At 46.3% G+C, this 144,179-nt stretch overlaps 2 protein-coding genes across 5 annotated transcripts; both read right to left on the bottom strand.

Moving 5' to 3' along the window:
• Window positions 1–34,673: 34,673 nt before the first annotated feature.
• On the bottom strand, window positions 34,674–88,027 carry CCDC138 (coiled-coil domain containing 138; the record flags this gene model as incomplete). The annotated part of the gene is given in 15 exon segments (XM_079720661.1): window positions 34,674–35,135; window positions 37,049–37,187; window positions 45,305–45,481; window positions 52,234–52,426; window positions 61,671–61,787; window positions 68,321–68,485; window positions 71,172–71,279; window positions 71,392–71,469; window positions 74,530–74,649; window positions 77,430–77,588; window positions 82,839–83,024; window positions 84,720–84,752; window positions 84,756–84,841; window positions 87,512–87,706; window positions 87,847–88,027. Coding segments are annotated over 15 exon segments (2,103 nt in total). The 3' UTR covers window positions 34,674–34,969.
• A 1,615-nt stretch (window positions 88,028–89,642) lies between these two features.
• On the bottom strand, window positions 89,643–139,581 carry LOC307064118 (E3 SUMO-protein ligase RanBP2; the record flags this gene model as incomplete). 4 transcript variants are annotated; one of them, XM_079720605.1, is made up of 30 exons in its annotated part: window positions 89,643–90,155; window positions 90,527–90,852; window positions 90,979–91,252; window positions 92,161–92,306; window positions 95,667–95,768; window positions 96,354–96,558; window positions 98,193–98,371; window positions 98,673–98,765; window positions 99,382–99,552; window positions 101,704–101,781; window positions 102,482–107,273; window positions 108,144–108,238; window positions 111,529–111,664; window positions 114,805–114,888; window positions 114,976–115,155; window positions 116,228–116,374; window positions 116,451–116,588; window positions 116,857–117,018; window positions 117,701–117,824; window positions 117,983–118,158; window positions 118,244–118,425; window positions 119,434–119,643; window positions 121,771–121,858; window positions 125,742–125,934; window positions 127,821–127,966; window positions 128,303–128,533; window positions 132,629–132,781; window positions 133,315–133,426; window positions 134,711–134,778; window positions 139,510–139,581. In XM_079720605.1, the coding sequence occupies 30 exons, from the start codon at window positions 139,579–139,581 to the stop codon at window positions 89,850–89,852; spliced, it is 9,369 nt and encodes a 3,122-aa protein (XP_079576731.1). In that variant the 3' UTR covers window positions 89,643–89,849. The 4 variants fall into 4 exon arrangements, with proteins under 4 accessions (XP_079576731.1, XP_079576732.1, XP_079576733.1 ...); XM_079720606.1 differs by lacking the exon at window positions 101,704–101,781 and having other exon boundaries at window positions 96,354–96,582; XM_079720607.1 differs by lacking the exon at window positions 101,704–101,781.
• Window positions 139,582–144,179: the final 4,598 nt, after the last annotated feature.

Raw genomic sequence — 144,179 nt, 5'->3', positions numbered from 1 at the left:
GCCCAATCCCGTTGGGGAGCTGCTTCCTGCATGGGATCGGGGCCCTTTCCCAGGGGCCGGCCTTCCCCGGGCTCCTGCTTGCAACCCCACATGCAGCTCGGGGGGAGGATGGACCACCCAGCACCTGCCCACAGGCAGAGCCCGCCCAGCTGAGGCTTTACGACAAAGCGACAAAGCGCTGTGGCCAGGCCTCCTGGAGAGACGGGGTCCCTCTGTGGGACTGAACCAGAGATGGTAGAGCTGAACTCCACTGTCCCGAGGTCAAGGCTCTGGCCCCACGGGGACCTGGTGAGACGCCAGGCAGTGGACTCCCTGAGCCCCACAGGGTGTCACCCCAGGGGCCCAGCGGGGACGGGCCTCCAATGCCCTGCTCGTCCTGACGTCTGGAAGCTTTTTGTAAAGCTCAGCCAACAAAACACGTTGACAACAGAGATAACAAAGACAGCACTTGAGCAGCTAATAGAATGCGACGTGGATACATCTTTGAGTTTTTGAAATGTAATACATGAGATGGAAGTGGGTGCAGAACAGACCAGGAGGAGAGGATTCTTCAAAGTCAGCCTGATCAAGACCCCTAGGCGTGCTAATGGCCGACCGCCGTCCATCCAGGGCTTGGGTGATGATACATTTATTGTGCATGTTGTGTCCCAGCTGCAAATGGGGAGGTGTCGCTCACAGATAAGGGACCTGGGCCTGAATTTTATAGCCTAATTTAATTAGCACTGATCTGAGGCTGGTAGTACCTGGTTTTTCCAGTTTTCAGGAAATATACCTTTGCCTGGGGGTGGGTGGTAAGCGGGTACAGAAGATGCAGGTTGGGGGAGGGCCAGCGCGGGGAGGGGCCAGGGAGGTGGGCTGTGAGACATGAAAGGCCCAATATTGAATTTCATCTGTGATGTGATAAAACCCCAGGCCTGGCTCTCTTCACGTGCCAGCGAGCACTGGAGCTGAAACCCCAGGAAGGGCAGAGACTGCCCTCTGCAGCAGTGCCTGAGCGGAGGATGAAAGGGAACACAGACACCCCAAGGTAGGAGGAAAACCCAAGTCCCTCTGAGGCCTGTGGAGGTCGGGGCGGGGGAGACAGTCCGCAGGGCTGAAGCTCCCTAGGGTCGTCCTTGTTTGCAGTCTCTCTGGGACGTTTGTGGTTGCTGAAGGACGTGACCATGACCTGGGGGACTCAGGGAAAACCACACCCCCAGACACAAATTTTAACTCTCTGGGGGAATATGAAATAAAGAGCAAGGTTTTAGGAAGTTAGTGTAAAATAAGCAGGTTGCATAACTGAGGACAAAAAGCCTCAGATTGTTAAAAAAATACATTTTAAATGCTAAGCTGAACTTTGTGGGATTTAATTAGAATGAATGAAGTACCCCTACTCTAAGTGTGTTTTTGCGAAGCTGCGTGGTGTGTAGAGTTGACTGCAGTTTGGGGGCTTTGATGGAGAAGGACTGGGTCTCCCGGGAGAAACTTCCCCCCACCAGCGCGGGGACACTCCTGCATGGGCAGTGGGTTCACCTAACAAATGGCATCGAAGCCAGTGTTTTGTGAGCTCTCGTCTGGATTTACTTCAGTGCTTTTTTCTTCGTAGAATTGGTTTGCTATTTGCTGTTCCTTTTGCTCATAGAAACTTGGTTCTTTAAATAGGGGTCTCTTAGTTGTCAAAAAATGATCCTCGTTTCCATCACTGGTTACCATGGGGATTTTTTCCCAAAAGTGTCTGCCTTGCTGTTTAGAATATGAACTTTTATTTCCCATATTTTGGGCTTCACACTCCATTTAGGAGAAGGATGAGAGAAATGTTGGTGGGTTGGTCATGTGATCCGGGCATGGAGGTCACGTGACCTGGGCGTGCATCCAGCTGGGGCACAGACTCACTGAAGGCCTGCAGAAAAGTCCTGGACCACTCGGAGCCTCAGTTTCTTCGGGACTGAGGCTCACTGCCCATCCCACAGGGAGGTAGATGGCCACCTAGACAAGCCTGGATACTTAGAACAGCTGAGAGGTGAGAGATTGAAGGTCTGTCTCTGTCCTGCCCGGTGGGGTCTCCACTATCCACAAAGGACTGTACATTTAAAGTGATTAAAGCTAATTCACATTCAAGACAGTTCCCCAGTCACACCAGCCGTACTCAAGGGCTTAGCGGCTGTGTGGACAGTGGCCGTCGTCCTGGATGAGGCCGGGCTCGGAAAGCAGTGGGGAGGTGAGAGTAGGACCAGCCGGGGCGGGAGCCGGGGCTGGACTTTGCTGGAGCCCGGCCCACAGATAGTCCAGAGAGCGCAGGCATCCTTGCTTCCGCCTCCTGTCCACGTCTTTTCAGGTAGAACTGACAGAATGAAGGGCCCCCCGTTTGCAGGTGGCAGGTCGGGGCTAGGCACCCCCGTGAGACCCTCGGCCTGGGAATTGCCCTGCACTGGTCAAAACACCCAAAGAACCCAGGTTCATCCTTCTGCTGAAGTGGCAGCTCACTCTTGCGGTTGACGGAGTGTTATAAAGAGTCTCTAGAAAGTTCTCTCGTAGCTGTTCTGTGCCACAACTCTGGGAGACAGCCAACTACAAAGTTGTGAGATGAGACCATTGGGGTCAAGGGGACATGGGTCTCCCCATTATTTCTCACAACTGCATGTGAATCTACAGTTACCTCAAAACGAAAGAGTTAATTTTTTTGAATGTTTCCCCCTTGTGCTTCCTACAATGCAAATCTTTTTAAAGTTAAGAATGCCTGCCCTGGGCGCCCGAGGAGCAGATTGTGAATGACCTTTAAAAGCACACTGAATTTTTTCTCATAGCGCCTACAAACGTCCCCTGACTAAACCTGGACTTCGCGAAGATCTCTTTGCACTTTACATTTGCCCGAATTTCAAACAAGGACTCAACGTAAAACTACTTGATGGCGTTTCCCAAACTCTGAAGCGTCTCTGTGTGTGGGCCCCAGCGACCTGAGTCAGGGCTGCAAGGGCCTGGAGCCCCTTCTGGGCTGGACGTGGGCCTGTGAGTGACCGGCGACCTTGACCGCCAGCAGAGCCACAGCATATGGTTCCCTTTGATGGTTTGTTGCTGCTGAAATCACTGCAGGAGCTAGGACGTGGCGGCCCCTCCCCTCGGCATCCCCGTGAGGCGCCTTCCTTATCCTAGATCAATGCCAGGGGTGTTGGTAGGTCTTCATCATAACCATTACAGACCGAGGGTCTTGGAATTTGAATTCAGTGTTTCTGCTCCGTCTCTTGGACGAGGTGGTGGTACGTGGCCTTGACGTGTGTGTGTGTGTGTGTGTGTGTGTGTGTGTGAGAGAGAGAGAGAGAGGGAGAGAGAGACATCATGCCGGGCCGGGGGACAGGGTGGTGGCCTTGGGCCGGGCATCGGCCTTGGGTGGGAAGCCCTGGTTTGACTTCCTTCATCCTTTCCTGGTTATGTGAATGTAGACAGTGACCTGACCTCTTTAATCCCCAGTTTATCGGTAAGATGCACCCAGTGAACCCACCTGTTTCATAAGATTTTCACAGGCAGTAACTTGGGTTAGGATTTGGGAGTTAGTGGCTCACGGCGGGCAGGGCGCTGGTGGCCTCAGGAAGCCCGGAGGAGAGGCAGGGGTGGTCTGAACGTGGCCCTCGCGGCCCCTGGCAGGTTCATGTTCCCACCTGGTGTCTCCGTGGATATCCCCTCTGTGCTTTACGGATAGAGCCTGCACAGGGAGAACATCTCTCCAGGGATTTACCAAACTGCTGGACGCGGGGAGAGCGGAGGGTGGGAGGAAGGACCCAGCTTCTGGCTGCATTCTCCCCACCCCACCCCCGGTTTCCCGGAACACGGCAGGGGTCCTTCTTACAGACATCCACTTGGAAACGTAAGCGAAGGCCCGGACGCACGACACGGGGCTCCTGCCTCTGTCCTTTGACAGCACGAGGACCCCTCGCGCAAGGCAGTGGCCTCACGCTCAGCTCAGAGAGGTTAAGAGCCACCCCCGCGTGAACCTCCCTGCAACCTAATCCTGAGCAGCCCAGGGCCCCCGCATGAGAACCGGGTTCATTCTGACCACAGGGCATCGGGAAAGGAACAATTATAACCCCTCTGCCAGTAACAGTCACTTGGTGGGTCTGTACTTCTCAGAATCACTGTAATTAGAAAGGCAGTTCCACCTTGGACGTGCAAATCTGATGTTTGTCCCCCAAGACCTTGGCTTGTCCCTCTCTGGGTCCACTCTGCTCCTTGCAAAGATTCCAGGTGAGGGCAGCCTGGGTGTAAGCTTGGACTCCAGGCCGTGTGGCTCCTTCCCCGAGGTGAGGAGGGAAGGGCTGGGCGGGGCCTTTGTTTTTGCATCCTCTTCACTCTGTGTCTCCAAAGTCCGGGCGGACCGGCCTGGCAGTGGTGGCTGCTCTGCAGACTTCACCCCACGCCACACCCCCCTGCATCTCTTGGTCTTGGACCCAACAGTTCTGCCGCCAGGAGTGTTTTCTAAGGAAGAATCAGAGTCCCTCACGCTGTGTGATTTATATATGGTGTTGTCACATTGATGACAATAGTGGAAGACACTGGGATAAACACGAATGTCCAGCCAGGGGTTGGGTTACCTGCTCCTGGACCTGTGAGGTGGGATCCACGTCCGCAGCCATGCTCCTGCTGTGTCGTGACAGACGGAGATGCTGGTTAAATTATTAGGCAGAAAGGATACAACGCTGTATACAACATGACTCTCAATTCTATATGTATATAAAATGGAAGGAAATATATCAAAATCTCAATAACGTTTCAAAGAGCAGGGCTCTAGGTGACTTTTAAGTTTCTTCTTCACACTTTTACGTATTTGAAAACTTTCTACGAAGTTTTTGTAGTCAGGAAATTAAGAAAAAAATGGAACAAATGTCGGAGACCGAGCCTGGGTGACGAAGTCCCCATCCACCTTTCCTGGGGGGCCAGTGCAGGCGTAAGTGAGTCCCCCCATCTGGCACCTAGGGCCCCACGCCCCCAAAAGTTCCCGAAAATATCTGTCCTCGATGGTCTTGTCTTGAGAACTTCTGTTCTGCGCCATTTGGGAGGATAATGTCTGACCACCATCCACAGCGTCTATGACCTCAACCCACCCTCAGTAAACATTGTGAGGTTCCGATCGCCTGCTTCTGTTCAGATCAGGTCCTAAAACCAGAGTTAGAACGTGGCAATCGTCGAACACAGGGCTGTCAGTTACCGCCGGAGAAACCGCCGCCGCCGGGAGACATGGTGCGTGCGCAGGTGGGGCTGAGCCAGGACTGCGGCTCGGAGGCCGGCCTGCTCGTGTGTGGTCAGGAGTCCCTCCCCGGAGCTGCCTTCCTCCCCGGCGGCTGGTGGGAGCTCCGTGCCCGTCCCCCCTGGGGCAGTGTGTCCTCAGCTGCCAGCCCCTCCCTGAGGGCCTCGTGGAATCAGTTCACTCGTGGGTCACGACTCGCACCCTGCCCAGGACCAGGATGCAGTGTGTGCGGTTCCACGTGGCAGAGAGAGGTGCAGGCCGCAGGTGCCAACCGTGGGTAAGTCTCTTATTTCACTTAGACGCGCGCGTGCCGGTGTTTTACGAGGGGCCCGAGCCCCGAGGGCGAAGACCTGCGGGAAAGCCCGCCTCTCAGAGGGTGCGTCGTCCTCGTTTCCCTGCACCGTCTGTGCCAGGCTCTGAGTGACCACGCAGGACATGGTGGGGGAGAGCCTGGCCCGGCCATCAGGACAGCCCGGTGGCCCGGCCACTCCCTCCGCTTCCAGGGCCACGTTCGCAGGGGCTCCTCGGCCCGGCGACTTCCTTGGAACCAGGGTCCCTGGAAAGCTTACAACTTGAGTCGTTTCGTCCCAGAAAAGCGAGGTGCGGAGGGACGCAGCGTCAGGTTGTGACAATCGGGAGGCCCCCTCACGGGCCACAGGGTGACCCCTCGTCCGGCTCCTCCCTGGACTCTTTCCCCTCCGCCACGGGCGGTCTGGTGTCCACTTTCCAGACCTGCCTCCAGGGGCCGCTGCTGTAGCCCCTGTGTCACCAAACTCGGAAAGTCCCTCCCCTCCCCAGCCCCTTCCGCTCTGGGAGAGCTCGGCGCCTACCCCGGGCCGCCTCTGCTCCCGCCGGTCACGTGGGTGCCCTGACCCCGGAGCAGACTCGGCCCCCAGATGCCCTCGCTCGCCTCGCTGCAGCTGCTGCTCCGCCCCCGTCACCCTCGACCAGCACACACTCCGTCAGGCCTTATTCCAGCCCGTTCTCAGCCGGGAACCCCTGGCAGCCACGGGGCTGGGCGCCAACTCCACTGCTTCCCTCCCCAGTCCCTGAGCTCAGTGTCTGCTCTCCAGCCACGGAGGCCGCTTCCTGGGGACGTGCCAGCAGGGAAGGCTCTATTTCATTAGCACTGCAGCTCCCAGATGCTCACAACCTGCCCCTTGGTCCTGCCCCAAACCCACTGCCTTCTCTCGTCCGGGAGCCTGCAGGACCCGCTCCCCATGCCGGTCTTTCTGATGCGCCTTAAGCTCTCAGCATCCCGGGTCCAAAGCCTTGCTCCGGGGCTTTACCCCCGTGGCGGGGGGTTGGGGGGGGTGGTCCAGCAGAGGGCAGCCCGCAGGCCCAGGCTGGACTCCAGGGGCCCCTTCACTGGAGGGTGACGGGTGGAGAGGCAAGTGCCCGGCTCAGCTCCGCCACCGCCCAGCCGCGGTCCTGGAGCCACAGAGTGGCTGTGAGATGCCCGCCAGCTGCACCTCTGCCCTCGGTCCCCTGCCGCCACAAGCCTCGGCCCATGGAGTGCATTCGCCTGTTTGGGTTTTGTACCTGCTGAAGGAAGGAATATTTCACGGTTATTAATGAAAGTGATAGCGATCCCGGGTGTTTATCTTGGATTATGTGATCGTTATAAGATGAAGCACCCAGCCCGTTGGCCTGTGGCTGATGCGAAAGCAGGCGAGTCTGGACGATGAGCATGAGGGAAGGTGTTGGGTGTAAACCTGGTCTTCAAACAGCCAGGCTGCATTCCAGACTTCGGAGGCGCTGCCGTGTGCAGGGGCCTTCTCCCCCCTTCTTGTCCTCAGCCCCGTCCTGGAGGAGGATGAAAGTGCAGGCGGGCATGCGTTTAGGCTGATAATGAGGGCAAGGCTCGCAGGCATGCTAATGTGGCAGCTTCAGCGCTTCCTGTAACAGTTTTAATTTTTTTTTTTATCCAAAGCCTGCTTAAAGACAAACATTTTTTGTTAAACTGCTGGTAGTTCATTTTCTGCAGGAACCGTGCAATTAATCTTGTTTACATTAGAGAGACAGGTTGCCTTTGTCAGCTTTCCTGAGCTATAATTAATGAAGATCAAAAATGTTACAAAGACATAATACTTAGCGCAGATGCGGCCGAGCCACAGCTGCATCCATTAGAGGAGCACAAGGAAAACCAGCATCCTTCCCTTCGGAATAACTCAGATCCAACAGAAAGCGAGGGTCCTCAGGTGTCTTCCCTCCACAGGCTCCCTGGTGGGCCTGGTGAGAGAGGCAGCTTGGGCATCAAACGTTTTTTTATGCCCTGTCAATGATGCTTTAAATGCAGCTGGAGGCAAGAGCATCTTTCCTCACTCAGCTGAAGCGCATCCAGGTGTGGGGCTGTGGATCCGAGGCTCAGAGTCTGGGCACTTCAAGCAGAAGGTGGTGACGAATGTGGTGACGAATGTGGCGGCCACGGACCCTGGTAGAATCATTGAGCCCATGGCGGGGGTTTGATTTAGAGCCCTCGTTTGACGACTATTGTTAGGAAACAAGAGATTAAATATATAATTATCTTCCCAGTGACCCTTGGCTAAATAAAGTCACTGAGGGACAGGGTACAGGTAAGCAGGTAGAGACTTCTGAGGCTGGTAAAGCACCAGATGAGATGCCAGGGGAACTAAGATCCTGCATGCCGTGTGGCACAGCCAAAAAAAAAAAGAAAGAAAAAAAGTGAGCCCCGTGGCCGTGATTCTTGTGGTCACGGTTAGACTGTTCAAACTTTTCTCAAAGAAAATACGCTCCTTCAGAGCAGAGGTGCGTTTGCTCCGTGTGGCTGGACAGTAACTGCCCGTGTGCCCCTGAGTAACCTCAGTCCACACTGAGCCCCACGTGCAAAACCCTCCCACATAAATCCCTCGTGCAAAGTCCCAAGGAGCGGGCAGGCAGGGACCCCCCGTTGTGCCCCCAACTTAGAGGTAAGGGGATGATGCTCTGGCCAGGCTGCAGGTCTCGGCCGGGCTGCTCCGTGTGCAGCTGCGGTGGACACAGCGTCCACACCATCCCGCTCGCCCTGGACGTGCTGGGAGCACAGACTGTGCAGCCTCCAAGGAAGGAGGTGCTAGGCGGTGATCAGACACCAGCACCAGGCAGACAGACAGACAGACAGCCCAGCGTGGACTCGGGCTCCTGCACCATCAGCCAAGGAAGCCGTACGGCCAGCTCCGCTCAGAACTGGGGTGCGCGTGGCACATCCTCACATCCAGATGGGTGGCTGCCTGTCTCAGCTCAGCGATGCCATCCCCTCCAGTGCCTCTAAAAGGACCCTCAGGACGCCGGCAGTGACCCCGGCTCCTTGCCTTAGAGAAAGGACAGGATGGGACACGAACGTGGTGAGCTTGTAAACGATTCTGTCTCACACCAACGTATAGTTTAACCCCACGGGGAACGAGCCGGGCAGGAACAGGGGGCTTGGACCAGCCTGTGGCCCGTGAGGCTGTGACCTCCCTCCGTCCCTGCGGCCTCAGGGCGCTCCTGGCCGACCCCTGGGCGCCTTCACTGGGTCACCTCCTCACTAGCCCGTCCCTGAACAAACGTGAAGAGAGCGCGAGAAACAGCTCCTCTCAAACCGGTAGAACAAGCCCCTGAGCTTGACAGGAAGGATCCGAATTTACAAGACCCTGGCTTCCTGCTGGGACTCCAAGTCGGGGCCCCTGGTGGTTACTTACCCCCGTTTCCACGTCAGCGGCACCGAGGCTGGATGCTCGGAGCCAACAGACACACAAACCCCTGACCCCCGCTGCTGGGGGTGCTCTCGCCCCTCTGTCCTCAGGGGGATCTTGGGGAGCATCCTCACTGGGTTTCAGGCATCTGGGGAGCTGACGCCCTGTCCAAAGAGGAGAGGAGAAAACAGGATGCACTGGAACCAAACAGCTCCCAGAATCTTCAAAGGGCTGGTGGGGGGGCGGGGGAGGGGGGAGGGGCCTCAGCCACAGAGCCGCCAAGGGCGGCTGGGGGTCAGCAGCTGTGCCGCCCCCGGCTCCTGTGAGGAGTAGCCCAGCGTCCACGGGGCCGCAGAAGGTGGATGAGACCAAGCCCACGCTGAGCCGACGACGTGGCCCTCTGACCCTCCCTGCTCCAGCCCCACCCAGCCGCTCCTGTGCCCCCAGGACGCCTGGCAGAAACAGGAGCAGGTCTGGGCCGGGCCCCCCGGCTCTGCCACCTCGTATGCTGGGGCCTCAGGCCAGCTGCGCGGCCTCTCTGAGCCTCCGCGGGCTCCGCCAATCAAAAGGGGCCCAGTGAGCGCCCAGCTCCTAGTCTCGGGGGACTAACTGAAGCCAGTGCACACGCGAGGCCATGGCCGGACCTGGTGTCTGCCCGCAGCAACGCCTGAGGGCTCCGCCACCGACCCTTGGGCGTCTGAGGAAACCCGCTGAGGTTCCTCTTCGCCCCCGTGGTTCCCGCCAGCTGAGGGCAGGCAGGGGCTGCGGCTTCCCCACCAATGGAACCTCGGAGGGGAGAGACGTCCCCACAGCCTCCTCGCCGCTAGCTGGGATCCCCCCGTCTGGCCTGCTTCCCTGACAGCCACACGGTCATCCCCAGGCCGGGTGAGGGCCCCGGCCACGCTGGGAGCTTATCTGTGTTAGCAGTGATCCTTCAAAAGACAAGTCAGAAGTGGTCAAAGATTAATGCACGTTGCATGCCTTATATTTATTCTATGTGTGCAAGAATATCTTTTTTCTGAGTATTATTTCAATTGAAACTAACAGATGAAAATAGGGGATTCTCATTTTAAACTTTCAACTCAAATCACCAGATTCTTTGTCAACTTCTCCTGGGAAGGCCCCAACCAAGTGTTCAGGCCTGATGCGCTCTGACCTTCTGTGGCCTCTTGGCGCCGGACCGCGTGGCAGCTGGGTTCACGGGGCAGTTTGCTGACCCTGAACTGGACCATCCCCACGGCCGAGTCCACCGGCTGATGGGAGGAGGTGTTTCCGTGCCCCCGACTGTTTCCCCACCACTGCCATGGTTACCGGGCTCAGAGACGGTAACAGGTGGGGGGCAGGGTGCTGCCCTGCACAGGGGTGGGGACCCCCAAAGTGAAAACAACTGGGGATCACGACGGGGAGCCACTCGGCTCCAACAGCTCCCAGGTGCTGCTGGAGCAGGGCCACCCTCTGTGACGGCTTAGACCTCGGGGCTGCACTCCTGACTCGGTGCACTGCCCTTGCCTCCCTTCCTGACCCCCTTCCTTCTTGGGCAGTTGGGGTTGATGATGGAAATGCAGCCAAAGCCACAGGCTCTGCTTCGCTTTCTGCGTCCGTTCAAGGGTTTGCTCATCCAGGAGCCTGGACGGCCCTGAGCTGCAGCCCGGCCCTTCTCGGGTTTACAGGGAAGCCCTCCCAGGTGCAGCTATATTTAGAAGTCAGTTAAGTTAGAAACCCTGGGCCTTGTCCTTGGAAGGGCCCCAGGGCTGCCGGCAAGGGAAACCCACCGTCCTGACCCAGACTGGCTGACCCAGGGGCCGGTTCCTAAGTTCCAGCCTTTGTTTGCACCTTTCCTCCCCACCTGGCGGGGGCAGACCCGGTCCCCTCGCCTCCTACCGGCCCCAGCTTGCTCTTTGCTGGAAGGAAAACATCCAGGAGTTCACCACCAGGTGGCTGGTGCTTTAATCTAGCCGCGTCCACTTGGTGTTTTCAACCGTAAACGTAGTTCTGAGTGCTGGACTGTGTGTGGGAACGTGGGGAAGGCACTTTTTTTGTCTCTTCAGTAGATTTCAGAAAACCAACCCCTCCCCAGAGCCACCTGATGTTACTGGGGTGAGAGGCCAACAGGGGAGCGATCCGGAAAGATCTCAGCCCCAGGGCTCTGCCCGCATCCCCGTGTCTCTCCCTGGGGTCGGCGGGGCATCCTCCCCAAACTGTCCTGCCTCTCCTCCTGGTCACACGGCTCACAGGTCCACCCCTAATTCGTGGAAAGGGGTCGCTCCCCATAACCTCCCTCAATCCGGGGTCACCCCTCCCTCCTCCCTCCCTGCCAAGAAGTCTTTGTTGAAAAGCCAGAGGCTATTGCTGCAGAACTGCTTCCACGTGTGTGGGGAGCTTTACAAACCAGCCAGAGCCGCCTCTGGGGAAGCCGAGCCTGCCCTGCAGCCCCTGGGCCGCTGGCCCACAGGATGGCATTTGTGAGAGTGATGAACAAGCACCGACTCCCACGGCCCCGCCTGGACGACCGCCTTCGCGTGGGGAGCATGGGGTCAGGAGGCCGACAGGGCCGCTCGGACGGCCTGCCAGGGTGAGGGGCGGGTGGACGCAGAGTTCCGGGGACAGGCCCCGCCCCGGCCGCGTGTGTGTGTGTGTGTGTGTGTGTGTGTGTGTGTGTGTGTGTGTGTGTGTGTGTGTGTGTGTGTGTGTGTGTGTGTGTGTGTGTGTGTGTGTGTGTGTGTGTGTGTGTGTGTGTGTGTGTGTGTGTGTGCGCGCGCGCGCGCGCGCCTGGGTGCTCCTCCGGAAAGTCTCACTGAGCAGAGTCCTGGCGGTTTAGAAAAGAAGGCCTGTCTCGCAACGCCGGCTGCCCCCGCCCTTCCCCGACCCCCAGCTTTCTCCAACAGTGATCTCGTGGCAGCTTTTCTCCCGGGGCCGTGAGGAACCTGATCTGTACACACGAGGTCCTCGGAGCAGAAGTGAGTCCCCGCGTCAGGGCTATGGCTCGAGGCACCTGCTCCATCTCTGCGTGGGTGGGGATTGTAGGTTTCCGTGACCAACTGTGGTCGCCAAGGGGACTAGGGGTGGGGGTGACCTTGGGGGCTTCCCGAGACGAGCTGACCTCCGGTCTGAGTCGGTAGTTGATTCTGGAAGCTCCTCCCACAGGCCAGCGTCAGAACGGGGTGCGTTCTTTTGTCACGAATTCAAACCCCGTGTCCAGGTGAGACAGCAGTGGCCCGAATGTGGCTGCTGGGGAACGAGGAACCCCGGGTGTGCCCAGCATCGCTCCGTGCACCAGGCTCCCAGGTAAAATCGCTGTGCGTCGGAAGCACAGGCCTCTGATCCTGAAAAAGGAGAAGTGACAATGACAGCAGGGCATAGGTTTGGTTGGTGAAGCGGGCTGTGGTCACCCCGTCCGTATGGCAGCTGTGTGGCCTTGGGCCAGCCCCTGACCTCTCTGGGCCTCAGCTGTCTCAACAGTAAAACTACAGGGTCGGACCCAAGTGTGCTCTGAATGGCTCCAACGGGTGCCAGGGAGGAAGCTCACATCGGGCAGGGGTGGCAGGAAGCGGGGGCGATGGGTGGTTTGGGTTCTGACCTCCCTCTCAGGGCGCCCCCGCAGCTGCAGGACCAGGACCTGCTTCTTCAGACCCTCCGAGCAGCAGGACAGTGGCCATCACCCTGGGCTTTTGCATCAGCTCTCAGTGGGCTCTGGTCCTTCGTCTCTGGAGCTCTTCCCTGGGAGGGCACGATGCTACGGGGGCCATGGGTGGAGGCCATGGGTGGAGGCCATGGGTGGAGGCCGTCCAAGGGGCCTGGGGCTCAGCTTAAAACCTGCCTTTTCTTTTAGGGCGTATTCATTCCTGCTGCACTTGCCGGGAGGCCCTCAGGCCCGGGGGCATTGAAGGTGGGGCTGGGTAGGGCCGGGGTCCCGGAGCAGCCCTCACCTGCAGCCCCCCGCACAGATGAAGTGTGTCTTTCAGGTGACCCCTCGGGAGAGAATGGCCCACAGGGGAGGCGGCACACGGATGGCCTGGCTGTCCATCCTGGTGGTAAGTGGCCAGGGAACCTGGGTAGGTTCCAGTGGGAGCTCCCACCCGGCCGTGCCCTTCACCAGCCGTGTCCTTCTCGGCCTGTTTGTGTGGCAGCGACACGGGCGATCACACACCCCCTTCACTGCGCTCTCCAAGGCGCCAGCAAAGCCCGGACTGGCCCCGGGCCCGAGGTGGCCGCTGCTCAGAGATCCCCTCGCCGACCGCGTGCTCTGAGCTCCTGCAGCCACGGAGCGGGGGAAGCCAAGCCCCCGGGCTCCCCAGGAACCGAGGGCCGTGGGGAGGGGAGTCGGGGGAGCTCCTGGGGTGGAGCGTTTGGGATGGAGCCTCCGACAGCAGGGCGGGTCTGCCTGGTCATTACCGAAGGCGCCAAATCAGCGCCGGGGGCTGCAGGGCCCGGCCAGGTCCTTCCGCCACAACCTCCGGACGCAGACCCCGAGTCGGGGGGCGTCTCCCAGGGCGCGTGGAGGCCAAAGGAGCCCCTTCCTCGAGGCAGGCGTCCCTGGCGTGCTGGGCCAGAGCGGAGGACGCCACCTGCGGCGAGAACGAGTTCTACAACCAGACCGCGGGTCTGTGCCACGAGTGTCCCCCGTGCGGGCCGGGGGAGGAGCCCTACCTGGTAAGACCCCCGCGCCACGCCCGCCCGGGGAGTGTAAGAAGCGCATGCCCAGTGGGGCTGGGTGGCGGGGGGGCGTGGACGGAGGCCGTGGCGTCCTGCCCCGCGTGGCTGGAGGCCTGCACGCGGCCTCTCCTCCTCCGGACGAGCTCCGCGCGGTGATCTCAGGTCTGGGAGCCCCAACGCGGCTGCGGTATTTGGGGTCCTCGCGCAGCCCCGAGAGTCAGGCGCCCAGACCTGCAGCTCCACCGGCTTGGCCGGTTGAGTTTATCCGGAACCCAGCGGGAGCAGCAGCGTGGGGCCGGGCGCCGCGGGGCAGGAGGGCTCAGGGCGACCGCCATTGGGTCATGGCGGGCGCGGCCGCTGACTCACCGGTGTCCCCGTCCCCGGCCAGTCCTGCGGCTACGGCACCAGAGACGAGGACTATGGCTGCGTCCCCTGCCCCGCGGAGAAGTTCTCCAAGGGCGGCTACCAGATCTGCCGGCGCCACAAGGACTGCGAGGGCTTCTTCCGGGCCACGGTGCTGACGCCGGGGGACACGGAGCATGACGCCGAGTGTGGGCCCTGCCTGCCCGGGTGAGCTCAGGGCCGCCCCGCCCCACCTCCTCTGCCACCCCGGGTCCCACGGCAGGGATCAGCGGGGCGCACATGTCCAGGGTCGGGGTCCCTCCATCCACCTTCCCCGGGACGGGCCGCCCACCCAGGCTCCGCGTGTGTGTCCCTAAGTGGACATCGTCATCACAGAACCTCTGAGCACTTAAATCAAGGAGATCTGTTGAATGCTTTCAATGAGACAACACATGTGGAATGCTCTGGAGGAAAGAAAACCAAGATTCCATACCAATATATTATTTTTGGTATTTTTAGTATTCTGGAAAAAACTTAGCATAAAAAGCTACTAATAGAGATATCTGAGACATATGGTGCCTGTAATTCCAACACAATTCTGTTATGTGTCAAAAGTCTTCCCAAAAAAGCAAAGTGAAAGTACAATTAGCCTAAAAGACCAAAAGAGTCTTCCTTCTTACAGACAAGACAGTAGCAAGTTCCCCTTGGGAGAAGGAAAGTACAGCCCTGACACCCAGTGACTACCTCCCTCTGGTGGCCACACAACCTGTGCTCACAAGGGCTGCAGATGGAGTCTGAGAGCAGTGGTGAAGGCCACTGGTGGTGGTGACAATGGTAGAGGTCATGGTGGTGATGCAGGTGGTGATGATGATGCAGGTGATGATGCAGGTGGTGGTGATGCAGGTGATGAAGGAGGTGATAGAAGTGATGGAGGTCAGGGTGGTGGTCATGGTGGTGATGCAGGTGATGATGGAGGTGGTCATAGCAGCAGCAGTGTGAACAATGCACCATATTTCGCAGCCGGCTTGTCACTTGTTATCCGCCCACCCCTCCCACCTGGAATCACTGTATTGAATTAAGAGGAGATAGAAAATAAGAAGACTATATGCAAACAAGAGCAGTGGACGTTAGTCTATAAAAAAAAGGGAAGTGCACAAAGATCCTCCAAGTTAGAGACAGATTGAAAGTGAAAAACTCTTTAAGATGAGGGAGATATTTTAAGCTTGCAGAAATTAACCTTAGTTCAAATTTATGCTGGGAAGCATCCATTTCCTCCGCCATCCCCCTGCTGGTGACCATCCCCACCCCGAGTCTCTGCAGCTTTCGGCCTTTGGTTCAGACCCACCTACTGAGCTGCAGACCTGCATGGCCATGTATCTGCCTGATAGGCCTGCATCCCCATCCCTGACACAGAGTACGATCCAAACATATTTGTCAAATGGGTAAAGAAAGCAGGGGAACATTATTTCTCAATACGCAAAAAAACAGGTAGCTACACCCAGGGAGGATATTAGGCTGTTCTTTTAGAAGGTTTGATAAGAACAGAAGTTCTGTAGCTGCTCAGCCTTTAATTTAGTTGTAGAGGTTATTGTGTTGCCGTGTGCCCACCAAAACGAACATATCGGAAGAAGCAGAATTGAGGTTTTCCCACCAGTGACACAAGCATTGCTGAGGCCTTTGTGCAGACTCTGCCCGAACAAGAGAACTTCAGTAGGACCTTGACCTTAGGTGGCTGGAATCAGTCCCTCACAACGTACACTTTCTAGGTCTTTCCTTGGCTGGTTTTTATTGGTGCAGACACATAATTCAGGAGAGAAACGCAGTTTCGAGGATTAACTACAGCTGTGCCGAGGAAAAGCTTGCACACCTGGCCTTGCTCACCTTGGGAAGAAACTAATGCTCTTTGCAAAACCTCAACTTACTTTGAGAGCTTCCGGGTGTGAGAATCGGATATGACAGTCACAACCTAGCGTAGCAGCTCCTGCACTTACTTTCGTAAACCTCTGACTTGAGAGCCCACCAGGTGGGTAGTAGTGAGACAAAGAGGAGAACTTCGTTCCTCTCTTTGCAGTGGAAAATCGGTGACTGCAGCCCAGTGGGGCAGGTATGCCCAGTCGTCTAGGGGTCCAGGAAGGACCCTCCTTAGGGGCGGGGGACGGGGGCCAAGAAGAGGACAGGGCTGTCTGAGGCAGATGCCCAAGACAAAGTACAAGGGGCCGTGGGGCTGTGGTCCCTGTGGCCAAGCGGAAGGTGCAGGCAAGGCTGTGGGGATGGGCAGGGGGCAGGGATGGAGGGAAGACGGTGCTGATGAGGCAAGGCTTCACTTGGTGCTGCTGCAGGTCCCCTGTGGACTTCGCGGCCACGTAGGGTGCTGTCGGGCTGCGTCCAGAACAAGGAACCGGGCCGCTTGGGGAAGAGACAGAGCCGGGACCAGGGCAGGGGAGTCGTGGGAGTGGGCGGGAGCAGAGGCAGAGGAAACCTTTAGAGCGGCTGGAAGATCTTGGTGACGGAGCTGCAGACCGGGTCGTGTGGGATGCCTGCCCAGCCAGCCGTGAGGGAGGTGACACCTCTTGCTGGGACGTGGCTGCAGGAGGTGGAGGGGAGATGGAGGAGGGGTGTGTGGAATTCGAGACGGTCGTAGTGTCCAGACCAGGACACCTAACACGTGGATGGAGATAGATGTGGAGCTCAGGTCCGACCTGGGAGTCACCTGCACATTCGTGGTCTGGATGGGCTTCTCCCATGATTCCACTTCGTAGGGCAGGAAGCGGGTGGGTGAGGCTCGCCCGGGCCGCTCCAACCCAGCTCAGCCCTGCGAGTGCGTCCCGGGATCTGCGTGGCCATGTCCCTGCCTGTGGTTTGGCAGGTGCTGTGTGTCGGCGGGCGGCCAGGCCCCGGCTGCACAAGGAGCCGTCCACGGGCTTTCCTGTGAGAAAGGCTGTGCAGGAGGCCGGGGAACAAAGCACGCAGAGAGGCTGGATTTCACTGCCTCCCCACGACAAGCTCCCGCTGGCCGCGGCCACTCCCTGCCGGGCCTCCTAGGACGGAGGGAGGACGGGGTGAAGCTCATTGTGGCTTCTGCCCGCCAGCACGGGGGGAGGGCAAGGGAGCGTCCACTAGCCTAGAAGCCCCGAGCGGAGGAAGTCCTTGGGGAGAAGCTACACCCCGTCGACCTGGAGGAAGATTCCAGAGGCCCCTTATGAACTGAGTCTTGTTTTGGGCCCCTCACCTTAATCAACCCTTGAAGAACAGGAGCAAAAAGAAAAAAGAACTAGGGGAAAGTCACAGTGTAGACCAAAGTGTAGGCAACCTGACCTTTACATAAAGACCAAGGGCCACGGGGCCCTAAGGGAACAGCCAGCTTCGGGTGGAGGGAAATGAAGCAGCCGGGCTGCATCCTGACCCCGTCCCGCCCAGAACAGGCCGAGTGAGCCCCGAGGAGAAAAACCTAACGTTTCTGAAAATTTCGGGGCACAGCAGGTGCTAGAGACCAGCGAGGGGTTGAATGCAGGCCCAGTTAGGAGGAGGCCCCTGACAGCTCCTGGAGGAACATGCTAGAAACCCTGAGAACGTGCTTCTCGCTGGGCCTTCAGCTCATCACACCGCTTGGCCCAGGAGCCTCGTCAGGCAGGGGCACAGCTCAGAGAGCCACCCCAGCAGGGGCCTGTGTGCCAGGAAGACGGAGGAGGGCCGGGGCGGGGGAGGGTCTCACCTAGGCAGAGCCCACGCCCAGGGCCAGTGGCCAGGCCCGGAGGGGAGGAAGGCCCACGAGACACCCTAGGGCCCCATCAGCTTCTGTGCCGGAGCCCCGGCCCCACCCATCACTGCCCGCGCCTCCCCCGCAGCACCCAGCACAGGGCACCGGGGACCAGGACGGCTGGGCTGGAGGGGAGGGGTCACCCCGGGGCCCTGGCTCGGCCGGCCTGGAGCAGATGCCCTGCAGGTGGCTCTGGAGGTGGCAGACGTGCGTCTGAGAGCTTAACTGTGAGCCTGCCTGATGCTGCTTCTCTGGGGGGGGTGTTTTGCGATCGGTTAATTCACGTTTACAGGATGCACGGGGACCTGGGGATGAAAGGCCCTAAGGAAGGGCAGGCGGTTACGATCCTCACGGACCTGGTAACCGTCCAGCTCTCGGAGGCCGGAGTCCAGACCCCTCTGGCCTCACCGCTGCCGTCACGGGCCAGGGTGGGCTCAGCTAATAAAAAGAGATGGAAAAACAACCGCAGGCAGATCCAGTGGTGGGGGGTTTTCATCGCTTGAACTGTATAATAGGGAAGACACTGGCAGCAGCTCACTTACTCAATGACTTCTCACCACGTGACGAATGGCTCCGCGTGTGTTTATGGGAAAAGGGCCCAGAGAGGGGCTGAAGCCTGCGGTGGGGGGATGCGGTGAGGGGGCCTGAGCAGGCCCGGGGTGTGGCCTGCAGAGAACTCGGCCCTCGTGGGGGGCCCCGCGGGCTGCAGGGTCCCGGCTGTCACGCCGACATCAGTGGGGCATCGCTGGGCATGAAGGCCTGCAGACAGCGTACCTGAAGGCCTTGACGTTTTCCTGAAGTGGGTACAGCCGCAGCATGGGCTCACCAGGCGTCCTTATCTGAGGAGAAAGCGGGAGACTCTCGGTCGTGACCTGGCTGCCTTTCAGGCCGTCTGCCCTGAGCGCTCTAGACGTGGCCACGGTCTCTGCTGCTGCCACGCCCTCCGGCCAGCCCCGCTCGGTCTCGGTCAGCAAGCGCCCGTGTGGTCCAGGAGGTCCCAGAGTCCCAGGGGCTCCTAGACACCCCTGCCCGTAACGCCGCCAGGCTGCAGGCTGTGCCCGTGCTGCAGGCTGTGCCCGTGCTGCAGGGGCACTCCTCCTCCGAGGGGCCTGCCCGCCCTCCCCCGTGTCCGGCTTTGGTGGCGGGCATGCCGAGTGGTCAGCACGCGCCGTGCTCACGCCTGCTCACCTGTCTGCTTTGTCTTCTCTCCGCCTCCCCCCTGCCCCCCCGCAGCTACTACATGTTGGAGAACAGGCCTCGGAACATCTACGGCATGGTCTGCTACTCCTGCCTGCTGGCGCCCCCCAACACCAAGGAATGTGAGTGTCTGCGCTCCGGCAGTGGTCCTGGCTCAGCTCCGATACCTCGCGTTACGCGGGAGCTTCCCACCCTGGCTCGTGACCGTGAGGGCACAGAGGTGATCTGAGCGCCGGCGACAGGCTGCAGGTCCATGGGGCGGGGCAGGGTTGCAGTGGCAGAACCACGAGTCAGATGCAGGTCAGCACCAGTCGCAGGACCTCTGTGAGCCTCAGTTTTCTCATCCGTAACGTGGACCATCCATCTCTTGCGAGATTTGCAAACACCCACAATGCCAAGGTGTTTTGTTGAGTGCTGCAGAGGGCTCAGCAACTGTGAGTTCTCACATGTGTTTTATAAACCAGACGAGGCCAAGGGAATATGAGGAGTGATCACAAAGCACGTGCCGTAAACGGTGAGTCTCTCAAGTTTAGAATCTCACCTCGGGCTGCTTCTTACTTTTTTTTTTTTTTGCGATACGCGGGCCTCTCACTGTTGCGGCCTCTCCCGTTGTGGAGCACAGGCTCCGGACACGCAGGCTCAGCGGCCATGGCTCACGGGCCCAGCTGCTCCACGGCATGTGGGATCTTCCCCGACCAGGGCACGAACCCGTGTCCCCTGCATCGGCAGGCGGACCCCCAACCACTGCGCCACCAGGGAAGCCCCGGGCTGCTTCTTTCCTGCTCTAATTTTGGTTTGACGTTCTTGGGCGTCCATTTATGAGGAAGGGCCAGGAATCTCTGCTTCAGAGAAGGCGGTGTGTGGCCTCTCAGGTCTGTGGTTGGGGAGAGACACGAGCGAGGTGGGACAGGTGGACGGATGGACGATGGGACGGCTGGGAGGGAAGTGGGAGTCTGGTCCTGGGCTGCGTGCAGCCCCGCTGCCATTCCAGAGAGCTTGAGGGTCTGCGCTGGGGCCCTGCCCACCCCACTTTCTCACATATCTTGTCAGGGAGACTAGAACAAGGGCCTGCCTCCTGAAAGCACCAGGAGGAAGGGGAGGAGGGCAAGAGGACAGGGTGGCACGGCTCCTGCCCTTGGGATCGGCTGGAGGAGATGCCTTGGGCAGTGGGAGGGCGTTCCCTTCCTTCCAAAGTCCTTAAGTAGATGAACCTGGCAAGGACAGTTTGCATGTCTTTAAAGCTGAGCTTTCCCACCCAGCCAGATGCTAATTAACAAATTAGAGGAGGTCCAGAGGCCTGGGCTGCCAATTCTGTGGCTTCTGGGGAATCTAAACAGGTCAATCCCAGGGGGCTTTGGGATAAAGTCCTATCTGGGAAGACGGCAGACACTCCCCCACCTACTGAGAAAAAGCTCTTTGCTGTGGAACCTGGGATTCATGCAGCTCTTCCCCATGGGCCTTCATCTGAAAGCTCACGGGGCCTGTGTCCTCGTCTGGGGGGGACCCCACTAGCCACCCCGAAGCCGGAGAGTTCTCAGCCCGGGAAGCAGCCCCTCCTCTCCTCCAACACGAGACCCATCACGTGGGGAAAGACAGCAGAGTCCCCGAATCCAGCAGACTTCGACAATGAGCGCGTAACCCCCGGCCCCCAGCCCGTAATTAACTGCTTATCTCAAGAGCAGCCCCCAGCCAGGCCCCCAGTGGGTTCGCAGGATCCAGCCCTGAAAGAGGCCAGCAAGGAAGGGAAGCTGAGAGTCAGGGGACCCGGAGTCCTGCTGTGCAACCTTGAAAGTCACCTGACTTCTGTTTGTCCCTCTGGGAAATGGGGAGATGCAGCCAAGAGAGGCTTTGTGGGCTTACGTGGGGAGTGGAGCCTGCTGAGTAGGGGGTCTCCAGGGTGGGCTCCACCTCTGGGGTCTGCACCTTCCTCTGCGCTGACCTTTTATCTGGGGCTCCTGCTCAGGGGTCAGCAGACAGGGCCAGAAAGGCTGAGAGTGACCAACTCACAGGGCTGCCAGCAGCCCCATCCCGGGAAAGCCAGGAGTTGGTCAGGTCCCCGGAGCCGCCGGCTGGATGCCTGGGTCCCACCGGTTGGGGGCCCAGAGCCCCTTTGTCTCCAGCCTTTGGTTGGATGTGATCGCCTGGGCTGGACCCCCATGAAGCCAGCCCCTCGACACCCCAGGTTGCTGGGCAGTGGACCCTACAGACCACGTCAAAGAGCATGGCACGGACCCCAGGGCGGCGTGTGACACAGGCCCCATGTCTCGGTGCTGGAGCAGCCCAGCCAGGCCGGGCCGCGGGAAGCCGTCCTGCAGCTGAGCCCTGGGTGTGCCCCCTCCCTGCGCGCAGTGCCCGCCTTGAAGAAAATGGCCTCTCTGCACGGCGGAGCCTCGCGATGAGTTTCCACTCCTGGGAAGGTCCTTGACTTTGCACCCCAGTTTCCTCGTCTGTCAGGGGGACGCCCCGACCCCCGTCCAGCATTGTGGGGACAAAGGTGCCCGAGGTGCCCAGTCCAGGGCCAGCTCTCTGCCCAGCAGTGCTGCCGCTCGAAGGAGAAGCCTTGGCCCCAGCGGCGGGATTCCAGCTGTTTCTTAAGGCAGAGCTGCTCAGCCGGGAGGGCGCACACCCATCGCCTGCTCCTGTCGCAGCTCCCGTGGGGTCCAAGCTGCGTCCCCCGAGAGCAGCCAGGCCCTGATGCTCCGCCGCTGCCCCAGCCTCTGCACCGGGCCCACCCCGTGAAGCCATACGAATCCATAAATCGTCCCTAAAAATCCAAACTGTGCCCTACATGGAGGATCCCAGCCGGACTCTGATACAAACCAGCGTATCCACAGCTTGTGGATTAACAGACCAAGGGCCCCAGAAACTCTGGTCGCCCTCGTCCCCCAACCCCGGCGTGGAGGTGTGGCCACATTAAGCCACGTGCTTGGTGCTCAGAGTCCCCAGAGGACGACCCCACTCAGCGGAGGGCCGAGCAGACCTGGACCCAGACCCAGACCCACCTGCTCTCCTCTGGGGTCTCCTGCCTCGCCTCACCCCGGTTACAAAACGCCTCCTCTTTGCTCCCTTGTGGATGGAGGGACGGACCTGCTGACCACCCAACCCCGAGGAACATTCTCATCTCAGGAGCCAGCCCAGGAGGCACGTGCTGGATGGACAGAAACCTCTTGACACCAAATACTGGTGCCGGTGCCGAGTCAGTCCTCGTGGGACCAGAGCAGAGCCTGGGATGGGAACTCAGAGACTCGGCTGTGCAGGGTCCCGGTGGCGCTGTCCCGAGGGCACCCGCCCACAGAGATGCCCATCGGCCATGCAGCCTCCTGCCCCCTCAGTGTACCCAGAACAGTCCGTCTGATCCACTGGAGATCTGCGAGGATCCCAGGGCTGTGCAGGCGACACCAGCTGGAGGCCCCTGGGGTTGTCGTGAATCAGGGCAGAGGCCCAGCTGCCACCCGGCGGGGGCGGGGCACCTGCGGGGCAGGGGATGTGGTCACTGTGTGCCAGCCCCTCCCGTCGAGGGGCAGAGGCATTTCGTAAGTCCAGCCGCCGGCAGCTCTGGCTGTCTCTCTCTAGACCACAGGCCTGGGCGCGTCTGTGTCCCCAAGCCCGTCACCAGCCGCATGGGCAAGCCCAGCAGAGAGGGACAGGAACAGACGGAGACGACAAACACCCACACGTAGAGCCCACGGGGATTTGTCTTTCTGAGACGTGGCTTCAGCTGCCTCAAGCCCCTTAAACAGAAAGATGGCCTGGTTCCCAGCAACCTATTTGCTTTTGAAAGGAAATCAGGTGGTGCTTGACGCTGCCCCCCACCCCAGGAGAGATGGTGAAATCAATGCCGTTTAAATCTCGCTTCAGTCACGAGATGTGTCGGACATTGGTGGGTGGGGGAAAGGCCGGGGGACATCCCTCTAGGCCCTGGACGCACTCAGGAGCCCACCCGGGAGAGGATGCGAAGACCCACCGCGGCCGCCCGTGCCCCTCTCAGCGGGAAAGCTAGGACTCACCCGAGGGCCAGCAGTCAGCAGCAGCGGGGACTGCGGGCGTGAGCCTGGCGTGGGGAAGGGGCTGCCCCGCCGTGTGCAGAGGGCAGAGGGCAGAGGGCAAAGGGCAAAGCCCGGGAGCTCAGATGGGTGAAGGCCCTGGGCTGCAGGAGCTGAAATCTCCAGTGGAGGTGCCTCTGGTCCTGGGACATCTGAGCAGCCGGTGGTGTTTTACTGACGAGGGAGGCCGCCCAGGGGGACAGCGGCCCAGCCAGGCTGTGGGGACGGCGTGTCTTCTCCCCTCCCCCCAGCGAGGGTCTCTAGGCACAGTTCAGTTTCTAACAAACAGAAGTGCGGTCACTCAGGGCCAGTCCCCCACTGCCCATCCCGCCCAGCCTCCACCCTCTCCACCTGCCCGCCTCCAGAGCTGCCCAGGTCCTGCAGGGCCAGGACGGCCGGCTGTGGACATGGGGGCCCCGCGCACCTGTCCTCACTCAGGCAAACCCAAGCCACGAATGACCCCGGACCCGGAGAGACAGAAGCCAGACAGGAGGAAACTTATTAAAACATGATCCTCTTTACGAATCACAAAGCCCAAGTCTGACCTAAGGAAGGTCTACCATCCGGGCGATTTAACAGGACAAACCGCTGCTGACTCAGCCGACCCCAGAATCAGACTCTGTGACACCGTTTACGAAGGGGCCAAGTTTGTGAATCACAGTTTTGAGGGAAGGAAACCTCATCTCTGTTCTTAAACCGTTTGGTCACAACTATTTTGAAAACGTCATCAGAGGAAAATTCTAGAGGAAAATACATCAAAATGTCAACCTTAGACCGTGAGGTTATGGGTGATCCTTTCCCTTCTTTCTTGGGTTCTGATATTTTCCAGATGTTTAATCACGAGCATGTATTCCTTTTATAACTAGGAAAAGTATTACAAGTACGTCCCTCTTTGATGCAATGGAAGGAATCCCTCAGGTGTTTCCCCTTAAACGCGTGCGCACGCACACACCTGCTTCTCTCCTCCCCACGGGTGCTCGCGGAGCCCGAGTCTGAATCCCCTGGATTGAGCAGCTGTGAACCCGTGTGTCCCACATAGGGAGCAACAACGACGGCGAGGTCGGGGCACTCTGGAGGGTTGTCATGAGCTCTGAGGTGAAGGGGCCCCCCGGCCCAGCCCCTTCCTCACGAGAATTCTGAATCCCTGGGGCCGGGGGCGCTCAGCCCGCGGCTTGTGCTCCGTCTCCAAGGCTGGGGCATCCGGGTCCTTTCGAGGGACCCATGGTCACCGCCGTCCCCATAGGTGTGGGAGCCGTCTTGGGAGTCCCTGCCAGCTTCCCGCGCACGCCCGGCAGTAGCACCCTGTCCCCGTCCCAGCTCGCCCACAAAGGTAAGGTGGCGAGGATGCCAGCCCCAAGGGGTGGCCGAGAGTGAGGGGGGACAGGAGGGTCATCAGGACGGGACCTTCCCCAGCTCGGCTCACTCCCCTCACGTGTCAGCCACGCTTGGGCCCCAGCTGCTAGAACTTTCTCTGCAAGGAGGGGAGCCGATCCCTCCACGGGCGCCGGGGCCCCTTGGACCACGCTGGTGATCCGGGCGTGCGCGGCGGGGAGCCGGAGGGGAGGCCAGCCCCCTGGGCTTTGAGCCTGACTCAGGGGAGCCTTGCTGGCTTTCAAATGAACCTGCCCACCCAACACTTTAATACTTGTTTCCAGTAACTGTACTTCACCCCCAAGCCCTCAAGGCTGGGGGGGCTGCAGGGCCCTGGCCTTGGTGTCTCTCGGACCAAGACTGGGCACTGTTCCCGTGCTGCCTGGTTGGGAAGCACATTCAGGGCCCAGGTCTCAGAATCCCAGGGCGCGCGGCCCACCAGCCTGACCCCTACATTCACACAGAGCACCAAGGCAGGAACTTAGCTGAAGTTCTGGACCTCACTTCCTCCAGGACGGAGGTGGCACCAGCACAAAGGAAAGGAAAACACGAGGACCACCCAGATGCACCCCACCCGGAGGGGCAGCGCTGGGCTACCGGCTCTAGTGCCTTTTAACGAAGAGGGGCCGGCCTCCCTCCGGGGGCCGGGGGCCTGGGTACCTGGATCCTGCTTCGGGAGAGCGGGTCCTGCTTGGTTCCCTCAGAGAATTAGGACAGGTCTCCCCTTTTTGGGGAGACGAGCAGAGGAGGTGCGTGGCAGCCCGGGCACACCTCTGCCTGGGCCCTGGGCACACGGAGCCCGAGGCTGCAGGAGAAGCTGGAGCCACACCAGGGATCAAGTCTCGGCCCTCGGAGGTGACGCTTCCACCCTGGCTCTTGCTGGGAAAAATCTTGGATTGAACTGTCTTCAGGACAGTTTAGTTCGTGGGCCCCCTTCTCTCCACACCCACCTGCCGGGTCCCCAAAGAAGTAGAACCGAGAGCAAACACCCGGGAGCAACCTGGGCATCCGCCGCTGCTGGCCAGCAAGGGGGCCGGACGGGCGGTCCCGACGTGACGGCCGGAGCAGACTTTTTTTTTTTTTTTTTTTGCGGTACGCGGGGCTCTCACTGTTGTGGCCTCTCCCGTTGCGGAGCACGGGCTCTGGACACACAGGCTCAGCGACCATGGCTCACAGGCCCAGCCGCTCCGCAGCATGCGGGATCTTCCCGGACCGGGGCACGAACCCGTGTCCCCTGCATCAGCAGGCGGACTCTCAACCACTGCGCCACCAGGGAAGCCCCGGAGCAGACTTTTAGGGCTCGGTTCTCAGACGAAGCCAGCGTTTTGGATCCCGAGGGTCCCCTGGACGGTCAGCGGCAGGGCCACTGCTCACTGGGGCCGCGGCCTCGCAGGGGGCCCCGATCCGAGTCACGGCCTTCTCTCCCGACCGCAGCAGAGCTCTCGGGCCAAGGACACCTGGCCACGGCCCTGGTCATCGCTATGTCCACCATCTTTACCATGGCCGTCGCCCTCGTCCTCATCATCATGTTCTACATCCTGAAGGCCAGGCCTCCCGCCCCAGGTGCCGCCCCCGTGCCCCGTGCCCGTCCCCCCATCGCCTCCCCCGATGCGAGCCAGCCGCCCACACCCTCTGTCCCCGCAGCCTGCTGCCCCAGCGCCCCGGTGAAGAGCCCGGAAGCCCCCGTGAGCGAGGAGGAGGAGAAGAAAGAGGCCCCAGGTGGGGGGCAGCCCCTGGGCCGGGCGTCCGGGAGGGCGTGGGCTGCGGGCCGGGCGCGTGCGCCCCTCCGGGGAGGCTGGACAGTGACGCCTCACCGACCCGCTCCCGTCCCCACAGACAGCGTGGTGATGTTCTCCGAGCAGGACGAATTCGAGAAGCTGACGGCACCTCCGGAGAAGTCGGCCAAGAGGTGAGTCGGGCACGGCAGCCCCCGGCGCGGTGGGCAGGCCCCCGGCGCGGGTGAAGGTGGGCCCTCGGGCTGCGAGCGGGAAGGGGCGCTAGGCCGCCCCCACCGCCCCCGCCGTCCGGTCCCTCCAGGGGGCGCTGTGGCGGGCTTCTCTTCCGTGACCCACTTGCCAGGACACAGGGCTCTTTGTTTTTTTGTTTTTTTTTGTGGTACGCGGGCCTCTCACTGTTGTGGCCTCTCCCGTTGCGGAGCACAGGCTCCGGACGCGCAGGCTCAGCGGCCATGGCTCACGGGACCAGCGCATGTGGGATCTTCCCGGATCGGGGCACGAACCCGTGTCCCCTGCATCAGCAGGCGGACTCTCAACCACTGCGCCACCAGGGAAGCCCAGGGCTCTTTGTTTTTAAATCGATCTTCAGCCAAACGACAGGAGGCGAGCCGGGTGCCTATGAGGAAGAATGTTGTTCTTCGTCCGCGTGGAGTGATTTCGAGAGCGTGACTAGGGCCGCGGCCTGGGCGGGGGCAGGGGGGTGACGTGAGCCTCCCTGCCCCCCGTGGGGGGTCCCGAAGCCCCCGCCCAGCCCCCGTCGGAGGGGGTCCCCGGGCGCAGGCTGTGTTCAGCTTCGTTTCCAGTAACTCCAGGCGTCTGTGGGGTGCGGCGCCGGTAGACTCGGGTGTGGACGGCCGGGGAGGTGGGGAGGCCCCAGAGCGGCGTCTCTCCGTCTCGAGTCCTGTGCCCAGAGCCGCTCGGTACAGCGGGGACAGCTGTTGGCGCCCACAGTCCCCACTGCTGGGGCAGCGGGTGAGGCCAGCCAGCCCGGCGCCCTTAACCCTAAGCCTGTCTCCGTAGTGAGAACGACACCTCATCGGAGAAGGAGCAGCTGCTGAACCGGAGCCTGGACAGCGACGAGGAGCTGGTCCCCGACGGGCAGGGCCCCCCGGAGCTGTGCCTGCTGTCGCTGGTCCACCTGGCCAGGGAGAAGTCGGCCACCGCCCCCAAGGCGGCCGGGGTGAGGCCCACGCCCGGCCCCCAAACACACCGCCTTCCACTGAACAGGCGCTGCTGAGTCCAGGGGTTCCTCCCACGAGCCCCGCCAGGAGACAGGTTCAAAAGGAGGCATTAAGGACAGAAAAGTTAGTTCCCTTATTATGCAGCTTTTATAGAAGAAAAGGAAAAACAACAAACCAAGAGGAGAAAGTTTAAATGGCTTGGAACAGCACAGGACAGCAACATCCTTTGTAAACATACTGGAATATACCCACCCAGACAAGATGCACGCGGACGCCGCCCAGAGAACGGCCGGGCGCCGCGGGGGCTGAGGTGCAGCCTTGGGGTCACTCCCGACAAGGATGTGCCCTGGCTGCCCAGCTCAGCGACCCTTGGAGGGGGCCTGTGGGGTCGTCCCAAGAGATGGTGGCTCCGAGGGCCACGTGTGCACCCCGAGCCGCCCGCTCTGGAGAGGAGAGCGCCACACGGCTCCGCGCCTGCAGGAACCCGCCCGCAGGCTGGGACCCCCAGGTCCGTCCTGCCATACAGACCGAGGCCAGACGTGGCCTCTGGTCGTCTTTGAATCTGAATGTCCAGTGGAGCCCAAGAAGGCCCTGTGAGCCAGGAGGGCGCCGGAGCCGGGTGACCCAGGGGAGAGGCTTCCTTCTACGAATCTGACAGCCGTTCCTGCCAGGACCGCGGTTCAGCGTTTCTGATGGGAAATCGGGGAAGGCAGCTGCCCGCCAACACTGAGGTGGAGGATTAGGTCCTTTGCTGCCATTTTCCCGCTTTCTGAAACTTAATACTCACCTTTTTTCGTAGATTCAGAGTCGAAGGAAGAAAATACTGGACGTGTATGCCAACGTGTGTGGCGTCATGGAAGGTGAGCGGAGGGCCAGGGGGCACTTACTTCCCGGGGACCCTCTCCGGCCGTCTGGCTGGGTTTGGCTCTTGGGTCTTTCCGTTTCTCTTTCTTGTTCAGGGAGGTAATTTCTATTCCTCTATCCAGTTCACTAATTCTTTCCTCTTTATTCTGCCGTATCTACTGAGCTTTTAATCTTGGTTATTACCTCTTTCAGTTATAACATTTACATTTGGTTCTTTATACTTTCTTTTGTTAACCTTTCTATTTTTTCTTATCTGTTTCAAGTGTATGTTCGTAATTACTTGTTGAAGCACTTTTATCGCGGCTTCTCTAAAATCTTTTGTCAGATATCCCAACATCTCATCTCAGTGTCGGCATTTACTGATTGTCTTTTTTCAATCATTTGAGATCTTCCTGGTTCTTGGTCATGATGAGTGAGTTTCTATGGAAACCTGAACAGTTTTATGGGATGTTCTGAGACTCAGGGTCTTACTTGAAGCTTCTGTGCAGCTGGCTTCCTCTGACATACCTGGGTGGGGGAGGGGCACCCCTTGTCACCGCCAGGTGGCTGTGGATGCGCGGGTTCCCACTCGGCCTTCACTGACACCCATGGGGGTGCGGGTGGGCATCTGCTCTTCCGAGTGGTCTCCACCAACACCATGGGGGCGGGGAGGCTTGTCACCAGCTGATGAGGAGGAAGCCCCTGTCCCCACCTGGCCCTCCCGACACACCTGGTGCTACGGCCTCCTGGGGGTGGACGCCCAGGCTCCCACTCAGCTTTGCTGGCCTTGGAGGGAGTGGGGCCAGGGCTGTTGTGTGTGTCTGGCTGTAAAAGGGCAGTTACTGTCTGAGTGTTTTCTTCTTGCTGAGAGCGCAGGTTTTTGACAGGCGTTTTGTCTGTGCTTGTGGGTGTGTCCCGGGTCTTCAGCTGTGCTACCAGGAGGAAGAGGGAAGAGCATGTCTACTGCATCTTTCAGAAGCGGAAACACATTCTTTTTTAAGTGCCCCTGGCCGAGTCTGACGTACAGCGGGGTCTGAGGAACGCTAGGCAGTGTTCTTGGCAGTGACTTGGCAGTGACTTGGCTCAGATGACACCCACGCCAGGCTGTCCTTGGAGCACCTTTCATGAAGGTGACTGTGGTCCCCATAAAGGGACCTGATATCGGCAGGGGCACCTAAGGGTGGCCCGTATCAAAGGCGTTGGTGATGGCCCACCGTGTCCTAGAGGGCATCCTAGAGGGCTGCTTGGATCAGGGAAATGGAGGGGCTTCGCATGTGGCTGGCAGTGTCCCGGGAGTTGTTTGCCTTAAGCATGTATTCTGTGTGGTTTTCTGCATTTGTGTTTTATTTTACAGTTTTAAAAAAGAGAGTCTAGAAAGGCTTTTCGAAGGTGTCGCGCTTCTGCCAATCTCTAACTGTGGCCCTTTGTCGCGCAGGCCTCAGCCCCACGGAGCTGCCGTTCGACTGCCTGGAGAAGACCAGCCGGATGCTCAGCGCCACGTACAACTCGGAGAAGGCCGTGGTGAAGACGTGGCGCCACCTGGCCGAGAGCTTCGGGCTCAAGCGGGACGAGATCGGGGGCATGACGGACGGCCTGCAGCTCTTCGACCGCATCAGCACAGCCGGCTACAGCATCCCGGAGCTGCTCACCAAGCTGGTGCAGATCGAGCGGCTGGACGCCGTGGAGTCCCTGTGCGCAGACATCCTGGAGTGGGCGGGGATCCCACCGCCGGCCGCCCCACCACCCCCCGTGTCCTGAGCGGGGCCCATGGACCCTGTGGCTGGGCTGCCTCCTGTGCACCAGGGACGCCTCACTGGTCCGAGGAACGGGAGGGAACAGGCCCGTCTCCTGGTCTAACCAAAGACAGAAATCCACGTGGACATGCCGGCCCGCCGGCCTCGCCAGCCCCAGCGAAGTCTGCGCATCCGTGCAGCCCGCCCACCACTCCCTCCTCCATGGACACGGCACCACCTGTGCGCACCAGCAGTGCCGGGAGGACAGACGTGAAGCCTCTGATCCCTGGCTGTGGGGAGTTCACAGCCCGGGAGAGACAGACGTTCGCCTGGAAGACGGCACACAACCCGAGGTGGGGGAGCGCTTCCTCTGGGAGATGAAGCAGGTGGGCGGGTGTCCCCACGAGGAACACAGCTCCAAGGCTGGGAAAGCTGCAAGAGGCAGGCCCCGTGCCACGCCCCCCTGCTCCAGGCTCAGAGTGGGTCTGAATCACCCACATGGCCCTGGGGTCACCGTCTCCCTGCGGCCCTTCCGGTCACACGGAAGCCCCTGCCACCTGCCCCACGCGCTGGTCCGCAGGGCCTCCGGTCAAGGGCCGCCACAGCTGACCTCGCCGCTGCGCGAGTCCAGCCTGGGTGCTGGGGTCCCTGCACCGCTTCCCGCTCTAATCTGCACTCGGATGGCACCCTCTGCGGGCAGCAGTGCTCAGGGACACACCACCTGGGCTGGCACTTCCTAGCCCACCAGCGAATCTACAGCCAAGAACCTGGGCGGGGCTTCCACACACATCAGCTTTACACCTGGACGAGCCCCTCGCCCAGAGCCCTGGTGGGGATGATGTCACACTTATAACGACCTGAGGCGCTTCCAAACCCTCCAGGACACCCCAGGACGGTGAACTCAGACGTCGGGGGTGGGGCAGGACGCTTTAAAGCCCACCCAGGCGACTGGAATGTGCATCCAAGATTGAAAGTCACTGCGTTAGACAAATGACTGCTAACTGCTGGAAAATGGGACTAAAAGGGTCAGCTGTGGAGTCATGGAGAATGAGACCAGCGGCTGGAACATACTTCCACTACGTGCACTTGTGTGCTTACATATATGTAAACTTTTAAACTGTACACGTGTACAAAAACACCTTCAAACAGCAGCAAAGCATTAAAAACGGGAATAGGAGTTGTTTTCTTTCTGCATCCCAGACTGTGCTCCCTGTACCTGGAGACCCCTTAGACCTGCACCCTCACAGGTTTTAGTTCTTTTTAGCCATATTAAATATGGCTGTTCACAGAGTTTAGTTTTACTCGCGTATTTACCACTTTCTTCGCTACTTCATCTTGCCTCTTCGACCTTCTGAAACCATTCTTTTTCCTAAAGTACACCCTTTAGAGATTTAAGTGGAGGTTATTGGTAGTGAATATTTGGTTTCTCTGAAATGTCCTCCTCTTGCCCCTGTCTTGGGAAGGGTGTTGTTGAGAACCCCCAGGCTGACGGCCAGCCCTTTGAATCAACCTGTCTTCTCTCTCGGGCCGCGTCTGCTGGTCTTCGGTGTTCTTTTATTTCTTCCTATACGATGTTTCTAGGTAGTGATTTCTTTGTACCTTTCTCGCTTCTAATTCATTTGGCTTCTTGAACTGGAGATTCATCTTTTCCATCCTTCTCAGTAATTTATCCTTAGCCGTTACTTTTTCAGCTCTGCTGCAGTCCCTCTTTCTGGAGCTCGTTTATACGTATGTTAGCTCTTTTTATGCTTTATGTAAGAGAGTCCTTTAGGTTTTTCTTGTTTCCGTATGGGCATTCTGCATAATCTCTATGACCAATTTTCCTTTTAATCTTATCCACTGAGTGTCTAATTTCATTGGTTATATTTTCACTTCCAGAAGTTATTTTTCAAAACTTTGCAGTCAATGTTGTTAGTCCCTTGTTTCTTCATTTTATCTGTACTCACCTCGTTTCTTTAAACCTAGGCGACAGGACCCATACTGTACTTCAGCATCTCCACTGCTCAGGCAGGTGCCTCCCCACTCGCCCTCCGCAGACCAGGGTTTCCCCAATTTCATCACACGTATTGCCTTCAGGGGTCCTAACTCTGCAGGGATCACAGTTCAACCCACCCCCCTGATGGCCCCTCGTCTCAGCCTTCCTGGCTCAGGGCCCCTGGGCCCCAGGCCTCCATTACTCACCTGATTCTTCTGCATCACCCTCACTTCTGGCTCCCAGGGATCCTCTACTTTGCCACCAGCTCAGGGCGCGGGGCGGGGGCCAGTGTCCCCGACACTCTTAGCTGCACCACGACCTGGGGGATGGAGTCCACCACCCACTGGCATCAGGCTCTCTACTTGACTGCTTCTCACTCCAGCAGGCATGGGGGCTGGAGGAGACTTGGTCGTGAGCCCCACCCAGAACCGGGTGAAGCCCAGCACCGCGAGCGCTCGCCTTTCCCTTGCCCCTCGCGGCAGGTCTCCCCAGCCCGTGTCTCTTCCAACCTGTGTGAGGGCAACAGTGACAAGACCCAGTGCAAGGCTCTGACGAGGATTAAATAACACAGGTAAGAACTCAGCTCAGTGTTGACAAGGACCAAAAACTTTTCTCTAATGCTGCCTGTTAAATTTTCCAGATGAGTTACGATGATTTTCTCAAGTTCTAAAAAGAATTCTTTTGGAATTCTGATTGGGATTAGTTTTAGTTGAAATGTAGAGCAACTCAGGCAGATGTGGCCTCCCACCCGGAACACGGAGTCCATCCCCATCAAATCCTCCCCGATGTCTGGCAGACAAGCTTGGACAGTTGCTCATTAGGTTCTGAACCTTCCTTGTTATGTTTGATTCCTGTTTTATAAAAGTTTATCATGTAAACTATTAACTTCACTACTAACACTGAAGTGAAACAGTAATTTCTAATTAGTGATTGCTGGAGTATTTAAAAGCTCTGCAATTGTATGTTTATCTTGTAACCAGGCATCCTGCTGAGGTTCCGTAAGCTCCCCAGGTGGGCACCTCACCTGCACCCACTTCCCCAAAGTTAACGCTTCCTTAAACATCCACCGTGTGTCACAGGACTGTAACAGGCACGTGTCCAGTGTTTCACAGTAACTTTGCTGATTTCATGGCCCTTTAAACGTACTGTAGTAAGTTTTATCAGGAATCTAAGTTGAATTATAATATTTTTAGGCATTTATTGAGTGTATGGCTTTCTACCTTTGCTCAGCAAATACAGGAAACTATATATATATATATATTTTTTTTACCAGAAAGCCAACCTGGTATTTCTAGAATACATGCTACCCTAGTTGGTCGTGGATTAATGTTCCTGTAATATACGGTTGGTGTTGATTTGTTCATATTTCTTTGAAACTTTTGAACCTTTTATTCTTTCTTACTTTGACAATTTTTGGTACTGGGTTCATGCTATCTATATAAAATGAATGTTTTTTCCTACATTCTGGGCCAGTTTAAATAGCTTTAAATATTTCCTCTTTGAAATGTTAAAACAATTCACCTGCAAAACATCTGGAATTAATGTCATTTTAAAAATTAATTTTCATGCTTTTATAAGACTTTAATGATTTTCTATTGCAGATTTCTTGAGGCAATTCTGAAAGTTTGTCTTTTTCTAGAAAACAGTCCATTCCATCCAGATTTTCAAATTTATCAACATAGGGCAATACAGAATTTATTCATAATTTTAAAAACCTCCCTTACTTATCCTAAATATATATTTTTATTCTTCACATGTTCCTGGCTTTCTATGTTTTGCCATGTCTGTATACGTATTTTAGTTTTCAGTTAAAAGCAATCTCTTCTGCTTTGAATAGTGGTTACTCTGACATTTTCCAAAAGCCTTCATCCTTCATTTTTCTGCCAAAGTCAGTACTGAGATGGACAGTGAAAATGCAGAAAACTGCTCTTTACTAGCTCCCCCTCTCCACCTGGATCCCAGGGCCCCCGTTAATTCTGTTTTTGACATCGATTAATAGAGTCTCATCCAAATACTCTTAACTACTGCTTTCCCCATTTACCCTTTTGAGGAATTTAATATTTCACTCCATTTTATACACAAATCACAACAAATCTTTAAACCTATTTACGTTTCAGTGGTTTCAGAGCCCACTACAGTCTTTTGGTACGAGGTTGAGTTAATAAACTCAATTTTAAGTTGGTTAGAATAATCTGTGCAGTTTCTTTTCTCAGGAATGGTACATAAGTGGATAACTCCTGAACACCTGCAAACCTGAAAACACCGGCGACAGGCATGTCCACTAGGTGTGAGTCCTCCCGATAGACCTCTGGCACCGCGGGAGCCGGCTTGCTTTTCTTCTCCTGTAGGTAGCGGCCCATCACCCCTGGCGTGCGCTCACAGGCCTTCAGTCCCCGCTCGACTCTGGCTCTCAGCTCGGCTCCTGCTTGGCCTGTGCCCCGTGGCCCCTTTGGAAGGAAGCGCCGGCCCCGCCGCCCTCTCCTGGCACCTCCCCTGCCCCCCAGCACTGGCTCCGCCTCCCCAAGCACTGATGATGGGTTTGTTTCTCACGTTCACCATCGCTTCTGCATTTTTCAGTGCCTGTAAGCCTCACCATCACATTAGCCAGCTCTTTGTTTATGGATTTCTGTTTCTGCTTCACAAACGGCACAGTTTCTTACATTCTTTTGAAGGGGCCCAAGTTTCCTGAGACTTCCTTCCAGATTCTAAAAATGAGATTAAATGCTGATAGAGGATAATCTCTGTGAGTCTTCAGGATGATTTCTTCTGTGTATCAGTTTTCTGTCCTACGCCCCGAGCTCTACCCAGACCTCTGGCTACGTCACTCACCTTTGATGGCAAGAGAGCTCTCTGGGTGCGGGAACTATGGCAGCTAAAGTGTGTGTACATACGCTTCTAGAAGGGGGACTTTTAACATATTAAGAAAACAGAACGATGACATGCTCTAACCTTGTTCCCACATGAACGCCAATTTATTCCAAAGAATTCCTAAAACATTTTTACAAAACGTAACCCCAGGGTCATTAACCCTGAAAATTCCATCGTGTACATTAGTACCACCTTAACTGAATGGAAAAAATCCACATTCCACAGCTTCTACAGGTTCCATTTTAAAGGTTAAAAAAATTTTCTATTTTTCATGATAAATGATGCTACTCATAACTTTACTTGGTCGTTACTTTGGTGATTTTTACAATCTTACAAGTACAGCACATCGGTAATACCTATAAATAGTAATGAGCCAGCCTAAGGGTTTGTACTGGCGGCCAGGGAGTTACCTTTTGTTAAACCCAAATTGAACAGAGTTGAATTCAGGTTAATGCAGAGAAATGCATGCTCTGGATGTGTCGTCCTTTGTATTTCTTGAAGCATCAGATGAACTGTAAAGAGTTCAAAGAGCTTCTTATTACTCCTGTAAGAGAATGAGCACATTAATTTAATTACACACACTTAGGAACAGTGAAAGGTATGTTATGTGTAAATGTGGGGAAATGGCACCTGTTTTTAAAAATAATGGAGGAGGGCTCCCCTGGTGGCGCAGTGGTTGAGAGTCCGCCTGCCGATGCAGGGGACACGGGTTCGTGCCCCAGTCCAGGAAGATCCCACATGCCGCGGAGCGGCTGGGCCCATGAGCCATGGCCGCTGAGCCTGCGCGTCCGGAGCCTGTGCTCCGCAACGGGAGAGGCCACAACAGTGAAACGCCCACGTACCGCAAAAAAAAAAAAAAAAAAAAATGGAGGAAATGGGTAACTAAAGGATTAACATGCCAAGACAGACAAAATAGCTTGTATGAAATGGGCCTAAAGTGGAAAAGTATTCAAGGAGAAAAGAGAATGCTTTATCATCCTTAAACCTGCACCCTATTCACTACTAGAGCAGACTTTTCCCTCATAGCCAGAAAGAGTGAAATACTTGACCACCTTATTTTAAGTAAGCTGGGCTTTCTGATGTAGCAGAGTATTACTTGGCCTCTTGACTTGGCTCCAAAATACCTTTGCAACCATCCTCTGTATAGTAACCAGTCAGTAACTTCACTTTCGATCAGTGAGAATGACACCTGGTAGCATTATTTCCTATTTCCTTGTGTACATCTATCTGTTTGCCTCTCCAGTAACCCACGTGACCACCACCCGCTACAGAAGGGTTTACAGATTTACCCTAAGACTTGCTTGGGTGTCAACTACTCCCAACTCCTCATTCAAGCTTCGTTCTAGTTCTTTATCTACGTCTGAAATGAATATGAACTACAAAACACATTGCCAGCCATAAAGCACTCTGGCCCAAGGACACAGCTGCACTGGGCACTACTTCAACAAAGCCCAGGGATTAAGAGCTGAGAAGGAATTAAACCTAAGGGACGCCACTGCAGCCTTGTGCCACCACAGAGGGTAAACGCCAAGAGGCCTCCTCGAGAATTTACTGATTACAAATCGAGACAATCACAGCCAGTCAGCCTGCAGGCCAAGGAAGACAACGAACTGACAAGTTTAGCTGATACCAGAGCCAAACTAATAAGTTGGTGAGTTGCGTATGAGGTTACAATTTGACAATTAATAATTCCCTACAGTGTGGTACGGTGTGCGACACCAAACAGAAGAGACAGACCTGTGGTCACACAACCACAAGGAATTTCAGGATGCATTGTATTCACTATCCCCGCATGCTGAGGCCTGGCGAGACAATGGTAACACCCAGGTTCGCTGCCATGGAGGTCACGGGCGAGGGGACGGGGGCGGGGAGGACAGAGGAGCTGAACCAGCCCAACGCTGCACTGTCATAAAAACGCAACAGACAGAAGGTGCTCAGAGGTGCTTCAAGAGAAACACTAGCGTATACAAGATTCCAGGAAAACACAGCTTAAAGTCTATGTCCTTTTTTTATAATTTAAAAACTGGTTATACCAATGTGTGCACTGGGGAAAGAAGAAATATGAAAAGAAAGCCCTCAATTCTTGCAATAAAACCAAACTAGTGGCAGGAGCATGCCCATAAGAGTTTGTTACCCACATCATTTAAAATCTTTTCTGCCTGATTCATTCTCTTCCCTAAACTCACTGCAGTCAATAATAAGGATCTACAAAATATATTTTTTTATTCTTTCCCTTCTTTTCACCTGTTGCATCACAGAATACCAGTGTGCAGGAAGCTGTTCGAGGGTTCACTGTGTCCCTAAGCGTGTGGTCTTGGATCAGTGTTAATATTCTACACATTTATTGGAAACTTTGATTTAGTCATCACAGTTGAGCCACTACAGGATTCGGAAACATCTAAATGATCACAGTAAGATACATTCTAATAAAAAATGTTAGAAATACGAAATTCTTACTTGATTTTGGACAGTTTCTGAAGGATGATGCTGAGCTTCTCTAGGACGCGGAGATCAAGCTTCGGGCCCCGGAGCAGCACCGAGCAGGTTCGGAAGAAGAGGGAACAGCTGCACACCTGCAGGAAGGGCCGCAGGAACCCTGCGAGACAGGTGGGTCCGCGGTGAGGAGCCAGCGCGCCTGTGCACGGGGCTCACCAACACCGAACTGGGTGTTCATTCCTTCCCCTCCTAAACTATGGGGAAAAGTACCATCATTTGAAGAATTAAAATACTACTGGCTCTTGTTGAACGATGCAAACCGAAGGTAAGACCATTTCCCCTGGTGTCAAACTTCTATTAAGCAGAATCTAGAAGAAAGTCTGTAAGAGGAGGCTGTTTAAATACTTAGCAGTAAGAAATTGTGTTGGGGTAGTAATTTTTTAAAAACCCTAAATTTAAGAATTTCATTTATGTGCTAATGACAACTTACATAATCGCTGAATAGGAAAAAGCTTTTTAAAGCATAAAAGCAAAAGTGGGAAAGATTCATAAAAGAAAAGATAGAAAAATTTTATAAAGTACAAAACTTAAATGTCTACGTAAAGGAAATTAGAACAAATTAAAAGGCGAAAGCTCTAAAAAACAAAAAGGAAATGTCAAACTTGGTGGGGCGGGAGCTGGGGGCAGAAATCTCCTCGTAATATATTTGCCAGTAGAATTGATATTTTACTATAAAAAGAGCTCTTATAAATCACTAAGAAAAAGATGGACCTAATATTTTTAGAAATGAGCAAAGGGTACAAGCAAGCAACTCACAACAGAACAAAAGCAGTAAAAATATTCAACTCAGTACTGATGTAATGAAATAACTGGAATTTGCCAAATTCGTATGAAAAGACTTAAGTGTGTATATCCTTTGACTCTGACAGACGTATACAAAGGTGTATGAAAAAGTCCCTGTAAAGTCTGTAACCGTGAAAACTGAAAGCTCCACTGAACAAAACAATGTGTAAACATGCTTTCCAAGGTGTAAATCACTTATATTTGTAATTAGGGAAGCTTGGACAGAAACAAAAATCATACAGTAACATTAAACTGTGGCCTTTAAAATAGTTAAGTTCCCCTGTAAAACTCAGGGGCTCCCACAATGGAGACAGAACTTTAGTTCAAGCACTAATCAGTGACTAAAGGACATAAGAATAAGATAAATTTGTACTCATCATTCTTTTTGAGCACATAAGCACAGCCGGAAAGACTCTATGTCGGTATTTTGATGGTGTACTGAGTAAAATATACTATTAAGTAGTGAAACTGGCAAAACCCAAAATAGCAGTGGGAGGAATGTTTTGGTAACAGGAAGTGAAAGCTGGTGCATGGAGACAAGGTCGGTGTGCCCTTTGCACGGGACCCCGTGGTGAGAAGCAGGAGGGGGAATGCACACCTCCCCACAGGAGTCCACCAAGTGTCTACATGTGTTTCGATCTCAGACACACAGACTCTCTGAAGAATGAACTTTAGGTCATGAGTATGGTGCACATAATCTGCAAACAGATTAAAAATACACCGAGAGTTCAAGCAGCTTCATTAAGCAATTGTACACCTTCCTCGGTTCAGATCCTGAGACCCCTGGTGCAAGTCACTCTCAACCGGAAGGCTGACCACTGCACGGCTGATGAGTGAGGTCCGGGGAGAGGGACAGTCCCCAGTCACTGCTGGAGCCACCTCGGGGGGTTCTCAACACTGCTACAGGCCACAGTATCAATGCTTTCCATTTAAAAGCCCCCAAAACACCTAAGAAAGTTATCATAGTTGTTTGTAAATTGCAAAAGTGTAAGAGAGTGCATCTCCCTTTACTTTGCTTTACTTTTTATGTGTAAATCAGGTCCTGGCATGAATAAAACACAGAAATTTACAAGTAAGCACTTCCAAATAAAAGTGAACTTCCTTGTATGACCTCTAATGGAAAAAGGCCAAGACCATGCAAAGAGTTTAATACACCGGCATATTTTAAAAGTAAAGCTTATAAAGGTCTTTTAGAAGCAGAAGAGGTTCACTGGCCTGATTTCCAATCTCTCTTCCGACCTGTGAGACAGACGTCAGACAAGAGAAAGGAAACGCTAAGATTCATATATGCATTCGGTTAGGTTTACCTATAAGGGTGAAACATTGTAGTCAACATTTTTTTCAGTACTACAGTGTTTAAATTAATTATATATTTTTTAAGCTTAGAAGAATTTCAATTTGAATACACGTGGCCAGTACGAGAGAGGAAAAGAAGAACCGAAGGCCCAAAAGGCCAGGTGATTTCCTCTTCTAAACTTCACTGATGTCTTCACTGATTAAAATGGGAAGATAAAAGTGCTTGAGAGAATTTCTCTCCCCAACACCTAGTCATATGGATCAAAAACTGTAAAACAAATGAAACAAAAAAACAAAAAACTTCATTTACAAAAACCAAACCCACACACAGACACAGGAAGGGGAGAAGTCCTCGTCATGACCTTAAAACTGGCAGCAGGCGGCCCAGGACAGAAGCACGAAGTTCCAGAGCAGGGCTTGAGCCCACCTTGACGCCCCTCTTCCACAAGACACGGGGAAGGGGACACAACCTCAGGAATTCTCACCAACCGCCCCGCCCCAAACCCACAGGGGAGCCACTGCCGCCTCTTCACTCTTCTGACAGGGAATCGACTGAAAACAAAGTCCCAGAGCAAACTGTACTGGGAACCAGCAGAAGCCAAGAGAATTTCTCTATGGGAACAGAACACCCACGCCTCCCACTAACTAGGTTAAATGAACCCAAACGAGATATTTTAGCAGAATCTGAGAAGTGAGAACACAGCCCTGAGAACCTGGCAAAGAGCACGTCACCACCAGAGCCACTGGCTACAGGAAAGAAGGGATACATTAGGGAAAAGGGCTTTCAAACTGTGGCACGGAAGGAAGAGAAAAGCTGGACTGGGACGAATGGTAGGCAGAGTGTAGAAGGCCCGCCCCTGTCCACGAGGACAGGGAACCAGAGTCATCAGAGACAGATGAACCGGTTTGCAAGGCAGAAATAGACGCACAGATGTAGAGAACAAATGTATGGACACCAAGCGGGGGGCGGGGGGGATGAATTGGGAGATTGGGATTGACATATATACACTAATATGTGTAAAACAGATTTAAAAAGAGACAGCACGTCAACTTGGTGAGCATGTTATAGCAATCAATCAACCAATCAATCAATCAGAAAGGGATATAGCACACACAAGGCAGAGTCAAACCTAAAAGAAAACACAAAGAACAGTTTTCCATGAGTTCTGAGGTCTCAGTTAACCTAATAAGAACAAGGCTAGTCAATAAAATAAGAAAAGATGATAAGCAACAGGATTTAAGAGAGAGAGAATCAAAACACCACCATTAAAGAAGTAATAAATTAGGGCTTCCCTGGTGGCGCAGTGGTTGAGAGTCCGCCTGCCGATGCAGGGGACACGGGTTCGTGCCCCGGTCTGGGAAGATCCCACATGCCGCGGAGCGGCTGGGCCCGTGAGCCATGGCCACTGAGCCTGTGCTCCGGAGCCTGTGCTCCGCAAGGGGAGAGGCCACAACAGTGAGAGGCCCGCCTACCGCAAAAAAAAAAAAAAAAAAAAAAAAAAAGAAGTAATAAATTAAAACATCAAGAAACCGAAAGGACAGAGCTGAAAATTAGATTACTATCATAACAATCCGATCATCACAGAGAATGAAAACCAAAATGAAAGGACCAGAAAGAAGCCAAGATATGGAAAACCATCAAAAAAGATCCATGAGGACAACTGGTGTTCCTAACGATATAAAGTTAATAAAAGAAAAATATTACATATTATGTTATATGTGAAATGATAAGTGGACACAGAACTGGACCTGCAGATCCAACGAGCACAACAGCGACCCAGGCAACATCCAAGGGCTACACCCTGGGCTTGAGGGAGGAAGCAGCTATCAACCACCCAGGACAGCAGCAGGGCACCAATGCTGGGAAGGCCGGGCTGCCCTCTGGCCTCTCGAGACAGCCGCGAAGCACCACGTGCGACCCAGCATGAGCACTCAGACGGGACCTCCTTGAGTGTAGGCGCCCCGGCAGCGCTTCCAACACAACACGAAGCAGCCTCCACAGCACGAAGCAGCCTCCCCAGCACCTCCTAAACTGGGGGTGCACACAGGCTAGGGAGCAAGATTAAGAGATCGTTCAGGGACTTCCCTGGTGGTGCAGTGGCTAAGAATACGCCTGCCAGTGCAGGGGACACGGGTTCGAGCCCTGGTCCAGGAAGATCCCACATGCTGCGGAGCAACTGAGCCCTTGTACCACAACTACTGAGCCTGCGCTCTAGAGCCCGTGAGCCACAACTACCGAGCCCGCGAGCCACAACTACTGAAGCCCGCGCACCTAGAGTCTGTGCTCCACAAGAGAAGCCACCACAGTGAGAAGCCTGCACACCGCAACGAAGAGTAGCCCCTGCTCGCCGCAACTAGAGAAAGCCCGCGGGCAGCAACGAAGACCCAAAGCAGCCAAAAATAAATAACTAAAATTAATTAATTAATAATTTTTAAAAAAAGAGATCATTGAGAATTAAGAACAGAAATGCAGAGGTTGCAGTCAAAGGACTAATCCTGAGCACTGAATGTGATTAAGTGTAAACCTAACATAAAGCAAAGTAAGAAGAAACTAGCATGAAGCAAATGTGCAGATTCTGCGGTCACAGGAAAGATACAAACTAAACGGCCGGGAAGTGGAGATGGGGAGAAGGAAAGAGCGGTGGTGCCAGTGCCCCACCCTCCACAGCTGGGTGTCAGCACTGCCTAAACCGAGCGGTGCAACCAACAGGGCCACTTAAAAATGGTTAAAATGGGAGATTTTATGTTGTATATATTTTACAATAAAAAAGGTAAAAATAGACTCAATGTCTTACCTTATTTCTTAACAGAAGGAGCTTGTAATCATTTTTGACTCAACTCCACTTCATTTTTCCTGTTAGATTAAGCACGTCTCACTAAATAACGTGTGTAACAAGCCCCCTGTGTTACAGCGTCTCCACCTGCCACCCACCCAACCGCCCCCCTCCTCCAAGGACACACGCACAGGACGGTGTCTGCAATCACATCCACCGAACGCTGATGATGTGTATTTCCAAATGACAAGGTTTCTGGGGATTTTTTTGGAAAAAACACTTAATGCTCTCTACAGTTCCGCCTTGCTTGACTTTTTTTTTTTCTTTTTTGAGTACTAAAAGTTCATTTATATTTAATTTTCAAATTGTGGTTAAACATGCGTAGCATAAAATTTACCATTTTAACCATTTAGAAAAGTGTAGTCTTTGTTAGTGTGAAGTGCATTCACGCCGTTGGGCAAACATCCCCCCAGTCCCCCCCCGAGTTCTTCATCTTCCCCAGCTGACTCTGTCCCCGTGAAACACCAGCCACCCCTCCAGCCTCTGCCCCCACCATCCTACTTCCTGTCTCTATACATCTGATGATTCTAAGGCTCTCACATGAGTGGAATCATACAGGATTTATCCTTCTGTATCTGGCTCATTGCACTGAGCATAATGCCTTCAAGGCTCATCCAAGATGTAGCAGGTGCCAGAATTTCCTTCCTTTTTAAGGCTGAATAATATTCCATTGTGTGCAGACCACACTTTCTCTTGCTGCCTTCAAGATTCTCTGTCTTTGACTTTTGACAGTTTAATATCATATGTCTCTGTGTGGGTCTCTCTGGGTTTATCCTGAACTTCACTGAGCTTTGGAATTTGGTTAGCTTCTTAGATTTGTAAAACCATGTCTTTCCTCAAATTGGTAAGCTTTCAGCCCTATTTTTTCATATCACCTTCATGAATTCTCTTAGCTGGATCTTCTGGATAACTTGCTGCAGCTTCTACACCAGCACTTGCTGCTTCCTCTCGCTCTTTTATGTTATGGAGGCAGCTTCTTTCCTGAAACCTCATGAACTGACCTCGCTGGCTTCAGACTTTTCTCCTGCAGCTTCCTCACCTCTCTCAGCCTTCACAGAACTGAAAAGAGTCAGGGCCTTGCTCTGGATTAGACTTTGGCTTAAGGGAATGTTGTGGCTGGTTTCATCTTCTATCCAGACAGCGAGACTTTCTGGAATCAGCAAGAAGGCTATTTTGCTTTCTTATCATCTGTGTGTTCACTGGAGGAGCACTTTTAATTTCCTTCAAGAACTTTTCCTTTGCACTCACAGCTCAGCTAAGTGTTTGTTGCAAGAAGCCTGCCTTTAGGCCTATCTTGGCTTTCAACATGCCTTCCTCACTAAGCTTCATCATTTCTAGCTTTTGATTTAAGGTGAGAGAAGTGTGAGTCTTCCTTTCACTTGAACACTTAGAGCCACTGTAGGGTATTAATTGGCCTAACTTCAATACTGTTGTGTGTCAGGGAACAGCGGCCGGCAGAGCAGTTAGAACACACACATTATTAAGTTCACCATCTTCTAAGGGTGCAGTTCATGACCCCCCCAAACCCGTACGAGAGTAACATCAAAGACCACTGATCACAGATCACCAGAACAAATATAATAATGATGAAAAAGTCTGAAACACTGAGAATTACCAAAATGTGACATAGAGACAGGAAGTGAGCAAATGCTGGGGGAAAATGGTGCCAACAGACTTGCTCAAGGCAGGGTTGCCACAAACCTTCAGTATGTTTAAAAGAAAAAAAAAAAGGAGTACTTGGAAAAAGCACAATAGAGCAGGGTGTGCTTGCAAATGTACATATTTTTGGATACTAAGACTTTCTGGTTTTTTGCCAGTTTCCAAATTTCTATTACTTTTATAATAAAAGTAAATTATACTTGAAAAAAACAAGGTGTGCAAAATGTACTCAAATACATTGTTGCCATTCAGGTGTGTCACCTTGGACAAGATGGTTTCTGGGGCACACAAGAGAATAAACTAACAATAAAAACACAAACTTAAATGTTCTATTTAAACTACGTCTGACAAGAAAAGGAAAGTATTCTTTAAAATAAAGTAAGACTCATGTTCTTACACAGCTAAACCCAGAGAAGTAACAGCTTTCACCACTGACAGGAAGAAAAAAAAGAAACCGCCGAGTGGTTTTCTAAAAGCACGTTGCTCAATTATTGTATGATTTACATTCATGCCCAAAACAGATAATCAGAAGCCCTCAATCTAAAAATGACAGTGTGCTCACAATACATATGTTCAGGTAAATCAATGCACAGACCTCAATTTACACTCAAGGAAACGCGTCACAGCAGCTTTCAAAGAACTCTGCCTGCACAGCTAAGGGCAGCCCTCAGCCTGGGGAGCAGCAGGGCTGGGCAGAGAGGGGCCCTGAGGCAGGGGCCCAGGGCGGACGGAGCTACTACTGCTTCTCCACCTCCGCACCAAGGACCAATCTTCTTGAACTTGCCACCCAGCGCCGGGAACCCAGCACACTCTCCCCAAATACTGTCACGACAGTCAGTAAACAAGGCGGCCACCAGACTAGGTGGCTCCAGTCCCCCCAGGTCACAGCCCACCAGACAGAGCAGAACCCAACCAGAATCTGAGAAACCGAACTCAAGAAAAACGATCCTAACAGCCAAATAAGGCAAACATTATATTAGAGACAAATACACAGGTGCTTCGCTTTGCTTCTGTGTCTTGCCTACAAACCCTCTGCCCGAGGCCGGCCACCGGGCACCCGGCCTCGCGCGCTCACTCCCAGGCTGAGCTCGGGCTTCCCGTCTGTGGGCTCCGCTTCCTGAAAGGCATAATCAGAAATGCAACACAGGGAAGAGCAGCAGCTCCATGTGAAAAGGAATGACCGAAGCTAAATCGCTGCTCCTTACAAGTCGAGAGCTTACCTGGGGTCCAAACAACAAGGCAGCCAAAGCGAATCAGAACACCCGGGCTCGGCACCCCCATCCATATCCGGGCTAGGTGAGAAGCCACCGCCCGCAAGTCAGAAGAGCACGTTACACCAGCACGACTACCGGAGGGAACCGGGTCCCCACCCCCACTGCAGGTGGGGACGTGTCTGAGGGCCCCGCTCCCTCCCAGCCTCAGGGACGACACGGGACACAGAGCGCAGAGAGAGGCTCGAGGACGGAGTGACGCTGCAGAGCGAATCCACACAACCGGGGCCCCCTGGAAACTGCGCCGAGTTCGTGGAAATGTGGACGAAGGGTCAGGAGTGGGACTAAAGACTCCACCACACAGCATTTAGAGTATAAGAGGCACCAGGGCCTGACCTGCAGAGTCACACTTTCATAAGAGGTGTAACACTCACTGGATTCCACTGTCATCTGCAGCAGGCTGTCGATGACGCTGGACAGGAGCCCTTTGCTGGAAATCTTCAGGTGGCTCAGCACCACCGGGACAGCCTGGTACTCCAAGAACAGGCTCTTCCCTTCATCCGCCTTCAAGTCCAGACACAGAGAGTCAAACGCCTGCGCCAGGTAGTCGGCTGAAAGACAGGGCGTCAAACAGCGGCTGCGTCAGTGGTCCAGCTGGTAACAGACGCGGACGGCAGGAAGGGAACACCGCCACTTCCACGGATCCAAGAGGAAAGGAAAAACTGAACGACCTGAGGCGACAGGCTGAAGGCAAACGGGGAGAGACATTACGTTATGACAGGGCAAATGTCGTTAAGAATTTCCCTACTGTAATGCTGAAATCACAATAAACACCACTCCTTTTTTACATCAAGAAAGAAAACAGTGATTGTTTAATAGTAAATACCACAAGTAATGCTAGTCCCCATATCTGACTGTAACTACCACACGCTTCCACAAATCTCAACGGCATTAGTACCATGATCTTGACAAGGCTCCTGAGATTATATTTTCTTGCTACTGCTGCCACACGGTCACCTGTTTCAAAATGTAAGTTCATACAAACGTGCTCAATGGGTTTTAAACCAGGGTTTCTGCCTTCTGATCCAGACCAAACAGGAGCCCCTCAAATAGCCTCAGGAGACTGACCTGCCCGGAGTCTCTTGTGATGCCTCCACCGTGACGAATGGCTGGAGGTCCGACCACGGCCGACGCAGGGACGGCACCTGCGGTCAGAAGCCCTGGAACGTTCTCCAAGATGTTCCACGGGTGACTGGGAAGCACTGATGTGACCGGGATCAACGCAGATGAGTTAAGATGCTTCAATGGCTACAACAATTTACACCATGCTTTCAAATGTGCAAGAACATTCCAGTTTTCTAAAACTCTTTCAACACACTATTCGAAGCAATAGAAACTGTTCATGCTGTTCACGCACTAGTGAGTTAATTTTTCTGCTGAAAGTTCTGTTTTAAGAAGGCTCAGAAGTGTTCTGAAACACACTGAAAATATGATAGGATCACCACTAAAATTCTTGTCCTCTGGCCTCAGGTTTTGTCTCTTCTTTGCTGTCCATGCTACGTAAACTAAAGAAACAATTAGAACCCTAATTACTAAGAAAGAGAAGTTGCTGGGACTTCTCTGGTGGCGCAGTGGTTAGGAACCCGCCTGCCAATGCAGGGGACACGGGTTTGAGCCCTGGCCTGGGAAGATCCCACATGCCGCAGAGCAGCTAAGCCTGTGCGCCACAGCTACTGAGCCTGCTCCCTAGAGCCCACGAGCCACAACTACTGAGCCCGTGTGCCGCAGCTACTGAAGCCCGCGCGCCTAGAACCCGTGCTCCGCAACAAGAGAAGCCACCGCACCGCAACGAAAAGTGGCCCCCACTCACCGCAGCTAGAGAAAGCCTGCGCACAGCAATGAAGACCCAACACAGCCAAAAATAAATAAATTAATAAATAAATAAATTTATTTAAAAAAAAGAATGAGAAGCTGGGAATAACCTGTGTGAAATTAAAACACATGTGAAAGAATTTTTAGAACGTAAGATCTGTGCCTCTGCGTCAATTTATAACACACTTCATCTTTACTTCTAGTAGCATCTAGCCCAAGGCACACTACTGCACTTAACTTCTGAGCTGGGTGCTGCCCTGCTGCATCTGACACAAAGTCCTCTCCCTTCTCATTCAGCATTGCCTCAGATTAAACAGGCCGAAGGCTGCACGATACAGCAGGTTTGCAGACTTAAAAAGTAGTCCTCTATTAATTTGGAGGGGATAGAAAGATGGTATTTGCTCTTTTTTTGTTGTTTTGCTTTTTGTTTTTAGCGGTACGCAGGCTTCTCACCGTTGTGGCCTCTCCCGTCGCGGAGCACAGGCTCCGGACGCGCAGGCTCAGCGGCCATGGCTCACGGGGGCCCAGCTGCTCCGCGGAATGTGGGATCTTCCCGGACCGGGGCACGAACCCGTGTCCCCTGCATCAACAGGCGGACTCTCAACCACTGCGCCACCAGGGAAGCCCTGGTTATTTTTTTTAAAGTGGTCTAATCTTTCAGGGGAAATTAAAAGTTACCTCCTTACTTTAATTTCTCTAATAATGAAGATTTCCTAAAAACCAATTTAACCCCTAAGAGAGTATTCTAAAAAAGTTTAGTTACCAACTGTGCCAAACCTGGTTTCCTTCTATACACATGCTGTACTACTGAGTGTTTAAGAAACGTCCCGACGTTCAACGAGACCACCTTTTAGTCCTGATCAGAGGCCATCGGTGGGTGACGGCCGGCTCGAGAGGATCGGATCAAGTCTTGGCAGTGACTCCGCCTCTGCGGCCGGGCCCACCTGGGACTGTGACCGCAGAAGGTGGCAGAGACCTCCAGCCGGGCAGCCCCTGGTGCGGTGTAGACAGGCGCAGGTGAGGGGCAGCATGGGGGAGGAGCCCAGCCCAGCCTCCCAGCGGAGCTGAGCCCAAAGAACCAAGTGTTCACATGGTCCATTTGAGCAGTGACAGAAACCCAACGGCATCCAACAGATCGATTCTGTCTCAGGTGAAACCAACCCTGAGCGGTTTAATAACAGCAAATAGTAATGAGGCCACAACGAGAGTGGCTAGCGTACTGCTTAGGGGCCTGCTGGATGCCAGGCTCTTTGCTAAACCTTCTCATTCAATCTTCAGGACACAATGTCGCGGTGGAAACACAGAAAAGGGAGGGGCCAATGCTGCACACCACTGACGGGGCTGAGCCTGTGGCTGCAGAGCTGAGCTCTCACCTGCCGGTCACGCTGCCGCCTCCCCAGGCCAAGCCTTCCTGCCCCTGAGCACGGCAGTCACACCCTGCACCCCTCTAAGCCTGAGGGGTGAGAGCATAATCACAAACACACAAACCTGCGTAGGTCGAGGCCGAGAGTGGGTAGGGCAGGACTACAGAACAAGCCCTGACGCCCGCATTAAGTCAAACGGGAGAAGGCTGCCCCTAAGACAGGTAATCCCATCAGGTAAGGTTCTCATCTCTTCTTCTACTCCTCGTATCTCTACACGGATCAAACGAGTGTGCACGCACGGAGAGTTGTATTGAAGTGTTTCACACTGACCCCCACACCTATGCATTATCACTGTTGATGACGCATGACATCTCTCTGTCCTCGAGAAAGATCTGGCTCCCTTACAGTTTGTTCTTCTGTAAAAATGACAATTCCACGTCCCTCCTCAGGCTCCTGTGGGGAGTACCCCAGAAACCACCGAGTGTGGCTAGAAAAAGACCGGCAACAGCGCGAGAACCCACCCACTTTCTCCACCAGTGCAGACAGCACACCAGCAACCTGGGACTTCCTTCCCTTTTGAACTGTTTCCTTACAGTAAGTCTTATTAAACGTTATGATACATCTTGGTGGCTCCTGAAACCAGAATACACTTCAAAAGTGATCATAAATTACAGTGCAATCAAAGCTGTACATGCCCCCTCCGGTGGCACATCCCCCGATCACTTAGCTTTGTGTGATGGGTCTGAGGTCGCAGCTCACAGTGAATGTCAGAGAGCCGCATGGCAGTGATGGAGGGCGCAGGCTTAGCCTCCACGCATCACCTGCAGGACGGAGGTGAGAGAACACTGACCCCTCGCCACCCTGCTGGAAGGGTTAGAGCAGCCAATATGCAGCGCTTAGCCCAGGACAGCAGGCACTGTGCAGGCGTTTGCTATTATTACCTCTTTGATGGTCTCGGGAAGTCACACCGGAGGGTCACGAGGCGGGCTTTAGAGACGGACAGAGCTGAGCTGAACCACGCTGGCGAACACCGCTGTGTGGCCCTGGCACAAAGGCCTAGGCTCTGTGACCTATAACCCCTCAAATGGGGATATAACCACGTTCAGACAACACACAAAGGGCCTGACGTGACCGTGTCACATCCACACCAAGGGCCACTACCCGTGCCGAGTCTCAGGAACAGTCTACCCGCACTGTCCAGTCAATGGAACAGGAAGTCACCTTACAGACCCACATATGTTTGGGTTATTAAGCATTTAATATTATGCGTATTATCCAACACATCTGTTCTTCATTGTTTCTACTAAGTTTACCGACCTTGTAACAGACACTTCTGTTTTATAAGTAGGAAATGTCCTCTCACCAAGTCTACTGTTTAATTTAAGAGCTTTTCTTACATTTACTTTTCTACTTCTCCCGGAACTTGCTGCAGTGCGTGGCAAGACAGCATGCCTCAATCCCGTCCCCACACTCGCACCACCGCTCCCAAAAGAGCTTCCTAGATGCCCTCCTGCTCTCCTGGCTCTTCCTTGGCTTTCTGGCTGAGACCCAACAGCCCCCTTCCAGCCCTCAGGACCTCTCTGGGGCACCTGACAAATGAAGGCTGACAGGGGACCAGGGGACCAGCTCCACAGGGACTGGCTTACGATTCTATGTTCTTAAAAAACTGACTTGGACCAGGAAGCAATCAAATTCATTAATTCACTAAGTCCACATGAAGTGCCAGTTGTGTGTCAATTCTGGACTATTTTCCTATTATAATGATTTATATCAGTATTACTCATTTTTTATTATTACACATCACAATTGTTTTAAAATCTGCTAAGGCAAGCCTCTGCCCCAGGGCTGCTATTTCACTTGTTTCCTTTAAATTATCACACTCACTGCAAATATTTTTTCAAATAAACTTTTCTACTACTCTCTCAACTTACACAAACCATATTGGAATTTTAATTGGTATCATTAGATGCAGCCACCTGGGGTGTCTTATAGATTTTAATACTCTTGGTCTTCCCGGGTAAGAAGAATAAAAGTCCTTTATTGCTGCCCTTTAACTTCGGCGATAATCTCTATCAACCTGTTCATTCACCCATTATTTACCAAATCTTTACTTATGTCCTGTTATGTTTCACAACAGATGAGGTTTTACAGACACCATGTTAGATTAATATCCACATTTTTTACATTATTTTGTTTTGCTTACATGAACAAGATCTCTTGTTTTTCACACATTACAGCTGCTTATTACTGATGGTCACGGTAGTTACGCTCTAGTCACGATAGTGGTCAAAATCAACAGATTTTTGTGAATTTCCTCTGGAGCCCATTTTCTGAAACCCAGATTAGGCCTTAGTCCACTCGGGCTGCTGCAACAAAATGCCAGAGACTGGATGGCTGGGAAAGGACAGAAGCGTCCTGCTCGCAGCTCTGGGAGTCTGAGGTTGAGGTGCTGGCCGGTTTGGTGTCTGGCGAGGGCCCTCCTCCCCCTTCACGGTCTTCTTGCTGTGTCCTCGCGTGGTGGAGGCCTGAGGGGGCTCTGTGGGGTCTTGTTCATCTGGGCACCACCCTCACGACCTGAGTGCCTCCCAAAGGCCCATCTCCTGATACCACCTCCCTGGGGATTAGCGTCTCCTCAGGTAACTTTGAGGGGGACACCCATTCAGACCACAGCACAGTGATCTCTCAGCCAGTTTCTCTGACTGTCTGACTTACATAGAGTACCCATGAGTTACCAGTTTTCTCTATTCCTTTCCAATGTTCATCCCCATTTGTTTAAGGTCACCACAGGCAGTCAGCACATCCAATACTGTGCTGCACAGAAGGGGGACAGGAAGCGCCGAATCCCTTCCTGCTTATTTCTCCTTTCCATTCGTTTCATTGGTAATGAATATCACTTTGTATCAAATGACGCTATCATGTATGCTGACATGTGGTGAACTCTGGCTTGGCTAATATCCCTTCTCACAAACAACCTTTCAGACAGTTAGCACCCTATCTGTTATAACTCTGGGAACCATAACCAGAAGGAAGAAAATAACTAAGAGTCACAGTTTGGTTTTTCCCTTAAATTCCTTACAATCAGGAGAATATACTTCAGAGAAAGTAGTCAAAATAATTTACCACCACTGCGCACTTAAAAAAACAACCAACCAGACTGAGTTATGTAATTTAAGAGGGAAGGTAGAAAGATGGTCTATTTATTGTTTGACTACATTGGTATCACTCACCTTAACACAAATTCTCATATTTAATAATCCAAAAAAGATAACTACTTATAGCTGTATATCAAAACTGTACTAGAAATGGCCAATTTTGATGGAAACTTTTTTTTTTTTTTGGGCTGTGCGGCATGCAGGACCTTAGTTCCCTGACAAGGGACCGAACCTGCACCCCCTGCAGTGGAAGCGCAGGGACTTAACCACTGGACCACCAGGGAAGTCCCTGAAGGAAACATTTTTAATGCATTCATTTCCTCGTTCCCTCATATACATCATTTCCTCGTTCCCTCATATACATCAAGCACCAGGCTGGGTGCGGGGTGCGCAGTGGGCAACAAGGCAGTAAACTTACACACGAGTGTGGGGGCTGAGAAACTTTTTCTGTGAAGGGCCACATAATAACTTTATAGGGTCTGGAGGGCAGGCTGTTTCTGTTGCCAGCTACTCAGCTCTGTTGTTATATGGCAAAAACAGAGACAACAGGAAACAAATGAACATAACTGTGTTCAAATAAAACTTTACTGACAGAACAGGTGGTGGGCCACATTTGGCCCATGGGCTTTAGTCCGCCAAGCCCTGATCTAGTGGGAATCAGTAAACTATTAACAGCAATCTCAATACCATGCGGGAAATGCAAGGGCAGTGGAAGCAAAGGTTGCTATGGGCACGTGATCTAAGAGCATCAACAAGGGCCCCTGGGAGGGGCAACAAAGCCAACCCACCACTCATTTTTCTCAAATTCAGCAATTAAAGTAGCTTTTAACAATGGGTCACCAGTATAAAACAACTTAAAAGCTCATTCTGAAAACGTAAAATATATTTAACTATGTAAGAACTGCTCCACTACAGAGGATTCTCTTCTGGTTATTGACAAGTAATTATATACCACAAGCACATCTGAAAGCTTACCTTGTGTGACTGTTTTGAGAACAATTAAAGTTGATAAAAATCTCAGTGGTAAACTGGAGCTCTTAAAGAAAGCAGCTGTCCTTGGTTTACTCTCCACAGAAAGCTCGTAAGAATTCTCCCGAAGGCCCCTGGTCACCACTCCTCTGAACACGTCCTCACCCAGCCGCCTCAGTGTTGACGCCATAGTCGAGTGCTGTTGAAAACGTGTCCTGTCTTAGTACACTTACTCATGTTCAGAAGGTATGTATTTTAAATACTACAGTCCAATATATGAACTAAAAATAAGCCAATCTTTTGCTAACTAAAAACAGATCAAATGGAGCTGAAAATATGTAAGGCTGGAAAACAGTAATTTTATAATCAACTTAAAAAAAATATTTATACTACATATTTCTCTAAAAGAAATGGGTACAACTAAGAAATTAGAAACAGTAATTTCCAAAGAATTAAATTAGGAGAAGCACTATGACAAGATTCCATTTCAAAACATTTAAGAGCAGATCACAAGAGATCTCTGGCACAGAGCAGCCAAAGGAACAAGGGGAGGCTCGTGGGGTCTGTGCTGCCCACCTTCACCACTGCTGGTGAAGAGCCCAGCATCCCCCAGTGCCCGCTCACACGCGGTCATCTAGCGCCTCGCTGCTTCACAGCCCAGTAAGATGGTAAATGTCACCATGATTGCGATACATTTTATCCATTTCCGAAGAAAAAAATGCTGGGTTAGAATCATGGACAATTCTCAGGGCCAATCAACTCAAACAAGAAAATGAGCAAAACAGAAATGATGGCATATTAACTACCTCTAAAACAACACAGGCTCTGACGGTTTTCCACAAATATGGTAAGAAGCCAACACAGGAAAAGCATTCAAACTGCTGCAGATGGGAGTGCTGAAGCCACACTCAGAAATAACTTAAAATTCCCTTTGTTATAAACCCATATCACTGACTTCTGTAACGGCTTTCCCCATCTTCTGGGGATTTCTGACCCATCTGTACCCAAATCAGCACTGACCTTGCAATGTGGATAAAAAGCATCAGCTCTAGAATTTCTGCACATAAAACCAGAGACAGATATACTGAGATTTATGAGTGTCAGAGGCCGAGTGATTTGGTGATGAGCTGCACAAGCAGTGCCATCTAATTCACATATATTATCAATAAGCTTTTGATATCATTAGGAAGAGAGATTACATTTGTGCTTTAAAGCCTCAGGGTAAAAAGGTAATAGAAGAAAATATTTCAAAATCCTACTCAGAATAATGCATTAGAAAGACAGGATTAAGGGAATTTTGCTTATGTTTAAAAATAAGCTTTTTGTTTTCTTCAACGTGTGTTGATACTACTTCCCTCTAAGTGGAAACAGAAGAGAAACCAAAGTCTCTGCTGAAGAACAACGTGATGTCTCACGCATCTGTGCTCAGTGTGGCCCAGGACCCGCTTACGGGGGTCGCTCGTCCCAGGACTTCAACCATATTTTGTAGGACAGGTCGCCTTCTCTACTATAAGGCAAAAAACATGTCAAAAACAACTTTGACCGCCCCCCCCCAGGTTAACAAATTTTTTTAAATAGAAAATAAGATTTCTGGCCACAAGACTGAGTAGGTATTACCTCCCCCTAGTCTTCCTGCTCTGAAGACAACTAAACCCCCTGGACATTGTACAGAAAACAAACACCAGATGACGGAAAGGCGGACAGAAGAAAGCAGGCTGGCTGGGGCCCCAAACACCCAATACGGCTTCAGACTTCCCAGATCTGGTGCCGAAAAAGCGGCCACCAAAGGATAGAGAATGCCCACCCTAACACCAAGCGCTGATCTCTGGCCACAGGGCGGGAAAGGGTAGACCTGTGAGACAAAAAACGTGCAGACAAAACTGCGCTCCAGCCAAACACCACAGAACAGCCTGTGGCCCAGCCCCCCAAAGCCAGCAAGGTCGTCAGGAAGGCGGGGACTCCCACCCCCGCCAGGTGGAACGGCAGCGTCAGCGGAGGCCACGTGGGAGCCATGAGGCGCCCCCAGCCCCACCCCGGGTAGGGAGCGGCCCAGACCGCCCCCCCCCAACCACCTCCCATGGCCACACAGGCTGGCGGGGAACCAGGGCTCTGACTGAGGAGGCCCCTCGTCTGCAGAGCAGTGCCAGCCAGGCGAGACAAAATGTTTACTAACATCTGGAGTCTCATGACACAGTGCCGGAATGTCCAGTTTCCAACAGAGAATCACTAATCACACCAGAAGGACCTCAAACTGAATGAAAAAGGAAAACCAATACTTGCCAACACCAACATGACAAACACGCTAGAGGAGCTGTGACGAAATGAGAAATTACAGACATTTTTGAAACAAATGAAGAACAAAACAGAAAATCTCATCAAAGAAAAAGAAAGTCTTACCAAAGAAAATGTAAAGAACCAAATAGAAATTTCATAACTGAAAACACAACGACCAAAACAAAACCCTCAATGAACAGCCTGAACAGCAGAACAGAGGGAAGAATCAGTTAAGTGGAAAATACAATAACAGAAATTACCCAATCTGAGCAGAAAGAAGAAAAAAAAACAGAGAAAAAAATAAGAGACTCAAGAAACTGAGGGACTGTCACAAAAGCTGTGACAGCGATGACAATCAGAACCCTGAAAGGAGCAGAAAGCCAAGCGGGGCCAAAGGAACAGCTGAAGGGACGGTGGCTGGAAACCATCTACAGAGGATGAGGGAGCTGAGCAAGCCCCAAAGAGGACAGACCCAGAGATCAACGAGACACAGCACAGCCAAACTCATGAAAACTGAAGAAAGAGAACAAAACCAAAAGCAGTGTCAGAGAAATGAACATATATGGGAAAGCAATTCAAATGGCAGCAGACTCCTTAACAGAAACCACAGAAACTGACTAAAAGGAATTGGCACAACATTTTTCAAACGCTGCAAGAAAAGAACTGTCATCCCTAAATCTGATATCCAGTGAAAATATGCTTTAGAAATGATGGGGAAATCAGAGCATTCTAAGATGAAGGAAAAGCTTCTGCACAGCAACAGAAACCGTAAACAAGATGAGAAGACAACCCTCAGAATGTGAGAAAATATTTGCAAACGAAGCAACCGACAAGGGATTAACTTCCAAAATATATAAACAGCTCAGCAACTCAACAGCAAAAAAACAAACAATCCAATCAAAAAATGGACAGAAGATCTAAATCGACATTTCTCCAAAGAAGACATACAGATGGCCAAAAAACACACGAAAAGATGCCCAACATCGTTAATTATTAGAGAAATGCAAATCAAAACGACAATGAGGTATCATGTCACACCGGTCAAAATGGCCATCCTCAAAAAATCTACAAACAATAAATGCTGGAGAGGGTGTGGAGAAAAGGGAACCCTCTTACACTGTTGGTGGGAATGTAAATTGGTACAGCCACTATAGAGAACAGTATGGAGGTTCCTTAAAAAACTAGAAATAGAGCTACCATATGACCCAGCAATCCCACTACTGGGCACATATCCCAAGAAAACCGCAATTCAAAAAGACACATGCACCCCAGTCTTCACTGCAGCACTATTTACAACAGCCAGGACATGGAAACAACCTAAATGTCCACTGACAGAAGAATGGATAAAGAAGATGTGGTATATATATACAATGGAATAATGCTCAGCCATAAAAAGGGATGAAATAATGCCATTTGTAGCAACATGGGTGGACCTGGAGATTATCACACTAAGTGAAGTAAGTCAGACAAAGAAGAACAAATATCATATGATATCACTTATATGTAGAATCTAAAAAAAAAAAAAAAAGATACAAATGAACTTACTTACAAAACAGAAACAGACTCACTGACTTAGAAAACAAACTTATGGCTACCAAAGGGGAAAGGTTGGGGGAATAAATTGGGAGTTTGGGATTAGCATATACATACTACTACATATAAAATAGATAAACAATAAGGACCTACTGTATAGCATAGGGAACTCTACTCGATATTCTGTAATAACCTAAATGGGAAAAGAATTTTAAAAGGAATAGATACATGTGTATGTAGAACTGAATCACTATGCTGTATAGGTGACAATAACACAACACTGTTAATCAACTATACTCCAACATAAAATAAAAATTAAATTTAAAAAAAAAAAAAAAGAAAAGACAGTTTGTCATCAGACTGCCTAAGGGAAGTTCTCCAAACAGGAGAGACGGAAGAAGGAGCCTTGGAACATCGGGAAGGAAGAGCACGGTGAGCTCAAACACAGGTGAACAGACAGACTTCCCTGCTCATCTTGAGGTCATGTTTGACAGCTGAAGCAAAAATGGTAACACTGTCCAGTGTTAGATTTGTCCTCGAGAAAAACTACTTTATCAGAGCCTAACCTACTGGAGTTTTATCAGAGTCCAATCAGCCTAGGGGAAGGGAAGTGACCCCCAACTCCAGTGAACTCTACGCTCCTGCCCCCCCTCAGGGGCAGAAGACCCGAGAAGCACTTGTGAAGTTCACAGGCCAGGGACACGCGCTCCCTGGAAGACTGAGACTTGATCACACAGCCACAGAGCACTCCCCCTCCAGACACCTGCCACCACAGCACTAAAGGCCTATTTGCAGCAGCTCCGGTGCACAGTACGGCATGTCCCGGTAGCAAGAAAGAATGACAAGGCACACCAAAAGGCAAAACACAGTTTGAAAAACCAGAGCAAGCAACAGAATCAGACCCAAATATGGTAGGAATGTTGGAATAATCAGCCTGGGAACTTAAAACAACTATGATTAACATGCCAAGAGCTCTAATGGAAAAAGGAGACAACATAAAAAATAGACGGATAAAATAGGCAGAGAGATGAAATTCTGAGAAAGAACCAAAAGGAACACTAGAGATGAAAACCACTGAGAATGGAGAACAGCTTTGCTGGGATCATTAGTGGAATCTACGGGGCTCCAGAAACAATCTCTGAGCTTGATGATACCTTCTACAGAAACTTCAGAAACTAAAAAGCAAAGAGAGGGACTTCCCTGGTGGCACAGTGGTTAAGAATCTGGGGGCTTCCCTGGTGGCGCAGTGGTTGAGAGTCCGCCTGCATATGCAGGGGACATGGGTTCGTGCCCCGGTCCGGGAGGATCCCACATGCCGCGGAGCGGCTAGGCCCGTGAGCCATGGCCGCTGAGCCTGTGCGTCCGGAGCCTGCGCTCCGCAAGGGGAGAGGCCACAACAGTGAGAGGCCCGCGTAACGCTAAAAAAAAAAAAAAAAAAAAAAAAGAATCTGCCTGCCAATGCAGGGGACACGGGTTCGAGCCCTGGTCCAGAAAGATCCCACATGCTGTGGAGCAACTAAGCCCGTGTGCCACAACTACTGAGCCTGTGCTCTAGAGCCCGCAAGCCACAACTACTGAGCCCGTGTGCCACAACTACAGAAGCTCACGCGCCCAGAGCCTGTGCTCCGCAATGAGATAAGTGACCACAATGAGAAGCACTCGCACTGCAACAAAGAGCAGACACTGCTCACTGCAACTAGAGAAAGCCCATGTGCAGCAACGAAGACCCAACGCAGCCACCCCTGCCAAAAAAAAAAAAAAAAAGCAAAGAGAAAAAAAAAGACTGAAAAAATGGAACAGAATATACAAAAATTATGGGGCAACTACAAAAGGTGTGACATACGGGTAATGGGAATACCAGAAGAAAAAGAGAAAAAGAAACATAAGAAATACTTGAAGCAATAATGACTCAAGAATCTCCTTCAAATTAGTGTCAGAAACAAAAACACAGAACAAAGAAGCTCAGAGAACACCAAGTAGGATAGTAGCAAAAGAAAAAAGAAAACAAAACACTACACCAAAGTGTATCATAAACTACAGAAAATAAAAGCTAGGGGGCTTCCCTGGTGGCGCAGTGGTTGAGAGTGTGCCTGCCGATGCAGGGGACGTGGGTTCATGCCCCGGTCCGGGAAGATCCCACATGCCGTGGAGTGGCTGGGCCCATGAGCCATGGCCACTGAGCCTGAGCGTCCGGAGCCTGTGCTCCGCAACGGGAGAGGCCACAACAGTGAGAGGACCGTGTACTGCAAAAAAAAAAAAAAAAAAAGCTAGGGACTTCCCTGGTGATGCAGTGGTTAAGACTCTGCACTTCCACCGCAGGGGGCACAGGTTCAATCCCTGGTGGGGGAAGTAAGATCCCAAATGTCGCGCAGCTGGAAAAAAGAAAGAAAAGAAAAGCTAATGAAAAGAATCCTAATAGAAGCCAGAGGAAAAAACAGCTCACCTATAGCAGAGCAAAGATAAGAATTACATTGAGTTTCTCTTCAAAAACCACATAAGCACAAAGAGAGCAGAAGGAAATATTTAAAGTGTTGAGGGAAAAAACCCACCAACTTAGAATTCTATATACTGCAAAATTATCCACCAGAAATGAGGTGGAAGTAAAGATTTTCTCAGATCAACAAAAATTGAAAGAATTTGTAACCAGTAGACCTGTCTTGCAAGAAATACTAACTTGCAAGAAATACTAACTATTCTTTAGAGAGAAGGAAATTATATATCTTGGGGAACTTGGATGTACATAAAGTAAGAGCATTAGGGAAGGAAGAAGTGCAGGTAAAATAAAAACACTTATTTTTCTTATTCTTAATTGGTCTAACAGATAACAGTTTGTTGAAAATAATAGCAACAATGTATTCCATTATGTATGCATGTGTGTTTATATGTGCATGTGTGTATAACATATATACACACGTGTGTGTGCTTATGTATAGGGGTAATGAATGATAGCAATGATACAAAGGAATCAAACACAGAAGGAAAGAATTTGGAATATATTGTTCTAATAAGGTACTCAACCACTAAAAAAAGTTTAAAAAGTAGTACAAATGACATGCTAAAAAGGATGGAAAGTAGACTATCAGATGTCCAGTTAAAGCCACAAAAGAAAGGAAAAGAGTAGAAGAACAAAGAACAATGTCAACAAACAGAAAACTGACAACTAGGGTAAATATTAACCGAACAGTATCAATAATCACTCTAAATACACAACCCAATTTAAAAGTGCACAAAGGACCTGGACACCTCACCGAAGAAGATATACAGACGTCAGGCAAACATAAGATGCTCCACATCATACGTCATCAGGGAGACACAAATTAAAACCACTGGGAGATACTGCTACACACTATTAGAAGGGCCAAAACCCAGAACACAAACAACACTGAATGCTGGTGAGGATGTGGAGCAACAGGAACTCTCATCACTGCTGGTGGGAATGCAGAATAGCGAGCCACTTTGGAAGACAGTTTGTAGTTTCTTAAAAAAAAAAAAAAAAAAAAAAAAAGTATATTCTTACCATACTATCAAATAATCATGCTCCTTGATATTTACCCAAAGGAGTTGAAAACTTATATCCACACAAAAACCTGCACGTGGATGTGATAGCAACTTTATTCATAATTGCCAAAACTTGGAAGCAACCAACATATCTGTCAGTAGGTGATGGATAGATAAACTGTGGTCTATCCAGGCGATGGAATATTATTTAGGGCTAAAAAGAAAAGGGTTATCAAACCACGAAAAGACAGGGAGGAACCTTAAATACATATGACTAGGTGAAAGAAGCCAATCTGAAAAGGGTACACACTGTATGATTCCAGCTCTATGACATTCTGGAAAAGGCATAACCCTGCAGACAGTAAATGGACTGGTGGTTTCCGGGAGTCAGGGGTTGGGGGGAGGGCAAGAATAGGCACAACACAGAGGATTTTCAGGGCAAAGGATTTTTTGTATCAAATTATTCTGTATGATACTACAATGATGGTTACATGCCCTGATACATCTGTCAAAACCCAGAGAACGTACAACACCGAGAGTGACCCTGATGTGAACCTCACACTGTGGGTGATGGTGACGTGCACGTGCAGGTCCACTGACTGTGACGAAGGTCCCATCTGGTGGGACGCTGGTAGTGGGGAGGCTGTGCATGTGTGGGGCAGGGGTTACGGGAACTCTCTGTGCTCCATTTTGCTGTGAACCTAAATTCGCTCTAAAAAATAAAGTCTATATATTAAAAAAGCAACATAAGAAACCTTCATGGTGATGAAGCTGTTCTGTTACCTTGACTATAACCATGTCGGTATCATGGTTGTGGTGCTGCAACTAGTTTTGGAGTATGTCACCTTTGGGGGAGTGGAAACAAGTGATCGTTCTATTATTTCTTATGAATACAAGTGAATCTACAACTGTCTCAAAATAAAAAGCTTAATTTTTAAAAAATTACTTGCAATTAGACAACTGTTAAAACTAAAATGTTAAAAACCCATCAGTAAATGTTGAGCAAACGAACGGGAGAGTGGCAAGAATGCTACTTTTCACTAGAAAGTGGGTGCAGGCTGGCAGTGCACACAGAGTGGTGCTGAGTGGAGATCTGAAGACAAGAACAGAGTACAAATTATCTGAAGAAAAATGAGAAGACTCCTCTGGAAGGAAGATAAAACAAAGTTCCACTCAATTCTGTGAGTCTAGGCTTTTGCGGCTGAAAGCAAGCATGCAGCCAACCTTTCTCAGAAACCATCACCTGAACAGCAAAGTCAACAGTGACATTAGCAGATCAGATAATTTATATAACTCTGGTGAGACACACAGTTAAGGTCAACTGTGTGTATGTTATGTATGTGTGTGCACGTGTGCACGCACACACATGCTCACGTACTCGCTCATGTGCGCCACGAAGGCAAAATATTTAGGAAATCCTCAGAAAGACATCTTCCCTAAACCTCAACCATCCCACTACTTAACCACCAGTCCTGCACTTAGCAGTTTAGCCGTGTGCTTCCTGAGCTCCACAGGACCAAGAGTGAGCTACTCGAGCACTAATTTGTTTTTCTCCATTTTTAACCAAATGAAAGCTGTAACAGCATTTATCAATACTAACTGGGGAAGTAACATTTTACAAACCTACTACAACTCACAGCACAATTGGTTATATATGCACGTCATATTTAGATTAAATAACCCTTACATGAGCTGGTAATACCTACCCTTCATTTTATAAGATGCTGGAATAATTTTCCCCCTTTGATTAGGTTATCCTAATAATCACTGTTCCATTTAGCTAGTGTGTGTTTACTGGCATAAAGACAAAAAACCAATTTCTGTTACCTTCAGAAGAATATGAAAAACTATAAAATAAATAATGAGGCACGGCGGGGGGCAGTTGGTTTCAGCAATAACCTAACACAGTGAAACTCCTTATTACACAATTCTGAAACTCAAAAACAATGTTACACCCTAAATCCGATCTACAGCATTGAGAAATAGAATAGTAAAAGGGGAAAGAAGAGAAAGTGGTGAACAAAGAAAGGGAGGCAAGGAAAAGTCCCGAAACAGAACAGGACATGTGGGGAAAGCTAAAGAGTAAGATCAAGAGCAACAGGATTTTACTTGCAGATAGACTCCCATTCACCAATTACCTGTGTTCCAGCATCCAGCTGCCTTAGAGACCAATAAATAAACTTTACAAAAGGCTCGTGAAGCTTGGCATTCACAAAAGGCATCCACTGTAGCTGCTCTGTCATCACAGGCAAAAGCTAAAGATAAAAGGATGGAAAATACAAACACACACTATTTTTAGATGTCTGAAATCAATTATCACAATTTTCCAAAAATTATCTTTTTCCAAAAGAAAAAAAGAGTTCTCTAACAAAAAATCTTCACTTTAAAACCGTATGTAATACAATAAGGAAATATGTATTTGTAACATTACATATCTATTCCCTTGACCCAGCAATGGCACATCTAGGATTTTAAGATTAACCTATAAAAACACACTCTGAATCTTAAATGGTTAAATAAACTTATGGTGCACATATAACCATTAAAAATGATAATGGCATCTATATTTATTCCCATGGCATATTCTGAGGTTATAAAAGCAGGTTACAAAAAGTGTAATAAGATTCCACTTATATAAAATATGTCTGTATGAATTTATATTGAAAAAGAGATAAGAAAAGATGTTTTTAAAATATATTAACAGTGAGATTTCAGTAACTGGAGTGATATTACTTTCCTCTTTACATGTCTGTCTTTCATAAATATCTTAATGTCAACTTATAAAAATAATGTAAATATTTAAAAAAGGTATTTATGAACGCTGCTTCAACAGTATGTCATTTTTTTTTTTTTTGCGGTACGCGGGCCTCTCACTGTTGTGGCCTCTCCCATTGCGGAGCACAGGCTCCGGACGCGCAGGCTCAGCGGCCATGGCTCACGGGCCCAGCTGCTCCACGGCATGTGGGATCTTCCCAGACCGGGGCACGAATCCGTGTCCCCTGCATTGGCAGGCGGACTCTCAACCACTGCGCCACCAGGGAAGCCCCAACAGTATGTCATTTTGCTGAAAGATTAAGACCATAGTGATACATTCTAGTTCTGTGAAAAATGCCAGTGGTAGTTTGAATAGGGATTGCATTGAATCTGTAGATTGCTTTGGGTAGTAGAGTCATTTTCACAATGTTGATTCTTCCAATCCAATAACATGGTATATCTCTCCATCTATTTGTATCATCTTTTGTGTGTGTGTGTGTGTGGTACGCGGGCCTCTCACTGCTGTGGCCTCTCCCATTGCAGAGCACAGGCTCCAGACGCACAGGCTCAGTGGCCATGGCTCATGGGCCTAGCCGCTCCGCGGCATGTGGGATCTTCCTGGACTGGGGCACGAACCCGTGTCCCCTGCATCGGCAGGCAGACTCTCAACCACTGCGCCACCAGGGAAGCCCTATTTGTATCATCTTTAATTTCTTTCATCAGTGTCATAATTTTCTGCATACAGGTCTTTTGTCTCCTTAGGTAGGTTTATTCCTAGGTATTTTATTCTTCTTGTTGCAATGGTAAATGGGAGCGTTTTCTTGATTTCACTTTCAGATTTTTCATCATTAGTGTACAGGAACGCCAGAGATTTCTGTGCATTAATTTTGTATCCTGCTACTTTACCAAATTCATTGATTAGCTTTAGTAGTTTTCTGGTAGCATCTTTAGGATTCTCTATGTATAGTATCATGTCATCTGCAAACAGTGACAGCTTTACTTCTTCTTTTCCGATTTGGATTCCCTTTATTTCCTTTTCTTCTCTGATTGCTGTGGCTAAAACTTCCAAAACTATGTTGAATAAGAGTGGTGAGAGTGGGCAACCTTGTCTTGTTCCTGATCTTAGTGGAAATGGTTTCAGTTTTTCACCATTGAGGACAATGCTGGCTGTGGGTTTGCCATATATGGCCTTTATTATGTTGAGGAAAGTTCCCTCTATGCCTACTTTCTGCAGGGTTTTTAAATTGAGTTATTTGTAGTGAGGTGGATGGACCTAGAGTCTGTCATACAGAGTGAAGTAAGTCAGAGAGAGAAAGACAAATACCGTATGCTAACACATATATATGGAATCTAAGAAAAAAAAATGTCATGAAGAACCTAGGGGTAAGATGGGAATAAAGACACAGACCTACTAGAGAACAGACTTGAGGATATGGGGAGGGGGAAGGGTAAGCTGGGACAAAGCGAGAGAGTGGCATGGACATATATACACTACCAAACGTAAAAGAGATAGCTAGTGGGAAGCAGCCGCATAGCACAGGGAGATCAGCTAGGTGCTTTGTGACCGCCTACAGGGGTGGGATAGGGAGGGTGGGAGGGAGGGAGACGCAAGAGGGAAGAGATATGGGAACATATGTATATGTATAACTGAGTCACTTTGTTATAAAGCAGAAACTAACACACCATTGTAAAGCAATTATACTCCAATAAAGATGTGAAAAAAAAAAGATGGCAAGAAAAGAAAGTTTTAAAAAATAATAATAATAAAAGCTGGCATATAAAACCATATGTAATTGGACCCCAGATGTGATAAATAAGGTATAAAGATAAACCTGAGTCTGGAAGGACATATATGACCTACGTTCTCCTCTGGAAACAACCCCCGCCCCCCGCCCCGGCTTCTGTGTCACCAACTTCTCCCGCGACACCCAGCTCTCCTCTACTTCTCGGGCCACTACCATTCTCTCCTGCTGGCTGGTCCTCACTCACCTGACCATTAAATACCGGAGTTCCTCGACTCAGCGCTAGCCAGTCCGGACTCACAACCCCCACATCCACATGCCCAGCTCCGGCCTCTCCGCAGAGCCCCAGCCCCCGGAGCCACACCTACACCCACACCCACAGACACACACGCACTCCGGTGTCTGCAACTCAACTCGTCTAAAACTCACTTACCAACAGTGGAGGCTCAAACCCAGATCTCGTGTAGTGTTCCCTACTCGCAGTGAATGCGACCAACGTTCATCCCGGTGCAAAGTCTGGAGCCTGGGCGCCAACCCTGAGAGCCCACCTTTTATACAGGATCCATCACCAAGTCTCGTCAATCTTCCCCCCTGAACATTCTCTAGACGGCCCATTTCCAGCTCACAGCCACACCGTCCTTCCCCTGAACCACCTGCGTTTCCTAAGTGCGTTTCCTAAGTGTCCTCCAGACCCACTCTTGCATCTCTTCGACCCTCTTGCCGCATCACAGGAAACACGACCCTTTCAAAGCATAAACCTGACGCTATTTTCTCCTGAAAGCTCTTCATTAATTTCCTCCTAGTCTTAGTTATTTTCTAGAATGAAATTTCAAGCTAAACTGAAAACTTACAGACACTCGAAATTGAGTACTTTTGTGGATGAACAGAATTTGATAACCACCTACTCTGTTAAGGTCATAATCACAGGAACATTTTGTATTCTTAATTCCCCCGCCCTTAAATTACAGTATTTAAAACTGGTAAGGAAGGAAAGTCTTTCGTTGCAGAGAGAAATCTTTCAACTGGGACCACACATAGGCATACAAGATAAAGTACACAGAACTATGTATAAAGTGTTTCTGTCACAAACAAGGTACATAACACAAGGAAGCACGCAGGAAAATTAGAAGTGTGAGATATTTCGTAAGTTCACTAGGTTACCAGCATGAAGCTGGGGAGGGGAAGCGAGGGGAGGGGGAGGAAGCGGAGTGTCCCAGGTCTAAGGACCCAGGGAACGCCAAGAGCAAGAGCACCTCGTGTCGGCCTGGTGTCTTTCCTGTCTTTCACGGTGGTTGTGGAGAATTTTCTGGTAATCGTTTTAGTGAGATATAATTCACACACCATACGAGTCACCCATGTAAACTGTACAGTTCAGTGATTTTTAGTATATTCAGCGAGTTGTGAAACCATCGTGAGAATCCGTTTGAGAACATTTCCATCACCCTCCCCCCCAAGAACCCTAACCATTAGCAGGCATCTCAGCATCCAGTCCTCACAACCACCTGGCTACTTTCTCTACAATGATTTACACGGTTCCAGGATTTTCATATAAATGGAATCACACAGTATGTGGTCTTTGGTGACTTGCTTCTTTCACTTACAATATTTTCAAAATTCACTCATGTTGTAGTATGCATGGATACATCATCCCCTTTTACCACCAAATGATATTCCACAATCTACATACACCATTTTATTGAGCCATCTGTCAGCTGACGGGCATCTGGGTTGTCTCCACGTGTTGGCTATCGTGCGTCATGTTGCCACGAACATTCACATATGAATCTATGTGCGCACACGTCTGCATTTCTCTTGAGTACACACCTCAGAATGGAACTGCTGACTCGTTTGGTAAATCCACGTTTAATCTTCTCAGGAACTGCCAGGCTATTTTCCAAAGTTCCTACTACACCTTTTTACATTTTCACCAGCAGCGCATGAGAGTTCCGATTTCTTCACATCCTGGTCAATGCTTAAGATTACCTGGCATTTTTATTTTAGCCATCCCAGGGGGTGTGAAGTCACAAAACAAAGTGACTCTGACTTCCATTCCCCAAATTACTAACGTTGCTGAGCATCCTTTGACGTGCTTATCGACCATCTGGGTGTTAGAGAACTGTCTATTCAGATGCACTGAGCATTTTCAATTACGCTGTCTTTAATTACTAAGTTGTAAGGTCTTTTTGTTTAAATACTCAAGATGGAAGTCCCTTATCAGATCTGATTTGAAAAATATTTTTTCCATTCATTGGGTTGCCTTTGACTCTCACGATAGTATACTTTGAAGCATAAAAGTTAAAAAAAAAAAAAAATGGGGCTTCCCTGGTGGCACAGTGGTTGAGAGTCCGCCTGCCGATGCAGGGGACACGGGTTCGTGCCCCGGTCTGGGAAGATCCCACATGCTGCGGAGTGGCTGGGCCCGTGAGCCATGGCCGCTGAGCCTGCGCGAGGGACCAAAACAGTGAGAGGCCCGCGTACCGCAATCAATCAATCAATCAATCAATCAATCAATAAAGGAGTCATCAAAGTGATTCAATACATGCTGTCAGAAAAAAGGCTTCATTATTTTAAAATCACAAATTGTACATACTCCTAAAAAGATCTGAATAGTTGCTTCTGTTGGCCACAAGTATATTCAGCTAAGTAATTCATTAGTTTGGTACTATTTATCTGTCTCTTATTCTGTTAAGAAGGCTATTTAATAAGTTTTAACATTATTCTACCTTTACTAATATACCAGGGACCATATATTAAAAATATTTTAGTTAAAGATCTAGGCTCAACAAAAACTGTAAATCCAGAATAAGTTAATAAGTAACGATCCTCACTTAAGGATGATGACAAGAATCCCGTGCCAAATGTGTGCTCAACATTCTCCTCTTATGCCATTAATCTGATGTGAAAACAGAATATTACATGACCCATATTCCATTTGCTAAAATTATCGATTGTTAGCCTTAAAATCCTAGGACTGCCCTATTGCATCTAGCTCTAACAAATGATATTTCTATACAAAACTTTAATACTGGAGGCCTTCCTAATTAGCAGCTACTTCTAAAGTGTGGTTAGATATAGACAGAATAGTTGATGCAGATGCTAAAAGAGACAAATTCTAAACGAAGATGTATTTGTTTCCCATTCCTGCCATAACAAGTTACCACAATCTTACTGGTTTAAAGAACACAAATCTATTATCTCACAATTCTGCAGGTCAGAAGTGTGACTGAGTCTCAACCAGGTAAAATCAAGGTGTGGGCAGAGCTGAGTTCCTCCCTGGAGGCTGGGAAGGATCCCTGTTTTGCTCCTTTGGGCTGTGGTTGTAGGATGGAGGTCCTCATTTCCTTGCTGGCTGTCAGCAGAAGGTAACTCCTAGCTTCTAGAAGCAGCTTGCATTCCTTGGTTAATGACCCTCTTCCTCATCTTCAAAGCCACTGAGGATGCACTGAGTGTCTCACCTACTCTTCTGCCTCTTTTGTCTGGCCTGAAGTGCTCACGTGATTACTGGACCCACCCAGATCATCCTGATTAATCTCTACTTGAGGGTCAGCTGATTAGTAACCTTAATTTACTTTTTCCATGTAAATGTGACACACTGACAGGTTCCAGGGCTTAGGTTATGAACATCTCCAGGGCCATTATCCTGCCGAGCACAAAAAGCATTTAGAAGAAACTTTTTAGGTAAGGATGAAAACCGGAAATAATTTCCTCAAACGAAACCCTGGCCTGTATTTAATAATTCGTTAAACCAAACAGCTTTAGATATCCACTCTTCAGAGTTTTAAAGTATTTCTTGTAGAATGCAACCGTCAGTCTCTAATGACAATTTATACTGACTGGAAATCCTGAGTATCAATATCTAAATTAATGTCTGTAATTTAAGAAAATGGTCATTTCTCTTTGTTAATGAGAAGCCCCTTGAAAATACTATTTAACCCTTCAAGACAAAAGGCAAAATAAAATGATTTTAGTGGGATTTGAATCCTAAAATGATGTGTATCAGGAATTGTTCCTATCACTGATTATCTGCCTAACTCTAATACACAATTATTTTGCCATTTTTGGAGTAGGTTTTCAATTTCTGGTCTGCTTTTAAAAAGAAAGTCCCATCATGTTCCAAAAAATGTAAGTATGAATTAATTTGAATTAAGTCTGAAATGAATCTTTTTAGAACTGACTATTGGTATAATCAACTTTCTATCAAAAATACTTTCAATATTTTTTCTCTTGTAAAATGTACCACTTTTTCAATCTTCGTGTCTACTGAGTCATATATTTCAAATTAAAAAACAAACCTTCACACACTTCTCCTGAATATCATTTCTCTGAGAAGCAAATGTGGGTAGTGCCTTTTCACCATCCATTCCAGATTCTTCATGTTTCAGTTTGCTAAGGTGATGATCCGAAATCCAGTCCATGAAGACAGTTAAAAGTTCATAAACTTGTCCATTAAGTGGTACCTATATGCAAAAAAACTAAATCAAGCACTTCTTTCAATTCACAGCCTCCTAAAACTTCAAAGGCAAGTTTTAAATTTGGTAAGTGATTATGGCATAATTTATCTAAAATGCTAAAACATGTACTGGATGACAAAGCTTCTCCAAATGAAAGAAATTACAAATCAAATATCTCTAATTAATATTAGAAACATGTTAAATGCTGGCTGACAGAAGGGGAGAAACCCACCATAACAAGGAAATTGAAAGAACTGCACCTTATAACCAAAAGAGAGAATTTTCATTAAAATTCTTTACCCAAGTTGGATAACGGAGAAGAGTAAAATTGGCCTTAACTCAAGAGCATGAACACCATAACTAATAGATTTTTAAAAATTTAAAGGTCTCAAAAGCTAAACAATTTCCACCATGAAACTTGATATCTTCTTTTTCCCTTTTAAAAAAGTTGTTTTCCTTTACACCGTAACATTCTATAAATAGGGTATGAAAACTTTTTCCTGGAAATCCTGTTCTCTGAGAGTCTACCAAAATGGGAGGAAAATAAGAACAAACTGCCATAAAAAAATTATAAATTCAACTAAACTGATTTCCGTGTTCCTTCAAATCACTTTTAGTCAATTTAATTCAACATTTATCACACATGTTCCTTAAACAGGAACTATGCTAGATTTAATTTTAGACAGAGAAAAACAAAAGCAAATTAATAAAAAGGCAAAATTAAGCAGACAGAAATCCACAAAAACAGAATCAGATGAATGAAAACAAAGTTATACTATTCTGACCAAGAGTCACTTTTAACCTTCTCAATTTTCTTCAAATAGGAACTTTTGATGAAAACTGCAATCATCTTGACTAACCTGAGTATAAATCTCCACTTTTTCCAATTTACTTTATTATTATTTTTTAATTAAAAAATTTTTTTCATGGGACTTCCTTGGTGGCGCAGTGGTTGGGAATCTGCCTGCCAGTGCAGGGGACATGGGTTTGAGCCCTGGTCTGGGAAGATCCCACATGCCGCGGAGCAACTAAGCCCGTGCGCCACAACTACTGAGCCTGTGCTCTAGAGCCCGCGAATCACAACTACTGAGCCTGCGTGCCACAACTACTGAAGCCCCCGTGCCTAGAGCCTGTGCTCCGCAACAAGAGAAGCCACCGCAATGAGAAGCCTGTGCTCCGCAACGAAAAGTAGGCCCTGCTCGCCGCAACTAGAGAAAGCCCGCGCGCACAACAAAGACCCAATGCAGCCAAAAATAAAATAAATTAATTAATTTTTAAAAAATTATTTTTTTCACAGCCAGCATCCATGACAAGAAAAAGGGGTGGGGGAGTTAAATACGACCTTTTCCGACCACTAAACCCTCTGTGCACAGCCGGGGCCTGGTAGAGGTGAGGGCAGGCGGGGCGGCCACAGGCTGGGGCAGCCCCATTGGGAGCGCAACGTGGGGCCCAGGAGGGGTCCCTGCAGGTCAGAAGGGGGCCCTGGGCCTGGAGCCCCCGGGAGAGCCATGCGGCCGGTGCTGCTGCCCTTGCTGTGGCCACCGTGCTCCTCCTGGATGAGACGCGGAGGCCGGGCCAGCGATGCTGTGGGCTTGGCTCCCTCCCCGCCCCACGTCGACAGCTCGCCCCGAGCTGACCTCCCACTGCAGGTGCCTGAGGGGACGCAGGCCGGGTCCTCTGTGCTCTCGGCAGCACGGCCCAGAGCCGCGGCACCTCCCTGCTGACACCCCGCAGCACCGCCAAGCGGGGGACCCGAGAGCTCAGCACAAGCAGCTCCCCCAGGCCTGGCCCTGCGGACAGACGAGGTCCCCGGCCTTCTGTCGAGGAGGTCCTGTGCGTGGACCCCGGCGCAGGGCTGGGAGCGTGGCGGCTCCTGCTCGATCCGCGCTGGCCTGTCACAGGCCAGACAGTGCCCGTCCTACGGCAGCTCCCGCCTCTGCTGCTGGGGCTCCCACTGACGTCCTTCAACAGGGCCATCCACCCAGTTCACTTTATGAAAAACTACAGCATTTATCAAAACCACTGAAGCCCAGTGAGGTATCACTACCCACCCACTGGAAAGGTCAAAATGAAAAAGACTGAAAACACCAAATGTTTTTTGGGCAAACTTTTTAGCAAAGTTGTCATACACACATTGCTAGCAGGAGTATGAATGGTACAACCACTTTGGAAAACTGGCAGTTGCCCCAAAAGTTAAATATACCTCTACCTTATGACCCAGAAATTCCAGTCTTGGCTGTATTTCCAAGAGGAATGAAAACACATGTCCCCAGAAAGCCTTATACATGAATATTCTTAGCAGCTAAATGTTTTGGCTTTTGCAAACAAAAGCATATCTGAAATACTATAGCGATACTTTTCTACAAAGAAATTATCACAGTGAATCCTTTCACACCAAGAAGAATGTTTGCCAAAGGGAAAAAAAATAAGGAAGAGAGGGCTTCCCTGGTGGCACAGTGGTTGAGAGTGCGCCTGCCGATGCAGGGGACACGGGTTCATGCCCTGGTCCGGGAAGATTCCCACATGCCGCGGAGTGGCTGGGCCCGTGAGCCATGGCCGCTGAGCCTGAGCGTCTGGAGCCTGTGCTCCGCAACGGGAGAGGCCACAACAGTGAGAGGCCCGTGTACCACAAAAAAAAAAAAAAAGGAAGAGAAAAATGTCCTGGCTTTCCAATGGAGAAATCATATCATACCTTATGAGGTTTTGAAACTGGTACTTTTTCCTGTTTTAAACTTTTTGCTTCGTGAGCGGCGTGGGGATTTCCTTTCAATCTCTGTATTGTCATAAACTCATACTTCCTCTGTGACAGTACATATCCGTGAATTAAAGGAAAATTATATTAAAAGTGAGAAAGTCCAAAGGCAGTCATTTTAAATTTCACTTGTGTCTCAAGAGAAGAGCAGGTACCTTACCTGTAAATTATCTAAACGAGCTTGAACTCTTTTAGCCTGAACCTCCAACTTCCTGTTTTCTTCACTTACTTCATTTAACTAAAGTAGGAAAACATTAGATATTTCAATAGAAACCTCAAGCCGATTTCCTACTAAAGTTTTTCCCAGTGTACTATCTTATCTAGTCTGTGTTACCAAGCAACATAACAGACAGAGGTAGCATCCATGGTTAAAGATCACAGCTAAAACCACCATTTGGTCCTAAAACATTAAGAGTTTCTAAGAAAGTTTACTTCATTCTATGAAAAATGTGCAAGTCTCCTAACATCTTACATGTATACATTTGAATAGGAAACGTCTTTTAGTTGAACTTTTTATTGAACTATAATGTATGTACAGAAAAGTGTACAAATCATTAAATATCACCATAATGAATTACTGGGATTGGAGTAAATGTTAATTTAGGAAAACTGACATCTTTACCATACTGAGTCTTCTCATCCCTGAACATAACATAGCCTTCAACTTATTTCGGTCTTCTTTAGTTGCTTTTAATAACATTTTGCACTCCTCAGTATGCACATTTTATACATGTATAATCTTTCTTTAGATTTATTCCTGGATAGCCAATGCTTTTTGATGCTACTACCCATAGTATCTTTCAATAAACATTCACTACTTGATTATTGTTGATATACAGAAATACACTTGATATTTTATATACTGAGCTTATACCCAAAAATTCTCCTAAATTTGTTTAATTCTAATAACTTGTCTGTATGCTCACTTGGATACTTACTACATCTGTGCATAATCATGTCATCGGAGGATAATTCTTATTTCTTCCTTCCCAACCCTGACTTTCCTCTCCTCACTGCACTGACCAGGACTTCAGCACAAAGTTCAACAAAACAGTAACAGTGAGCACCTTTATCTTGTTCTGATCTCAAGGGAAAAGATTTCAATAACTTACATTAAGTGTGATTCACAAGTTGGTTGGTTTTTTTTTTTTTTGTAGATACTCTATGAGAATTAAGTTCTCTTCTATTACTAGTTATTATCTTTGAGTTGGTGCTGAATTTTAAATCAAGGAATTATAAGATTTTTCTCCTTTTATCAGATGATGTGTTAATTTTCAAATGATAAACGACCCTGTATTCCTAGACTAAGTCCGCTGAGTTGTATTATACTTTTTGTGTACCTCTGGATTCAATTTGCTGATATTAAAAATTCTTGCATCTGTACTCATGGGAGACTGGCTTGCATTTTTTTGTTTCTTGTAATGTTCTTGACAGGTTTAGTTTCAAGGTTATGCTGGCCTCATACAACAAGAAAGGGAGCATTTCTCTTTTTCTGTTTATGTAAATAAGGTACATGATATTTCCTCCTTAAAAGTTAGCCATTAGGGACTTCCTTGGTGGTGCAGTGGTTGGGAGTCCGCCTGTAGATGCAGGGGACGCGGGTTCGGGCCCTGGTCTGGGAGGATCCCACATGCCGCGGAGCTCGTGCGCAACAACTGCTGAGCCTGCGCTCTGGGGCCCGCGAGCCACAACTACTGAGCCCGCGTGCCGCGACTGCTGCAGCCCACGCGCCTGGAGCCCAAGCTCTGCAGCAACAGAGGCCACCGCGGGGAGAAGCCCGCGCACGGCAAGGAAGAGTGGCCTCCGCTCGCCGCAACTAGAGAAAGCCTGCGCAGCAACGAAGACCCAATGTAACCAAAAATAAATAAATTAAAAAAAAAGAAAAAGTTAGCCATTAGTCTTACTGCTCCTTCTTTGAAGGTAAGGTGTCTTATTTTTCTCTGATTTTATCTTTATCTAAAGTCTTCGTGTCTTAAAATAGCATGCCTATATGGTTTTCCTCAATATTTACCCTGCTTAGGGTTAACAGAATTTCTTAGAATCTACAGGTTGGCATCTTTCACCAGCTTTGGATATCACCTCTTCACATATTACATTTTTGCCTTATTAACTACTTTTGGAACTCCCGTGTTAAACTTCTTCATTATGTCCCACATGCCTCTCTTGTGAATTTTCCAACCTTTCCCCACTCCTATCAATAGGTTCAAACTCGTAATAATGCACACTTCCCATCACCACACACTCATCAAACACACGCAAGATTATCAAGGATTATATCCACCTAAGAGACAGGTATGGGCAACAATGCACCTATACTAGCAGTTAAAGAAACCCTTCTCAAAAAAGAGTGCTCGCCTGAGACTGTGATGGGAAAAAGCAGTCTCTCCAGGATAAGGAGGCTTCCAGACAACAGTGAGTCAAGGTCACACACTAATTGTGGGAGGTTAGACCTGATTCAGAGAAGCCAGAGCATCAGGTCAAGTGAGAAATGGGGGACCTAGTTATCACTGCCAAGGGGAAAGTCTGTAACAAGTAGTGAAGAACACACAGCTAGCCAAGGGATTCCAGGAGCCCAGTTCTCTCTCAGAGTACAAGCTCACCAACATGTTGGAATCCATGAAGTTCCCCAGCCCAAGGCCTTAACCACTAAAGTGACAAGCTTTACCCGCTTCTGCTCATCTATGCTTCCCTCCCCACGAACACACACAATCACTCTCCTGTCCCTCTTCCACAGAGCCCTTCACTTCCACATCTTTCAGGCAAAAACTGGCAAAGGGAAGTGAAAAAAAAAAGTACAACTCATAAGAATTTGGTGCAACTTGAGTATTATTAAGCACGGTAAACCACAGCACTTACATACATAAGGGCAGTGCACTGTGACACAGTGGGCATGAGCTCACACTCCCCAGCACAGGATCAACACATCACAGACACTCCAAAAATAAAGAGTGGTGTGTAACAGCAGGTGCAAGAACAGCACAAAGCTACAAATAAGCGCCTAAAGTACCCAGGTTAGCAGGTTTTCTTTTGCTTGTTTTTAATCTAGTCATTGTTCTTAATAGTTTAAAAAATTTCAAGTTGTCAAACATCTCAGCTGGTTGTCAGAACAGATGATGAGAAACCAAGGGCTTAAGAATACTTTATTTATATTTGGAAGTATTTTATAATAAAGGTAACAAATAAAGATAATCAAGGTTTTCTCTAGCCAGAATATGTTCTAAGATTTTGACTTACAATTTGTTAATCTATATAGTTCTAAGAACGTCTTATAATCTAATATAGATAAAATAGGTCTTACCTGTTTTTTTAAGCTATCATTCAATTCTTTCAATGCATCAAAAGAGGACCTTAGCCTCCTGCTTTCTTTATTTCTTTCCTTAAGAACTTCAGTTAAGTGCTCAACTTCTGCATCATGTTGCTAGGAGGGAAAAAATACAGATTCCATGTCACTAATGCCACTGAACATAAATTAATTAAAAATTAAAACTCCTTGAATCACACGGACTTTAATCAGTGTATTTAAGCATAATGACTAATATTGCAAATGATTTATAAAAACTGTATAATCAACCAAACTAATAACAAAGCATTAAAAGCATATGTTAAATACCTATTAAAACATATTACATAAATTAATTAGCAATAAGGCTACTTTCTGCTTCTGCTCAGAAAAATCCACAAGAGAAACACACTGAAATAATTTCTATTTGACATCATGGAATGATAAAACAATGAAGGATTTCTGATCCTTTTCAAGAGACTAGTTAATTATTCATAGCTTTGTGAATTAAAATTTAAGGTTTAAATTACCCTTGTGGAGTAGAAGAAATATTCCATAGACAGAACAAACTAATTTCTTGTTCTCATAAATTAGCTAAAATTGTACATCTCAAAAAACGTAAATACATAATAAAATTTCCTGAGCCCCAAACTATTCGACTTTCCTTAACCAGTTTTATAATGATTAAAATCAATTTCCCCTCTAATTCCATTTAAATGAGAGCAATTTTAGATTTAAATTGTGAATACTTATATAGTTTCTTTCACCTTTTACTCTCAAATTTATGCGTAATGTATTAAAACAAGCAAGTTTCCACAGGAAATCAAGAAACTGAGTTAATTTCCTTCTTTCAAGTAATCATCTAGGTTCCATTAAAATAAAGCAGTTAGCTTTATCCTTATTACAAGTACCAAACAGACAAATCCAAAGAGAAAAAAATCAAGGCTAAAACTGGGATGGAGAGCACTGAGAATCCAAGCATTCATTCTTTTGCCCTGTTTAAAAATCCAAGCTTGTGAAAAAAATTAGCTTTATGCAACTTTATTATTACATTAAATGACTCCTTAAATAACTTAGGATATGGTCACAAATACTATATGTATTTTAAAAATTAGATTAACATTCTCACTGTACAAATCTTCCACCTCCGGAAGAGATTAAAAAATGTATGACATGGGTTCCATCTCCAGAGGGATAAGCCCACTGCACTCTGCCTCTCTTACAGATTACAACTAATTACAACTAAAAACCGTACACAAAACGCAAAAAGCAACTACCCAAGGAATGTCAAAGGGAAACAAAAGCAGGGAATAGCAGAAAGGAGGGAAAACCTGGAGAAGAAACCATCAAGGGGCTGAAGTTTCCTGGGTTTCCTTTTCCCTTGCAGTCTTGCCCCAGGGCAGGCCCCAGACACTGCTAATCGGAGAGAAACTGCTTTTCAGGGCTGGGAAACCAGGAAGAGGGGACCCCAGGAGCCAAGGAATGTGCTCAAATCTGGATCAGCCCTGAGCCGGCGAAAGCAGCAGAGCAAAGGGGCAGAGACAGGAGTTCAGTTTAAAAACAGCCCCACTGCGCGTAGGCACCTTAAAGACCCAGAGCATCACAGCCAAGGCTGAGAACCCCCAGCGGTGCCTGCAGGACAGGCTCCAGAGCAACAGCACAGGCTTTGGAAACCGAGCGAGGGGGACACAGTCCACACAGTGAAAACACATTCAGCCTCAACCCACTGGGCTCACTGCTCAAGAAATGAATACATACAACCAGCAGTCTCCAGAGTGTTACGAAAGGATCCAGAATCTATACAAAATTAATAATATCCAAAAGGTCCCGAAGACAATCCCAAACTCACTGCATATACAAAGAACCAGAAAACTGTGATGAGGTTTCAAGAAAAATGCCAACCCTTAGGTGATCTGGGGTGGGATTTTTAACTGAATTCCAAATGCCAATGAATGCAAATGGAAAGACAGAAATTCTCATGAGAGAAACTGAAAATAATTGGAAAATTTAGAACTTTAAAATGCCAGAAATAAAAAAATTCTCTAGACGAGCTCAACTGCAACATGGAAATGAAAGAAGACACTGTGATCCCGTGATCAAATCTGAAGGACGCACAAGAAAAGGACTGGAGAGAGGAACAGCCTCAGAAACCTGCGGGGTGACAGCAAAGTGGGGGGGGGCTTGCTGGGGGGTGCGGGGAGGTGGCGGGGGACGGATAGCTACGAGGAGCACGTGGGAACCCTGGGGGCCGGGACTACTCTTCTTCTTGATCACGGCGCCCATCGCGAGACTGCACGCGCTTTCCAAACAAATAGTAAATTCTCCTCTATATAAGCTGCACGTACAGTAACCCATCTCTTGATAGGAAATGAAGAACAATACCGTACCACCTACCTGACAGTCTCAATAAAAACATTTAATCTGAATATAAACATTAGGAAACAATCAGGCAAATACAGAATAAGACACACTCTTTAAGACTACAGGCCAAAAGTCTTCAAAGAAAAGCCTCAGAAAAAGCAAAAATGGTGACGTGGATTGCTCTAGATCCAGAGAAACCAATGAGATTTGCCTGCATTTTGTCTAGTTCCTTGATCAGAGAACAAAACAAAAAGCAATAAAAGACAATTTGCGGACCCACTGGGAAAGTGAGCGTAGACTGTGTATTTTAAGTTAAATTATATAATTAGCACGCACTTCCTGTTCAATAGTGGTGTGGAGAACACCCTCATTCTGAGGCGATTCATAGCACGGAAGAAGGACTTAGGGTGTTGGCTCTTGATTTTTGCAACCCACCTTCAACTGGTCCAGGAGAAAATGTGAGGGCGGGGAGGCTGAGCAAATGTGCAAATGCGAACGAGCAGGGAGCCCAAACCAGAGAAGGGCCCTGCACGCTAAAGTCAGCGCCATGCACTTACCTCCTTCAAGATCTGGAACCTTGTAAGAACCTCTTCTTTGACACCTTTAATTTTATTCAAGGCACTTTCATGTCTGAAAACCAGCTCTTCTCTCTCAGCCAGAAAACGTTCTCGCTTTTGAAGCTCTTCAGCAAATTCCTGTTGTGCTGCAGTTTCACACTGTATAGAAAGGGCAGAGTTTAGTGTTTTTCAGAAGCACACGTACCAGCGGTACAAGTGAAAGTCTCATTCATTGAGATGGCAGCTCAATCGAACGGCGTTTCGGACGCACGGGAACCAAGTGAGCGCAGACGCAGCAACAACCAGACGGGCATGCAGGTGACCCTGTACTTTGCAGGATCCACCAGTGAGATTCCACCGTGAGGACTCGAGAGAATTTGGGGTGCAAGCAAGGTGAGCACCGCGGAGCTCCCCGCGCCTGCCGGGATGCCCTCCACCCCTCCCCTTCCCATCGCCTGGGCTGCCCTCCAGCCACCTTCCCTGCCCCGACGCCACCAGTTGAGCTCCCCTGGAGAAGAAAGCCTCACACCTGAAGAGGCGCTCCTGTGCGGCCCAGAAATCCTCTCCCACCTCCCCGCATTCCCCATGGCGCCTATGCAAACCTTCTCCACCCTCCACCCTGAATCCATCACCTGCTCCAGCCTCTGTGCAGGCAGCCTGGTCTCTGCCTCCACAGGGGAACAGAAGACAGTGCGAGGACGCAGCCTTACAAAGGGAGGCTGGCCTCCCACTGCCTCTGCCTCCCGGGGAGACTGCCACCACGCACTGCTCTACTATTTCCAACACTCCCGTCGCATCAGAAATGAAATATCTCTGGACCCCGCCCACTGGCCTCCCCTCCTCACAAACTTCTTTAAAATGTTGCCTACGTTTGCTGAGCCCTCTTGACATCCCAGTCACTCCTGGACATACTGATACTTTCATCTGGCCTCAACCCACGTCCCCTACTGAACCAGCTGCCCAACCACTGAACCTGCAGGTCCCGCTCCAGCCCTGGTTTCACGCGTCGCACACTCTGGTCCCCTCCTTCCTCGCCTCCCTGACACCACCTCCTCCGGGTCCCCTTTCCCCGCCACGGGCTCTACTCCCTCCACTGCCCTTAAATTACTGCTGCTCCTCAAGACTGGGGATTAAGCTGCTTTCTTCCTCCATACTTTCTCTGCTTGGTTCCATCCACCCAGGGGCTAAAAGCACTGCGTACGCAACTCACTGTTTCCGAACTGCGGTGCTCAGCTCTTTCTCTCGAGCTCCAGACTCAAGTCCAAACTGCCTACTAACATCCCCACCTGTGTGCTTTCAGGTAGCACAAAATACTCATGTCCAAAATTGAAATCAATTAGCCATCAGGGGAATGCAAATCAAAACCACGAGACAGCACTTCACATCCACTAGGATGGCCAGAATCAAAAAGACAGAGAGAAACTGGAACCCCTGTGCAGCACTGGTGGGATGTAAAACGATGCAGTCGTTTTGGAAAACAGTCTGACGGGTCCTCAAAGAGTGAGACACACAGGGCTACCATACGACCCAGCAATTCCACATTCAGGAGAGGTGAAAGCACATGTCCACACAAACCTTAAACACGAGTGTTCACAGCCGCATCAGTCGCAATAGCCAAAAAAGTGGAAGTAACCTGAATGTCCACCAATTGATGAATGGATAAAGGAAATGTGGAACATCCTTACAATGGAATATTATTCAACAATAAAAAGGAGCAAAGTACTGATACATGCTGCAACATGGATAAACCTTGAAAATACCACGCTAAGTGAAAGAAGCCAGTTACCTCATGCTTATATGCAACAGACTTACTACATATTTATATGAAAAATCCAAAACAGGCAAATCCATCGAGACAGAAAGTAGATTAGTGGTGACCTAAGGCTGAGGTGAGTATGGGAGACATGAGCAGAGACATGCAATGGGTAAGGGGGTTTCCTACTGGGATAATGAAAATGTTCTAAAATTGGCTGGGGTGATGGCCAGTGTAACTCTTTGAGTATACTAAACATAAATGAATTGTACACTTTAAAAAAAATTAAAGAGGCCCTTCCACCATGTGATGACACAGCAAGAAGACGCTGTCTATGAACCCGGAAGCGGGCTCTCATCAGACCCTGACCTGCTGCTTCCCTGCAGTGCCTGGCAGGCCCTGTGAAGGTACACCTCCCTCCTCCCCTTTCCTGGGATGGCTCACGTTCAGGCTCTCCTCTGACCGCCAGTTCTGGACGCAGAAGCTTTCTGCACAGGACCAGCCTCCCCTTTGAACACCCAGCGAGGCCTCAGTCCCAGCGGTTCCTGAGGCACATGGATGAAGCCCTCAGAGGGATGGGTTCTACTACAATCACTGGAAGAGTCCCCATAATCAGTCAAACACTGGCAGAAACTTGCTGGAAACTTTTCATCTTAGCAGATGATGAAAGCCAAAAAATTCTAATATGGTGCTTATGTTGTCTGATTAACAAAGAACCACAGAATTCTGGAGAATTGAAACTGAACTCCTGGACACAGGCTTGTTACCTCGTGTACTCTCAAGGTCTTTAGGTTTGCACTGTAGATTACTATCCTGGTTGGCTTAAAAATACGGTTTTATCATTAGTGTCTAAACTCAGAGAGAATCACGTTAATGGACTCAACACTCAAAGGCAGAAAATACAAACTACAACATCACTGAGACACCCATCAGATCACGGGGAAAAGAGAGCACCAGGATGCTGCCGACAGGAACACAGGTGAACGGCGCTACTCCCCCAGAGGACCACGTGGCGCTCGTGCTGCCTTTCCTCACGGGCTGGGGAGCAAACAGAGCTGCCTGCTGGGCACACTCCACCTTGCTGTTCATCTACACAGAAACAGATAAAGTCCTGTTGGTTTATTTATAGGCTGGAATACAAAATGGCAATTAAAATGAACAAACTAGATCTACATTTTCCACATACGTAAATCTCAAAAATGTAATAATAATGAAGCAAGGGAAGTTGTAAAAAGATATCCACAATGTGTCATTACATAAAATTTTAAAACACTCAAACACAACGCATACATACAAATACATAAAGGGTTTAGTTAAAACATAACACAAATGATCCCACACTGGCTTTGGGGGAGAGCTTTATCCTGGGAAGAGAGGAAATGGGATGGGAGACGGGTGCTTCACCTATAATTGAAACACTTTACTTCTTTAAAAATATCTAATAGAAATATTAATAAAATGTTAAAATACTAAAATATGGGCAACAGGCACACTGCTGATGTTTTTCTACATGCTGTATTTTATAAATAAAACTTATACAGGGAATTCCCTGGTGGTCCACTGGTTAAGACTCTGTGCTTCCACTGCAGGGGGCACAGGTTCGATCCCTGGTTGGGGATAATAAGATCCTGCATGTCACGTGGTGCAGCCAAAAAATACAATGTTAAGAAAGAAAACAAATAAAAAACGAAAATACAGTGTTACCTAGTAAAATAAAGAAAATGAAGAAATTATTTCCTGCACAAAAACTCAGAATTTTTTTAAAAATGGAATTAATTAATCCTCTCCTTCTCTAGTTTTGTTCCCTATCTCAGCAAAAAGCAGCCCATTTCCAATACCCAAAACACTGACCTGCATTCCCCCTGAACTACAAGCCTGTTGCACATCTCCCAAACCGAAACAATCTCCAAGACCTTCTGATCGCCCCCTGGTTCCCCTCCACACCCAGGGCCCTCACCCTAGCCCAGGGCACTGCTCCACCTCGTCACACTGCACCCGCTCCAGACCTCACCTACTGACCGCGTGAGACCTATATCTCCATTTAACTCTCAAACCTGATCCTTTCCAGATGAAAATCTCAATCTTTCTCCCTAAATCCATTCTTCCTCCAAGTGGTACAAACCAGAAACGCGGGAATCATCCTCAACACCTTATTCTCTCTGCACCATATCCAACACATCACCCCAAGTCCAAAATAAATCTCCAACCTACTCAGTTCTGCTTCTCTGCCGCCATCCCACTCTGAGTCACCAGTATCCCTCACCGGGACCACTGCAGTAGAATACCCTATCTAGGCTATCAACTTCCACACCCGTCCCCTCCAATCCATTTATTTAAGCAACTCTGCAGAGTCACCTGCTACATTTCCCTTGAATGAGTGTTACCAGGCCTCAGGGGCTTCTCATAACAGAACGTCTGTCTACTATGGACCTCTTTCACTGAGCTAAACGCTACCCAACCTTCAGCGTCTGACTTCAGTGTTATTTTCTTAGAAATACCTTGCCTGGTCTCTCAGTCCACTCCAATCAGGTGTTCATATTATAACTATATTATTCACTAAAATTTGTACAACTGTAACTACATGGGCACTTATGCATCACTTCTCATAAGCTATGTATGGCAAGGACCATATACTCTATTTACTTCTATATACTCAGCATTTAGCATCAAAAAGCATATTAACAGGTGTTCAAATATTTGCTGAATGAATGATATCACACAGCATAACAAAAATGTATGTTTAACGACAACACGATAAAAGACCACAAAGTAGTTTTTTAAATCAGATTAAACTGCAGATTAATTAAACCAGATTAACCCACTGTACTTCATTTTTTAAATTAACTATTTATATCTTTATTGTGTTTGCTATACATGATAGCTATGGCCTTAGAACCCTTACTCTTTTTTACCCTGTGAAGTACGGTCGAAGGCATCTTCCTAACACACTGGCTTCACCCTGGCGCTCCTCGGCCTGAGCTGTCCGCATCTTCTCCCCCGACAGGCTGGTGACCTCACAGCCTGATAAAGCCTCCTTCGGAAGTGTCTCACCTCCAACTCCGTGTACCAAGAATGTCCTCCCCTGCTCCTGTCCTCTTGAACTTCTGCCTCTCTGTCAAGTTACCACACTAAATCTCTCCCTGAGCTTTCCCCCAGCGATTTTAGGCCAAAATAATCTTCTGAAATGCTACAGTAATTATGATCTGAATTATTTAGACAAAATGATACTGGCTTTTAAAAAATGTTTATTTCATGTGTGTAAAAATATATTTCCAACCAGAAGAATTTCAAATAGAAATTGTTATTACATATACTTCTGCTTCCTTCTGTACTCCCACACAGTGGATGCTTGAGAAAGACATGAATTACATCCTTTAGAGACGAAGAAGATAAAGGCTGCTGTTCTAAACTGAATTCTGGTGAGAGCTGACAGGAGAAATTTTCACATACAGGTATTTAAAACAATGAATCTAGAACACCTACTTCAAAAAGCATACTTTACCAGCAAATTCTGTTTTATTTCTTCAGTAAGGATGGGATGGAAATAAACACTTAACTAACACAATTAAAACGAAACACCTGTGTTCATGTTTCCTCAATGCTCGGCGCTGACAACACCAACATTTCCGGACCCTCGGTTCAGCCTGAGGGCTCACCTGCAGTTTCTGGTATATCTGGAGTAACTCAACGTAGATCTGGTTGACCTGACGTGGAAGCACACCCTGCTTGTTTGAAGCTCTGGACGCTGGGGAGCTGACACGTTTCGAAGGAGAGTCACTAGCGTCACTGCAACAGTCAGTCCAGTTCCTTGAATCTGAGGCCAAATTAGTTGGCCCAGCAACTGCTAAGAAAATTAAACTTAAATTAAAAACTTAATTTATAGTTTTAAATATCCTCATAGTATTGTTAAAAAGTTTCAAGGACTATATGCAGAGAGAAAGAATGATATAGCAAACAGTTAACATTTAGAAAATTTGGATGAAGGCCACACAGGAATTCTTTGTGGTCTTTTTGCAACTTCTCTATAAATCTGAGATTACTTCAAAGATGAGTGCACGAAAGCACTTATGGATTAGCTGCCTAGGCCAAGAAATGGAAAGTTACCCCAGAAACCCCGGAGCACATTCCCTTCTCTCCCTTACACCAAAGTAACCACTAACCCAAATACAGTGTTCATCACTGTTTCACTTCTTTTTAATTTTTACTACTTATATTTTAAAAATTATTTGTTTTGCCTATCTTTAAACTTTATATAACGTCTGTAGTTAAATAATCTATAATTACACAACCTCTATAACCTCCCCCGGTAAATAACACGTTCCTGTATTAACGATGGTGGCAGGTTCACCACCCTCCACTGCTTCACCTGTGCTGTTTTTTGCTAATGGACACCTGAGCGGTGCTGCCTGCACAGACGCCAGGCGGCCCTGCATCTGGCTCCTGGCGCCCACGGTGAGCGCTCCCCCAGGGCACACGACTAGCAGCGACACTGCAGGGTTTCCGGGTACGCATGCAGAGCCAACTGCGCGGTGCCCAAAGCTAGCCAGCTCCCCTGACAGCAGTGGAGGGCGAGGCCCTGCTGCTTCGCTCCTCGCCAGCACTGAGCTATCAGAACGCACGCTCCGCTAATCCCGAGTACCGTGGTTTTCCCCTGCGTTGGCCTCCAGCTGCCCCGGCTTTAAGAAGGGCTCTCCCACAGTACTCCCCGTCTTGGACAGACTGGGGAGCCAAGACAAAAAGTAGGAACATTTAAAAAGGAAAGCGTCTCCCTTCCCTCACTCAGCAGACGCCCTTCAAGGGGCGACACCCTCTCTGGGCTCCCATCCCCCCAGCACCGGCCTGAAGACTCCTTAGTTCTGTCAGCCTTTACACACACTCAGCATGTGTTCAATGGTCATCCATGGGAAAATCCACCGCACAGCAGGAAACACAAGCCGGCAGTATTCTTCATGCTCCTCGCACACTGAGATGAATCAGGAAGAGGATGGAGCAGCGAGTGTCCTGTGTGTGTCGGAGACGCAGAGGCTCCCGGGGGCAGCCAGGTCCTGCGGCCAAGAGGGGAGGGCACCACCCCGGCTGCCTCTTTTCCTGAAATCCTGGCAAAACTAGGGTAGGCAGCCAGGTACACAGAGAGCAACTACTGGCTCAGGGCCAAAGGAAGCCAGACCTCAAGTGATCTGGACTATTTTCCTAAAATGTTTAAGGAATAGCCACCTGCTACCATAATTTTACTCACTTCCTAAGAAATAATGGCATGAAAAAGAACTGAAGAAATTATAAAAATATTCAGTTGATTATTAAGCGCTCTTGATAAACTCTGAGAGTGTAGAAATTCTACTGGAAAATCATGAAGTTTATTTTTTCTTCTCCTTTAGCTTAATGACAAGCACAGTAACCAGCTCATGGCTTACAAAAATCCAGGGCACAGAAATACAGACCCCTGAGAACCAGGGTTATTACTATGGGGTAAGCTTTATGTGCCCTACGTGACAGAGTTACTGTTTAAATGACTGTTCTAAAATGAGTATTTCTCTTACTTTGTTTATCTCTTTAAAAGACTGCTTGTTTATTTAGGAGGTACTAACCCTATAATCATTCCCAATGAACTCTTCTTCTGTTTCCCGTTGTTTTAAATCTTGAAAAGAATCCAGTTCATCATCTAGGCTTTAAAAAAAATTCTATCACAGCATTCTGGGAGATTCCTATAGCATTTAAAGCAGGTGAGACTGCTTTTCAAATATTAACAGCGTAACAACTGTGAAAAATGTAACAAGTAAACATGTTTAAAAAAGCAAAAGGAAAAATTGTAAAGCACCAATCACTGATGCTGAAAACTCACTACAAAGATCCTTCTACACATTCAAACAGGCTCAACTGCAAACTGCATACCCTGAAAACACTCCACACTCCTCCTTCTGACCCCGGATGCTGCCGTGCGGCAGATCTGACAGGCACTGCTTTCTCTAATTGTAACTAAGAGAACTAGTGTTTAAGGTGAGAAAATGGAACCCTAAAGTTCAATTAACTGAGAGGTGACATAACCAGCAAAAGGTGAAGCAGAACTAGAATCCCAGGTGTTCTCTCCAAAAAGATCATCTGAACGTTGACATTTCCAGACCAGTGCTGTTCAAAGAGAATATACTGCAAGTCACAAAAGATAATTTAAAATTTTGGGGAATTCCCTGGCAGTCCAGTAGTTAAGACTCTGTGCTCTCACTGCCGACGGCCCGGGGTTCAATCCCCAGTCGGGGAACTAAGATCCCGCAAGCCTCTCGGTGCCGCAAGAAGAAAAAACAAAATTCTAACAGCCACATTGAAAACATAAAAAGACATGAAATTTTAACAGTATACTATATTTAACCCAGTATATCTAAAAGACTGTCATTTTAACATACAATCAATATTTTAAAATAAGACATTTTACATTCTTTTATCCATCTTTAAAATCAGCTGTGTATTTTATACTCACAGCACATCTCAATTCAGACCAGCCCCATCTCAAGAATTCAACAGACACCTGCAGCCTGTGCTGGGCAGCTCTAAGACTCCACACTAGATCACAACTAGGGACTGTGGAAAAACTGTCCAATGTTAGAAACAGTCACAGTCCACAAGCTTCAACTTGTAACTTGAAATTACACCCAGACTGCTTACCTTAAAGATGATAAAACTATTAGTTAAATATATGAAAATAATTTCCATGAATTCATAATTAACTTCCAGCAATTTTCTCTTTCCTTCCTCTATATTCGATCAACCCCATGTCCAAATCCTGACTCCAGATCAACTAGGTGACTGTGTGAGCGCCAAAGGAAACAGCAGTAACAGTAATGATGATAAATAGCGGTGCATCTGAGTGCTTCTCTACGTACTGAGCACTGTTCTAAGTCCTTTACATAGATTAATTCGTTTAATCAGAGAATGAAGCAATTCAAACTCCAAAATATCAATCACGTTAACAACAGATACTTTAGGCACAATTTTCTTCTTTTCTCTCCACAATTACCCCAACGTTTCATTTTGTACACGTACACATCTTTATGGTTTAACGTTATTTCAAAATGTCTGCTCCCTCTCGATACCTAAGCACTTCCTTCTGCCACATATTTTTGGCATTAATAGTATTCAACTTAGAACTTTATTTCACCTTAGCTTCCATTGTTTTTACAGTGGTTTTACCCAGAGTAAAATCTCTTCTACAAAACTGCTGACCCCTCACAGCCCAGCACCACATCATACATATACTGTAGGCATTGATACCAACTCCCTGGGCTGAATTCTTCCATCTCTCTCTATGCTACCTGGAACACAGTGCTCACCACACCAGGAGACACACGACACAGACTGAGTTAATACCGCCGCCTAACAAACTTATACTCGTTTTTACTCTAATTCCTTATTTAATAAAAAAAAGGGGGGGATCAAGGTCTTCATTTGGGTCCTGGATGAAGAGCCATCTATCACACAGTGTAACTTTGCATTATGCCAGCAAACACGATGCTAGGTTTGTGCTTTTATCAAATTCTCAGTAACAGTCAGTTTCTCCAACCACTCAGTAGGCTCCTCTCAGAGAAAAGCAAACACACAGGCAGCCCCTGACCCTCCTTAGTTTCCAGAGATGCCCAGGGGAGGCCCGAGCAGGACTCGGGGTACCTTGCCAACTGACGGTCCCGCGCTTGAGGGCACCACGGGGGGATGCGGGGCCGCGCCTCCTCTCATCAGAGTAACATCTCAGCGCGGACCAGCTTCATCTCCACGTGAGCAGAAACCGAAGTCCTCTGTGAACAGGAAGGAAGACTGCAGAGGCTGCTCACTAAGGTCAGATATCAACGACCTCATTCTCGACCCCGAAACGTAGGAGAACAAAGCTACGTACCGATTTCCTGTCTGTGTGTCTCCCTAATGCAGACTTCCAGAAAACAGGCATCAAGTCTGCTCTTCAAACAGCACTGACGTTCATCCCCGCCCCCCGGCACGTGACGCCGGCAACGACGCGGGGAAGCAAGCAGAGCAGGTGCCTCTAACCCTGTTCTATGGGTCGGAACGCAGGAACTCCCCGAACGTTCAGAATCCGCCCTCCTTCCACCTCGTCACGACATCCCGCCAGTGCCCAAACGTTCAACACTTTATTTCTCCCCTTTATACACTTCAAGCATTAAACGCTGCGCAATAAACTACATCTGCTTCGGTGAAAAAAAGAGCGAGCGCCTCCCCAGCCGCGCGGACACCCGGCCCGCCGCCCTACCTGGGGTGCGGGGAGGCCGCCGCCGCCGCTCCGCCACGTCCGGCCGCCGGCGCCCGGGCTGAAAGAGAGCGACGGAGAGGTGACCGGGGCGGGCCGGGCCGCCCGGCGCCCCCGCCCCGCACAACCGGCCTGATCCCGGGTCCCCGCCCCCGCCCCGACGCAGCGCCCCCTCCCTGCCGCTCCGACACGCGCGCCGGGTCCGCGCACAGAGGCGGCCACCGCGGATCCACCGGGCCGCGCGCCCACACCTTTCGGCGTGAAAGCGGCTCGGACTCGCCTCTACGGGGCGGGACCGAGGCGGTTCCAACCCGCACGCAAGTCACAGCCGGGAACGCCTGCCACGCATCTGCGCGCTGACGTGCACGGCCCCTCCCGCTCCCGGTGCCTGCCGAGAGCACCCTCCTCACAAGTGCACGCACGCACGCCGCCGCCGCCGCCCACGCTCCGACCCGCAGATCCGGCGACCCGGGGACTTGGCATGGGCCGACAGGCAGGGCAGGACCTCACCTCGGCGGGGCAGCCACCCCTCACGCCGTAGCGGCTTTTGAGGACCTCCACCATCAGGTCCTGCCCGGGCGGCTTCACCACCGTCGGCTCCATGGCCGCGGCCGCCGTCGTCTCCCTGGCAACGGCGCGCGGCCGGGCGGGGCGAGCGCAGCGGATTTGCGCCGTGACGCACGGCGCGCCGCGCCGCCGCCGTCTCCCTGGCAAAAGCGCGGCCGCTGGCGCAGGTCCATGCTCCTGGGTCGTCGGGGCGCGTTGGGGGCCGGCGCGCGGGACTCTCCCGTTTTCCTTTCCTTCCCGACGGTCGCGCCGAGGGGAAGTCCGCGCGGGTCCATCTCATAAGCGCTCGAACCCATCGGAAGCAGCTGTGAGACACTAATCCTGGAGAAGTCGGTTTCGCCCAAAGCATTCGTTACCAAGCTTGAGTCCACAGTTGTAATCTTTAGGGCGCCTCCGAGTGCCTCCCGCAGACTGGAATCCCTCGGGAGGCGCCCCGAAACGTGACAGGCACGTGTCCCCGCCAAGCAGCCGCGCGCCCACCCCGCATCCACACACATGCACGCACACCCACACTCGGAGGGTCGGGGCCGTCCCCCGCTCCCGGCACACGGACCCCACGTGACCCCCGCACTACGGGCGGTCAGCAGGTGCTGTCCCAGGACAGCCTGTTTCCAAACCCCAAACGGCGCGGCAGGGCCGCGGCGGCAGGGAGGGGGCGCTGCCACCCAAAATGAGGCAGCTCCGCTGGAAAGAACCCCGGAGGGCAGAAGGCACCGCCGGCAGTGGTTGGAATACGCAAAATGTGCTCTCCCGCGGTGCTGTGGTGCCACACGAGTAGGCTGATGAGAACGTCCCCCTTTTTCTGTCGAACTTTTGACACTAGCCATTTCCAAGTAAGTTTTCAGTGTATACCCAACTGGAAAACAGTCCTCTCCTTGGGAGCTCTGGAAATTAGGTGGCAGTTTAAGTTTACGGATCTTTTATTATCTCCTTACTTTGGTTCCAGAATGAAAAAACTAGATGCACAAGTAATGAATATTTTAAATGTCAGGGCTGTTAACAATTGTCACTTTATTTTTGCTACAAAATTCACCAGAAAAAGGTACTGCAACAATCTAGTATAAACCAAATCTTTAACCAAAGAACATGGTATAGACCTTTTTAAAATACTCATACTTTATCACAATAACTGCAAGGAAAAATTCAAGTTCTATCAGAACCAAATGCAGTTTGAGGTAGTAGAAACAGATGACAGGTTTTTTAAAAAGTCTAAATACTCAACTTACTTAAAATGTAAAAATTAATTTAATCCCTTGGGAAGAGCACAGGAAGCTACATAACATTTTAAGGAAAGAAGGTACTCCGTTAGCTATACAGGAGGTGCAAGAATTCATAGAAGAGCACTTTGGTTAAGTCTCTACCCTCAGGCTCTGCCCACTCACAAGTGAATCTTTATTCATAAATGAGCACACCAATAGTGAAAATTACCAAATATATTCCAAATCTGAAATAAAAACTATCCAAGTCATGGTCCCTTTATCCAAACAGTAAGTATATCCATGCAGGAAGTCTAATATCTTAGAAGAAACTAAAATTGCATATATCATATTCCTTCAATAGTTTGAGAAGGTCTATTGCTTTTAACAAGATTAGTATTACTCCATTTTAATACAAATATGTCAGGAGTACATAAACACAAGTACACCTGAAATACACCAGTGTTTAAACTTTTATTTCACACCATGCAAGGTCAATTATAACACATGAAAAAGTGACAACAGCTATAAGCTGCAATTTTATATTTATACATTGGAAATGTCCATTTTCAAAAGCTGAACATAATTACCATGTTGTCTTAACAGCCAGGCTTCAATTCAACTGTTTATACAGGTAAAATCTACTATGAAAAACAATGATTTTATATCTGTCCACATTCTGTGATAATAATTCTTCGACTAACAGACCCTTCAGGAGAACCAAAGGATTCAATCTTTTTCACAGTATCCATACCATCTTTAACAAACCCAAATACTACATGCTTAAAGTCCAAATGCTCTGCTTTTTTCAGTGTTATGAAAAATTGAGAATTATTGGTATCCTGGCCTCGATTGGCCATGGATAGTAAGCCAGGACTGGTATGTTTCACATCAAAATTTTCATCTTCAAATTTATCTCCATAAATGGACCATCCTCCTGTTCCATCGTGTTTGGTGATATCTCCCCCCTGAAAAAAAGATTTCAATTAATAGGAATCCGAAATAAAATGTTAAAAATACATACACAACTAACCACTAAAGGGTAGGTCTTAAACACCCAGCTTCTTTGAGAATGCAGTCTGAAAACTAAGAAATACCCACTTGTGAAAGAAGACAAAAAATGAAAAGATCTTTTTCCCACCCTTGATTTCTAGCAGGTTCAAGGCATTAAAAATATGAACCGTTTTAGGCTGAAAGTTCTTGTGGGGACAGAAGCTGGGGGTGTGGAAATGCTAAAGAAGTCTAAAGAAAATTATAAGTAAGGAGAAACACCCAAATTTCCCAAGCTGGTGTGCTGCACTTTTCTACACACCCATTGTGATGTACAGTTAAGACTTACTTGGCAAACAAAATCTGGAATCACTCTGTGAAAAATGGAGTTCTTGAAACCAAAGCCCTTCTCTCCAGTGCACAGTGCTCTGAAGTTCTCAGCAGTTTGAGGAACAATGTTTGAAAATAATTCCATGGTTATACGTCCCAGAGGCTCATCATCTGCGCAAACATCAAAAAACACCACAGGATTTGTCTCCTTTGCTCTCGGTGGTACCTGTTCTTCCTGGAGTTTCAATAAATTCTGTTGACATTCTTCAAATTTTTTCTTAAAACACTCAGCCATTTCTTTAGTTTTAAATCTCACTGCAAGCTGTTCCACTTTGGCTTCTCCATCTATTAAACAACAAACAACACAGTGACCTTTGTGTTATAATAACTGTTATAAATTGTTTTATGTATTTGTTATCAATTTTAGAAAAATCCCCAAACCGGAAAGTAGCATTTGAGTGTAGAGCTCACCAGCATAATCTGAGGCAGTCCAAACTAAAGCATTGTTGGAAACATTCAAGGGTTTCAGTTCCATTGTTTTGGTGATGACGTGGTTTGCACACACTTTGAGCACCTGGTCTCTTCTCATCAGGACCCGGTAGTAATTCTTCATCGTGTGCCAGAGGATCTTCATGTCTCCAACCCCACGCTCCTTCCACTGACTGGCCTCTCGATCCCACCTGTAAAGTTTGGCTCTCTCTTTAAATAAAATTTCTTCATCTTCTTCTCCAGATTTTACTTCTACCTGTGACAGGAGATGAAATTATCTCTAAGCTGCTGCTTATAAAATATTCCATAACAAATTCCAAGATCCAAATTCCTGAAGACACTGGCATGAACAGAATTTGAAAACAGTTAACATCCTAGGGTTACAAATACATCTGATTTGGATGAGGCAGGAAAAATGTCATTACACATTTTCCTCTTATGTAACATTCTTCCTCATTTTGGAAACTAAATACATTCTTTCACAGGAGAGGTTTCCAAAAAATGCTTGTTCTTAAAGATTATCTACTGATTGAGGTTGAAACTGATAAAAGTAATTTGCCTAAAACAACATTCTTGTCCAGAAAAAGTTCAATTTACTTTTTATTGAAAGGACTGTGGCAAATATGAGATTAGATGTTGGTTGGGGTTTTTTTTTTTTTGCCCCTAGAATTACATTACTGAAAACAAACATGAAAAAATTAAGTTCTTCCCAAAGATTTCATATAGAATTTACCAAATAACACTTGTATGTAAATTTCTTTAAAAAGACTATTTGAGGGCTTCCCTGGTGGCGCAGTGGTTGAGAGTCCGCCTGCCGATGCAGGGGACACGGGTTCATGCCCCGGTCTGGGAAGATCCCACATGCCGTGGAGTGGCTGGGCCCGTGAGCCATGGCCGCTGAGCCTGCGCGTCCGGAGCCTGTGCTCCGCGATGGGAGAGGCCACAGCAGTGAGAGGCCCGCGTAACACAGACACACACACACACACACACACGACTATTTGAACTTAAAGGCTGAACTTCTAATAAAGAGCTTCCATTTGAAACGGTCAATGTTTTGAAAGAAATGCAATGCAAATAAAGGCCAGCCCTACAAATCAAGCCCACGTCAGGTTTTAAACTTAAAATGTGACGTTATTAGTAAGGTTTTCACTCTTTAATATTTACCTCTGGTAATGACACTATTGGTTCAAAATGGATATCTTCATTATGAACTACCTCTTCATCGCTACCATCTTCATCTTCGCCAACTTTACTGGCTGACTGTGCTCCGAACACAGCTGCTCCAGTATTTGCCCACTGGAAATTTTTATCTGATGAATAAATTAGGATACTTAAACAGTGGTATCTATTTTAATAAGCCCTTAATCCCAGTTAGATTACTTTATCAATGAATCTAATTTCCAATGATGTAACATACTTCTAATAAAAATGTTTAAACTTGTACTCTTCTGGCATGTTAAACTCATGTGGTGAGTACACAGGACTTTTAGTAACGTTTATGCCTGGATATACAGATAGGGTCTAGGATCGTCGGAGCCTTAGGTCTTCATGATACTAAACTACAGAAGAACTTTCAGTAATGACGCAGGTTCTTAATTAAAAGTACATACTTTGAAACTCTGAAAACCCAGCTCAGCTCCAAAGGTAGTTCATTTCATAAAACATTCTATCACATGAAAAATATAACTTTTGAACCTAAACATGTTCTCAAAGAAGCCAAATCTGCTACTTCCATATTAGCCGAAGTAGACTAAACACGTTTATAACTTCTCTACTTCAACTTCCTCCTAAGATACTAGGGCTGGAGCTTAAACTTCTTGGCCAGGTGGCACTGGCAGCCTTGGGAGAAGCTGACCCCCACTGTCCTCAAGCAATACTAGGCTTAACTTAGTTAAGGGGTGAAAAGGCTCCCCACTCCCACGCAGAGGAACAAAGACTTTTACTCTCCCTCACAGGGAGAAGGTGAAAACTAAACGTGAAAACTAAAAGCTTCTTCATCCGCATCTCGAATGTGAGGACCCAACCTGCTAATACATTCCCCACTATCTTAGGGGAAAGAAACCTCCCAACTCTTCATCACTTGCTGACAAAAATCACTGCTCTCTAATCCTACATCTGATGCAAAAACTCAGGAGAAGGCAAAAATGTCATGGATCAGTTAAAAACTCAGCACCCTGAAGAAAGAACAAAATGAGTGTCTAAAGCAGTAACTCCTAAGCAAGGTTTAATGGGGAGAAAAAAACAGGAAAAAAGAAAAAAAATTCTTAAGAAGATACAGCAAAAGAATGCTCTGAAACAAGAAGAGCACAATCTCGGGTTGTGTGTGGGGCTTCCTGAGAACAGTAACCACAGATCTACATGATACACAGGCGTAGGGCTCAAAAATAACTGGCTCAGGAACTCCCAAGCAGAAAAAAGTTTTAAATTACCCCAATACCCTGAGAGGTATGGCAGAAAGTCTCAAAATTCCTCTGAAGCAATGGTTCTTAACACTGGGTGCATATTAAAATCACACCAACAGCTTCTGTAAAATACCAATGCCTGGGCCGCAGGCCCAGAGAGCCTAACATAACTATCAGGTGTTTCTTTTTTCTTTAAAAAGCTCCCAAGAAATTCTAATATGAAGCCAAGAGTTGAAAACCACTGTTCTAAAGGGACAGAAGAAAGAACTTATACAGTAAGAGTATAAAGATGTGCACACATCAGTAATATCAACTTAACAACAACTGTGTTCTAGATAACAGTACCTAGGAAGCTTCCACTCTGTGTCCAGGTTTAATGAAAACATTACAGAATCTCAAGGAAATAAGATAAAATGTCAAACCACAGACAAAGGGGAGCAGCAGATAAACAGGTGTTCCTTGTGTTCTCTTAGTTTCCATATGAAATATTACACATAAGACAGGGATTGACTGACAGACCTGCCTGTGAAGAGGACTTTCAGGAGAAGACGGGATAAAAAAAGAACAAAAGAAAACATGAAACAAAAATAAAATGAACAGATGAAGAAAAAGTAATCACCACAGAAATAACACATAACAGAAGAGGAGGAAAGGATTAAAAAAAAAAAAAAGACTCCTCGTAGCTTAAAACCAACCAAAACAAAAAGTTTAAGATCAGAAAGGTCCACACAATGCCAGAAATAAGTTTAAAAAACAAAAAAACATTCTGGTGAAATTGATTACCTTAAAAACAAATTTTAATCCCACAAGCTCTTAATCAAAGAAGGCAAGATGAAATTCTAAAATATTAAAAAAACTTACAGTAGTGTGAAAATTCCCCATGAAAAGCTATGAAATTGATTCCAGGGGACTTTAGTTTCAAAATGCTATTCTGTGCTTACTAGCACAATCTAAATTAAATAAAGCAGGCATTCAACATGCAAGAAAACTAATGATAATTTAAAGGAAAGTAGTGACAAAATCTGAAGATAAATAAAAAACATAAACAAAAGAACTGATAAAACCAAAAGCTACTTCTTTGAAAAGACAAAGCACAAATTCCTGTCAGATCTAAGAACAAAACAAGAAGTGTAGTTTAAAAAAGAGCTTGGTAAATAATCTCACGGAAAAAGGAGTGAACATCAGCAAATAATACTCAGGGAGAGCCTCCCACACAGCATGAGTCTTGCCTACCTCACACTTTATTGTACAGTACTGATGGAGTACTTTGAAAAAGGTATACCAAGTATCAAGCAGCCTAACACATCAATTTTTATTTGGCTTTTTATTTGTGGATAATTATACCCACTATACTGTTGTATTTGTTAACCTATGACCCTGTGACTTCAGGCTACTTATTAATAAATTAAAAATAAAGCAACCTGACATCAGTGAAGCTATGAATTCCAACATAACGTAGCATCTGAAGGTAATTTCTAAAAGTTTTATATGTGTTTCCATAAATGACAGGAACTGTTTGTGTTTTTTTTGTTTTTGTTTTTTGCTGATTGGCTAAACCCAGTGTTAGTGAAACAAGTAAAAATGAGAGGGAAGAACACTATTCTGAATTAGATTAATCATGTAATAAGTATGTATCTTCAATAAAATTTATTTGACAAATCAAGCATCTTGTTCAATTTAGGTGATGCTATAATCAGATACATGAAAGCTATCTTAAGAATGAGAAAACATGCTAATTGTTTCAAGCTTTTGAAACAATCAAGGAAAAGGATTATTTTCTACAAATGATACCCAAATGGACCAAAAATAGAAAAAAATCACTGGAAAAGATGGGAAAGCTCACCAGTTATAAATGAGCACAACCCTTATATTAAAAAGCACAATCAAGGATATTGCAAAAATAAAAAACTGCAAAATCTCCTTAAAAATTACTGATGCACAAATCTTGAAATATTAGTAAATCAAAAGTATAACTAAAAGAACAATGTGCCAGTCCCAAGGTTATTCCAAAACTGGAGTGACGGTTCTGCATTTCAGGATGAGGAAGACTAGCACCTTCAGTTACAATGAATGAAGAGAAAATTCTTATGGTTATATTAATAATAGCAAAAGTAACAATAAAACAGAAGCCCTTCCTTTATTACAACACTAGACAGCTGGAGGGCAGGCTGGGGAAACAAATGGCCGGGTGAATTAACAAATGGCTTGCTCCCCCAGGTGTGCATATTTCTGTAATACGATCATTAAAACCACTCCTCCTGATCTTACCTTTGGACCCAAAAGCAAAATCCCCAGAATTACTGGAAGCCAAGTCTGCAAATGACAGCCCTGTGCTACTTCCAAATCCAAATGAAACTGTTTTGCTTTCCACTGGCAAAAGGAAAAGAGCAATTTAATATTTCATTTAATACATGTTGAACATCAAAGCTTTACTCAGGACCCAAAGAGAATGGGGGTAGGACCTGCTGTACTACTGAGAGGGATGGGGTGGGATGGGGTGTGGAACATTTATAATCTGGTTATCTCTCTGAAGAAAACTTATGAAAGACATCCAAGTTCTGAGCTTCTTCATTGTTATTAAGTTTTCAGGTACTATTCTCAATGAACAATATACCAAAAGCATACCCAAAATCATTTTTTAAAAATGAGATGTAGATCTATACTAAGTCAGATAGAGAGCTATACAGTTCCTGCTTTACACAATCTAATATAATCTAAAACATTCATTCAAAGGCAGGATTTCAGGAAATACCTAAAGATTTTTTTTATTCTCAATTGTAAAAAATAAGCTCATAAAAGCGAAATATTTCATGCCCCTTTATACATCTCAAATTTTGTTTTAAGAAAGGGAGTTTCTGGATCTGCATTTAAAAGTCTATCTTCTCAAAATCACAGGTGTACCTTATGTAGTAATGCATGCCTAGAAGGTTTTTATAAACATATATCAAATTGTACCTTGGCTTGTAGAATCTGCATCATTTTCCTTTCTAGTAGATAAATCCACAGGTTTATCGACAGTTTCAGAAGAAATAGGTGGTGAACTAATAGATTTGGTAGTAAACTCTGGTTCTTCAGATTTACACAAAAATGGTACAGTCACTTTACTGCCATCTGTACACACACTGTCCGCCATGCTAGTTATGTCCTCATTCTGGGATTTCTGCAAAGAGGAAGTAACAAATAACTATGCCATTAAGTACTGATTGACAAAAAGGATCATATACCCTATTTTAAAAGAAATTGAGGACTTGGAGTTCTGGACAAAATGGAGTAAGCATACTTTTCTCTCTCCCATTCCACCTTCCATCCTACCTCTCCCAGCACCTACAGCTGAATTGGACTGAAACAGATAGAGCGACTAGAAGAAGCCTCTGAAAAGTGGATGAAAGCAGAAGGATTAAAAATCTCAAGACATGGGACTTCCCTGGTGGCGCAGTGGTTAAGAATCCACCTGCCAATGCAGGAGACACGGGTTCGAGCCCTGGTCCGGGAAGATCCCACATGCCACGGAGCAACTAACCCCATGCACCACAACTACTGAGCCTGTGCTCTGGAGCCCGTGAGCCACAACTGCTGAGCCCACATGCCACAACTACTGAAGCCCTAGTGCTTAGAGCCTGTGTTCCGCAACAAGAGAAGCCACCGCAATGAGAAGCCCGCGCACCACAAGAGTAGCCCCTGCTCGCTGCAACTAGAGAAAGCCCGTGCACAGCAACGAAGACCCAATGCATCCAAAAAAAATTTTTTTAATAAATAAATTTTTAAATAAATAAAGCCTCCAGCAGCAGAAGCAATTACAGAAGGTGATTAAGAGAAATCGCAATTGTGTACTTCCACTGAGACCAGGGAAACTGCTGAGGGATTTAAAATATACTTCAGATTTAGTATAGCAAGGCTGCTGATGGAGAAACTTCAGATAGGGCTTCCACAAATCTATTTGGTTATAAACAAGGAAGTAATGTCTTTACAGCAGCTGATGGCCACTAGCTATATGTGCACCGATGAATAAGCTGAAGCCTGTGGAACAGGCAGCATATCCTAGGTGGACAACTAAAAAAGCAGGCCAGCTAGACTCCTCAGAGTCAGACAGACGGTGAAGGGTAGTAAGTCTCCTACAGACTCAGGCCACGTGTTGGGCCACGTCTCTCTCTACCCACGTATCCTTTAAATAAAACACTGCATTCATAACTAACTCTAGGACTCTGTTTCATTTTAACCATCTTTCCAACAATTTTTAAAAAAACAGTATTTCTTGAGAGGCAAGGAACCATTCTGAATATGTCAAAATTAGATTGTAAACAATTACAAGACAGGGACCTTGTCTTCTAGTTTCCGTGGAATACAAATTAAGACACCAAGGTGTTGACAGCTACTAAAATTACTACACCTGAGCTAAGAAAGTAACCAAATCACGAAGTTATTGGCAAAGCAAGGTATATACGTCAGGGGAACTAAGTTTCAAATGCTATTTGCTATCCACTCTGCCCACTCCACAATCAATTAACTTGCACAGAAAATGAACTACTTAACACCGTTCTTTGCAGGGCATAGACCTTCTTAGGGACATCTGCACCGCCACGCTGCCGCCCTGACTCCCCAAGCCCAGCACACACACCGGTCACAGGGGGGCCTCCGGTCCTTGGGCAGAACACGAGTCCTCCTCTGGCCAGAGCTGCCCGAGGTGTCTGACCACTTGCCAGACGCACCCCATTATTACCACGTGGTGAGGACCCTCTAGCTTATCGCGTCAACAGAGGCAACTGGGCCAGAAGGAACACTCAGAGACGGTCTTACTTGAGCTTCCTGAACTTTGTGAAGCTCCGATTGAAAGTCTTCCCCACTTCCATTGTCCTCATCAGTGTCACTGCAGACTCCACAAAAAAATGTAGGTGGAAGCTTTAACGTATCTGCTTTTGCCTTTTCTTCAACTGTTGGTTTCTTTTCCCAAACAATAATACATTCTTTCTCATTATCTGAAAATCCCAACAACCCAAGGAAAAGAAAGTTAAGACGAAAGTAGATGAAGTCCAACTACTCCACACACAATGGCCCTCAGTGTCATGGACAGACTATAGACCCAAATAACAAGACCTTGGATGCTGATGGAGAACAAGCACACCAGAAGCACAGTGTTTTTCACTTCATGTTATTTTTAAATATTTTAAGTCACCAAAAGGCAAAACTGGTAATTACAGAGGTGACCAGATTGCGAGATTCCTTTTAAACAGAAGATTTTGAAAAAACATTGTAACTAGTAATTTTCCTGTTACATACCTGTTAGATTTTCTTCTAATGGTCTACATTTTTCTGAGTCATCCAAATATAGTTTTCCATTAAGCTTCTTGACAGCTGTGTCGAAATCTTCATCTTAAAGTATAATTTGGTTTATTAAATAAAAGAACTTCCAGTAAATTTCAGGAGATTTTCCAGCCAGGAATCTAGGAAAATTATCTCCAACTTCACACTTTGCCTTACTCCCCACATCCAAATAGCAACCAACTTTGCCTATTCCACACCCCGAATGCCTTGTCTGAGCTACTCTGGCATTCTGGCTCCCCTTCCCATCTCCAGTTCCCACGACCCAGTCCTCCACACCACTGCCCGACTGTCCTGCTGAAATTATTCTGAGCACGTATAACTCCTCTGCTTGAAAACGTGGACAGGGCCCACAGAGCTTTCCCCAGTAAGACCCTGTCTCTGCCTCACAGTTCGCCCACCCCTCTGAGACCCTGGGGAAATCAGAATTGCTTTCAGTCCCCTCAAAATGCCTGCCCTGTTCACGGCAGCCACCCAGGGAATGCTAATAAATGAATGCAGCTCTTTCAGTCATGACATGCACTGAGTGTTCACACATACATTTAGGATCAATATCGACCTGCAGGGCAGCAGGGGTGGGCTCTAGGAAGCAGGCTGAAAACAATTTCATCACCCCGTTCACTATGAGGAGCATGAGCAGAATGCTTTAAAGCAACAGAAGACTTACCGTCGTCCTCCTCTTCACTGACGTAGTCTGGCCTGCTCTTATAACAGAAGAAAGTGGGAGGAAGCTGAAGTTTGCTTGCAAGAGCTTTTTGCTCAGGGGTCGGGGTTAGCTCATACACAATGAGAACATCGTCATCTGACGGAAGATCTTCAGGCTTTTTCTTCTCTTCCACTGTAAGACAAGTCAAAAAAATTGATAAAGACAAGGTGTTAAGTAATTAATTAATGTCAATATTCTAACTGAAAATAAAAATCATGGAACTTAATCTTTAGGTTAAAACAGCATGCTGATAAAAACACACATACTTTGATTTGGACACAGCTCATAATAACCATGAATTAGAATTAGAAGCCTGAGGTAATGTTCTATCAAAAACCCTTAGTGGACACAGAATCTACTTAATAAGCACCCCCCCCCCAAAAAAAATCCTGCTTCTACTTACTGATCATTGAAAAAACTACTATTAACGGCTATAAATTAAAAAGGTATTTAAAAAGTGCGACCACAATCATACTTGGAATACTAAATGGTTTAGCAAAATATCCATACATTTGCGATAGCTGAAACATTAAAGAAGTCATAAGCAAAGATTAGTATAAATACAAAACTAAAGCAAAGCCAACCTCGATGAGATCCTACAAGGAAAGTTAACAATTGCCAAGGATGGCGGGTGATTAGAATTATATCCAATTTTCTATATTTCCAAGCATGATAATAGATAAAATTAAATTAAACCCGTTATCCTCTGGGTAAATAATCCTGTAGGAACCTAAGACAATTTCTATTAGCTGAAAAACCAAAACAACAAAAAGGCAAAACATGGAGAGAAAAGGAACTCTTCGTACAATGTGCTCTGGTCTATAAAGAAGGACTTCTGGCTAAAGGAACTGATAAGAGTAAGCAAACCATGAAGCATGCTCTGTACCAACTGGCACTGTCCAATATGGCCGCCTGACCACACTTGGCTATGAAGCACCTGCAGTGCAACCAGTCCAAACTGAGATGTGCTGCAAGTGTAAAAATACACACTGGGTTTTGAAGATTGGTAAAAACAAAAAACAAACAAAAAATACCCACCAAAAACAAGGGGGAAAATATCTTATTAATTTTTTATACTGATTAGAAGTTAAAATGGTATTTTGGACATAATGCGTTAAGCTGAATAGATTAATAAAATTAATTTCATGTTTCTCTTTTTAGTTTTAAATGTGACTACTAGAAGCTTTTTAATTACACACAGGTCGTATTTTATTTCTATTGGATGATGCTGATCCAGAGAACAGCCCTTTTGCAATACTGAACTTGCCTTTCACCCTCCTTTGTTACAAAAACGTAGCATTAATTCCTAGCCAAGGACCACAAAAAGACACTGTGAGATAGAGATTCTTGTTTATCAGACAGCCTCAAGTCTTCATCTCTATGGTCCTTTGAAACCATGACATTCTCAGACTTGAAACAGAACAGGACTCTTTGTCCTGCAGCAGTATTTTGGTAAATTTGCTCTCAGATCAGGGACTCTTCACCTAGGGCCCACAGAGTCTGTGTACAAGTATGTACCCTTTACAGAAAAAAGTCCACACTATTCATATAGTTTTTCAAGGAATGCATCCTTAAGAATAAAGGCTAAGAGCGCTGTAGCAAGTAGTACGACTGGTGTACTTTAAAACTGAGAGTCCCAGAACTCACAGGTTGTCATGTGATCATTGTAGTTGTTTGACAACTTGTAACACAGCTGTGTTGCTCAAGATATATTATTAAACCCTAACAGTGAGTTTTCACCTCCACAACCTGCTCCTTGACCATCTCTAACAGAGCCAGCTGCCAAGTACTCCACTGCAGCACCAACGCTTTCTCCCACAAGTGGTCTGTACTACACCGGGAACACACCAGGATATAATGGTGGCTCTTATACGTGGGGCCTACTTTCAGACACAGCATCTTCCATGTCCAAAAAGAAAGCGCTAAAAGAAACACTCGGTTCCCTGTGGTACACATGCTGCTGCCATCACGTTTGGACACTGGCAGACAATAAAGGTTAGGTAACATACAGGTCTTCATTAATCACAGTTGAAAACAGCATCTGATGTGCAAAACAGAGAAAGGGAAAGACCACACAGATCTACCTCAAAACAACGTTGTACAACATGTGAGAAAACATGACATCCAAGTACACGAGAGCAGCATTAAGGGGTCACGCCAGCATTCTGTCACATGCATGCTGCAGTGTTAAGCCCTTAACTGCACACAGCCAGTTACTCTGCTGAGGACTAGCAGCTGCTGAAAAACGGATGTCCTCTCACACTGCCAGTGCCAGCTCTGTACCTTTGTTCTCAGGCTGGGAGGAAGGAGTGCTGCTCCAAAATGCCATTGGATTAGATTTAAAAAGGCTAAAATTAAATCCTAGAAAATAAAGAGTATTTCACTTTTGAACATAATGGAGAATCAAAATGAATATAATTTTAAAATATAAAAGCCAGAGTCCATCCATTTACACCAATGTGGCCGTCTCACGTACCCATTTATCCCGAGGGCTTCATTCTTTGCTCATTTAACAAGGGGTGGAAAGATTGCCTTACATAAAACGTGAACATCTCAGTACCATGCTCTCTGAGTGACAAGAACACGAGGATAATAACCTGAAGAATGAACATGCTCGTGATTCACGCTCCAGGCCCTAAGCTGGACCCAGGGCTGAGCTGAGTCCTTGTGCTCTGCTCGGACAGATGCATCTCCCAGGCACCAACATCTCCTACTAAACAACCTACACACAAGCTCTCTGCTGCTGTTTGAACATTTGAACACTCACCAGTCAACTGCTTTAGGGAGGAAAAAAATCCACACAAGTATTTTTTGGCTGTTCACAGAGCACTGTGTTTATGAGCTGACTTTTACTAAAACATTAGCCTGCTACAGAGAGTCCACACCAAGATAAACGTTAAAAAAAAAAAAAAAAAAAAATGAGGGAGGGAGAGAGGGAGAGAGGGAGGGAGGGCAAGAGAGAAAAAAAGAAAGAAAGAAAGAAAAAGGAAGGAAGTAAGGGAGGGAGGGAGGAAGGAAGGAAAGAGACAAATTCTGCTTAATCTAAAGGCTAAGTGCTTACCCTTTTCTGGTGTTTTAAACGTGTGACTGGTTGAGGACTGCTCCTTTGGAAAAGCAGGAGAGGGGTTTTTGACTTTGCTGTCAGAAGACGGTGTGAGATCAGAGCTCTGTGACTCTTGGTGACCACCAGGCTCCGCTCTTTTTTCAGATCCACTCTGGGCTGCTGAACTGGCCTCACTACTGTTATTTTTCAAAGGTGCATTAAAACTAAATCCAAACAAAGACCCGGTAGCTGAACTGTTGCCAAACGCAAATGGTTTTGACTTTTCACTGCTAAAAATGCTTTTAACAGACTCAGAACCAAATACAAACTTTGGAGGTGAGACCACTGCTTTTGTTGTTGTTTCAGGTGTGCCAGACACCCCGCCAACTTCTGAGGTTGAACCTGCCACGTCATCACCCTGCGCCGAATCCGTCCGTTCTCTGGTGGTTTCCTCTAGCACAGCTACCGCGACTTTGCCGCAGGGTGACTCTCTGGGAGTGGTCGAACGAGAAACATGAGGTGTTATCAAAAAATCTTTTTCTTGGGCTAGTTTTGCTTCATCAAATATTTTCTTAAACGAGTCTGCAACATCCTGTAGTTTAAAACGGACAGCTAAATGCTCTACTTTTCTTTCTCCGTCTGCAAAATCGCATGCAGTCCACACCCACACTCTTTCTGTCCCTTTCATATTTTGCAAAGTCATGTCTGGAGTTATTCTGTGGTTGGCACAAAGCTTTAATACCTGGTCCCTTCTCATCACTATGCGAACTTGCTTATTATCATAATTCTGTAAAATCTTTATGTCGCCAATGCCTCTTTCTTTCCACTGCCCAGCATCTTTATCGTACCTATAGAGTTTGGCTCTGTGACTAAAAACAACTTGTTCATTTTCCTCACCACTGGACACCTCGACTAGATCAGGCAAAGGGACGACAGGTTCGAAGTGCTGTCCATCTCTCTCCTCCTCCTGAGTGACATCAGAGTCTTCATCCGTGCCCACTGAGACCCCACTCTGATTCAACTTGGCAGGAGACTTAGACGGGCTCAAAGCAGATTTAAAACTGAAGTTAAACCCGGTGGTTGACTCACCGAAGCGGAAGAGATTTTTCCTCACGGGGCTGCTGGCCAGCGGGGAGGCGTGCACTGAGCTGCTACTCACGCTGTCGTCCAGAGCGTCTTCCCTTAGGTCGTAGCTGTCCCACTCGAGGGTGGGCCCGGTGGCCTCAGGACTTGGCATGCCACTCGCGGCCACAGCACCGGCAGCTCCTGCTCCTGAGCTCTTACTACTCTCTTCGTCAGTGACTTTTGTTTGATCGTTCGTCAAAAACGTCTTGAAATCTTTTAGTCCGCTCTTCATCTCTTCCGCCCTCTGGATTAGCTTGGCAGCTCTGCCAGTATCCACAAGCTTATGGGGAGTCTGCAGTGGAATATCTAACAGAAGGCGCTGGCATTCCTCAAATTTCTGTTTGAATTCTTCAGCCAGCTCGGGTGTTTTGAATTTTGCTGCCAGCTGCTCTAGTTTGGCATCGCCATCAGAAAAATCACTAGCCAACCACATCCAGGCCCTGTCCGACCCGGAGAGGGGCTTCAGGTGCATGGTGGTGGTGATCCAGTGGTTGGCACACACCTTCAGCACCTGCTCTCTCCGCATCAGCATTCTCAGTTTGCCATTAACTTCATTTTTCAGAATTTTTAAGTTCCCCAAACCCCTTTCTTTCCACTGACTTATCTCAGCATCAAACCTAAACAATTTGACCCGCTGTGAGTAAAGAACTTTCTCATCTTCTTCTCCTGTGACAAGCTCTACTTTCTCAGGCATCTGGACGACTGGTTCAAAATGGATATCGTCACTGTCCTCAGTCTTATAGGCATCATCATCTTTCTCAAGGTCACCACAAGTGTCGGCTTTATCAGCCATTTTACTACTTTGTGAGGAGAATAACTTCTCTCCAGCACCCGAAAAGCCCTTGAAATTGGGGTCTTTTTTGCCAAACTGAAACCCTTCTCCTGGATTTGATTTCGCAAGATCTGCAAAGGTAAAAGTGCTGCCAGTCTGACCAAGAACCACAGCACTTGCGTCTTTCTGACCGCCAGCATCCTGAGCCTGACAACCAGCGTCATTTCCAAAGGGCTTTTCACTCTTCCTCCCCTGACTTCCCGGCTCCTGAATGCCAAATTTAAACCCGTCAGCAGACACAGGGACAGAAAAACTAAATCCTTCTTTTGTTGACTTAGAGTCTGGATTAGAAGAACTCTGAAATGTAAATGAAGGTGTAGTTTCTTGATCCACACGCCCAAATTTAAATCCTTGTTCTGCATTGCCAAACTTAAAGGCTTTTTCTGAAAAGTTACTTTTAAATCCTGTTCCCACCTGACTTCCAGAAGAGTCATTTGCCTTAGTTGTTGAGCCCAAAGTGAAAGCTGAAGGTTCTTCTGCAACAGGTTTATGGGCTGGTTTAGAGACATCACAAGCCTCACATTTTATGGAAGAACTCTCATTTCGCACAAAGCAAACGCTGCAATCCCACTGTCCTTCCTTCTTGGTGAATATCCCTTCTGGACCACTCTTTGGAGCCTTGCTTGTCTCTGAAGCGCCAAACTTGAAAGAGGCAGGTGCTGGGACAGCAGAAGCAGGTAAACTCTGTCTTCTTGGATTCTGACAAGCCACACATTTTGCAGAACCTCCTTCATTTCGTACCAAACAAACGCTGCAATCCCACTGTCCTTCCTTCTTGGTGAACATCCCTTCAAGTCCACTGTTTGGAGCCTTGCTTGTCTCTGAAGACGCAGGTGGTGGAGCAGCAGAAGCGGGTGGATTCTGACAAGCCACACACACGGCCGCACTTGCCTCGTTTCGCACTAAGCACAAACTGCAATCCCACTGTCCTTCCTTCTTGGCAAAAACTCCTTCAAATCCACTCTTTGGAGCCTTGCTTGTCTCTGAAGCACCAAACTTAAAAGAGGCAGGTGCTGGGACAGCAGAAGCAGGAAAACTCTGTTTTCTTGGATTCTGACAAGCCATACATTTTGCAGAACTTCCTTCATTTTGTACTAAGCAAACGCTGCAATCCCACTGTCCTTCCTTTATTGAAAAAACAGATCTGAAATCACTGCTGGCAGACTTAGGAAGATCTCCCTGGCCAAATTTAAAGGAAGGCTGCTGAACAAATGAAGATCCACTTTTGTTAGCAGACTTTGTATTCTGACATGCAATGCATCTAGATACAGTGGGTTCATTTCTTACTAAACAAATACTACAATCCCAGTGACCTTCCTTCTTTGGAGTCATCAATGCAAATCTATCTGGAGTATTTTCTGAGCCAGGTTTAGGAGTGGAAACAGTTTCAACTAATGGTGAGCCAAGGAGCTCTTTAGTGCTTGGGTTTAGATTTTGGCAGGATACACATTTCTCAGCAGTTGCGGCATTCTTTAATGAGCAGCTGTTACAATGCCACCAAGACCCTTCTTTCTTTGCAACCTGAAATTCGAATTTCATGTTTCCGACAGCAGATTTGCCAATATCCTTATTGTCATGACCCGTGGGTTCTTTTACAGTTCTCGTAGACTGACTGGAGGTTGTGGCTCTGTTTGCTCCTGAGGCTTTTAACATGCTCTGGGCCTCTTCAAACTTGCACTTAAAAAGTGCTGCCTCCTCGGGTGTCTTGAATCTAATAGCAAGCTGTTCTGGTTTGGGCGACTCGTCTGCATAGTCCAGAGCGTACCACACAAAGGACCTGTCCGAGCCGGCGTTGGGCGCCAGGGCCATGTCTGGGCTGATGTAGTGATTCGCACAGATTTTCAACACTTGCTCGCGTCTCATCAGTAAGCGGATTTTACCGGAGGTTTTGTGCCTTAGTATCTTTACGTTGCCAATTCCACGCTCCTTCCATTCTCTTGAACCCGCATCAAAACGATACAACTTGGCACGATTGCAGAAGAACTCTTCCTCGTCCTCCTCACCAGTTCTCACTTCAATCTTATCGGGAAGAGGCACCACCGGCTCAAAGTGAGGGCCGTCGTCGTCCTCGTCCCCGTGCACACTACCCCCATCAGTGTCATGACTCTTGTTGGCCGGCTCTGCGGCTGGTGTTCCAAACACTGATTTCCCTGGACCGTGGAAAGTAAACATATCATCACTGCGTCGAAAACCAGAATTCTTTTGCTGATTTGGGCCCATGTTTTCAGTAAATGAAATTCCAGGCACACTTTTGCTTCCAATATTGAATGTATTTCGAGGTCCAATGGTCTGAGCAGCTTTTGGTCCACTGTAGCTATCTCCTTGCAAAGGTTTGTCTGAAGTCAGGAGACCTAAAAGGCTTTCACTATTAGTGTAAGTCGTAGAAGGGGGCTGTGCCACAACCTGCGGTGAGGAAAACGTGAAGTCGCCATCGTTTGATTTGAAATTTGAATTAAATTTAAAAGGAGTTGGCTGTGATGCACGCACAGGTGCTGCCAAAGATGGCCCCATACCTTCACCTGGCACGGGCTGGACAAAATTGGTTTTTCCAAATTCCATAACCTTTGATTCTGCAGATCTTGAAGCATGAGCTGCAACTGGAGGTTTTGTAAAATAACCTGGTTCTGGTAAAGGTGGATTTGTGCTTGTCTGTTGAACACTGTAATTAAAGTAATCATCACCCCTAGGTGATAGAATTCCTGTAGCAGGAGACTCAAAACGCAATGGGGGACCATACATCTCTTGAGAGAACATACAAGCAGACGAACTCTGCACTGGTGGTGTGTGCATCTGCTGTGAGTAGGCGTAGATATACTGCTGAGGTGGAAGCCTATTCATGCCATAAACTGGTCCCTAGGAAAAAAAAAATAAAGCGCACATTTTTGTAGGTTGTCTATAAAACTATAGCTTAACTAGATACAACCCAATTCTCATAAACCTCAAGCATGAGTACAGGGTAAATACATCACTAGGGCATATAGTGCATCCTTAAGAGAAGACACTTCTACATTACTACAAAGATACTTACAACTCTAGTCCTTCTTGGCATATAATGAAAATTGCTTTAACTAATGACAGCACCTTAAAAACCTAATTCTCCTACAATAGATCCATAGAATAAATACCTTCCTCACTCCTCAACAAGGTGTCCAATGATGTTAACAACGATGATGATGACAATGAGGACTAACATTTGTTAACGTGCCAACTGGGCACAGTTCTAAGCACTGTACATGTATTACCTCATCTTAATATCCTCGAACACCCTATGAATTAAGGCATTATTATCCTCATTTTACATATGAGGCAACTAATGCATAGAGAAGTGAAGAACTGAAGAGCCAGGGCCTAGAGGCACCCAAGCCCGGTGTCTTTGCCCGGCGCTGCTGGATGCCGGTCTCCGTGGACACTTGGTCACAGAACCCCAGGCCTGCAAGTTACACACAGCGCTCCAGTGAGGACATCACAGTCCTGCTTCTGTCACAACCGAATGACGAAGGACCCACCACCACCCCAATTTAAAAATATTCTAGATGTTCACACTTATTGTAACATAGAAATTAACTGAGAAACATACTTCTATATCTGAGAGAAATTTAAAATATCTGTTATCTGGTGGGACATTTAAGTTTTAATGCTGAACTACTTCTTGAATTTCTCTGTAGGAAGCCTGGACAATTAAAAAGGAGATACTTATAAATGTACAAATTATTCCTTTGTTACCTTTGTGGGAGTAACATTAGCTGCTGGTCTGAGTAGATACTGGGAATTATATGCTGGTGACTGACTATAATACATTGAATGGCCAGTAGTTGCAACTAAAAAAAAAAAAAAAAGAAAAGTAAAAAAAAGAAAGAAAACACTGTTAAAAAAAGTCTATGCTGCAGTTAGGACTATCTAGGCAAGAACTATAAAAACTATAAATACAAAAGCAGTAGAAATCAGAGAGAGATTTAACTACACAGATTTTTTTTTAATTTCTATACATCAAAATACATCATCATAAAGATTATCAAATGACAAACTAGGAGTAACCGCGAGGTGTGACACAGGAGGAGTGAGAGCAGCAGCAGGGTGTCCGCAAGAACAGTCCCCATACAGGCACCACAAGGAGCCAGGACGAGCGGCGGGGCCGCGCCGTGAGAAAGAGGGGCGCGACGGGAAGGCTCAGTCGTGCCACATCAGAAACACGGGGGATGCGCTAGCCACAGGAAGGACTTAAGGGACCAAAACACACGTGAGGGCCTCAGGGCCACATTTTTGAAGTGAGCCTTGAAAATCTGCAGAATGACAAGGCTGCATTTTTTTAAACTCAAGCTGAGAACGTTCAGGTCAAAAATCACCTAACAAATTCATGCAAAGGATCTAACAAATAACACAGAATGTGTTCCCTGGCTTGATAAAAAGGGCACAGCATGACTGACACTCATGCTGGTGTCCAAACTATCTGCTCCATCTGTTTTGTGTGTGTGTTATCAGGAAACCAGCAACTAGAAGACACTCATGTTGATGGTAAAAACAACCAACAATCATTTGCTTGATCTGTTTTAAGAAAGTTTTAATAACAGAAAACAAAACAACTTAAAGATCATTTATACCTTTACACGAAAGAGGAAGCAGAAATTGTGACCCAAGAGGTGCTGGGCAGCTGATCGTGGAAAGCCCTGAAAAAGACCCAGTAAAGGCGAGCCAGGCTGTCTGTCCTCTCTGCAGCTACCAGAGAAACAGAGCCACTGCAGAGGCCCAAGCCTGAGCATGGAAAACTAACGGGCTGCCTGATGATGGCTACCATGACACATTCTGGGGAGAAAACAGGCAAAGAACACAGAACAAGATGATGGATATAAGCCAAGAATCATAAAGTCTGAAACTTAACTGGTGACTTTATCGGGGATAGTGAAAAAAGTACTAAAAACATCCTATAGAAAAAAGGTACCCAATGAACAGATAACTCATGAAATATAAAGGATTATAAAGTGTTGAGCATGCCTAGTACTAAAAAAACAAAAACTTAAAAGCTGATATTAGTTTTGTTTTTAAAAATAGGCAAGGTTTTTATAAACTGGTAATAGCAAACACTTGGCAAGAGTGCAAAGAGATAGGCACTACCAGATACTGGTGGTAAGAGTGTAAAACCGGCACAGCTTCTCAGGAAAGCAATTTCCCAACACAAGAAATTTTACAAAACCCTAAAATCCTACGACTGTGTTCACGGCATTATTTACAATAGCAACAAGTGGAAATTTAAAAATAAGGGAATAAAATCTGCAGAGCTTCCACACGATGGATACCTTGTATTCATTAACAGTACTGTCAAAAAAACGTTGAGTAGAAAAACTGCTCAGAACTTAAATATTTAAAAACAGGCTACTCGTCTCCATACAACGTGATAAAGTTCTCTAATACACAAAGAGAGAGGACCAGAAGGAAATGCTCCAAAATGTTAGCAGAACTCTGTGTGATATGGTTAGTGTTTAGTTTTCTTTACACTGGTCAGTACTTCTGAATATTTCTTTATTATAAGCTTATTGTTTTTTAATCATCTTCTTTTAAAAAGACAACAACCATCTTGGCACATCTGCACTTTCATTAAGAAAAACAGTCTGTCAACACAGGAGTGGCAATCAGGAGACCTGAGCTCTCCTCTCATGGCCACAAAGCTGCCTGCGACTTTGTCAAGTAGCCACTTGGGGTCTCCATTTTTCTCACTTGTAAAATGAGGATGTGCTGCTTCTACCCATTTCACAGAGTAACCGCAAGAATAAAACGAGACAATGTGAATGTTATGCTTATATGTGTGTGTAACAACCAGAAGACCTGTTATGCCTGTACAAAGAAGAAGAAAACAGAACTTGTGACCCACAGGTGCCAAATGATGACTCCGCACAGCACTTGGAGAGCCCAGGAGAAAGCCAGCCAGCTTGCCTATCTTCTGCGGTCAAGGCTCTACGTGGTGCACAGGGTTTAGGTAAACAATGTTTAAACCCTGACTTCTCATATATTTATCTATGACTTACATATGACATTTAGTGAGTTTGACTTCACAAAGATTTATCTATTACTTTGCGTGCACTTGGAGGACACTGTTACGAGAGGACCGTGAGTCTCCCTTAAGTACGGCCCTATGGACCATCACACAAAGGTATGAAACTAGGCCACACCATTCTGAATCAAAACCAATTAATCTAATTACCAACATTTCAGGAATCTGTCTCGTGAAAGAAACCTATTTTCCCCATCACTCTGGCTGCCTGGGGACAAGTGGCTTTAAAGTTATAACACTAGAGTTTGAACCCCAGCTCTACCAATAACTATCTGTACAATAATGGGTAAGTTACCTAACCCTTCCAAACCCATTTCCTCATCTAAAAAATGTGGATTCATAATGGTACCCACCACTCTGGGTCACCGTCATTAAATAAAATTACATACACAAGCACCTTGGCACACAGACAACCACAGGAGACACAGTCCGTACCCTTTGGTTCATTAGGTGCTTAATGCATATTCTAAGTAAATGCCTAATGCACACCACCTACACACAAATGCTCACAATAATCACGTGATGCAAAGTATTAGTTCCAGGTTTCACACAAACTGGCTCAGAGAGGTAAGTTAAGAGAGCACAACCTAAAAATCCAGTATGCTCTAGCTCCACACTCTTTCCCTCTATATATGACCATAGTATTTCAAAATAAAAGGTTTCCCATGACTGTCATACCTCTCTCAGTATGTCATCAAAATAATTCCCCAGACGTTTAAGTTCTTAATTAGGCATCTCTTAATGAATAACACTGTCAGTTAACGTTTTTTCAATCATAAGGCATAGTTCCAACTCAGTCTCAGCTCCTCTGAGATGTGCATTAAAAGGTTCTTTAGGCCTTTAGCCTTTATATAAACAGGATCAGATAAAGCTTGTTTTGTTTCTGCTTAGAGTTATAGAAATCTTGGTAATACCAAATACAGCTTAAGTAACATATAGGCAGACACAGACAGACATGTATATAGATAAATGTATACAGACAAGGTGATTTCACAAGTTACCTGTTCAGAGGAGGAGAAAGTACAGACTTCACTAATACCTGGGAGTATCCAGTTGCCAACTCACCTGTTAGTGGGGCCCCATGAAAATTCTGTGACCCCTGATATCCATCAGGCACTGAATCTGGTCCATAATTCTCTGTAGGCCAACGATGAGGGGACCCTGAGTTACCGCTATTTAGTTTCAACTCCTGCATTTCTTTCTGTTGGAAGAGGAAACAATTTTAAGCAATCATATCACAGCAGATACAGTGCTAAAGCAAACTTAATACTTGATGATGCCTTTTAAGAGATTCTATACTCCAGTAGGATCTGAGTACCAGGTGCTGATTTAAAACATGATCCTTAATTTGTCAAAGCTTGTAATTTGCTCCCATTCTTTCACTCCTCAGTACCATTACCTAATTCATTCATTCTAGAGTCAGCTCTAACCTAAACAACGGCCTCATCTCCCTTTCCATTCTGCACTGGCTTAAATTAATCTTCCTAAAGTTCAGCTCTAGCCAAGACACTTACCTGCTCAAAAACACAAGTCCCTACGAAATGAACTTCTTTCTCTGACACTGCCAGTGCTCAGCAGCGTTGCCCCACACGCCCTTCCAGCGCCCCACTGCACCTGCTCTGCTCTTCAGTCCACCTGGACTGCTCTACACCCCACATTCCCCCCCAGACTAGCTTCCCGCTCAGCCGCATACACGGTGCCCAACACTGCCAACCTCCCAAGGTAAAGCTCAAATGCTCTACTGGGAAAGGGAAAACTGCTAACATTTGCTCCGAATATGTTACCTATAGTATACCGTATATATTATGTATATACATTGTATACAATGACACATTCCAGACAATTTACTTACGCTCTTATCTCTCAATTCTTGCAAAGTTCCAAACCGGCAGACATAATGCCTTCCCCAATGACAGCTAGTGGTCAGCAATCAGATCCATCACTTTGTAGACAACCAAATGACAACGCCCTCCCCAACCCCAGAACCTACAAAGCAGGCACTCTTCAGGAATAGTAAAATTAACAAATGAGGTCAGAGACAAATCCAGAATGTCTGCTCTCTTCTTCTAGAAGTGTTTTAGAGGGAATTTCCCTGGCAGTCCAGTGGTTAAGACTCAGCGCTTTCACTGCCGTGGCCCCGGGATTCAATCCCTGGTCGGAGAACCAACCAAGATCCCACAAGCCGCACAGTGTGGCCAAAGAAACAAAAGTGTTTTAGGAAAAGAAATTTCCTGAAAACCGTAACTCTTGAGGTGAAAAATATCTTGAATTTTCAAACTAAAATTTTCCCATTCGTCCATCTACTGTGTCTAGTCCAGATGCTTCACATCCAAAAATAAGAAACTGATGGAATCAACTGGAAAACTTTACTGGTCACTACTGGTATCTGGACCATAGATTTAAATATGCAATTAAAGCTATAAACGTAATTTTAAAAATTCAAACAACTAGAACATATGATGAAAACCGTTTTCAACAATTCTCACTCAACTTTACAGATGAGAAGCCAAACAGACAGAAAGATAAGGAACTCCCTGACCCGAGATCATTCATCAATGGCAGTTAGGACTAGAACTCAGCTTTCTAGGCACTCGGACTAGTCCTCCACTACTAGTGCTTCCAAGAATACAATGTTGGGTACCAGAAACCTACATGGTAAGTATGTAATATCATAACAGGCCACGATTATAGAAAATTAACATACAAAATCTTTGTGCAGGGACTTCCCTAGCAGCACAGTGATTAAGAATCCGCCTGCCGGGGCTTCCCTGGTGGCGCAGTGGTTGAGAGTCCGCCTGCCGATGCAGGGGACACGGGTTCGTGCCCCGGTCTGGGAGGATCCCACATGCCGCGGAGCGGCTGGGCCCGTGAGCCATGGCCGCTGAGCCTGCGCGTCCGGAGCCTGTGCTCCGCAACGGGAGAGGCCACAACAGTGAGAGGCCCGCGTACCGCAAAAAAAAAAAAAAAAAAAAAAAAAAAGAATCCGCCTGCCGGGCTTCCCTGGTGGCGCAGTGGTTGAGAGTCCGCCTGCTGATGCAGGGGACACGGATTCGTGCCCCGGTCCGGGAAGATCCCACATGCCGCGGAGCGGCTGGGCCCGTGAGCCATGGCTGCTGGGCCTGCGCGTCCGGAGCCTGTGCTCTGCAACGGGGGAGGCCACAACAGTGAGAGGCCTGCGTATCACAAAAAAAAAAAAAAAAAAAAAAAAGAAAAAAAGAAAAAAAAAAGAATCCGCCTGCCGATGCGGGGGACATGGGTTCGATCCCTGGTCCAGGGAGATACCACATGCCGTGGAGCAGCTAGGCCCGTGTGCCACAACTACTGAGCCTGCGCTCTAGAGCCCCTGAGCCACAATTATTGAAGCCCATGTGCCCTAGAGCTCGCGCGCTGCAACTACTGAGCCTGTGAGCCACAACTACTGAAGCCCGCGCGCTCCGGGGCCTGCGTGCTGCAACTACTGACACCGAGTGCTGCCACTACTGAAGCCCGTGCGCCTAGAGCCCGTGCTCTGCAACAAAAAAAGCCACTGCAACGAGAAGCCTGCGCACTGCAACGAAGAGTGGCCCCTGCTCGCCACAACTAGAGAAAGCCCACGCACAGCAACAAAGACCCAACACAGCCAAAAATAAGTTTAAAAATGAAAAAAACTGTGCAAATACACAAGTGCAAAAAATACAAATAGTATTAAGTCTCACAAATTGCTGACAGCAGTGCAATAGTCATACACATACCAATACTTCCTTGGTGTAATTGTAGAAGTATGAATGATTTAGTTCTTGTCAATGAGCGTGAAACAACTTACCTGTATTTCCAATTTCAAAGTAAAGCTCCTTTGAGTGTTATAGTTAAGGTCACTTCCATAAAGTTAAAATAAAATCATGTTCACATAACTATTTCTTTACATAATTAAGTCAAATTCATATGAAATATTAAAAAGATAAAGAGACCTTTTGAAGTTTTAGACCACTTGTGACGTCCTAGATATAAACTTAACATACACAACCACAGTCAGTCTGAGACAAACTCATAGACCAAGGTATGAAGAGCGTATTTCACTAGTTCAATTCAATCACCTGGGAACCTCCTCTATGCCAGAAACAAGGCTATGTTTTGGATATGAGTCTCTACCTTTGAAAGATTCATATCTAGTGGAGGACGCAGACACTTAAGTAGTTTCAAAAATATGCTAAGTGTCTAGACGAAAGCACGTAAAACACAGTATGATTCTACAGTCACATGTCAAAGGAACATTCTGAACAGTTTTAGAAATAAGTGAGAAAGTGGACAAGGAAGGAATCTAGGAATAAGAGAGGCATAGTTTAGAGAAATCAAGTGATTTACCTTAATGGCCTCTACTTGTTGGCAGATCATTTTCAATAAAGAATTTTGATCTTCTGCCCATGGAGGTGGTGTTTTGGGAGAATACTGAAAAAACAACAACAAAGTAGTACTTAAAACATTTAGAACAGAAACATATTCCATAGTGGAGTGACTCATTTCTTCCCCACTTACCTTGTAACTTTTATTTGGTGAGAGAGAGTATTTGGTGGGAGACGGTGTAGAATGTTTTATTTCTGAATCTGCATTTCGCAAAGAACCATTTCTATAAAGAGGCCCTCCTTCACTGAAGTCATCGAGCTCCTGCATGACTAAATTAAGCATCTCTTTTACAGATTCCAGGGGCACGGGCAACTAAAAACAAAAGGCATGAATCAATGGCTTTAGCCTGCAAAATTACCAAAGTAAGAACTCTCTCTAAAATAAACACAGATTTTTTTTCTTACTAATTTACATTTTTCACTTTTATATAACACGCACATTATACTTTATGTAACAACAAACATGAAACTGCTGTGTAATCAAAGGCTTCCAACCTTCAAGTCCATGCTGTTTCTATCCCTCGTTAGCCACAGTAATGACAGAGCAATGTTAACTGGGGAAGCTTTTCCATGTGAACAAAATAAGTTACTGACGTTTACAAACTTTTTTTTTTTTTTGCGCTACGCGGGCCTCTCACTGCTGTGGCCTCTCCCGTTGCGGAGCACAGGCTCCGGACGCACAGGCTCAGCGGCCATGGCTCACGGGCCCAGCCGCTCCGCGGCATGTGGGCTCCTCCCAGACCAGGGCACGAACCCGTGTCCCCTGCATCGGCAGGCGGACTCTCAACCACTGCGACACCAGGGAAGCCCTAACTGATTTTGAATATGAGGAGAAACACAGATGTTGGAATGCACCAAACATAAATCCTAATCCAAGAGCAGCAACACAAACTAATCAACAAAACAGGTGGAAGGTTGAATGTAGTTAAGGTTAATACCATCACAACAGCCTCAAACTGCTGACAGCTGGGAAAAGGTAGTCACATCAGATGGTCATGATGAGAGAAACCCTCTCAAGTAGTCAGCAATCACCTTTAAGTGACATGTTTAACTGCGAAGTCCATGCAGAACTAGTCCTTAGGTGGCAGTATTTGTTGATTTCATTGCCACGATAACAAAAATAAATGCGTGCCTTGGAAAACTTTTCTAATTCCCTAACAAGCATTTTTTGTAAGGGTATAAACTTAAATGCCCAAGTTTAAAAAAAACACACACACCCCACCCCCCCAAACCTAAGGCAAAGCAATGCTAATTAAATATTTAAACACCCTCCCTTTTGCGCATTAATAAGGCACTACTAAGCATTTTTGAAATTACCAAAATATAAAACCAAGGCAAAAGTACTTATCAAAATAATAAGAAAGTACAAACAACCTGCAACTTACTTTCTTAACCACTGACAGATCTGAATCACTGTCATCTAAAATCTTTATCAGGTAGTCTCTGGTCTTTCTCAGGTAATTTTTGCATTCTTCTTGTTCTTCAGAAGAAAGCGCATCATTTTCAATGTCTTCTGCTTTTCTGTGAAAAATCTATACACAGAGTGCTTTTATGAAACAATTATGTTTTAAAACAAACACCTTTTAATTCAAGTACCACACTACTTACCAGTGCAAGATTCCAGTAAGAAACGACATTATTAATAGATTCAAAAGCAGCCACAGCATCGTCTATATTTCCATTAACTGCATCCAATATAGCACATGTTATGTGTGCTTCCTCTTCATATTCACCCATTTCAGATGCCTAAACATATTGGATAACTTTTAGTCAAATTGCCTCTACCCAGAATATCAAACCCAAATGATTTCCCAAAGATTTTATATGATCTAATGAGATTAGCATCTCAGTGCTCTTTTCTGCCATACTGTATTTGTGACAGCTAGTGGACTTAGAAAACAAGACCTCCATGAAATAGCCAAGCAACAAATTTAAGCAGTTTATACTTCCATTTCTTTGTTTATAAACTGGAAATCCGTATTTCCAGTTAGTTCACAAAGGGATCCTCCATTACCTGAATGTCTGCACTATGAAAATGTTTAAACAGAGGGTCAATAGGTTCAGGGATACTGCTCTTCTTTTTAAGTATCTTCAACAATGGCAAAACCTTCTTCCAGTAATGAACACTTCTGCCTATGTATTCTCGTTGATCATAAAAAGAATTAAGACCACTGCCCTAAAAAAATACAAAGTTAGAAGAGACACAAACGATCAGATCCAAAAAGTCATTTATAGATGGTCTGAACAACTGGTTAAAATTTCACATCAAGGAAAAATAGAATCTCAAAAGTCATGTGCTCACCTTTCCAAATACTGGAATAACTAACCACTTTAATACCAGTGATCATTCTAGAACCAATTTTTACACACTTTCAATGACACTAACTAATCAGGCAGCCCACTTTATTTTTTTAAAGTTGCTATTTTTAGACAGCCGAAATCTGCCACTCTTATAGGTGCCACTGTTTGGTCAAAGGGCTAAACTAATCTAATCTTGCCACAGAACAGACCTCAACTACTTAGCAAGAGATCTATGATGCCCTTACCTACAGAGCCTTGTGCCACCAAACACGTAAAAAAATCTTCAGGCTGGACAATACTTATCGTAAGGTAATTATAAGTAATAACAACAATGACTAATACTTATGTAACATCTACTGTGCCAGGCACTGTTCTAAGCACTTATATATTAACCAGACTAACTACTCTGTGGCAAGATTAAGAAAATACGTTTCACCTGACATAATATGAATAAGCTGCTACTGTTTTTAAAACTGAAAGGCTTTCAATGTAAAGTCTGTGATTTTAAAAAATGACGGTAATGTTCCTAAAAACTGCTTCCACTTCAGTGAACTCACCGTTTTCTGAAGGCACTTTGCCCAGTGCACAAGTAGAGCAGGCTGAAGGCCATGTTTTTCCTGGCCCCTTAGAGTGTTTATGTCATGCTGAACTAGAAGTCGCAATTTTGCTGAGGTTCCAGGTCTAAAAGAAGTTTTATTTAATAAAATTGATTTATAAACATGCAATTCAACACTTACATGTATGTTAATCATCACATGATAATTAAAAATTAAAACTTCACATGAGAATTAAAGTCCCTAGGCAATAAGTCAAAGGAGTATTTTTATCTGACTACTTACATTGCTTTTCTGTGGATTAGATTACAAACTGCATCCCACCAAGATTTCTGTCTTTCTGTGCAAAGCTGTTTACACACAGGAAGTGGCAAGCACAGAGGCTGATAGAAGCTGTAGTGAGAATTACACTTCTCCTTTAATTGTAAGTGGCTGGTATATATTACTCCAAGTAGAAATACCTGTTTTATTTAAAGAAAAATCAATTTAAGTAGAAAAAAGTCAAACAATACTCATAATATTTAAGTTGTTAAAATCTCTGCTTACTTCAAGATCTAAAATACATATTGATTCAGGTGCATTTGTTTCAAGTCTTGAGGTTTCCTGGGGCAAATGATGAAAAAGCTGTTTTAGCCATTTTCGAATCGCAGGTAAGGCGGGCAATGAATTCCATTGTAAGCCAAGCCAGGTGAGGTGCTGAAGACTACCATTGTGTGCTCGAATGGCACCTGAAATACAAAAAAAAAATTGGCTTGAGGTTTTGGAAATCTTTGTGTCCCAACAGTTTTGCCAACAGAAACAACTGACTCATATTAAATGTACCTTAATTTTATAACTGCTTTTCTGTATCAGAGCACAGGGGAAATCTATGATAAGCAAAGTCTTATGTTCTTATTAAAAGTATTCAAACTCCATCTAGGAACTTTAATAAAGCCAGTTATAATGGAAAACGTTCTTTTGAAGTCCATCTAAGAAGAAAAAAGAGCCTCACTAGAACTCAATAAAACAAAATCTACTGATAGAGGTAAAATAAAGAATAGCCACCCAGTAAGAAATCTTGAAACAATAGATTTTCCTTTCAGTAAAGAAATGTAAAGAAATATTAAAACAATGGGATACCACTGTTAGTCCATTAGGAATATAATAAATAGATCTTTTCCTCTACAAGAAATTCAATACTAAAAAAGGTATGGGCTTCGGAAAGCATAAATAGGTACAAGTTTTCTTGTAATATGGCAATTTGCAAGAGACTTAAACATGTTCATCAACTTTATCCCAGTAATTCTGTTTTTAGGAATCTCTACGGAAAAAACTGAAATGGAGGCACTTTATATTAAAGTTTTCATCAGTATTTTAATGTAAGTGAAATAACTGGAAACATCTTCGATACCCAACAATAAAAAGTGGCTAACAAATTATGGCTACTTCACTAAAAATATCATATTGCCACTAAAAGTGATATTTAGAGAGACAGGATGAGAAAGAATTCATGAGACTAATCATGTGTACAGTATAAACAACTATTTACAAGAAAAACATACGCCACCACTACGGCTACCCCAACCCCTCATACTACCCCAACCCTTCAAAAAACTTTTAAGGAATACAGGAAAATATTAAGTCATTATTTCTGGGTAATGAGATTATGGGCAATTTATTCCCCTTGTTCCTATTATTTGTCTCCTAGTATAAAAGGATTAAAATGCAAAATGTTTCCTTAGAAAGATACAACTTACCAACATCATAACGAGCCAAATCCTCAGGACCTGGTGCTTGTACATCAAGGTTTCCAATATCATCATTACCAAGGAAAGATCTATCCTTAGGTGACTGACTAGAAAACAGAGCATCATATACAGCAGACTGCCCACTTTCATTGGCAAAGGATTCTACAACCTCTTTTAAAAAGTCTTGCTTGTCACGACTTAAGTTTAGCAGCATATGCCCTGAAAAACAAATTATTTCCATCATTTAAAAAATACAGATTGTTTTTATTCATCTCTCTCAATAGTTTCATTCACATACCCTAAGGGGAAATAACATGACTATCTCAGACCCAGCCCTCCAGCCCAACAACCACAGCTGGACCCAAAAGGGTGCTGATGCGAAAAATGAATAGACTACAGGTGTAACAGTATCTGTATCTATGTGCTAGAATAAAAGGAAAGAAAAAAATGTGTGCAAAAAATACCAAAAGGATTTCCATTTTAGATGGAAAAGTGTGGGATTCAAGTGGCCACAGGAGAAAGGGACCAAGCTCAAATTTTCTGACCTGATAAACCTGACTTCTAAACCTGGCTGGTCAGAATCATCCTTTAAAAAGCTTAAAAAATTTCTTTTTTTATTTCCAGGCCCAACTCCCAGATTCTGATTCCACAGATTTGGGGTGAAGAATCTATTTTAAAAACGCTCCTTGGATGAAGTTCTAGGTCACATTACAACAGGAATGCACCTGGAAAACACTGTGCTAAGTGAAAGAAGACAGTTACCCAAAGACCACACTTTGTATGATTCAATTTATATGAACTGTCCAGAACAGAGAGATATAAAGAGGCCGAAAACTAGTGGTTGCCTAGGACGAGGGGGTCTGGAGGAATGGGGAGTGACTGTTAACGGGTATGAGGTTTCTTTATGAGGTGATCAAAATATCCTAAAATTGTGGTGATGATTGCACAACTCCGTGAACATACTAAAAAACCACTAAACTGTACACTTAAAATGAGTGAATAATATCATATGTGAATTTTACACAATCAAGCCGTTTAGAAAAAAAAAAGTGGAGTAATTCTGCTGGTCAGTCAGATTACCGCCAGACCATTATCTCTCTGAAAATTTGCAAAGACAAACCCAGTAAGGCCCAGATCAAAGACAGTAAAGTAAGTTCATTTTACAAACTGTGCAAAGGTAGAAGGGACACCTAAGAAAAAAACAGAAGGTCACTTCTTCAAGGACTCAAAGTCTGTCTCTCACAAAAAAGGAAGCTGTGGGACAGAGAAGCCTTGATCAACCATCTACCCACAGACAACAGCTTATAGTTACTCTGATTTAAGACCACTTCTTAACTCTTAACAAAGTCCTTTCAACTTTATACGAAAACTGCTTCTTATAGAAACATTTCCCCATGGAGTCTTCATTTCACTGCCTGATTCACTGCCTGCGTGAACACCTGCAAGTTTCTGCCTTAACAAAGCCAGATAGTCTGTAATAGACGTTTAGGATCCATCCCAAATAGTCAAAACTGGGAATAAATCTAAAAATTCCAAGAGCCTAACAGAATGTGAATATATACCTTCTATCTCTGTTACTATGATGTCAGTTCCTTAAGAGAGAGATCCAGAACATTTTCATCTTTATATCCCCCATAGTAATGTCTTATAAGCAACTGATGAGTAACTTATTCTTAGTTTAGGAAGTGCTTTAAAATATTCTGGATGGAGGGACTTCCCTGGTGGCGCAGTGGTTGAGAATCCGCCTGCCAACGCAGGGGACAAGGGTTCGATCCCAGGTCTGGGAAGATTCCACATGTCACGGAGCAACTAAGCCTGTGTGCCACAACTACTAAGCCCTCACGCCACAACTACTGAAGCCCGCGCACTCTAGGGCCCGCATGCCACAACTACTGAGACTGCGTGCTGCAACTCCTGAAGCCCACACGCCTAGAGCCCGTGCTCCGCAACAAGAGAAGCCACCGCAATGAGAAGCCCACGCACCACAACGAAAAGTAGCCCCCGCTTGCCACAACTAGAGAAAGCAAAAAATAAAATAAACATTAAAAAAAAATTTTTTTTAAAGGAAAAAAAAATTCTGGATGGAGGCTCTAGCAGCTAGATTAAGAGGGGGGAGGGGGGTAAGGAGTTTCTCTACCTGGGAGCAAACAATATTTGTTCCTTTTAAAGAACATACAGTTTCTTATCATTCTTTCTGTATCTCGCTCCCTAATCCAATATGGCAAAGAGAAACAAATGATTATGACAAATTATCTCCTGGACAGAGAGAAGATACTATCTTAAGATGTGCTCAAACAGAAATTTTCTTTTCTTTTTAAAATAAAATCAGTTACACATTACTATTACCTGATTGGCTCAGACGATCACAGGCCATCATTTCCAGTAGATTTTGTCCAGCTTCTCCTTTTATAAATTTAATCTTTGGTCTTGGAACCTGATCATTTTAGAATCAAAAATCTTAATTCAGTGATACTCACATTTTTAATAGTAAGATGTTCTTTTCTATTACACTGTACTTTTTCGATAAAGAATACACAGTTAGCCAATGTTAAACAGAGTTGGAAATCTAACTGCAAAACACTCGGAACCAAGGAATTTAGATAATCTATAAAAGATGCCTACGAAAAGCACTTCTGAGAAATTACTTTCTACTAAAAGCACATTCAAGTTACAGGTGGGGAAACGGGAGTACTTGGTTAGAGACCTTTTCTACCCTGCATAAACAGAATGAGAGCAGTGGAAGAGATGACAGCTCTCCATGACCTGGCACTGGTGGGCCTATACTTGGAAATGCCACACTGTGGACAGCACATTTCCAGAGAATAATCTGAGATAACACTGGGATAACTGGGACAACCAAGAGAGTAAAAGGGCTCCAAGCCATATCCTATGAAGAAGAGCTGGAACAATTACGAATAAACACAATGGTGAAAAGACAACAGCTGCCTTCAGATATTAGGAAAATTATCTTGTAAAAGAAGGGCTAGACTTTTTAATAGTACTAAAAGAAAAAAACACCACCAATGGGTAGCACCTTGAGAAAGATTTTTACTCCATATAAGGAAGCACCAAGAACCAAATTATCCAAAAACGCAACAGGCTATCTTGAAAAGCAGCAAATGTCCATCACTGAAAATGTTCAGTTCCAGACAATGAACACTTACTGGAGATATCCTAAAACTTAACTATATGGATGGTGGGGGTAACTGCTGTTAAACCTCTAATGACTTTCTTAAATTGGTAGTGGGAGTATAATTTGGTACAACCTCTGTGAGGCTAGAAATTTGGCAATAGCTCTAAAACTTATAAATGCATAGATACACTTTGATCCTGCCATTCTTCTCTCAAGAATTTATTCCACCCGCAAAATGTCACGTGTGAAATGGCATAAATTAGTCGTTACAGAATTATTTTGAAGTAGCATAGCAAAAAAGTAAAACCTGGTATCTTGGTTTTAGGGCACTGGTTTAAAGAAACCCAATCTATGGTACATCCATAGAAGGAAATAACATGCAAACATCAGAACAAATGAGAGTGCTGTACTCATGCTATGTTTTCTGGGCTGATATGGAAATATCACCAAGATATATTTCATGGAAATAAGGCAAAATAAACAGAATGTACAGAATTTCTTCTTTCTGTATTTTCTAAGAAGAGTGTGTGTGCATAAAACATTTCTTGAAGAACTCATAACTAATGACATTAGTTCCTCCAGGGAAGAGAAGTAAATGACTAAGGAACAGACACAGGAAGGACTTTTCACTGTATATTCTTACATGCGACAACAATATGAAACCATGTGAATATAACCACCTTTCCAAAGATCATTTTTCAAAATAAATATATTACTTATGAACCTAAAAACTTCTGATTTTGCATTTTAGAAACATTAGTTTGACCTATGTTTTTACCCAGAAGTTTTTAAAGCATGAAGCCAAACTTAGTCATCTATAGATAGATGTTGAAGACCACAGAAAATAAGAAACAAAATGTGACATAATTCTTTTTGCTTTCAAACTGACCTCAATTCATAAAACTGGCACCTTTTCCAGAACTACTTACTCAACCACTATCATTTGGGACCAGTAAATTAGTTACTGGTCACAGTAACTAATCACATCATCTCAAATCAACACTTCCTCATCTTAATTAAAAGGTTTCAAAAGAGGGAATTCCCTGGCAGTCCAGTGGTTAGGACTCGGCGCTTTCACTGCGGAAGACCCCAGTTCAATCCCTGGTCAGGGAACCAAGATCCCGCAAGCTGCACAGTGCGGCCAAAAAAAGGTTTCAAGAGAGAATTTGCTTAAAGCCTAGCTGAAACACAGACACGCAGATCTTCCTCAACTTACGATGGGGGTTATGCCCCAATAAACCGGTAAGTTGAAAATATCCTAAGTTGAAATGCATTTAATACACCTGACCTACCTTCAACGTGCTCAGAGCACTTACATCAGCCTACAGTCGGGCAAACTCATCTAACGCAAAAAGCCCATTTATTGTAGAGTGTTGAATATCTCATGTGATTGAATACTGTACTAAAAATGAAAAGCAGGACTGTTGTTGCCTGGGTACAGATGGCTGTAAGTCCTCATGGTTGTGTGACAGATGCGGGGTGCAGCCTGCTGCCACTGCCCAGCGTCACAGGAGAGTATGTACCACGTTATCGCCAGCCCAGGAAAAGGTCAACATTCAAAGTACAGTTTCTACTGAATGCGTAGCACTTTCACACCGTTGTAAAGTTGAAAATCTGTAAGTCGGACAATCCTAAGTGGGGGACTACCTGGACTCACTAGAACTACAGCGGTCCCCTGAGCAAGGGTCTGAGAACCCTACCATTAAAAAAGTTATTAGCCTCACGCAATCAATTAAGAGGGAGATTTAGTTTTTACTATTTAAAAAGGTCAAAGTTTAATACAATAAACTAATGAATACAAGAAAAAAGAAACAGACTCACAGATATATAGAACAAACTAGTGGTTACCAGTGGGGAGAGGGAAGGAGGGAGGGGCAAGGTATTGGTGTCGGGTTAAGAGTGCAAACTATTGTGTATAAAATAAGCTATAAGGATATACTGTACAACACAAGGAATACAGCCAATATTTTACAATAACTATAAATGGAGTATAACCTTTAAAAATGGTGACTCACTATATTATATACCTGTAACTTATTCAATACTGTACATCAACTATGCTTCAGTTTTTAAAAGGCCAATGTTTAGAACGGTTGACTGTGTGTTAACTTAAAAATACACATTTTTAAAAAATTTAATACATTTTAGTTTCCATTAAAAATAAGAAAACTGTCAGCTACTTGATGATTCTATAAAAATATTAATCATACGTACCTTTTAGTGCTTATATAAATTACCAAACTTCATTAACTTCACTAATTTTCACTAAAATATATTCCTTATGAACCAAAATGCTTTCACTGAGCACACTGTAGCACTGTGGACCACATATCAACAGGTTTTTAAAAGATCTAGGTAATGTGAACTGGAAGGAGGAACATTCTCTAAAAGTAATTCTATAGTGAACCCCTTTTTCTTTCTCTCAGGCAAAAGATTATTCTCCAAAGCTAACAATAATTTTGACAAGCTGGGCTTAATTCATTTTTTGGAAGACTGCTCATTTCTTTTCACTTCAGAGTTACGAGAAGCTCACTAAAGAAAACATTAAAACTACAAGAAAACATTAAAACTACAAAAATGAATTATGGAAGGGATAAGAGCCATCATCTAAAAATAATGGTTAATATTTTGGCGTATTTTCTTCACGTCACGTTCTATGTATAAAGAAGTTTCATGTTTCCAAAGATAAGTCAGTATACTGCTATACGTTAAATATACTATTAATGTTGTATACATACTACATACACGTTTTCAATTAACATGTTGAAATGCGTGTGGCAAACACATTCTTCTATCATAGCTTACGTAACCATACCCCAAAATTTACTTAGTTTTTTGTCCAAGTTATGCGTACCTTTTTGAATCAAGTTTTATCCATCCTTGAGACTATTTCCATATTACAGGTTCCCAGAAATGGCAGAGTAAAAAGATCAAATTCTTCAAATTGATCTTCCAAAAAGCCATAGCAATGCCAACTGCCACCAGCAATGCATCAATGTACCTGTTTCACCAGCCTCACCAGTACTATATAAATCTTGTTACTCTTCACCCATCAAAGTAACTATTTCATTTTATTTTTACATATTTACCCATATTTTCATTACGGACCAGGACACACCTCCATGTGAAATACAACAAAGTCTCACTGAAATGTCAATTGCATGCAAAACTGGGAGTGGATTACCTGAAAGGCTATGAGATAGCACAACGCAGCCAGCTCAGAGAGCGCTCGCCACTGCACGTCACTATGCTGACCCATCTTCAAAAGCAGAGAACCAGCATGCATGTAGAAATGTCCTCTCACTTCGAAGAAAGTAGCTGAGAGTTCATCATTTCCACCCACACAAGATTTCACAGACTGAAGAGCACTATCAAAACTGTAATATTAAAGTATTAAACATGCATTAAACTACTGCATTGTAAATAATCAGTTTCATTATTTAATTCAAAATAAAATTAATAAAACAATTTATTTCAAGCTTCATCTTCCACACTTAACTCTTAATAATCCATATTCTGTTTTATGAATTATAAATTATCTAGTGCTTATTGTTATTCCACACACTTCCTATACTTCAAGCTTAACCTCTAGAATGTCTTAATCCAAAACATCTTCTCCATCATATGGTTTAGTTATTTAATTCAAAGTTGAAATTTCTCAAATTAAACATGCCATTTTCAAATTATAATAACTAAAATATGTGCATTATCAATACCATAACTGCTCTTCTTACTATACACATAACTAGAGTTGAATAAATTATATTTCTCACTATTATTTGTAATCTATGTATTAATTAATGCTTTTGAATCCTAATGGTTCTCAGAATCTTCATTTTGTAAGAAAATCAAAAGCAAACACAACAGAAATGTGAAGGATGATTTTAAAGTAGATTGTAAGAAACCTGAACAACAGACATTTCTTCTAGCATGTGAGTTCCTGGAACCCCTAGAGCAGGGGTCCCCAAACCCAGGCCTCGGACCAACAACGGCCTGCAGCCTGTTAGGAACCGGGCCGCACGGCAGGAGGGGAGCGAAGCTGCACCTGCGGCTCCCTATCGCTCCCATCACTGCCTGAACCACCCCCAACCCCACCTTCCCCGCCCCCGCCCCACCCCCAGTCCCTGGAAAAAATTGTCTTCCGTGAAACCAGTCCCTGGTGCCAAAAGGGTGGGGGACCGCTGCCCTAGAGGGTCTTAACACCCCTCCTAGGGATCCATGAAGTTAAAATTATTTTTTACTACTACTAAAAAATTGTCTCTTTCTCCTTTATTTCCTCATGTAACCAAGTTTTTAAGTATATAACCACACCAAAATAAAAAAAACCTAAATAGTTTCTAAAATGATCTAAAAGTTCAATTTAGTTTTTTTTGGATACTCCCTTACCCTATCCATGTTAAGACACTAAGTACTTCCTCAAGAAAACTACCTCTACCCTTCAGTGAAAAGATTTACTTTTCAGACAAATGGAGAGTGTAAACCAGGGAATGTCAAACTTTTCCTATAAAGGGCCACATACGAATGTGGCTTTGCAGGCACACCACCTCTGTCACAAGTGCTCAGCTCTACCACTGCAGTGTGTAGATACGAGCCATAGATAACACATAACAATGAGCATGGCTGTGGCCAGGAGAACTTTATTCATACAATCAGGCTGTAAGCCTTGTTTAGCCCACAAGCTCTAGTCAACCCCTGCTCTAAACTAACAAACAAATCCAAGTGATGTTTCTGTTCAGTGGAATTTATTTTAATCAAGTGGAGATACTGGTCCTCAAAATTAAAACGTGGACAACAGAAAAATCATGTATTATATTTTAGTTATCTTGTTTCTAAGCTAAAACATTGTTTTCTGAAATATCAGTCACGTTAACAGCTTATACCAGAATATCTGACAAATGAAGTTTATTCTCTGATTTTCAATCAAGATTGTATCATTTTTTTTGAAACAGAATATGGAACATCAGTTAGAACATTCATTTTCAGGCTCAACTCTTTACTAAGTATGCCAAAACTAAATATTTAACTATAATTTAATAAGGCCTAAGCAGTAATACAGTTCTCTAGAAATCAAAGTCACACGAAACCAATTACAATATCCTCACAAAAGAAAATTCCTTCTAAGTAGTTCATTATGTTAACTATTACCTCTGGATATATTACAGAAAAAATAATGCCATTAAGATGTTTAGACCAATGAACGGAATTACCACAAACAGAAAACCTGTAGTTGACACCGAAGTACTCTCTCCGTAGGTCAACATACCTCTCCAACAATTCCCTGCTCTCGTGCACATCTCTCGTGGACAGCGTGAGAAGCATAAGGTTAGCGTAGGCTAGAAGTAAGTCCTGATTGGTTGCTCGCCAGTTACTTTTATCAGACTCCAAACACTGTGAAGATTCCAGATATTCCTATTTTGCAAAAAGAACTCCAAGTTACAAAACTTTATCATGTGTTACAAAACTGAGTGCTTTATGCCTACAAATTCCTTTGCCCATTCTTATGCTGTAAAACCACGTCGATTTAAAATCAGCCCATAAAAACACCAAAAAATATATAAACATATTTCTCATATTTATTTCTCCAATCCACCCATTATAAATTGAAATCATGCTAGTAAAAATCTCATTTCACAGCTGCTATACATAAATGAAAGAAATTTAGGTCTTGGAAGGCAGCGCTTATATACAAAGGGATATATGGTAACTGTCCATCAAGAAGTGTGAGACCCAGCAGTTTTTACCTACCTTAAGGGTCTGTACAACACAGGAATTCCACTCTAAACTTGAACGCAAGGCTATGTTTCTCTCTGCCTGGTGGCAGTGGGCCACAGCATCCTTCAGTCTATTGTTTGAGCGATACAGCTCTACTAGTCGGATGTTCATGTGGACATCATCAGGTCTTGCATAAAGTTCTGACTGAATCAAGTCGAAAAGTTTATTCCATCCATCTTCACCTTTACAATCTAAAAGCTGTTCCTGTTTTTAAAGAACCGTTAATTAGAGAAACATCTGTGCAACTCTAAACACCTCATGGCTCCTATGAGCATCATCCCACTGTGTCTGGCTTTAGTAAATTCCCACTCTACCTACCTCATTAGCCCCTCAGAGTCACTTCCAGCCCAGAAGCTAAACCTCAAGAAATGTACGTGGGGAGAAACACCTGGGATGACACAGCAGCAGTGGCTGCCCATGCTCACCTCAGAGTGTGTAAGGACGACCGGCCCGCGTCCCTGCACACTCCGGTAACTACCAGAAGCCCAGGCTCCCAGGAGCCCTTGCACCAGGGTCCTCAGCCTCAATGTGCTCTGCATCTCCCTAAGGCTGACTCATCCCTGCCCCCTCTGCTCCCACTCTGGAGCTCCTACTGCTCTACTATCTTCTCAAAGTCTTCACCTTCTGGCCTTTCTGAATGGAGTCCCATTCCAAGACAGCTGCCATCACTTCTCTGCTAGCCTACGCACAAGCAGAGGAGGTGGGGGTCTCCCAGCATCACCACCACATCCCTGCTCCTAACTCTGTTTTCTGAAGGACTTGCTATCCGGCTACTCCTGCCAGTACCCCCCATTAGCAACTGGAATAGAACCGTCTTCCTTTATCCCTAACAACTACCCCCGCCAGTGGCAACTGAGAAGTGCACAAGACACACAACAGCCTGGGCATCCTGCTCTTTAACGACCTCATCTCCGCTGCTCCACACTCCAGCCTCAGCCATCCATTTGGCAAAATCTGTATTTTGATCAAAGCGCTCAGACCACCACACCCTCTCATTTTCCCACCTCACTGGGGCTCACATACCCTCACTGCCACATCTCTTTGCCTCTATCTACCACCTGAAAAGCTTTCAGTACACTGACATCACCAAGTTTTAATTTTCCATGAAATACCCACATGCACTTTCCTTCCATGTCCAGCTGAAATGCCACAGTCCCAATAACCACAATTACTCCTTACTTACAGATGCCTTCAATTAACTCCCTCCACCTTTCCTGGAGACTCCACCACCTGCTTCCTCTGCGCCCATACACTAACAGAGGAACAAGTGAGTGTAGGGCATTCGGGAATTTGGGAAATCACAAACAAGCTAACTGATTTACTTTCATAATCTCAAACTGCCAAACTGGTAATGCCTAGAAAAAATAAAGCCCTACTTTACGTCTAATAAACTCACTTTCTCCATTCCCTGAAGAGTTCCCTTCATACTCCTCTTTCCTCCAACCCTCACTTTCAACTTATGATCACACCTCATCCCCCGCGGAGAAAATGGAAGCCACCACCCCTAAGCTCCACTCGACCTTCCTGCACTCACCTCCCCACCCCGCCACCTCGCAGACCATGCTCGCCATTAGTGCCCTTTCTCCCTCACCAAGCTCTCTCCTCCTGGATCAGTTCCGTAACTTACACCTGGTGTGTCTATAACTGCAAAAAAGCCCAGACTTCAATTATATGTTTAAAAATAAATAAGTAAAAAATCAACACCATTATGGATGCTTTTCAAAAATTCTACTCTCGGGACTTCCCTGGTGGCGCAGTAGTTAAGACTCTGCGCTCTCAATGCAGGGGACCCAGGTTTGATCCCTGGTCAGGGAACTAGATCCCACATGCATGCTGCAACTAAGAGTTCGCATGCCACAACTAAGGAGCCGGCGACCTGCAGCTAAAGGAGCCTGCCAGCCACAACTAAGGAGCCCATGAGCCGCAACTAAGACCCTGTGCAAGCCAAATAAGTAAATAAGTGTTAAAAAAAAAATTCTGCTCCCATACCCAAGAGAAAAAGCCCTCTCGTTAATAATATTGAGTAGTTTTGTTCATTAAAGAAATGCCAAAAAACTATTTACTGTAAGTAAGCCTCAAATTTTAGGAGAAATAGAATTACTTTGCTAAATAGCTACAAATCTCATGGGTTTCTATTCCAAAAGATGCGCGGGGGGGGGGGGAATCTGACATAAGATTTAGTTTTAGACAACACTGTCTTTAAAGAGTCATTAAAGAAAATCAGGATGCTTTAGAAACATTTAACTTTGGTTATACTGCAAGAAAAATAATCCCCTCCCATTTATACATGGTCCATAACGTCACAATGGAATGGACTGTCATGGCCAATAAGGAAATTATGTTTGAGGCATAAAACAAAGACAGTAAGGTAAAGAAATCTACACACTGAAACCTAACATTTTAGATTAACATATATATATATATTTTTTGCGGTACGTGGGCCTCTCACTCTTGTGGCCTCTCCCGTTGCGGAGCACAGGCTTAGCGGCCATGGCTCATGGGCCTAGCCACTCCGCGGCATGTGGGATCTTCCCGGACCGGGGCACGAACCCGTGTCCCCAGCATCGGCAGGAGGACTCTCAACCACTGCGCCACCAGGGAAGCCCCTAGATTAATATTTAAAATCCAGGTGCTTATCACAGGGAGAAAAACTTCATGTTACTAGTATTTATCTCTAGGGGTTTTTTAAACACTTTTGATTTTAAAATCTGTGCACAATTGCTCATACCAGATTTGTAATAGCTAAAAATTGGAAACAACCGAAATTTCCCTCTAAAGTAAATGGTTAAACTGTGGAACACACCCATATGACGAAATACTACTCAGCAATAAAAGGAAGGAACCAACTACTGACTGATACACACAACGTGAATGGGTCTCAAGGGCACTGTACAGAATGAAAAAAGCCAACCTCAAAAGGTCACCCGATGCCTGATTCTATTTATACAACATTTTAAAATTATAAAATTATAAAGACAGAGAACAAATTCACAGTTGGCAGAAGTTAAGGACGATGGGAAGGAGAGGTGGATGTGACCACAGAAGGGCAAGCATGAAAGACGCCCTGTGGTGATGGGGCAGTTCTGTCTCTTGACTGCAGTGCTGGTGACGTAAATCTACACGTGATGAGATGAACGAGAACTGAACACACACTGCACCAACGCCAAAATCCTGGTGTGATACTGTATTATAGTTACATTAAGAGGCAACCACTGGGGAGAGAGCTGGATGAAGTAAACTCAGGAATCCTCTGTACAATCTTTGCAACTTCCTGAGAAAAATCTATAATTATTTCAAAATAAAAAAGTTAAAAAAATTCTATCGGAAACATGTATAAGTCGGGATGGAGGGGGTCCTGTTACAAAGTGTACACTGGGACTTCCCTGGCGGTCCAATGGTTAGGACTCAGCACTCTCACTGCCGGGGCCCGGGGTTCGATCCCTGGTCGGGGAACTAAGATCCTACAAGCCACCCAATATATTGGTTACAACCCAACATACACTTAAAATTGTTTGCCTAGTATATTTGGAAAGACTTTCTCCAGAACAGTCACTTAGTAAACTATATTTTACTCAGTAAAGAACAACAAGCAGAATGAGTTAATATATTAGCAACAAGTTTCTATCATTTTTAGAAATTACATGCTAGAGAAACTGTCTTTTAACTTTTGCTTGAAAACCTCACTATCCCATAACACAGTCCTTTCCAAATTTAGATAACAGTTCTTTAAAAACTTTATAACTCTAAACTGTCACCCTATGGGTAATTTTCACCCAATGAAGCAAAAATTTCATATCAGATAGAAGTCAGTTTAATTTTAGCTCCACCATCTAGCTAACAAACTGTAAAATCCCTAAAATATTAATCATTCCAAAGGGTAAATGAGATGCCATGTGTGAAGCAAACTCGTGCCTAATGAAAAAGCATATTGTGATAACGTATGTACTGTGAAATGGCTTCCACAATAAGTTAACGTCCATCACCTCACCCAGCTACAAATTACTTTTTCTTGTGATGAAAACTTTTAAGATCCACTCTCAGCAACTTTCAAATGCACAGTGCAGTATTGTTCCCTATAGTCACAAGCTGTACTTCACATCCCCAGAACTTATTTATCTTATAACTGAAGGTTTGTACCCCTGTGACCCCGTTCACCCATTTCCCACACTCCCCATCCCCACACACACCGGTTTAAAGGTTACTACTGAAATCATTTAAACTCCAAATATTAGAAATAGCTGTGTCTTAAGTTTTCCCCAACTGCTTTTATTATATGCTTTCTTTTGTTTAATTTTTTACCTTTAGTTTATAAATTGCAGGACTTCCTGGAAAAAGTTTAGCTGCTCTTTCAACCCAGTATTTAGTTCTTCCATCACTAACATCATTTTTACAGAGCAATTCTGCAATCTTCAACACAAGATCTTTTTGTGTTGGGTTTAATTCCACTGAACGCTGATATCAAAAAAGAATTAAGAAATTAGTAGGATTCCTAAAGTCCATACACTCATACACAAAAATTAAAAATTTATCAAGTGACTCTATTAAAACTCTATTTCTAAATGACAGCATGTTATTTCAAGGCTGTTAAAGTGTCTGCAAGTAAAAAAAAAAAAAACAGTGTCTGCAAGTTTTCTGAAGATGAATTAAAAAAAATTATCTTTTTATTTGGTAAACACAAAAAAGAAAAGGAAGGGAGGGAGGGAACCACACACATAAGAACAGCATTTCTGATCATGGTAAACTTGAAATTTATAGGTGTTAATCTTCTTTTACAATCGCTAATCTCTTAATGATAAAATACAGCATTCTTTGGGCTAAGTACTTCAAAATCTGTTTCAGGCTGTTTCACTTAATAGTACGATGATACCAGTGCTTATTTTCAAGACATCCATAAAATGTATTTGAATTATTTATTACATAAATTAACCTGGGCATTATGTGTGTTTGGCTGTGCGAAGGCTATGTTTTAATCTTATATAGTTTACCTTATAACATTCAACTGCTTTCTCTATGTTTTCCTCCACTTCATAAAGAAGGCCAAGAAATCTGTGAGCTTTGGGATCCCTTTCTTGCACGTTAATGTATGTAGATATATATCTGTTTAAAAATAATAATAATATAAAAACAATCTTTAAATTATCACATTTAGAACTGCATTGAACTGCTGAGAGAATATCTTAAGCCAAGCAACCACTAAAATAATTTATATTGTTATTCTAATTGTTATTCTATTTAAAGTAGAATATGCAGATAACTGAAAAGCATCCACAGAAAGAGATAATACTTAAACAAAAACACATGTACAAAGTTGACAACATACTCATTTTACCATTAAATGGTACATTTACCAAATTTTTTTTTCTAGTGCTACCCATTTTTAAGAAATGAACACATAAATTACTTTTTTTTCTATTATTACACTTTGGGAATAGCACTAAGTTTTGCACAGACATTAGAAAGTGATTACAATAAATCTTTAAACTATCATAATGCAAAACACTGAAGAGCAACAATTTCCAAATAACAACTAAGAGAATGTATTCACCTTTTAAACAAGAAAATAACATCTAACGGGACTGTACACAGCTAAAACAGCACAGAAGAAAAATCACTCACTACACCACCAAATGCCGGTGACTTCCATTCCTTAACTCAAGTGACAACTAAAAATAAGCATATTCTAGGTCCAGTGGATGTTATCACAGGAGATATTAGACCAAAGATCAACACTGGAGGAAAAAGTGTCATATTAATAAGGAACAGGGTTAACAGCCCCAATGCTGCTAGTTAAATAAAAGCGCTAACACTTTCCTTATCAGAATTTTCATCTTCCCATCGATGCCTTTAATAGCCTGCCTCCCTCAGAATTTCCAGCTTTAAGTCACTATAAATCAGGAAATCAGACCACCAAGCTTCTTGGCTCTATGTTGAGACAAAGCCTCACAGGATCACCTATCCAGTCAATTAAAGATCTTTTACACAAGCTGTTCTCCTGCCCAGGAATTAGTTTAATTTTGTATTCACTGCCATTTTTTTCCAGCTGATAAAAGTAGCAGATATCTAACCAGGAAGAAATGAAGATATAGGCATGGTTCTCTTTTGCTCTAACCCAGGACAATCTTTAGAGAAAATTTAATGCCAAACGATTTCTTGCCCTAGGTGTAAACAAGCAGCAGGCATGCAGAAAGTATCATTCTAGACTCAACCTGCATACAGAATCCAGACTAGTTCTTATCACCAATCTGAGTGATGAATCCCTTATTTCCAGGACATACTTAGGAAGAACTGCTAAAAAACGTGTATTTATCCATTTCGAAGAAGAACATGAGGTTAAACCACCGGTTTTAGAAAATTAAGGTATGTTTACAGTTTGGTACTTACTTTTTAGCAAGATCATATTCTTTAGCTTCGTAATACAGCTTTGCAAAATAGAATCCTTTCATTGACTTCTAAAAAAAATTAAGAATTCTTTTATTTATCATATTTTGAATTCTGCATATTTTTCACAAGAGCTAAAATCTGTCCTAGCAAGGTTAATATTAATATATTTGATTTTTGTTCACTTAGAAGATTTTTAAAAATTGCCTGTAGAAATGCACATGTTCTAAAAGTCCCAAGTCCATGTGTTCTAATTTTCATGAAACAAAAAAATAAATTTAAGAACATCAAGGCAAGATGACATCGGAAATTAAGAATTTATATCAGCAAGAAACCTCAGAAAACGAGTGGTGCCCCTCTCTCACTTTACAGAGAAGTGAACAGACAGAAGCCCACTTTTCTAGGGGAGGAGAGGTACACGAGAGACTTCACTTCTCCTGCCATGTGTAAGCCTTTATGGGGAGAGTACCAAAGCACTTCAGACCCATAAGGCACTGGGGATTCCCTGGTCCAGTTACTGACCGCTCCACAGATCATTATTCTACACTCAAGGAGCTAAAGAGGCAGAAATAAAAATTGAACTCTTCTGGTAATAATCCAAGTCCACATCCTGGCTCTTTTATTTCTATAAGCTCCAAAGTCCAGCCTGCTGGGACACACCAGATGATGTTACACACATGTGATAAAAGTACACAGCCATCAAGCAGTTTATTTTTGAAAGCTATATAAAGACACAGAAAAACAAAAATCAACATATATTAAGTGAAAAAGCAGCCTACAAAGCAATGTTTTCTTTTATTGATTTTATTCCTAAAAATACAGGTGTTAGATTTGTTCACTGTGCCTGCTATTCACCAGGCACCATTCTGGGCACTGGGGAATGGGCAGGAAATTAAGTCTCTGTCTTCATGCACGAAGGCTGCAGTTCAGGAAGGGTGACAAGCACAGAGGCAGAAGAGAGTGCTATTTTACAGTATTTCATCAATTATGCACAGTGCCCTGCATTTTCACAAGGCTACAATCAGATTCAGCGCACGAAGCACAGGCACCCTAACGTTGTGCCCATCCCACTGGCAGAGCCCCAGGAGTTGGTCCTAAGTCCTCTTCCCTCTCAGAGCATCTCCTCTCGGATACATAATCCATCTCACCCATGACTACGCTGACTCTCAAATGTGTATCTCTGGCTCTCAGCTCTCCTGAGCTCTAAACTTATGTGTAAAATATTAAGACCTGTCAGTTCTACCTTCTGTGTTACCTCAATCCATCCATTTTTCGACATCTCTACTGCTATTACCGAAGTACAAGCCTGCTATGCTCTCTCTCTGGGACTACCAAAACGACTAATTCCTTCCTGTTTCCCTCCCAAAATTAATTCGCCAAAACATAAGACAAACCACACTGTGCCTTTCTTTAAAATTTTAAATCCTTTTATGGCTTTCATTACATTTTGAAAATACCCATATTTCTCACCAAAGACTAGCATGACATGGCACCTGCCCAGCTCTACAACTTTACTTCATCTGCCCCTTGCATACTATGGTCTAGCCTGTGACTAAAACCAGAATGCATCTCTCCAACTGGGGCAGCCGTGAGGAGTCTCACTGCTTAATTTAAACAAAGGCAACTGTAGGTACTGATGTGATGTGACTTCTGCCCAGTACATTCAATGTCAGAGTAGAGAAATTCAATGAAGGTAAATAAATGGCAGAGTAACTATGAGTCTCTTAAGGTAGTCAAATGCCTTATCATCTAATTAGAGACGTACAGAATTAACGACCAAGATTCTCACTAACCTAGTCAAACAACAGCTACGGGGCAATGAGTTTGAGAGGATCAGCTGACAAGGAGGACCATGTTAAGCATGACTCACGTCTGGCACATAAACGGATGTGAAAAGTAGAGTGAGTGGAAAGCCCTCAGTGCCACTCACCTCCCTCCCCTCTACACCCTGGGGAGGCAGAGGTGGGTCCAGTACACCTGCCAAAAGCATAACACAAGTATATCCATCACATTAAAAGTGAAAAAGAAATAAACCACAACATCATCTCAAATGCCACCAAAAGAAAAAAAGCACGTGACAAAATCCAACACCCGGGCTTCCCTGGTGGCACAGTGGATAAGAATCCACCTGCCAACGCAGGGGACACGGGTTTGAGCCCTGGTCTGGGAAGATCTCACATGCCGTGGAGCAAACAGGCCCGTGCGCCACAACTGCTGAGCCTGTGCTCTAGAGCCCGCGAGCCACAACTACTGAAGCCCGTGTGCCTAGAGCCCGCGCTCCACAACAAGAGAAGCCACCGCAATGAGAAGCCCGCGCACCGCAACGAAGAGCAGCCCCCGCTTGCTGCAACTAGAGAAAGCCTGCGCGCAGCAACAAAGACCCAATGCAGCCAAAAATAAATTAATTAATTAATATTTTTTTAAAAAGGGATACATCGTAGGAAACTAAACCAACCAAAAAAATAGAGCAATTATTATTTACTCTAGGAAAAATAAAACTACACAATAAAGGTGACTTGAATGCAAACATATTTACCTTATCGTAAATATATAAACACTAGATATTCATTTAACTAAAATTTACAAGAACAGAACTGAAAAAAGGAGGGGAAAAGTAAATACATCTGTGGACCAGTCTGGAGGAAAGGTGAAAGCCAGTAGAAAGTGTCTAAAATGAGGAAAAGGAGATAAAGAAATAGAAGTACAGTCGACCCTTGAACGAAGCAAGGGTTAGGGGCACTGACCCTCTACCCAGTTCAAGATCCACACATACATACAGTCAGTCCTCCGTATACACACTCGGTTCCTCCATACCCAAGTTTCCACATCCTCGGATTCAACCAACCGTGGATTGCATAGTACTCTAGTACAGATTGATTGAAAATAAACCCACATTTAAGTGGACCTGTGCTGTTCAAACCCGTGTTGTTCAAGGGTCAACTGTACATATGTATGTTATTCAGAAGTATGAAATACAGATGTTAACGGTAGAACAAACACCTAAGAGCTGTCAAGTTGCCTCTAAAGAGCAGGAAATCAGGGGTGTGGGATAAAAAGCCAACCAGACAGAAAACTAGGAAAACTAAATAGAAGCCATCTGGGGAAAAAAAAAATTGAAGAAACGTTAAGTGACATTTTCAACAGGAACAAAAACAGATGTAAAGGAGTAGAAAATGGGAGAACAAAAGATGAGGTGAACAAATGAAAGCACAGTGGAAGCCTGGGAGGATGGGAGACTATGGACCCATCACGACACCTAGAACTTGGACATCCTAGAAAGCCTGGTCTGTTCACATATGGCCAGTCTCTGCCAAACTGGGTACCAAGGAGATACTAATCTCTTCCTACTCTTCACAACTGCTGTCTCTGCTCACCCCACCATCTCCCTCCCAACCTCTCCACAGCGCCCTGTTTTGTCATTTCACTGAGACCCAAGTTTATACAATTACTGTCACACGTTCCAAAGTTATGCACTTGCTAGTCAATATTCCACTGAAGGCCCCAGGTTCTAAAATCAATCATTTCTCCTTGTCTGAAGAAAAACATCTGCTTAAAATACTCTTATAAATGTAAAAGAGGTGACAGTAATAACCAATCCTTAAAGTTTTGTCCCCACCTTTATTTATTTGACAGAAAAGCTCCTTAGTTCAAAGAACATTCTAACTCCTGTCTACACAGTGGTTCTTACTCTTTTGAGAGCCAGGGTCCCCACTTAGAATTTCATAAAAGCTCTCAACTTGCTTTAGAAAAAAAAGTTATACCGGTTTCAGGGGCACAGAAACGTTCAGTGAGGTTCTGGTTTAGGCTCTAGTACCACATTTGTATTCATGAGTACGCCAGCAGTTGGGAACTACAATCTGTATGTAGGCACCTGGTCCCCTCCTCCGGAGGGATGGACTGTCCGCCACTCCGCTGGTCCTAAAAGAAACTAAACCACACCCACTGCCAAAATCCTGCCGAGCCACCTGTCTCCCCAGGACAAGTATCTTTCATCTCTCCAGATCTCAATATCCACAGGGTCGTCGGCAGTAACACAACATACACCTAGTATGTGGTTAAAGACACAATTACGGTACCATTATATTCATGACTGTCACTCGGATGTCGGTTTTTAACTTCCTCATGCATCTTTATTCGCATAGGCCCCTGCCCAGAACACCTTGAACGACCGTCCCTTTAATAGCCACATCTGAGGGCTCACCAAACGCGCCGAGCACTGCCCTCAATGTTTAACAAAGACCCTCCTAAACGCCACCCTACTAATGAAGTAAGCTACACTGACCTCAAACCCCACAGCGTGTGCGTGGCAGAGCTGCGATTCGACCCTGGACAGCGACCAGGGATCCGACCAGCGACTGTCGGATCCACGGTGCACCCAGCTCGCTATCTGCCTCCAAGGAGGAAAAGTACCCCGACAGGCGTCGCCGGCAGGCCACAAAATCTGTCCCAGACACAAGGCCCGGGAGGAAATTCAGACCCCACCAGGGCTCCGATGAAAAACAAAATGCCGGTAAAAGCAGCTGTGAGGGGCGGCGGGGTGTGAGGGGCAGCAGGGCGGCCGGGCCTCGGCGCGGAGCCCGGGCCGTGGGCTCAGCGGGGCCGCCTCCCCGGCCGCCCGGGCGCCGGGGACGAAGAGGAGAGGAAGTGGAGGAGAAAAAAAAAAGGAGAAGGGAGAGAAAGCGCCAACGCCCGCCGCCCGCCCCGCCGCCTCCCCGCCCCCCGGCCGCCGCCCGGCCTCAGCGCGAACCATGGCGCCGCCGCCCGCGGGCCCGCCCGGAGGCCGCGTGTCCCGGCCCGCTCACCTCCCGGGGAGACGGGGCGGAGCCCTGCACCGAGGCGATATACCGCTCCACGTCGGCCTTGTTGCGCCTCATAGCGCCGCCGACCAGGGTTCGCGCGCGAGACGCCAGCGACTAGGCCGCAACGGTTGCAGTCTGGGGAACGCGGCGCCCAAAGCTCTCTGACGCAGCGCCGTCGCCGGCGAGAGGCCGACGCGCCTGCGAGTGTGCGTGCGTGCGTGTCGCGTCATCTCTGTGCGCCGCTCAGGCCCGCGGGGGCCGGCGCGCAGAGGTGACTGCGCTTGCGCGGCGCGGAAATGAGAAGCTCGCGGGCTGTGTGACGCGGCAGAAAGTGCATGACGACGACGCGGGCCGCGAGAAGTTGCGTCCGTGAATAGCCCGCCCCGCAGGCGCTGGAGGCTGACGCGGTGTACCCGGTGCCGACGTCGCTCTTCGGCGCCAGTCGTGTGCGTCAAAGCGCTCATTTTTGGAATTGGAATTTTTAGGTCTTAGCTTAAAACAAGTTTCATAAAATGTTTTCAGTAGGTTTTAGGATTAAAAAGATCACATCCGTGTACACAGGGAGTTTTGGATTTATGGTTATGGATAATTTTGATCCTTTTTTTATAGACTTAATACAGTTTTATCCAACACATGGAACTAACCTGGCCTCTTACATCCTTTCCTTTTTGATTTTTCAATTTTTCCAAATTTTCCACAATGAGCAATTATTGCCTTTATAAAGAGGGAAAATAAAACAGAACATTCTGGTTCTGTTTTATTTCAATCGTATTAGATGTGAATAAGGGTGGCTGGTTTGGAAGAGTCTACCTTGGGTAGTTGAACTTCCTAGTATTGGGTGGGCCAAAAAGTGCCTTCCGTTTTTTAAGTAAAAATAAAAGACACATTTTTCGTTTTCGCCAAGAACTACACTGAACAACGTATTCACCCTTTTGTTCCACTACCTTCTGCCATTTTTCAGGCAACTTCGTAATCCCATCTTACCAAAACTTTTTATCTTTTTGAGCAAAGAACTGTTCCAGGTGCCTTTTACAGTCTTTCAGGGAACTGAATTTTTTTCCATTAAGAGAATTTTCTAAAGACCGAAATCAATGGAAATCCCTAGGCGCTATGTCTGGTGAATACGGCAGATGAATCAGAACTTCCCAGCCAAGCTGTAACAGTTTTTTGTTTGTTTGTTTTGTTTTGGCCTGGTCATCAGAGAAACACGCAGTCTTGCGTTATCCTGATGGAAGATTATGCGTTTTCTGTTGACTAATTCCGGACGCTTTTCGTCGAGTGCTGTTTTCAGTTGGTCTAGTTGGGAGCAGTACTTGTTGGAATTAACTGTTTGGTTTTCCGGAAGAAGCTCATAATAGAGGACTCCCTTCCAATCCCACTATAGACACAACACCACCTTCTTTGAATGAAAACTGGCCTTTGGTGTGGTTGGTCATGGTTCATTTTGCTTGCCCCACCATCTCTTCCGTTCCACATTGTTGTACGGTATCCACTTTTCATTGCCCATCGCAATTGGTTTTTAAAAATGGAACGTTTTTATTATGTTTCGGTAGAGAATCACGTGTGAAAATACGGTCAAGGTTTTTTTCGCTTAACTTACGTGGAACCCAAACATCAAAGTGATGAACATAACCAATCTGGTGCAAATGATTTTCAACGCTTGATTTGGTTATTTTGAGTATATCGGCTATCTCCCGCGTGGTATAACATTGATTGTTCTTAATTATTGTTTAGATTTGATCGCCATCAACTTCAACTGGTCTACCTGACCGTGGAGCATCGTCCAGCGAGAGATCTCCAGCGCGAAACTTCACAAACCGCTTTTGACACGTTTGATCAGTCACAGCACCTTGTCCATACACTGCACAAGTCCTTTTTTGCAATTTGGTTGTGTTTTTACCTTTCTTGAAATAATAGAGCATAATATTCCGAAAATGTTGCTTTTTTTCTTCCATCTTCAACATTAAAATGGCTACACAAAAATTCACCAATTTTGATAAAAGTCTTTTTTTAAATGCACGCTGATATGACAGCTGTCACATACAGTCTAACAAAATTGTTTCGAATGAAGTTAAAGACCACTAAGTGCTGCTAGAGGCACCTTATGGAAAAAACCAAACGAAACTTTGGCCCACCCAGTACTTGCCCCAGGTCCCAGCTAATGATAGCTTATCAAGGCAGTGGTGAGGGGCCTGCCCCTCTACTGGTTTCCCTGGTAACTAATGAGCCCACCTGATGTCAGTTCCCCTATAACTGGTAATCTCTCTTTCCCCGAGGAAGTGAGGACACCACCCTGTCCTGCCCTCGGTCCACCGCACACAGTGGGGTGTTGCTCCAGGATCTTGCTTCAGACGTGTAAGCTCCCCCATCCATTAAACCATCGATGTCTCTGTTGCTGACTCCGGGCTCTTCCGTCTTGAAGCTGGGCAAGCACAGGGCTTGTAGGCCTGCGGGGTGCAGTCCAACAGCTTCACATGTATTGACTCATTTGATGCTTCCAACAACTTCGTGAAGGTAATGTTGTTTGTTACTATGCTCAAGTCGACAGATAAGGAAACCAAAGGAGTGGACAGGAAAGCAGTTTTGCCAAGCACACGTGGTAAAATGACTACCTTTAATCTGTTTTACTAGAACATACTGAAAAGGAGTAAGCCAAAGAGAAAACCTTGAGGCACTCAAGAGGCTTTTCTTAAATACATTTATTACGCTTTGAAACTTCAGTTTTCACCAAATGGGAGGATGAGTCTGTCCTGCTGGGCTTTAAAAATAGACATTCTTCTCCAGGAAGATGTCCATCCTAGCCCACATCTTTTCCCAGCATGGACCAGATCCATCCCAACTTGTTCTCACAAGTAATTATCCTTCCCCCAAATCACACAGCTAACTGTAATGTTCTCTACGAGGACCACCTTACCAGTGGGATGGATTCCACTCTAATGGCTGCATCACTCATGTTGATGCATTGCAAATTTCATTCAAATGAGCGTTGAATCCATAGAAATATCTGACTTATGACGTCTTTCATCAGCCGCAGTTTTACCTGATTAATCTGAGTCCTCAACTTCTGAACTAATTGAACTGACAGGCATCCAGCATTGATGCTGATCAAAATCAAGAGTTTTCTCATCTCTTCAAGTCCCCCTGTCCTCTGTTGCTCGTTATCATCCCTGGCAGACACCTTGTCTTTCATGTAATCACATGACTCTTTCTTTCTTCAGAATCACTCATATTGTCAGTTCATCCCATCATTTTCTCAGCGCTCTTATTTTGTGTGATTCTACAGTAATCCTAAACTACTTGTAGGTAGCACTGTGAATATTCTCATGACTTTTGAACTTAGGAGACACGACGAGGTTAAAACGTTCATAAAGAACCTCAGAAACAGGAGGAACCGACAGGACTGCACGTTGCCACCGATGCTATCTTTTGTTCTTGGACATAATTAAGTTTTCATTTTAAAACTTTTGCTTTCATCCCATCTGTAAAAATAGAGGCTTTTGTACATGCTACTCTCAGCGTCTGTACAACCTAAACTGCCTTACAGGTGCAGAAATGGATCTTTCACCCATGAGCTGAGGAAGGATTTAGAACTATCCCATGATAGCACAACCCTGCCTGGGATCATGGAGGCAGAGCTTGCACAAATCATAAATTAAGAAATGTGTATACACACATGTATGTATATGCATTTGTATGTGTACATCTATATGTGTATACATCTATATGTATGTATATGCACGCACATGTGTGTTTGTATGTAGGTGTCTCTGGAAATTGAAGTCCCTAAATCAGTGCTGTCTAATATAAATAAAATGTGACCCAACATGGATTTTTAAATTTTCTAGAAGCCACACTTTAAAAAATAAGAAGGAACAGGAGAAATTAATTTGAATAGCCTTTTATTCAACCCAGTGTATTTAAAACATTATAATTTCAACATGCAGTTAATATGAGCAGATTGTTAATAAGCTATCTTACATTCTGTTTTTTGTACCAAGCGTTCAAAATCTGATCTATGGAAATTGAATCTGTGTTTAGATTTCATAAAATTTAGGGTTGAAAAAATATATACCAAGTTGTTCCAAACATACTTAGAAGTTATCAATAATTGAATTGAATAGCAAGTTTTAAATTTTAAATGAATTAAAATTAAATTAAAAATCCAGTTCCTCAGGAGCACCAGCTACATTTCAAGTGCTCAATTGCCATGCGTGTCTGGTGTGTTGGATGGCAAAGCTCTCATAATTCTATTGACGTCGAACTTAGAAAGGAACAAGTTGTGTTGGAAAATAGATACTACCTGTAGCAGTCAGTGTGGCTGACAGAAAACCCCAAAACTACAGCGTCCCAGAAGCTAAAACACAGAGCTTTAAGGAGAGAATAATCAACAGTGTAAAATGCTGCAAAAAGATCAGGAATGATGACTGAGGAAAACTCTTTAGACTTGTTTCCTATAAGTTGATTTTTGAAAGAAATGGTGCAGGCAAAAAGCAGCCTACAAACGGTTGAGGGATTAGGTGGTGAAGAAATGAATGCACAAAGTGATGATTACTGTCTTTTTAATAGGGAAAACTGACGTTGGTATTTTTGGTAAATAATCACATGGAAAAATTGCCCATTTGGGGGGTGTATAGTTTCATGAATTTTAAGGCATGCATAGATTCATGTAATCA

Source organism: Hyperoodon ampullatus, assembly GCF_949752795.1.
Source record: "Hyperoodon ampullatus genome assembly, chromosome: 15".
Taxonomy (NCBI): Eukaryota; Metazoa; Chordata; class Mammalia; order Artiodactyla; family Ziphiidae; genus Hyperoodon; species Hyperoodon ampullatus.
The sequence above is the reverse complement of the archived record's forward strand: the minus strand, read 5'-3'. Positions and strand labels throughout refer to the sequence as shown.